This window comes from Narcine bancroftii, chromosome 4 (genome assembly GCF_036971445.1).
Source record: "Narcine bancroftii isolate sNarBan1 chromosome 4, sNarBan1.hap1, whole genome shotgun sequence".
Taxonomy (NCBI): domain Eukaryota; kingdom Metazoa; phylum Chordata; class Chondrichthyes; order Torpediniformes; family Narcinidae; genus Narcine; species Narcine bancroftii.
The window spans coordinates 171,106,529-171,250,707 of record NC_091472.1 but is presented as its reverse complement, the minus strand read 5'-3'; the positions used below and the strand labels follow the sequence as shown (position 1 = coordinate 171,250,707).

General features: G+C 43.2%; 1 long non-coding RNA gene across 2 annotated transcripts; it reads left to right on the top strand.

The window, feature by feature from the left end:
* Positions 1 to 25,982: 25,982 nt before the first annotated feature.
* LOC138759976 (uncharacterized) lies at positions 25,983 to 113,538 on the top strand. 2 transcript variants are annotated; one of them, XR_011355288.1, is made up of 5 exons: positions 25,983 to 26,060; positions 48,172 to 48,291; positions 78,622 to 78,695; positions 99,503 to 99,823; positions 113,258 to 113,538. It is a non-coding gene; the product is annotated as an uncharacterized lncRNA (long non-coding RNA). The 2 variants fall into 2 exon arrangements; XR_011355289.1 differs by lacking the exon at positions 25,983 to 26,060 and adding an exon at positions 44,827 to 44,888.
* The last annotated feature ends 30,641 nt before the right edge of the window (positions 113,539 to 144,179 follow it).

The window sequence follows — 144,179 nt, the reverse complement described above, 5'->3', positions numbered from 1 at the left end:
TTCGCAAATCCAAATGGAGAGGGGAGATATGATTGCCGACAAGGGATAAAGGGCAACTCAGGAAGGGGAGGGGATAGTGGGGTTAAAGGAATTTTAGATAGGAGAATAAGGGAAATGTTTTATGTTTTAGAAATGTTGTTTTATAAAGTGTTCAAAAAAGAAAGCAGAAATGGATAAAAAGGAAAGGTGATGATGAGGAAACGGAAAGGAAAGATAAACAAAGTATGAAATGGCTATGTTGAACTATTGACTTTAAATATTAATGGAATACATAACCAAATCAAAAGGAAGAAACTGCTAAATTTACTGAAAAAAAGAAAAAATTGATATAGCATTCATACAAGAAACACACTTAACTGAAGTGGAACACAAGAAATTAAAGAGAGATTGGATTGGACATGTAACAGCAGCATCATATAATTCAAAAGCTAGAGGAGTAGCTATATTAATCAGTAAAAATGTGCCAATCAAAATAGAAGAGGAAATAATAGATCCAGCAGGGAGATATGTAATGATAAAATGTCAGATATATTCGGAGTTTTGGAATTTACTCAATGTATATTCACCTAACGAAGAAGATCAAAAATTTATGCAAGCTATTTTTTTGAAGATAGCAGACACGGAAGGGAACATACTAATAGGAGGGGATTTCAACTTTAATTTGGATTCAAATATGGATAAAACTGGGAAAAAAATTAACAGAAAGAACAAAGTAACCAAATTTATAATTAAATCGATGGAAGAAATGCAACTTTTGGATATATGGAGGAAACAACACCCAAAGGAAAAGGAATATACATATTATTCGGGTAGACATAAAACATACTCAAGAATAGACCTATTCCTGTTATCAGCTCGTATGCAAGACAGAGTAAGAAAAACAGAATATAAAGCTAGAATATTATCGGACCACTCACCCCTGATATTGACAATAGAGTTAGAGGACATCCCTCCAAGAATGTATAGATGGAGATTAAACTTCATGCTACTTAAAAGGCAGGATTTTAGAGAATTCATTGAACGACAAATTAAAATGTACTTTGAAATAAATACGGAATCAGTGAAAGATAAGTTTATACTATGGGACGCAATGAAAGCGTTCATCAGAGGGCAAATAATAAGTTATGTAACTAAGATGAAGAAGGACTACAATCAGGAAACAGAGCAGTTGGAAAGGGAAATAGCAAATATAGAAAAAGAATTAGCAATGAAGGAAGACACAACTAAAAGAAGAGAATTGGCAGATAAAAAAATAAAATATGAAACACTACAAACATATAAGGTGGAGAAGAACATAATGAAGACAAAACAGAAATATTATGAACTAGGAGGAAAAACGCACAAAATTCTAGCGTGGCAGCTTAAGACAGAACAAACTAAGAGGATTGTATTGGCATTAAGGAAAAAAGACAAGCAAATCACATATAATCCAACGGAGATTAATGAAAACTTCAGAGAATTCTACGAACAATTATATCAAACTGAAAACGAATGGAAATAAGACAAAATAGATGAATTTTTAACTAAAATTGAACTACCGAAATTACAAACAGAGGAGCAAAATAAATTAATAACACCATTTGAAATAGAAGAAATACAAGAGATAATAAAAAAAACTACCGAATAATAAAACACCAGGAGAGGATGGATTCCCAATAGAATTCTATAAAACATTTAAAGATTTATTAATTCCTCCCCTTCTGGAAGTAATCAACCAGATTGATAAAACACAAAGCTTACCAGATTCATGCAAAACAGCAATAATTACAGTAATACCAAAGACAGGGAAAGATCCACTCACACCAGTGTCATATAGACCAATATCTTTACTTAACACAGATTATAAGATAATAGCTAAACTATTAGCAAACAGATTAGCCGACTATGTACCAAAAATAGTAAATCTAGACCAAACTGGATTTATTAAAAAAAGACGAACAACAGACAATATCTGTAAATTTATTAACTTAATAAAGCTCCAACAGTAGCGGTTGCTTTAGACGCAGAGAAGGCCTTTGACAGAGTAGAATTGAATTATTTATTCAAAGTACTACAAAAATTCAGCTTACCAGAGAAATATATTAATTGGATTAAAGCATTATATAAGGGGCCATTGACGAAAGTGACAGTAAATGGATATATATCAAAACAATTTAACTTAAGCAGATCAACAAGGCAGGGATGCCCACTATCTCCCTTATTGTTCGCGTTAGCCATAGAACCACTAGCAGAACTGATAAGAACAGAAAATAAAATAAAAGGGATAAAAATAAAAGATAAGGAATATAAAATCAGTCTATTTGCAGATAATGTTATAGTATACTTAGCAGAACCAGAAATATCAATAAAAGAATTACATAGGAAATTGAAGGAATGTGGAGAAGTGTCGGGGTACAAGATTAACGCAAATAAAAGTGAAGCAATGCCAATGAATAATGCGGATTTCTCAAAATTTAAGAAAGAATCACCATTCAGATGGCAAACGCAAGCAATGCGATACCTAGGTATACAAATAAATAAAAACCTCGGTCATCTATATAAATTCAATTATTATCCACTAATGAAAAAATTACAAGACGACTTAGAGCATTGGAAAGACTTACCACTAACACTGATAGGAAGGATAAACTGTAGTAAAATGAACATTTTCCCAAGGATACAATACCTATTTCAGGCATTACCAATACACTTAACAGAGAAATTCTTCAAGGAGTTAAAGAAAATAATAAGGAAATTTTTATGGAAAGGGGGGAAACCGAGGATAGCACTAGATAAATTAACAGAATGGTAGAAACAGGGAGGCTTACAACTGCCAAACTTTAAAAATTATTATAGAGCCGCACAATTAAGATACCTATCAGATTTTTATCAAACAAGGGAAAAGCCAGATTGGACTAGATTAGAACTAGATAAAATAGGGGAGAAGATACCTGAACATATATTATATAAATGGGATGAAAAATTGGTACAACGTAGGAATTCTCCAGTATTACATCATCTGATCAACATTTGGAAGAAGATTCATGTAGAAAGGAATAAAACAAATTACCAACTACCAAAACTAATACTGACGCAAAATCAGCTAATCCCTTTTACAATAGATAACCTTTCCTTTAGAGAATGGGAGAAAAAAGGGATCAAAAGAATAGAAAATTGTTTTTCGGGAAATAAGTTATTATCCTTTGAACAAATGAAGGATAAATATATAACTCATCATACAGTGTTGGCATACTACCAACTGAAATCCTACTTGAAGGACAAATTGGGAAGCAGTCTGAGGTTACTAGAGGGAAGTAATTTTGAATATGTGATTACAGACACAATGATAATCAAAAAATTTGTAACAAACATGTATATTAAACTACAAGAAAAGGAGAATGAGGAAACAAATGGTAAAACTAAACAAAAATGGGAACAAGATTTAAACATAAAGATAAAGAATGAAACATGGGAGAAGTTATGCTCAGGAACTATGAGAAATACAATAAACATGAGGTTACGTATGATACAATGTAACTGGATACTTAGGCTATACATTACACCTCAAAAGTTAAATAAATGGGACCCAATAGTATCTGATAGATGTTTTCGCTGTAAAAAGGAAATGGGAACAACAATTCATGCAATTTGGACATGTGAGAAAGTGAAAAAATTTTGGGAAGATCTAAACCAGATATTAAATAAAATCACAAAAAGCAATATACCAAAAAACCCAGAGATCTTCCTCCTAAGTAACATAAAAAACAAAGAATTTGGACTTGATTTGGATGGTACACAAAAAAGATTTGTTATGATAGCCCTAGCTGTAGCAAAAAAATGTATTATGTCAGCCTGGAAATTAGAAGATAACTTGAGAATACAACAATGGTATATAGAAATGAATAAATGTATTCCATTAGAAAAAATAACCTATAATTTAAGAAATAACATTACAATATTTGAACAAATATGGGAGCCATACATGAAACATAATAGAGAAAACCTACCGTGGACATCTACCACCTAAAATGACAGAAGGAGAAGAGAATGAAAAGAACTGACTCAATGGAATTTCTTGTTTATTTTTATTGAGTGACAACATTCTTTGACGAGTTTAATGTATCTTATATTCTGAACTTTAAATAAATGGGAGGGGAGGTAGGGAGGGAGGGGAAGAGGGAAGTGGGGGGAGAAAACCACACTGTATATATTTAAGAAGGAAAATGTATGTATCTTGATCAATATGGTTTATAGTGTGAAAAATAAAATTTATAAAAAAAAAACAGCCTCTAATGCAGCAGCCATTGTTAAAGCATTGGTAAGTTTCAACTCACTCCCTTTTTCCAGCAGTCGCCTTCTGAGTTTGTCTGATCTGCAGTGCTGCACGACTTGATCCAATAACTGGTTGTCCAAATCAGCTACCACATAATTGCATCCCATAGCCAGTTGTCGCAATCTCGTCACATACTGGGCAACCGTTTCTCCATCTTGTTTTGTTTTGCGAAAAAAATGGCGTTGAAATGTAGCATTCGGTGTCACCATATAGTGTGCATTCAATGCATCTACGGCTTTCTGGTATTCCTCCTTCCTTCCAGTATTCGAAAGCGTCTTAAAAGTTTCCCGAACTGCGGGTCCTGTGGTGAAGAGAAGTAACGCCCTCCGCTGCGCTTCCTGTTCCGCCGTACTGCTATCGAGAAATAGGCCACAACTGTCGGCGTAGGCTTCAAATTGTTCCAGCCATGCCTTCCACTTCACACTCACAGTACTTGCATCACCCTTTGGGTCAAATGAGGAACACCTCGAAGTGCTAGAAATTCAGCTCCTGTGACTGCCATGAAGAAAACCTTCCAGCTCAAAGCCACTGATTCAAAATCCAAAATGTTTATCACATTTAAAATCCAAAATGTTTATCCTCGTCGCCAATGTCACATTTGTGGCCCGAAATGTGCAATTAATAACACCATCACCACATGCTTTACCAGTTGAACATCTCCGTGTCTTTATTTTCCTGCTTCCCTTATTTCATCATCCTGCACCTTCCACCTCCAGTGCATACCCTCTGACTTCTGGTCAGGTTAATACATATCATGCATATTCATAATCATGTCATCGTCTATTGACGAAGATGTCCCATTCCAAGTGGAAACTGATGCCTCAGATTGTGCCTTGGCGGGAACCCTTAATCAAAAGGGCAGATCTGTGGGATTCTTCTCCCGCACGTTACACGGACCTGAACTTAAACATCCTTCCATTGAAAAAGAAGCCCAGACTATTAATGAAGCTGTTCACTACTGGAGACACTTTCTAGCTGGCAGAAAATTCACTCTTGTCACTGATCAGAAATCTGAAGCCTACATGTTCAGTACTAAACACAAAAGTAAAATCAAAAATGATAAGATGGCACACTGGTGAATAGAACTCTCAACTTATAATTATGAGATCCAGTACAGACCGGGCAGGTTAAGTGACACAATCTGCTGCTGGTGCTCAGCTGGAGGGGCTAAAAGAGATACATAGCAGACTGTGCCACCCAGGAGTCATGAGGTTCTTCCATTACATAAGGGCTAACAACCTTCCTTACTCTCTGGAAGAAGTCATGAAACTGACTAAAAGCTGTCCCATTTGCGCAGAATGCAAACTGCAATACTTCAAAGTTCCGGAGGCCACTCTCATCAAGGCAATCCGACCTTTTGAGAGGATTAGCTTAGATTTTAAAGGACCGTTACCTTCCAACAACAAAAATGTATATTTCCTTACTGTAACTGACTAATATTCCAGGTTTCCCTTTGCGATACCATGCCCTGACGTCTCATCAGCGTCTGTCATTAAGTCATTTGACAGAATTTTCAGCATTTTTGGTTTTCCCAATTACATTCATACCGATAGGGGCTCAGCATTCATGAGTGCTGAACTGTGGTGAGCCCTGCTACGGAAGGGGATTGCCACCAGTCATATCACGAGCTACAATCCGCAGGGCAATGGGCAGGTCGAAAGGGCTAATGCTACAGTCTGGAAGACTGTTAATCTTGCTTTAAAAACAGATAGTTACCCTGTTACCCCGTGGCAGGAGGTGCTGCCTGAGGCGCTACATTCAATTTGGTCATTATTTTGTGTACTGCAACAAATCATACACCTCATGAACATATGTTTGCTTTTCCTAGGAAATCAAGAACTGTGATGGACTGGCCAGCCTGTTTATCTGAACCTGGAACCGTGCTGCTGAAGAGCCATGCTCGGGCGCGTAAAACAGACTCTCTAGTCCAAACAGTTCAGCCTCACTCCCCTACTCAGAGTGAGCCTGAGAGATTGGGCTCACCCCCCCCCCCCCCCCCCCCCGCCTATGACCCCTAGTAAGCTTTCAGATGGCCATGCTGAGGCTCCACTGCCTCACGCTGGAGATTCTGGAGCGGATCCATAAGTCAGTCCTTCCCACACTACAGACCCAGGAACTGTACCTGTTCCCAAGGTTGCAAAGGAGCCACCTGTTTTGAGAATGTGAGAGATGGGAAAATTGATCTAAAATTATGAACATGGAAGAAACTAAAGTTCATCAGTAAAATGGCTGAAACCAGTTCAAACAGGATAAGTTTGGGGCTTAGGATGCAGGAAAGCAGAGTCAGCACGATTAACATAAGAATCTTCTATCCTTTGTGACAAGACCATAGGACTAAGATAAGGAATGGTAAGGTACAATAGAATGTAGGAAGTTGAGGTAGTCTGGATCAGATAAGGGTCTCCTAGCCCTGGACAGAAGTACCAAGTCATACATTTCTAATTAGCTAACCATACACAGATTTATACATATGAAATTAGCCAACCCTAGATAGAATGAGTCAACTCTGCATATCAAGAGACTGTAGCCCAGAGAATCAGGAAGGTGTGAATAAGGACAATGACATGATGGGGCACCCACAGGATACCCCCTGGTCCTCCAAGTGTACTGAAACTGCACGTAGGCAGGAAGAATTACCTATGCCAAACCCATCCAGGGGGCAGAAGAATGTAAGGGGGAGGGCATTCTGATACTGAAATTGACTGTATAAAAGTTGGGTGAGCCCCAGTATGTGTGTGTATTCCCAGGGTAAGGGGAAGCACCCAACTTTGCATTGTTGTAGTAATAAATGTTCTTTGTTCTCAATTTTTGTCTCGAGCAATTTCTTTAAAGGTACTTTAATTCCTAACAAATGGGGGCTCGTCCGGGATCACACTCCCTCCACTGACAGAGTACCCCGACGACGAGAGTAGGTGCACCCCGGCTGATTCAGCTGGACTCACGGGCGACGGGTGGCTGGTCAGTGGAAGAAGCGAGTGATATCCGAGAAGAGGCATTGAGAACAAACGGCGGAAGGACGCGCGCTAGAGCAGTACTGCCAGAACTCGGTAAGAGTATTTTACTTGTTCCTAAGTATGGGAATAGCGGGCAGTAGAGATGAGAGTCCTGACACAGGACGTGACCACCAGATAGCTACGTACAGCCCGCTTGGGATGATGTTATCTGAGTGGGGCACAGGAAAGACCCGCGGTAAAGACAAACTGACGATGGTCAGGTATTGTTGTAATGAATGGGTGAGATACCCGGTTAAAGGGAGCTCCGTGTACTGGCCAAAATTCGGATCCGAGGATGAATGGATGTGTGAAGCTTTGAACTTATGGCTCTATCAAAACCAGCCAGACAATGTTGAGAGCAGGGAATATGCAGCCTGCTGGCTCAAGGGATCCATTGAACAGCTGGTTTTGAATGAGAAAGAAGTCAGGAATAAGAGAGAGGAGGAACCTCTTATCTCTGAACCACAGGGTTGGGATGTGTTACATTCCCTCCCTCCACCTTATGTTCCTCCTATGCCGGCTCCTATCTTTCCTTCCCCTCCTATTGCCTACCCTTCTGCACCTCCCCCTCCTCCTCCCATACCACTAGAGAAGAGAGAGGAGAACCGGAGTGGTATGGTGGCTCGCTCACAAAGCGCTCGATTACCACCCCCGTTAACAGTAGAGGTAGAGCATTGTTACTCCGAACAGCGTGAGACCCCTCAGGAAGAAGTGGCAGAACCTTGCGATGTATTCCTCAGGGAACAGGAAAACAAATCAAAGAAACCAGAAATTAGCTGGATGCGACCCCTACGGGAGGTTCCCGTAGGAGAAGGTCTTGGGTTCGTAAATGTGCCCCTGACCAGCACTGAAGTACGTAATTTTAAGAAAGAATTAATCTCCCTGATAGAAGATCCCCAGGGATGTGCCGAACAGTTAGACCAATTTTTGGGACCAAATTTGTATACTTGGGAGGAATTAACAGCCATATTTAAAACCTTGTTTACCTTAGATGAGCGGGGAATGATCCGACAGGCAGGCATTAAAGCATGGGATAAGGAACACCAAGGGGGACACGAGGCGATCCCTGGAGAAGCCAAATTCCCTCTCACAAAACCTAATTGGGACAAAAATACCAGTGCTGGCCGCACACTGATGGATGAGTATAGGATAAATTTGATCAGAGGAATCAAGGATTCTGTCCCCAAAGGACAAAACTTTAAAAAAGCCTTTGAGGTTCCCCAAGGTCCTGAGGAGACCCCCTCTGCATTTCTCAATCGACTGCGCACGGCAATTCAACAATACGGGGGTCTCGACATAGAATCCCCAGCAGGGGAACAATTGGTTCTAACGGGTTTCGTTACCAACTCAGCCCCAGACATCCGAAGAAAGTTACAAAAGACAGAAAATTGGCATGAGCAAGGAATTACTCAGTTACTACAGATTGCTCAGAGAGCATTTGTACAGAGGGCAGAGGATAAACAAAAAGGGAAAGCTAAAATTCTATTACAGACAGTTAAAGGAATAGTAGCTGACCACCACCAAAAAGAAGGGAGCCAAGGGTGGGGAGGTGGAGACCCCAGCAGATGGAGGAGTAGAGGAGGATTCCGGGGACGACGTATACCCCCTAGAAGTTTTGGGAAAGATTGGGAAACGGGACCCCTCATTTGTTTTCATTGTAAAAAGGAAGGGCACTTTAAAAAGGATTGCCCACTGCGAGCAATGGACAGCAATGATTTGACCTTAATTACAACCAAAACTCTCAACCCAGCAACCTTCCTCATCTCCCCAGCTAGTGACCAGCCTTTGGACAGTTTAGAACATTCGTGCTCAGAGGTTATCGACTTACAAACAAAAATTAGGGAAGACCTAACCGATGTCCCTTTAACTGAAGGGGAAAAACTGTTTATTGATGGTTCTTCACGTTGTATTGCAGGTACCCGCTATAGCGGGTATAGCGTAGTGGACGGTAAACAGGAACTTGTGATCGAAGCTGGTCGCCTCCCCGGCCATTGGTCAGCACAATCCTGTGAGTTATATGCCCTCTGTAGAGCACTCCACGAGCTAGAAAACAAGGTAGGAACGATCTACACTGATTCTAAATATGCTTTTGGGGTAGTCCACACCTTCGGTAAGATATGGAAGGAAAGGGGGATGATAACTGGCAAAGGACAAAAGTTAGCTCACGAACAGTTAATCACCCGATCCCTGGAGGCTTTAGCACTCCCGTCCGATATTGCCATTGTACATGTGCGTGGACATCAGACTGGTAACAGTCCTGAAGCTAGAGGAAACCGGCAGGCTGATGCAGCTGCCAAACAGGCGGCATTAGCAGAAAGGATTCATTTATACCAGCTCCTACCCACGCCAATAGAGATTAAAAAGAATCCCATCTTTACACGGGAAGAAGAGGTTGAAATGAGAGATCAGGGATTTTGCCAGACTGCCGACGGGTTGTGGTGGACAGTAGACGGACGGCAAGTTATTAACAAAGCCATAGCCCGCCAAATCATAGATCAGTTACATCAACAAACACATTGGGGAACCCAGTCCCTTATAGATGCTTTTACACGTTCCCTTCACTGCCTTGGCATATACAATATTACTAAATCTGCTACTCGATCTTGTCCCATTTGTCAAAGGGTTAATAAGAAATCGATGCGCCAAGTAATACCTGGCGGTCGCGACATTGCCGTCCGCCCGTTCCAGCGCATACAGATAGACTTTACTGAACTTCCTAAGATTGGCATTTACAAATTCCTCCTTGTCATGGTTGATCATTTCACAAGATGGGTCGAAGCTTTTCCTACCCCGAATGATCGTGCCAACACTGTCATCCGAATACTTATTGAAGGTATCATTCCACGATACGGTATGATGCAGACCATTGATTCAGATAGAGGTACGCATTTCACCTCTAAGATTCTACAGGGTGTCTGCAAGAGCTTAGGAATAGAATGGCAACTACATACCCCATGGCATCCCCAAAGCTCGGGGCGAGTCGAGCGTATGAATCAAACATTGAAACTCCAACTCACTCGACTTCATGAAGAAACTGGTCTGTCCTGGATTAAATCATTGCCTTTAGCGCTGATTAGAATTAGGACAGCACCTCGTAAAGACCTCGCAGTCTCACCGTATGAGATGATGTTTGGACTCCCATTTATGGGATATCACACTGATTCTCCCATTCCTGAAGCTAATGACCAATACATTTCTAAATTTTTACGAGGACTTTCTACTTCCATCCAAGATTTAAAGCAAAAAGGACTCTTAGCCCAAACACCACCCTTAGACTTTCCTATACATTCTATTAAACCTGGAGATTGGGTTTATATAAAAGCATGGCAAGAAGATCAACTAAAACCTGCCTGGGATGGTCCCTTCTGTGTACTTTTAATTACAGACACCGCAGTAAGAACAAGAGAAAAAGGCTGGACCCACATTCAAAGGGTTAAACCAGCTTCTGAACCACAACACCACGACACACAGATTCAAACCCCAACCTGGCGTGCAGTTCCTCATCCATCAGACCTGAAACTTACACTGCGCCGTGACAAAGTGCCGTAATGTTATTTTTTTATGATTATTCAGTTATTGTTGTATTTTACTTGTCTTTTGATTATACAGTTATTGTTGTATTTTATTGCAGTTTTCAATCAGCTTGACATTTATTGTGGTTTTTTTTCAGTTCTTATTTTTTATTGCAGTTGTCAATGAGCTTTACATTTATTGTGTTTTATTCAGTTCTTATTGTCTTTTATTGCAGTTTTCAATGAGCTTGACATTTATTGTGTTTTATTCAGTTCTTATTGTATTTTAATGCTGTTTTTAATGAGCTTTACATGTATTGTTCATTGTTGATTACTAATTTCTTTGGAATATTGTTCGTTAATGTTTTAAGTCCCCCTGGAATGGGGCAGCAGAGGTTACAATTGTGCTCCTTTAGAATGTAGACAGGGCATAGATTTAATGTATAGTCATAGTGGGATATGGGTTAACAAGGGATTCCAATACGGACCAGGGGAACTGAACAGCTTTAGTGGAGTACATCTAATTTGTATCATAGCCTACACAGGTATTAGAGACAAGAGTTTTGAGGCGATAGCACAAAGGACATGGTGGGACAAAGACAGACAGAATGGTAGTCAGGATTGTACATGTAGCAGAGAGAGAGAGAGTTGATACATATGCTAATGTACACAGACAGGCTGCAACTCACAAGTTCAATGATATATATGCTAATGTTAGCAGACAAGCTGCAACACACAGTTAAATCACAAGAAACAATCCCCCCCCTGCTTGGTCACTTTTCATCACCCCATGAAAGGGAGCACCAGTTTCCAACAACGTGAGCTGCTTGACACTTTAATATCAGGCTCCAAACAGCCTTCGGAGATCGGTGGCCCTAGGGTTCGGGGCTGAAGAGGACATCAGATACGAGCCACAATCAAACGGAACCGCCTGACTACTGCTACTCGTTCGCTGCTGAAGGCAGCGCTTCTCATAGACTACTACTTGTTCGCTGCTGAAGGCAGCGCCTCTCACAGACTTCGTCGGGACAACACTTACAAAGGTCGTGTGCTTCAAAGACACTGCTTCAATATTTCAACGTATGGGATGGACTAGACTCTTTACTGAGAACTGGAGCCTGATACTCCAAACCCTAATAAGCAGCTGGACTCACTCCCCTGACCTTCATGGTGCTCCCCTACCTAAAGACTTTACACAGACATTACAATTCGGTTATTGACCAGCTGGGTAAAACTACACCTTACACTTGAAAGATCAGTGTTACTGATCTAAAAGAAAAGTGAGGAGAGGGGGGGGGGGGGGGGGATCAGTCACATTGACACTAGTAACCAAAGATCAGTAACACTGATCATGGTGAAAGATCAGTATTACTGATCTAAAAGAAAAGTGAGGATTGTGAGAGATGGGAAAATTGATCTAAAATTATGAACATGGAAGAAACTAAAGTTCATCAGTAAAATGGCTGAAACCAGTTCAAACAGGATAAGTTTGGGGCTTAGGATGCAGGAAAGCAGAGTCAGCACGATTAACATAAGAATCTTCTATCCTTTGTGACAAGACCATAGGACTAAGATAAGGAATGGTAAGGTACAATAGAATGTAGGAAGTTGAGGTAGTCTGGATCAGATAAGGGTCTCCTAGCCCTGGACAGAAGTACCAAGTCATACATTTCTAATTAGCTAACCATACACAGATTTATACATATGAAATTAGCCAACCCTAGATAGAATGAGTCAACTCTGCATATCAAGAGACTGTAGCCCAGAGAATCAGGAAGGTGTGAATAAGGACAATGACATGATGGGGCACCCACAGGATACCCCCTGGTCCTCCAAGTGTACTGAAACTGCACGTAGGCAGGAAGAATTACCTATGCCAAACCCATCCAGGGGGCAGAAGAATGTAAGGGGGAGGGCATTCTGATACTGAAATTGACTGTATAAAAGTTGGGTGAGCCCCAGTATGTGTGTGTATTCCCAGGGTAAGGGGAAGCACCCAACTTTGCATTGTTGTAGTAATAAATGTTCTTTGTTCTCAATTTTTGTCTCGAGCAATTTCTTTAAAGGTACTTTAATTCCTAACAAGAAGAAGCACCAGAATTCGTAAACAACCTGATAGGCTGATATATTCATAAAACATCTCATTATATTTCGATTGCTTGCTAGATACTGGCGTATTTTGGCTGTTAGAGCATTCTCAATGCCAAACATGGTATCCATGTATCGCTTGCTTCAGTCTTTCCTAGCAGCTGTTCTTTTGATTTTAACCCTTCTTCTGCCAGGGGGAGACTGTGGTGAATGTCTGCCAAGCTGCCTGTCTCCTCTCTGGCGAGTCTTGCTGTACTAACATTGGCTGTGCATTATTTCTACTGTTAAGGACACTCCTCTTGGGTATAACTGTGTATGCACCTATTGTCTTTCATTATTGTACCATGAGTTTCTGCTAATAAAAGCCATGATTATTGTTTGACCATATCATCTTTGTCTACTTCATCAAATGGCACTTCAACCAGTGAGTGTCTATTAATTCCTGAATGAATGGTGACAACCAGAAGATGGCAGTGCAGCACAAAGTAGCCCAGATGCTGCACAGGTCTCAAAGCTGTACACGCACAGTAAAATTGGATGCCCATATCCAAAGGCACATTTATACAGGCAAAAGAAACAAATGTAGCTATGGGCACATATACATGGGTAAAGAAGATGGAGTCATAGGGATACTCATAGAAGCAAAATCACACATGTCCAGAAAAACATACATACTCACAGGGAAACGTGCTGCAAGATACTACCCATAGACACACATGGCTCCACAGATATGATCATGTACAAGACACGTATTTGTATATAGATACAGACTCGCACAAGTGCACACACACACAAACACACACACACACACACACACACACACACACACTATTTAGCCATCACTTAAATTCACTCACAAGCAAAGGAACACGTTTTTAATCCACAGACACAGAATGCACATGCATACACAAGTTTCAAACAAAAGATACACTACAAACCTATAGGGCTGTGTTACCAGGTTTCATATGTCAGTCACTGCATACTGGGCTTTCCTCCAATATCCCAGGGCAAATCAGATTCATTCACAGCAGCTTCGTGCCATTCTAGGAGCCTCTCAATCAGAGGCAGATGGATGGGAATCTGGCATAAACAATCGTTCCATAACATCAGTCCCATTTCTGGTTCCCACCTGAGTTGCTGTCATCCTCTCTCTACGTTTACCAACCTCCACCAATATGGTCTTCACTTCTGGCTACTCACCATTCTCTTTCAGAATATTCTGCAGCCACTTTGAGACATCCTCGATCCTGGCACCAAGGAGAGACAACACACCATTCTGGAATCTCACCCACTGCCATGGAAATTCCTATCTATTACCCTGACTATTCACTCCTTTAGCAATAGTGCTCAACTACATTTCGTCTCTCTGCTGTATAGTAGAGCCAGTTGTAAGGCCACAAACTTGATTGCTGCTTAGACACCATCTACCCTAACAATACTGTGACAGAGTATTTAGAGGTGGCTTGGGAGGAATTGCTAGAGCAGCTTTTCAAAACACAGAATTTTTGCAGGACTTTTGCAGGGTGCTTTTTGCAGAAAGAGCAACGAAGTTGCAGAATACAGCTGGCCTGGGAGAGCATGTGATCTTTGCAGGCAGAGACAGAACAGTTTTGCTCTCAGAGAGGGAGGGTGTGAAACAGAGAGAAGAGTCACAGAAATCAGTTCCAGAGGGACAAGCTGGCAAACTTTGGAAGGCTGCCTGGTCGAAGGAGAAGATTGGTGGTCTGAAAGGTGACCTGAAAGAAGGACTGATTGAGAAGGAATCAGTTGTGGATGTCCTGGAAAGGGAATCTCTCTCTGAAAACCAGCAAGAACCCTCCTGAGTGGTAACCATTTGCCTGTTAAACACCAAAGCCTGGTGAACTTTGTTAATGCTAACTTCTGTGCACAGTACAAGAATTGCCTGCAACCAGTGAGATTGGATTGTGATCCAAAGTACTTTTCTAATCTTAAATATACATTACACACACTTGTTCTTAGTGTTAGAGGGGGGATTAAGTAGGTTAGGTAGGTTAAGTAATAAGATCAAATTTAATTCTGTTTTCTTGTTGAATTAAAATTAAAAACTACTTTTGTTGAAGTAACCCTGTGTTGTGGTGGCCTATCTAATGCTGCTGGTTTTTGGGGTCCTCTGGACTCTAACAATACCTAAAGCAGTAAAGCTGGTAGAGACGGAATAGGCTGCCTACCTGCATCTCTTGGCTGTCACCCATCTACTCTTTGGCTCAGTGCAACCACCTCCCTGGACCCCCTGCATATGACAGCTCAGTGAGTCCATTTGCCACTCCAACTGATCTATGTAGTCTGCGAGTAACTGCAGCTAGGGACACTTCCTAAAAAGTTGTCAGGGACATTTGTAGGAGACCTTTGACTTTTCCCTGATCCTGTATTTCCATCCATAATTGCTGCAGAAGTAAGGAATCAAACACCTAAACAGGACTTGACAAATTTCTTTCCCTAAAATGAACCAAATAGGTCAATATGACAATTCAGTAGAATTGAGACATTCATGTTTAATTCAAGATTTATTTAATTACTTGAACTTAAATTCCTCAGTTGTCGAGTGATGGAATTTTGACTCAGGTCCCTGGACTAATGGACTAGAACATAGAACTCTGCAGCATAATAAAGGGTCTTGGGCCCCTGATGTTGTGCTGACCTATAAAAAAAAACTAAACTTTTCCTACTTCATAACTCTTTATTTTTCTTTAAGAAGGCAGGAAAACATGCAAATCTACAGACACTGTGGTTGAAGTAAAAGCACAATGCTGGAGAAACTCAGCAGGTCAAACAGTGTATTTTATAGAGCAAAGATAAAGATACATAACCAATGTTTCAGGCTTGAGCCCTTCATCCAGATATACGAGACTCTTAAATGCCCCTAATGTTTCAGCCTCCACCACAATCCCGGCAAGGCATTCCATGCACCTACAACTCTGCGTTTAAAAAAAAACCCTGATGTCTCCCTTAAACTTTCATCCTTTCACTTTGTACATATGTCCTCTGTATTTTGGAAAAAAGGCACTGGCTGTATACCCGATCCAAGCCTTTGTAGACGGCTATTAAATCACCTCTCATCTCTCTTTGCTCCAGAGAAAAAAGTTTTAGCTCTGTTATCTTGCCTCAGAAAACTTTTTTCAAATATTTTTATTCATTTTAATAAAAAGCTTATAATAATAATAATACACAATGAAATGATATGAATAGTGACACAAAATTAATTAATTAATCCAGCTAATTAATCCAAAAACAAACATAAATTATAAAACATCCATAATTTGTAATCCAGATTTTTTTTTAAAAAAAGGAACTAATAATAAAAAGGGGAAAAATGAAAAGAAAAACGTAAAAGAAAGGAAAAACAGAACAAAAATAAAAAATTCAGTACCCCTCCCAAGCAATGTGGCCTGATGCTATATACAATTAACATTAGAAGATAAATGAAGGAAGGAAAAAATAAGAAAAAAAGCATGAAAAAGACACAAGTCAGATTACTCTATTGCATTGGAGTGAAATTATAAAGTAAAAAAGTGAGACATAAATGATCCCCACAACATCTGAAATCTTATACCTGAATTATTAACTGAATAACAAATCTTTTCCATGTTCAGACAAGACAAGATGTCCCGCAGCAACTGATCATGAGTAGGCAGGGCAGCATCCTTCTACTGAAGTAAAATCACATGCCTCGCCAAAAGAGAGGCAAAAGTGTTAGCTCAACTCTGAACCGGAGACAAAGAAGAACCATTCCCTCCCATGGCACCGAGGAAGGCCACCAAAAAGTTCTGTATCAATTCTAAATTAAAAATTGAGATAAAGTGCAGAAAATCTCTCCAATATTTTTCTAGACTAGGACAAGTCAGGAACATATGAATTAATGACACTTCTCCACTTTTATTAATCCAGGCAACATCCTGTTAAATTTCCTCTGCACCTTCTCTATAGTTTCCACATCCTTCCTAGAAAGAGGAATTTTGGCTGTTCCTCCAGTAACTTAACCACCATGCTACTATGCCCCAAAAGTGAACTGAGCACAGAAAATCAGCTGAAGGAGAATGCACTTGTAAGTCAAAAGAGTTTGTGAAAGGCAACCACAGCAGTGAACCAGCAAAGGCCTCAGTGGCTTATTGAGCCATGGATTTGAGCTATGACATCTGGGACACTATAAACAGTTGTACATGACAAAGTGGTTCCTGTTGTTATACAGCAGATCCTAACACTTTGAGCAATGGGAAAGTAACTTCAATATTATTTGGGAATTCAAATGTCAAGTTTACTAAGTAATTTCTTTTGTCCTTCCTAGAAACAAAAAACTTGTTTACCTCAATTCATTCAGTGCCCTCCATAATGTTTGGGATAAAGACACTTTTTTCCCTTTAATTGCTCTTGTGCTTCACAGTTTTAAATTTGTAATCAAATAATTCATATATGATTAAAGTGCACATTCCAGATTTTATTCCAGGTTATTTGTCTACATAAATCAAATATCCATATCCAATGATACAAAAAATACTTTTATATATTTCTCTCCATCCCCCCCACCCAAAAGTAAGAAAAGAAAGAAACACCTACCATTTAATATATAATAATATTAGCATAGACAATCATTAATTGTTATTAAAAATTACTAATTAAGAGGAGTGGATAAGATAGAAGAGGTGGATGGAAAATTATCCATAAAATCCATATATGGTTTCCAAATACTGTAAAAAAAAAATTCAACTTGATTCCTTAAACTATATGTAATTTTTTCCAAAGGTATACTATTTTGCATCTCATTATACCATCTACTTAATAACACTTCCTTCTCATCTTTCCATGATATTCCTATACATTTCTTTACAGTTGCTATTGCAATCTTTTTCTTCAATGTTCAAAGAATTTTTTTTTCCTGAAGGAATGAGATATTTGTAAAACTATATTTTCAGGGCCAGAGGTTTTTGAAAAGTAATTATGACTGACAACACCAGTACGGGAATACTTCTGAATGCACCAAAGTTCAAAGTTCAGATTTATTGTACATACAACCCTGAGATTTGGTTTCCTTCAGGCCAGGCAGTGTTTCCACTTAATGGTGGAAATAACTGTCCTCAAGAAAAGATATAAAAGAGAGAAATGTAAAGAAAGAAAGAAATGTAAACAAACTGTCTGTACAACAGAGAAAAAAATATTCAGTAATAAATAAAGTGCAAAGTAAGAATCCTTGAATGAGTCTCTGATTGAGTTTCGGTAGCACTGTTCCTGAACCCGGTGGTACAAGTTTTGTGGCACCTATACCTCTTTCCTGATGGCAGCAGTGAGAACAGAGCATGTCCTGGTTAGTGTGGATCCTTGTTGATTGCTGCTGCTTTCCAATGGCAGCATTCCATGTAGATTTTCTCGATGGTGGAGTGAGATTTGCCTGTGATGTACTGGGCTGTGTCCACTACCTTCTGCAGGGCTCTCTGTTCAGAGGTATTGGTATCCCCATACCAGATTCTGATGCAGCCGGTCAGCACACTTTCCACTACACATCTGTAGAAGTTTGCCAAGGTTTTCAATGTCATACCAAACCTTCTCAAACTCCAAAGGAAGTAGAAGCACTGAGGTGTTTTCTACATGATGGGAACTCCTAGGAATTTAATTTTGTTCACCTTCTCCACCTCTGATTTCCCCCAATGATCCCTAGATCATACACCTCTGATTTTTCCTTCCTGAAGTCCATAATCAGCTCCTTGTCTTGGTGACATTGAGTATGAGATTGTTGTTACACCATCCAGCCACGTTTTCAGTCTTCCTCCTGTATGCTGACTCATCACCCCTTTTTATACAATCCACTATCATGGTATTCTCAGCAAATGTGTAGATGGTGGCGTCATACTAAGCTATACAGTCATAGGTGTAATGCAAGTAGAACAGGGGGCTAAGGATGCAGCCCGGGTGGTTCTCTGGTACTGATAGAGATTGCAGAGGAAATATTCTGCACTGATTGGGGTCTGGAGGTAAGGAAATCAAAAATCCAAAGTTCAAAGTTCAGATTTATTGTCAGAGGACATACATGACATTACATACAACCCTGAGATTCTTTTTCCTGGGGACTAGGCAGAATTACCAATTGTTGGTCGTGCAAAAAACTGTATTCAAAAAGATACGTACACATATAAACAAATAAAAAAACATAAAGAAAATGACTGCAATACAGAGAGAAAAAAATCCAGCATCCAAAATTACACTGTGGGTTATTGATGCCAGGTCTTGGACTTTGCTGATCAGTTTTGAGGTGATGATGGTGTTAAATGCCAAATTGTAGTCAATAAAAGAGCATCCTGGCGTATGTGTCTTTGCTGTCCAGGTGTCCCAGGGCTTTGTGTAGAGCCAGTGAGATGGCATCCTGTTGTGCCCACCTTAACATTTCAGCCACCTTTTGTGCAGTTCTCATGATAAATGTTGTGAAGTCACATGCACTTAGTAATTTGAATGCCATGTCTTTTGGCACAGACTGCAACAGTGCACCTTGTGGAGAGCTGGCCATCGTTGACAGCAACTTCCAGATTCTGCATTTACTGCAGCTGTTGACATGTGGATGTCATAAATTGCTGTCAGATTTCCTGTGTAATTGTGAATTCTGACAGGCTCACTGCGAATATTGAAATAAAGCCCTCACTATCATAATTATATCACTTATTTTTGCAATTTAAGGATAATAACAGGAGGAAATGCGATTATGCTGTTGAAATAGTTAGTAATTACAAGTGTTTCTTTCTTGTTTGCTTTCTGTCCAAAAAGCAGTTTAATTTTGTAATTAACAGGGAAGATTATGTCATACAATTATAAATATTTAAATTGTAATTGAACAATGGTAATTACCTAATGCAATTTTATTATTGTTTTTGACTAATTATAAACCTCCTCTCCAAGTACTGCAACTACATCTATTTTCAATATGCTCACCTCACCTCCTGAAGGAGTTTTCTTTTGTGAGATGAGGCTCATTTTGTTAAATTCTCATCTCAATCTGAAGGTCATGGGTTTAAAAGCCTCTTCAGAACTCTAGTGCTTTATTTCCTGAATAACTATTTCACTGGAAAAAAGCTGCTTCTCTCAGATAAGATATTAAGCTATCTGCTTGTTCTAAAGGAACACAAAGAGGGGTGTACAAGCTTTTCCTGATATTTTGACGAAAATTTATCTCCCAACTAACATCACCAGAAATAAATTACTTTACCATTCATCTCATTTGATGTTGGTGGGTTCTTGCTATGTGCACATGGTCCATCATATCCTATTTTATAGCCGAGACATTACTTAAGAATACTTCATACGCTTTAGAGTATGTCAGATGTCTTGAAGTGGTGAAAGGCTGGATGGAAAAGCCAACCAAGTAGCAGTGACTTGTGGTTGGGTGCCCTTCACAGTCTGCGGGCTGCTGGACACTGGCTCATGGGAACCAAGTATTTGAGCCAGGATTCAAGAGAGTACTGAGGGCAGGAAGGGCTCCCGAAGGACCACGGGCACTGAAAGCTTCCTGATCATGTCGGAGGTTTGGATCTGGAGCTCGGGTTTCTGATGGATCAAACAGGAGTCTGTGTGACTGCAGAGGTTACAGGAGTGTTGGAGGTGAATCCATGGACGCTCAGAGTCTCTGAAGGGACTCTCTTTTGCTTCTCTTCTCTCATACTCTCATACCCAGGGGTTCTGGGCAGGCAGACAGCAATTTGTGTAAGATTACATGTTCTGTTCTCTTAAATAATGATAAAAGAATCTTGAATAATGATAATAGGTTTATTGTCATTGTCGGACTCTGGCTTTACCTTACTCTTAATTTAGTCTATGTGTGGTCTGAGTCCAGCGTGTTCTTTGAATGAAGTGATAGGAGAAGGTATTCGGTTCAACAGTCAGTTTATTACACAGCACAAGAATAAAACTTAACAGAGCTCCTGGTCAGTCGTTAGTTCATAGGTCACCTGCACAGTGAGCTATTCCCCAAGACTGACCCCTATTGTCCAGTTGGCTCAGTTTATATAGATCAACCTTATCATACCGAACAAAAGTTGGCTTCCTTTGCTAGATTTCATTATCATACAGAACAAAAGTTGTCTTCCTTTGCTAGATCTTTTTGCATAAGGGTTATCACAAGTACCTCCTGTTTTGCAGATATCTGGGGTGTAGCACTCCCATCTTAATCCTCCAGGACAGACTATCCTGTTGATTTGATCAGAAATTAATTCATCCCCAGATATTTCTAATCACCATTCTGTTCCTGTCTGGCCAATTTCTGCTGTTCTCTTTAACACCTCCTCCTGCCTTAATCTTCCTCCTAGACTGGTTTTCCATTCCCTTTGTTTCTTGCAGGCCATTCTTTGTTCTGGTCTGGCCTGTGTCTCCTGTGCTACTCACCACCTCCTTCAGTTGAGCATTCCTCCAAAATCGTTTTATGCATTTCCTCTCCCTGTATTTGGGAGCAGACCATTTTGCTCAGCCAACTTTGCTCCATGCTGTGATTGCCACTTAATCACATTCCTCTTTTTCCCTGAACCATGCAGTACATATAAACTTATTAATTAATCATTTCTTTCATAATGTTTTAACCCCTAGATTCCAACATCATACATAAAATACAATGTACATAAGAACTGAAATTTTTGCTGTAGCCAAGCAGATTCTTAGTTAAAAAACCCCAACTCTTATAGTATACATTAAATTGCTGAACAGAAGGAGATTATATATTTAATAGATAGACAATTCACTGTCTTCAACAGTGAAGACGCTGTTTACATCCGGTACCGCACGGATGGCAGTCTCTTCAATCTGAGGCGCCTGTAAGCTCACACCAAGACACAAGAGAAACTTGTCCGTGAACTACTCTTTGCAGACGATGCCGCTTTAGTTGCCCATTCAGAGCCAGCACTTCAGCGCTTGACGTCCTGCTTTGCGGAAACTGCCAAAATGTTTGGCCTGGAAGTCAGCCTGAAGAAAACTGAGGTCCTCCATCAGCCAGCTCCCCACCATAACTACCAGTCCCCCCACATCTCCATCGGGCACACAAAACTCAAAACGGTCAACCAGTTTACCTATCTCGGCTGCACCATTTCATCAGATGCAAGGATCGACAATGAGATAGACAACAGACTCGCCAAGGCAAATAGCGCCTTTGGAAAACTACACAAAAGAGTCTGGAAAAACAACCAACTGAAAAACCTCACAAAGATAAGCGTATACAGAGCCGTTGTCATACCCACACTCCTGTTCGGCTCCGAATCATGGGTCCTCTACCGGCATCACCTACGGCTCCTAGAACGCTTCCACCAGCGTTGTCTCCGCTCCATCCTCAACATCCATTGGAGCGCTTTCATCCCTAACGTCGAAGTACTCGAGATGGCAGAGGTCGACAGCATCGAGTCCACGCTGCTGAAGATCCAGCTGCGCTGGGTGGGTCACGTCTCCAGAATGGAGGACCATTGCCATCCCAAGATCGTGTTATATGGCTAGCTCTCCACTGGCCACCGTGACAGAGGTGCACCAAAGAAAAGGTACAAGGACTGCCTAAAGAAATCTCTTGGTGCCTGCCACATTGACCACCGCCAGTGGGCTGATATCGCCTCAAACCGTGCATCTTGGCGCCTCACAGTTTGGCGGGCAGCAACCTCCTTTGAAGAAGACCGCAGAGCCCACCTCACTGACAAAAGGCAAAGGAGGAAAAACCCAACACCCAACCCCAACCAACCAATTTTCCCCTGCAGCCGCTGAAACCATGTCTGCCTGTCCCGCATCGGACTTGTCAGCCACAAAAGAGCCTGCAGCTGACGTGGACTTTTACCCCCTCCATAAATCTTCGTCCGCGAAGCCAAGCAAAGAAGAAGATAGAGAAATAATAAATATTCACTGTTACAGTAATGCAGTAAAAAAGTGGTATTACTATCATGCAGACAGCACTTTGTGTGGTGCCAAAATAGTTTATGGTTAATGTGGTCAAGGGAGGTTCAAGAGCTTGATAACCATTGGTAGAAAAAAAATGTTCTTGAACCTAGAGGTTCTGGTTTTCAGGCTTCTGTACCTTCTTCCCAAAAAGACAGCAGTGAGAAAATGTTGTGACCAGGGTGATGGTGAACATAGCAGTGAGAGACGCATACCCATCATTACAAAAACAGCTTCTTTCCCTCTGTCATCAGATTTCTGAACAATGAGGCCTATAGACACTATCTCACTTTTTTTTTCGCAGTAATTGCTTATTTTTAAATGTATTTACAGAACCATAATTTACAGCAATTTTGCACCTCTAATACACAACTCCTCTACTATAAAACAATAAATTTTGCGGCACATGTTCATGGCAATAAACCTGATTCTGATTCTGAAGAGGTTCTGACTGGGGTGATGGTGAAGGTAGCAGTGAAAAGAGGCTGTGGCCAGGGTGATGGGAGTCCTTTGTGATGTTGATGGTGACCTCTTAAGGCAATGTCTCACATAGATCAATGGACTTGACTTTGTTTGGCAAGAATGATCCATTCCATCATCCTAGTACATGGGCATGGGGGCAATGTTATCTTCTATCACCTTTCCATTCCTGTCCATCAAGGACTTGAGCAAAGGCAGGGATAGAAGGAGAAACATTCTGGTACGTTTGACAACAACATTTGTGTCCAACCTTCTCAGGAAGCCAACCAAAAGAAAAAAAATTGGGGGCTGATTTGAAAGGAAAGGAATTAGGTGGTTGTTTCATAAGAACATAAGAAATAGGAGCAGGAGCAGGCCATGCGGCCCATCGAGCCTGCTTTGCCATTCAATAAGATCATGGCTGATCTGATCAATGACTCAACCCCAACAACCTGCCTTTTCCCACTATCCCTTAATTCCTTTTTTATGTAAAAGTCTATCTAAATGAACCTTAAATAAGTTTAATGAAGTAGTCTCAACTGTTTTGCTGGGCAGAGAATTCCATAGATTCACTACTCTCTGGGAAAAACAGTTTTTACTCATCTCCATCTTAAATCTACTCTCTTGAATCTTGAGTTTCAAGTCACTTCTCTGGAAAGTTGAATGACACAGATAGAATTTTTAATTTTCCTTTCTGAACATCCCCGAACACTTAACATCTGACAGGGGTACTCAACTTCATCACACCACAGCATACCACCCACAGGCAACAGGTTGGTGGAGAGGTTCCACAGGCACCTGAAGACAGCTCTGATGGCCTGACCCAGTCCGAACTGGGCCGACGAACTCCCTTGAGTTCTGCTAGGCATCCATACTGCCCCGAATGAGGATCTTGAAGCATCCTCTGCCAAGTTGGTCTATGCACGCCCTTAGTCATCCCTGGTAAATTCGTGGCAGCTTCTGAGAACTTGGAGGAGCTCCCGGTGGCCACATTGTCTCGACTGTGCGAGTGCCTGGGCACACTGTCCCCAGTTAAGCCCAGAGCCCACAGTCAAGCCAAAAGACAGTGTCCTGATTGCCGGTTCTGGAGGGGTGGTGTGTAGCGGCCCGCGGCTCGACCAGCAAACGGCCGTCGAACAAATCGATTGGGTAGACAGCACATGAGATGAGACACGCGCTCCCATAGGCTGCAGGAATAGCAGTCGAATTGACCAATCAATGCCAGTGGATCGCAGAGGGTCCAATCCAGGCCCACGCATCTGGCACAGCCAATCAGCAGCCGGCCTCATTTAAGCCCTGCCCAGGTGGTGACACAGCCAGCTGCCTATAAAAGGCAGAGCTGCAGCCCAATAAAGTCAGTGTTGATTACACTCCCTTGGTGTGTGAGTCTTCTTTCTACCTTGAGCTATAACCATAGTGACCCCACTACAATATCAGATTTCAGACTTCAGATTTATTGTCAGGCTACATATATGGCATCACATACAACCCTGAGATTCTTTTTCCTCTGGGCCAGGCAGAAATACCACTTATTGGTAGTACAAAAAAAATTATACACAATGTACACATGTAAACAAATAAACAAATGTAAGCCACTGACTGTGCAGTACAGAGACAAAAAAATCAATAAAGTGCACAAGTAAGAGTCCTTAAATGAGTCTCTGATTGAGATTATCGTTGAGGAGTCTGATGGTGGAAGGGTAGCATCTGTTCCTGAACCTGCTGGTGTGAGTCTTGTGGCACCTATACCTCTTTCCTGATGGTAGCAGTGAGAACAGAGCATGGCCTGGATGATGTGGATCCTTGACAATTGCTGCTGCTCTCTGACAGCATCGTTCCCTGTAGATGTTCTCAATAGTGGGGAGGGTTTTGCATGTGATGTCCTGGCTGTGTCCACTATCTAATGCAGGGATTTACACTCAGGGTTATTGGTGTCCTCATACCAGACCATGATGCAGCAGGTCAGCACAATTTCCTCCACACATCTGTAGAAAATTGCCAGGGTTTCTGGTATCATACCAAACCTCCGCAAACCCATGAGGAAGTAGGGGCGTTGATGTGCTTAATTCATGATACCATTAGTTTGTTAGATCTAGGAAAGATCCTCTGAGATGGTGACTCCCAAGAACAAAAATGTGCTCACCCTCTCCACCTCTGATCCCCCAATGATCACTGGATCGTATACCTCTGGCTTTCCCTTGTTGAAGCCAACAATCATCTCCTTGGTTTTTGTGACATTGAGTACGGGGTTGTTTTTGGTGCACCATTCAGTCAAGTTTTAAATCTCCCTCCTCAAGCCCCGTATGCTGACTCATCACGTTTCTTTATACAACCCACTACCGTGATATTGTTGGCATTTGTAGATGATGTAATTGTCGTGCCGAGCCACACAGATGTAGTTGTAAAGTGTATAGAGCAGGAGGTTAAGAGTGCAGCCCTGTGGTGCTCTGATACAGATGGAGATTCTGGAGATGTTCTTACCAATCCTCACTGATTGTGGATTGGAGGTGAGGAAATCCATGATCCAATTGCACAGGCAATGTTGAGTCCCAGGTCTTGGAGTTCGTTGATCAGTTTTGAAGGGATGATGGTGTTAAAAGCCAGACTGTAGCCAATAAAGAGCATCATAATGTATGCATTGTTCCTGTCCAGGTGTTCCAGGGCTTTGAGTAGAGCCAATGAGATTGCATCACCGTAGACCTGTTGCTATGAGAGGCAAACTGGAACAAATCCATGTTGCTGCTCAGACAGGAGCTGATATGCTTCAACACCAGCCTTTCAAAGCTATTCATCACTATTGATGTAAGTGCTACTGATTGATAGTCATTATGGCAGGTAACTTCTTGGGTACCGGTACAATCGACGCCTGTTTGAAATAGGTGGTTACCATTCCCTGCTGGAGTGAGATATTGAAGATATCCGTGTATACCTTGGTAAGTTGGTCAGCACAGATGTTTAATACTCGGTCAGGTACTCATCCGGCCGGATGCTTTCCTCGGATTCATTCTCCTGAAAGCAGGCTGCACATCATGCTCAGATACGGACAGGATGGAATCATCAGGGGATGTGGGGATGTGGAGGGATGGTTCTTTGCTGTTACTGTCATCAAATCAGATGTAGAAGGCATTGAGTTCCTCTAGTAGCAAAGCTTTGCATCTGCACTTCACTTGATTTGGTTTTGTAGTAGATTATGGAATTTAGGCCCTGCCACAGCTGTCAGGTATCCTTTGTTGTTTCCATTTTCATCCGGAATCTCTACTTCGTCCAGGAGATAACTTTTCATAGGTCATACGTGCTCCTTCTTATTGATCTAGATCTCCGGACTTAAATGCCTGTGATCTGGTTTTTAGCTGTTTCTGAATTCCATTGTTCATCCCAGGCTTCTGGTTGGGGAAAACCCTGAATGATTTGGTGTGAACACACCCACTCATCCACAGCTGTTTTGATAAAGTCTGTGGCATCCCTGGTCTAATCGTTCAGATTCTCAGTTGAATCCAATGCACTGATTCAAGGAAGTCCTGTAACATTCAGTGATGTGAATGAAGGGATTCTGGATGAGTTAAGGACTACATTTGGTTTTTTTTTTAAATTTTTTATTTTTCACACCATAAATCACATTAACCATGGTACACACTTTTTCCTTTTCACACATATACAGTGCCATTTTCTCCCCCCCCCCTCCCATCCCACCCTCCCTACCTCCCCCCTCCCGTCCATTTAAGGTATAAAATCTAGGATACATTAAACCAGTCAGACAATGTTGTCATTCAATAAAAATACACCAGAAATTCTACTGAGTCCATTCTTTTCATTTCCTTTTCCTTCCGTTAACTTAGGTAATGATTGTCCCCGGTAGGTTTTCGCTATTGTATTTAATGTAAGGCTCCCATATTTGTTCGAATATTTCAATATTATTTCTTAAACTATATGTTATTTTTTCTAATGGAATACATTTATTCATTTCTATATACCATTGTTGTATTTTCAAATTATCTTCCAATTTCCAGGTTGACATAATACATTTTTTTGCTACGGCTAGAGCTATCTTAACAAATCTTTTTTGTGCATCCTCCAAATCAATTCCAAATTCTTTGTTTTTTATGTTACTTAGGAGGAAGATCTCTGGATTCTTTGGTATATTGTTTTCTGTTATTTTATTTAATATCTGATTTAGATCTTCCCAAAATTTTTTTACTTTCTCACATTGTTGTTCCCATTTCTTTTTTACATCGAAAACATCTATCAGATACTGTTGGGTCCCATTTATTTAACTTTTGAGGTGTAATGTATAGCCTGTGTATCCAGTTATATTGTATCATACGTAACCTCGTATTTATTGTATTTCTCATCGTTCCGGAGCATAACTTCTCCCATGTTTCCTTTTTTATCTTTATATTGTTAGGTCTGCTTTGTTCATGAATGAGTGAGACAAACACCAGGCTGAGTCGAAATCAGGGTTCTTTGTTCTTTATTACCGGATTGTAACACTTGCGACTAACCATGTTAGTCGGAGAATGCATTCTGCCATTATCAGCAAAATGGTGATTTTTTATACCCTTGGATATGTGCTTAGAACATCATCATATCATTACTTGTCCAATGACTAAAACTGTTGCTATCCTTTCCCTGCTAGCTTCCTGCCTCTCAATCCATCAATGTCTCTCTTATCTTGTAAGTACAAGGATGCATTCACATCTTGTTACAGCCCTGTACATTCCCATCTCATGATGTTTTACCTAACAGGAGTACAAGGACACCTCCCCTTCTTGTTACTGCCCTGTACAGGGTAACTCCCTACACATTCCCATCTCATGATGTTTTACCTTACAATATTTAAATCTTGTTCCCATTTTTGTTTTGTTTTACCATTTGTTTCCTCATTCTCCTTTTCTTGCAGTTTAATATACATATTTGTTATAAATCTTTTGATTATCATTGTATCTGTAATCACATATTCAAGGTTACTTCCCTCTGGCAAACTCAAACTGCTTCCTAATTTATCCTTCAAGTAGGATCTCAATTGGTAATATGCCAGCGCTGTATCTTGAGTTATATTGTACTTATCTTTCATTTGTTCAAAGGATAAGAATCTATTTCCTGAAAAACAATTATCTATTCTTTTAATCCCTTTTTTTTCCCATTCTCTAAAGGAAAGGTTATCTATTGTAAAAGGGAGTAACTTGTTTTGCGTCAATATTAAGGACTACATTTGTTGATACAATGCAGCTTCTGTAGCTTATCTTGATTCTAATGATGATACGATTATGAAGATACATCTTTGAACCAATGCCAAAAGCCATTTATCGAATTTATAATTTAGGCTGTTTGTGTGACCTTGCAGTGCTTTATGTGTTTGTCGGATTTCTACTATTAGTCCATTTCAAAATTATTTCTTTGGCTGAGATATGCAGAGGTCATGAAAGCTTCTACTCAAATACATACAAGTTTAGGAGATGGAGTAGGTCATTCAAACCATCAAGCGGACACTCTATTTAATAAGATCATAGCTGACCTGACTCTCTCGCCAACTTCTGGTAACCTTTCATCCCCTTGTTTATTGACAATGCTTTAAAATATTCAAAGATTCTGTCCCCACCACCATCCAAAGACACACGACCCTTTGAGTGACCTGTAGCTCTGGTTTCTCTCAAAAGAGGAAACATCCTCTCCATTCTTTTGAGACTCCATGTGATTTTATTTCCTTAAATTAAATGCTCTCTCACTCTTCTGCTCACCAGTGGATACAAGCCTTGTCTGTCCAACTTTTCTTCATCAATCTGCCATTCCAGATGTTAGTCTCGTAAAGCTCCTCTGAGCCATATTAACATTCTTCCTTGTATCATGAACTGTACACAATACCAGTCCTTTCTTTGGGGAGCAGAATATGTGGAGCTAACCTTCTTCTCATACAAACTGGGAAAGACTTTTCCACTTCTTTCTTTTCATCTTTTTTATTGGTTTTTATAAGAAATGCAACACCATGAAGAGAAGGGACTGAAACTGAAAATACAATAGTATATAAATCAAAATAAAACTTCAAACAGTATAAACTCGGTTCCTTTCCACCCCCCCCCCCCGCCCCCCCCCCCCCCCCCACTGCAATGGATGAAGACAGAGAGTACCCACTTCTTAATTTTAAGTGGCTTCTCTGGTGACTCATTCCCATGGTAATGTTTCTAATATTTCTAAATTCACAATAGACTTCAACAAAAGCAGTCATTGTCATTACTTGTCTCTGATCTGAATATTGCAGCAGGGTAGCTGTCAGTGTGAACCCTTCTTCAATTTCAGATAATGCTGACGGCTACTATATCTTGTTACGAGCCCAAAGAACCCCAAAACTCAACAGCAACAGATATTCACTATGACAAATGGTTACTTAAACAAGGGTTGTTTTTAGTTAACTTTAAACATGAAAGCAGAATCAAACTTTAACTTAACTATTTTTAACTTAACCTATTTAACCCCCTTCTAATTCTTAGCGTATGTTTATGTAATGTGTGTGTAAATTTAGAAAAGTTCTTTGGTTCACAGTACAATCTCACTTCTCATTCTTCCAAGTTCACTGGTTGCAAGAATTCCTATACTGTGCACAAATTTAACATGTATGAAGTTCACCAGGCTTTGGTGCTCGAAAGGTAAATGGTTACTGCTCAGGAAGATTCTTGGAAGTTTTGTAGAGAGAGATGTGCTGTTCCAGGATTACACAACTGAGGTACCACCATGGTGTCTTGCTGATGAAGCTTGTCCCATCAGGGTTCTCCAGATGATAACCTCTTTCTTTCAGGTCCCCACAGAGTTCCTTTCCGTTTCACTTATTCCAAGTGAAACACCAGACAGCCAGTACTTTCAGCCATCCTTCACTCTGGAGCTTCTGTCTCAGTTCCAACAAGCGTCCTGCTTCAGTTTCAGCAAGCTTCTCTATCTCACCCACACTGACTGAGACAACTTGTTTCACTCCTCCTCTCTCTGACTCATATACAGAGACTGCTCACCAAAAATCACCTGACCTTCTCCATCAAACAATAGAAGTCAGTCTTCTGGTTCATTTGTTGTTTTTAGGTAAGCAGGAACCCATCCATCAGTGACCTCTCTATGAACACCCTTCACAAAACTCTGCAAAGAGGTATCAGGAGACAGTATGTCTCTTGCTGCTGCCTTAAAGACAATAGTCCATTCATTCAATTCAATTATCACCTACTTGTGAAGTCTCCATATGCTCTCATCACAATTTCTGCAAAGTCACTGTGGATGTGAATTCTCCAATAGTTCAAATAAGATCTGTTTTAAAGTATGTGTATGTAACCTACTCTAAATTTTCCCAATTTATCTCCCAAAAAATATTTCTATATTCTTTCACAATCTAAATTTTTGAATAGGTTTTTGGTCATGTTCCATGTATCTCGTTTATAATCTGGGGTCAAATATTATTGGAGAATGAAACTGAGGACATGTTATTAAACTAAATGTGAAATAAAAACACAAGTCACTTTGCACAACCCCTTTCCTTCTCCTATCAGAGAGCTAATCTTCTTAGCCCTCTGCCCTCTATTCCTATCATTTTTCACTTTCCTTCTCTTCCATCCTCCCATCTGTATCCAACTATTACTCTTACCTGTTAGCTTGTGCTCCTCCCCGCCCTACCCCTGCCGTCCCCACCTTTTTGCTCAGGCATCTGCCTGCTTTTACAGATTCCTGATGGAATGTTGATTCCCTTTTTTCCTGTGGATGGTGTATGTCCTGCTACGTTTCTCCAGCATTTAATTTATTGTACAAGTTTTTGTTCATGCTGACAGAGAGAAATCCATGGATTGTAGTCTGAAATTCTCATCTGATTTGACATCTAGTCTTTGATGGTATTGTACTGTATATGTTGCCAATTTAAATTTAGACATATAATATGGTAATAGGTCCTATCGGCTCACGAGGCCATGTTGCCCAAATACACCCATTTGACCTACTCCAGTACATTTTTGAACGGAGGAAGGAAGCCAGTGCACTTGGATGAAATTCACACTGTCAGCACCAGATTTGAACTCCGGTCACTGGCACTGTAACAGTGTTGCATTAACTGCTATACTAGCCCTGTGGCCCCAGTTTAAGAACTGTCCTTCTGCCTACTGCATTTTAGAGCAAGGGTTAATCCATAAATGCTTTATGCAGGATAGTAGAGAGGCTCAATCATGAAGTATTTTATTTGAAGCTGAAGGATTCTGCTCTTGCTGGTGAAGTAATTGCTTTCAAAGGATTAACTTAAATCATAATGGATTTGGATAACTTGTGACTCTAGTTCTCTGTTATAAAATACGCTGCTTCACCATTGCCCATTTCCAATGTTTCATTTGTGCTTTCATTTGCTGGTAATTAAGTTATTTCACGACATTAATGTTGGTGCTTTAATTGAAACACTGCATGAGCCAATATTAACATACACACTTGTATATAGTGTTAGCTCAGAAGCACCCTGCTCCAGCAAGAACAGATCACATGACCCACATAGAGACTAATTCACAGAATGTAACAACACAAAAGGATGTAATTTAAGATTGTGTCTGTTCCACTCTTAAAGGGAGTAATGAGACCCCTGAATATTTCAGGAAGGGATGGGGAGAATTAGCACAGAGTGAGGAAAAATAGTACAAAGAAAAGTGGAATCTCTTTTTCTGATTACATGTAAGAAGGGCTGAATGGCCTGTTTTCTGTGCTGTAATTTCCTATAGTTCTATGCATAATGAATGGCATAAAAAGAAATAAATGGACATGTGTTCATAGCCTTTACAGAGACATGGTTACAAAGTTGGAAATAAAATATTACAGCCTATGAAATCTTTGGAATAAATAGGTAAATGAAAAAAAAGGTAGAAATGCCCAGACAATAGAGAATGGGATAAAGGCAGAAGAAAGGATCTTGTCTCAGAAAATCAAATTTAATATGTTTGAGTAGAACTAAGGAACAGCAATGGCAGAAATCTTGATTTATAGACTCCCAAAAACCAATAGTTAATCCACGGGATAGTCTAAGTCAGGAAATTAGAGAAGTGTGTGTTTGGGAAAGTATCAGGTTCGGTGGGCTCACAGAGAGACCAGTCTGGCCACAAGTATTACAATCGAAGGCAACTTTATTGAATACACAGTAGACAAACAGGCCAAGATGTCAATGATACTTAATCACTCTACTACTAAACAACTATAAAGACATTCACATCGGACACAGATTGGAGTCTGGTACCAGTGGCCACCTATCACACATGTGTACACACTTCGAAGGCAGGGACTGTCAAACGTACTCCAGTGGTACATTCCCTGTAAGCACTGATCTATCACAGTACTACTGCTCAACTTAAGTGTAGCGCACACCTTAGCCATGACTCCTCCACAGTAGCGACCTGGCGTAGAGTGATGTTGGGGGCTTAGACCATGAGGCAGAGAGAGAGAAGAGTGTGGTATTTATCGATGTTTTATACTGTTCCGAGCTGGGCATCTGGCCAATTATGACACTGAATCATTTAAATGAGCCGATGGTAAGGTGTGCACTAATGGATGGCCAAAGTCCAGCCTTGATTGGCAGGTGATGCAACTTCCAAATAAGTTTCAGACAAGGTGGTCACGTGACTATCAGCAATCCACTATGTTCCAGACAGAGAGGCCGGGTGTTCCTCCACATATAAGAGCAAGTAACAGTAGTAATATAATAATTATTGGTACTTTACTCTGCATATAATTTGTGCAAATCAAATCAAGGGAGAATGAATGCTTGGAGTGAAAAATAGATATTGGTCACAAGTTGTTTACTGCCAGTTAATCAATCCTCTTTCCTTGCCAATATATCAGCTCCAACACCATGAACTCCAATCTTGTTAAATAATTTCTGGTGTTGCACTTTGTCTTGGGTTTTCGGAAAAATCTAAATATATTACATGTACTATCCAGTCTGGATCACACTTTCTCAAAGAACTCTATTTGTTAGGTTTCCCCTTCATACTGACACTGGTTAATCAGATTTAGACTTTCTAGCATTTTTCTAACAATAGTTATTAAGGTAAACTAACCTATACTTAACAGCTTTTTGCCTCCACTCTTCACTTCATTGTTTCCTGAATCTTATTTCTCCACAATCTAAGCATTTTTGAAATTTTAGAACCTCCACTCTCTCTATAGTCACTTTCTTTTGGATTCAAAGCATTGTGTCCCGAGAACAAATCAGCCTTACCACATTAGTTTGCCTGAGACTAATTCTCCAGTAATGGTGATGATATTTAATTTCTCCCTATTTTTGTTGGGATTAATGTTAACTCCTTTGCCATTTCTTTGTATCCTATATCTATTTTTCAAGCCTCATTCTGTGGGGATTGACTGTTCACAAGAAACCTTTTGTTTCATTCTTATGCACTTAAAGAAATTTTCATTGATAGTCACCAAAGACTCATGCAAATTTCTATAGGTGTATCGAGGAGAGCATTCTGACTAGTTGTATCACTGCCTGGTATGGAGGTGGCAATAAACAGGACAGGAAAAAAATTCCAGAGTTGTTAGCTTGTCCAGTGACATCAAGAGCACCAGTCATCACTCCATCAAGGACACCTACAAAGAGACAGTGTCTTAAGAAATCAGCCTCTGTCCTCAAGAGCCCTCACCATTTAAGTCATGCCCTCTTCACCCTGCCACCATCAGGAAAAGGTATAAGAGCCTGAAGATGAGTGCCCAACGGCACAAGGATGGCTTCTTCCCCTCTGAATGGACAATGAACCACAGACACGACCTCACTTTATCCTATGTTCTCACACCATTTATTTATCACAATGTATCACAATCTTTGGGCCTACTATTTACTTTTGCCATGTGATTTTGTTAGGGAGTCATGAATTATCTCCTTAAATATCTGCTGCTACTTTTCTATTGTCGTACATGCTCATCTATTTTCCATGCCACTTTACCCAACTCATTCCTTTGTAATTTCCCTGTTAAGTTTAATATAGTTGTTTCAGACCCATGCTTCTCATGCTCAGGTTGAATGCTAAATGTTATATTGCTGTGATCTCCACAACCTCAGGGATCATTTATTCAAGGTCATTAATTCAATCTGCCCAGTCACACATTACCAGATGCTTGTAAGCAATATCTTCATATCAGCAGCTATTCTATTTGGTCCTTTGAGCTTTAAGATCAGTCTGTCATATCAAATACTTCTGCCTGAATTCTCTTAAGGATGTTGCCTGCTTATACACTTGATGATCATGAGATCATAAGAAATAGGAGCAGGAGTCGGCCATCCGGCCCGTTGAGCCCGCTCTGCCATTCAATGAGATCATGGCTGTTCTGATGATCAGCTCATCTCCATCCCATGTCCCTGAATTCCCCTACTTTGTAAAAATCTATCTCACCTTGTCTTAAATATATTTACTGAGGCAGCCTCCACTGCGTCAATGGGCAGCGAATTCCATAGATTCACCACCCTCTGGGAAAACCAGTTCCTCCTCAACTCTGTCCTAAATCTATTCCCCTGGATCTTGAGCTCATGTCACTTAATTCTCATCTAGAGAACATCTGTCAGGAACACTGTCTGGGCAGGGTGAAGAGCATCATCAAGGATGCATCTCACCCAGGGGGCGTGGCAAGATGGCGTAAGGATCAGATGTGCCTTCCAGTCTTCTCCTGACTCTATCTTATTGTTTTGTCTAGAAATGCCCGTTAAAATTCTTTAAAAGTTTAGATAACTTCAGTGCTGTTAATTTAACTTATGATGGTACAATTGGTGGAAAAGAGCAAAAAAAAAACGACAACAGATCATCAAAAAACTACATTTTCCAAAAGTCCAAGTTTTGGAGCCTACCTACAGGAAAGACACCGGGACTAGCCTGAAATAGATCCCAGGAGAGAGGTACAGCTTTCGGATGTAGAGCTCTATGTTACATCGGTAGAGCCCCCTAAAGAGGGCGCCAAACAGCCTTTAGAACAAAGAGTTACTCAGGTTCGCACATGTGCAGTAGCATCTGACGGCAATGTTATGAATGAACCACTTGTAGTAACATCAGTTGAAGTACCGGCTGGGGAAAGGCATTTGTCAACTGTAGCGGTGGCACTGCAAACTGCATCTCTTGAGATAAAAGAACCTATACAACTTGATGTACTGGGAGAAATTAATACATTATGGACTGGGGAAAATCCTGGCCAGCATCCTCCAGTCACTGCTGGAAAGGCTGTGGCTGGAGTTTCCACAAGCAGCTATACTACAAGGAAGGCAACCAGAATGAAGGAAGCAACAGAAGACCCTTTGGTTATGCAGAAGAAGCAGGAATCTGTTGAGCCAGAATTTCTTCCAATTGAAAAGATTCTTGTGAATCTTGAATCTAAATTGTCTTATACAATGCAGGGATTATCTAAGATTATGACTGAACTTGGTACTAGGTTCAATACTCTGATGGAAATAAATTCTCAACAGATGGCTGAGTTTGGAGCTTTTAAGCTTGAAGTGAGAGATAAATTTAATTTGTGTGAAGAAGATATAGACGAAATACGAGATCAAGTTTCAGATATGACCAAAATGGTCGAAGATTTACAAACTCAAAATAAAAATTTGGTGAAAAAGATTGATTATTTGGAAAACCAATCCAGACGGAACAATATAAAGATTATTGGTTTGCCGGAAGGAATGGAGGGACCAGACCCAAGAAAACTTTTTACTGAATGGATTCCACAGGTGCTGGGTCAAGAACATTTCCCAGAAGGTATAATACTGGAACGTGCTCACAGAGCCTTGCGTAGAAGACCTATTTCAGGTCAAAGTCCAAGACCTGTTTTGGTTCGTTGCTTGAATTATTACGACAGAGAAATAATTTTACGAGTGGCTATTAGAAATGCACAACAGAGAAAATCACCCTTGATGATTCAAAATAATCGAGTTTTCTTCTATGCGGATTTGAGTCAAGAAGTTATGTTCCAACGACGGGAATTCAATTCTGCTAAAGAGTTGTTGTGGAAGAAAGGTTATAAGGCAACCTTTTGATATCCAGCTGTTTTGAAGGTTTTTCAAGATGGTTACCAACCAAAGTTCTTTGATTCTCCAAAGGAAGCTATAGCATTTGCTCAAGAGCCGCCAATTACTCAGTTTCAACAGAGACGTAGTCCGCCGTGATCTCTAAGGAGACAAGAGATGGAAGAAAAGAGCCGTGCTCCAAGAAGGAATGGTTGTAATGGTGACTCGGCAGTTGGAGTTGATTAAAAGAAGAGTTGTTTTTTTTTCTAATGTTTTTGTTAAAAAAAGAAATATTAAATAATGATGATGTTAATTTAAGATGAAGTGAGAGTTGGGGGAGAGAACTGGATAGGCACTATTTCCTGAAAGTCATCTGCTACGTGTGAGTTATCTCACACCCATTTTTTTTTTGGGAGTTACTGCATTGCGCGGTTTAGACGGGAGGGGGTATTTTTAACCTCCTACCCATTTTTTTTTTCCTTTTTTTTTGTATTATTAGATTAAAGAGTGAAGGGTTTTTTTTGTGTTTATAAAAAAAAGTATAAGTATTTGATTGTTTAAAAAACTAAAAATTAATGTGGTTTTTTTTTGTAAAGTTTATTCAGTAGATAAGGAATATTTGAAATTTAAATGTGAATGGGATGGATAAGTTTTTTTTATATTTTTTCTTTAACTTTAAGGTGAAAGGAGTGGTAATTCTGATGTATATTATTTTGCTATTTTAGTTATAGAACGAAGGGAATAATGGTGAAAGTTATAAATTGAATTGTACAATTCTTAATGAGGCTTGAATTTTGTTTGTGGTTTGTGCTCCATTTGTTGAAGATGTAGATTTCATTGTAGATGTGTTTTTATTATTTGGATATCTGAATTTTAACGTAATGATTGGGGATATTTAAATGTGGTATTGGAGCTTTTATTGGATAATTATTCAAGAGTAAAAGGGAAAAATGGTGGAAGAGTACTAAAATTGAATTGTACAATGCTTAATGAGGTTTGAATTTTGTTTTAAGATGGTGGTTTATGTGACTAATATGATGATAGATGTGAAGTTAGTTGATATTTGGTGAAGGTTTATCTCTATGAAAAGGAGAATGAGGAAACAAATGGTAAAACTAAACAAAAATGGGAACAAGATTTAAATATAAAGATAAAAAAGGAAACATGGGAGAAGTTATGTTCTGGAATGATGAGAAATACAATAAATACGAGGTTACGTATGATAAAATATAACTGGACACACAGGCTATACATTACACCTCAAAAGTTAAATAAATGGGACCCAACAGTATCTGATAGATGTTTTCGATGTAAAAAAGAAATGGGAACAACAATTCATGCAATCTGGACATGTGAGAAAGTAAAAAAATTTTGGGAAGATCTAAATCAGATATTAAATAAAATAACAGAAAACAATATACCAAAGAATCCAGAGATCTTTCTCCTAAGTAACATAAAAAACAAAGAATTTGGAATTGATTTGGAGGATGCACAAAAAAGATTTGTTAAGATAGCTCTAGCCGTAGCAAAAAAAATGTATTATGTCAACCTGGAAATCGGAAGATAATTTGAAAATACAACAATGGTATATAGAAATGAATAAATGTATTCCATTAGAAAAAATAACATATAGTTTAAGAAATAATATTGAAATATTTGAACAAATATGGGAGCCTTACATGAAACATAATAGCGAAAACCTACCGGGGACATTCACTACCTAAATTAACGAAAGGAGAAGGAAATGAAAAGAATTGACTCAGTGGAATTTCTTGTTTATTTTTATTGAATGACAACATTGTTTGACTGGTTTAATGTATCCTAGATTTTGTACTTTAAATGGACGGGAGGGGGGAGGTAGGGAGGGTGGGATGGGAGGAGGGAGTGGGGGGGGAGAAAATGGCACTGTATATATTTGAAAAGGAAAAAGTATGTATCATGGTTAATGTGGTTTATGGTGTGAAAAATAAAAAATAAAAAAAATAAAAAAAAGGTTTATCTCTATAGAGAAAGTTTTTTTTCATCTTTTTTTCTCATGCTACAATTTTTTTTAAAGAATTGATTATTGTTTAAGAATTTTTGATAGACAATGTTACTAACTTTATTAATTTTTTATATTAAGTTTGAGTTAAATATATGTTTCATCTTAACTCTGTTAAATATATGCATTTAAGTTTGATTTAAATATGTTTTTTTAAGTCTGATATCTTAGTATTAATTACTTCTCTTTTTGTTAGTATTTTAATCAGTTATGTTTTTGTTTTTTTTTGTAAGTGGGTTTTTTTCTTACATATATTATTAACTTTATTAATTCTTCACTCTTTATTTTTGGGGGGAAAGGGGGGGTTGGACTAATTTGAGTTGGGTTATTAATGTGTAATAATTATTGGGGAGGGTATAGTTTATTTAGATTACTGATACTGTATTGTAATTTTATTATTTTATTCTTAATTTTTTTTAAATGTAATCCTATATGTTATTCATGTTATAAAATCTTAAATAAAGTTTAAAAAAAAAAGGATGCATCTCACCCAAACTATGGACAGTTTACTCTTCTTCCATCCAGTAGGTGCTCCAGGAGCCTTCACTCTCAAACCAGCATGCTCAGCAAGAGCTTTTTTCCCCAAGGCTGTGACCCTGCTGAACCTTAAATCCCAGCGTTGAGTGGTACTGCCCTCACAATACTTATATTATTGTTTTCTTGCTGAATCACTTGTTTTTATTTGCATGTAGTTATCTGTATATAGTACTATTTTTAACTTCTGGTTGGATGCTAATTGTATTTCATTCGCTTTGCATTTTACTTGGCACAAGTTGAATCTAATCTAATCTAAATCTAATTTCCCCCACCAATGGGACAATTTACCTAACTCTGGCTTATCTATACCTTTCATAATTTTATACGTTCTACAAGGTTCCCTCTCATTCTTCTAAATTCCAGCAAGTGTGTGATCCTGTGGTTCTTGATCTAAAAAGGATCTGGAAATTGCATCTGGAACTTGGACACAGGAATTAGGAGCAGGAGTAGGTCATGGCTCTTTGAGGCGACTCTCCCTTTCAGTAATGCTATGGGTTACCTTGTGATAGTACAGATCTATCACCAATGTATATAGTGTATATAGTTACAGTATCTAGACTGTGCTTACAGCGATTGGCTGAAAGCTAAGCCACACCTACTGTCTGGGCCTTAAAGGGTTGTGTCCCTAGCCAGGTCGGATCATTCCGGACTGGTCGGCCATCTGTGAAGAGCTCCTGTCTTTTGCTAATAAAAGCCTTGGTTTGGATCAACAAGTCTTTGATTCTTTCGACAAGCTCTACATACCTCAACTCTGCATTCTCGCCAACCTGCAGTAAACTTTCCCTTCCTCAAATAGAGGAGGGATTTGCTGTGAGAGAATTGGAAATAAAAGTAATACTGTGGAAGCCCAGATGGCAATTCTGAATGAGCAGCTGGATGCATTCTTTCCAGGCAGTTTTCTTGCAAAATAAATTTATTTGCAGGGCCCACAAGTATCTCATTGGTGATAGATGTTTTCATGGATGTAAACAGAATGGTCTGAGGCATAGCCCCAGTCAAGAGTAAGACAGTACAGGAATGAGACCCACCAGCGAACCCAGAACATATGGAAACCTCATACTTAACTTCTCTGGGGTCAAAAAAGACTTCCTCATTGCATTCCAAAGCTGTCGGCTACAGAACTGGGCATTATATGGTTACGTGACAGCCTTCCATCTGATGGTTGTGCCCTACTGGCTGGTTCAACGTACCATGCCTCAGCTAGTAAGCTCGTTAATTGAGTGCTGCCAATAGAATAATCACCAAGCCATGGGTTGAATGGCTAAATTCTGAAGTAGGCTTTCACTGATTAATTTAGCACACCCTTTGTGCTTTTGAAAGGTCCGGACTGCAGTGAGTTGTGCAGGTGCCCAGTCAGGGCTTCTAATGTCAGCTGTGTCTTTTTAAATAATGTAAAAAGGTGCAATTGGTTACACTAAAATGTTCAAAGATGCTTGTGGACTGCATCTTTGAGCCCCTGCCCCTGGTTTATATCTGCATGAGTGGAAATGGAGATTGCAAGAATTGAGACATTAGTAGATTCAGGTCTAATACTGGAAAAATGTCAAGCATACAAATGTGAATTGTACCACTGTGTTTAAAATGGATTTTGCACAATCTGGGCATAAATCAATTCATTTACCAGGTAATAATTTGATCAGTAATCATTAACAATCCTATTGTAGAATGTTAGATGACAGAAAATTTGGAAGTGAGGTGGCAGATGGAACAAGGCAGTGTAATTTGCGTAAAAGAGGTGCGGATGTTCACTGATACCTAATGGAAGCAGGAGAGGTCAATAAGAGATGGGTCAAAAGTATGTGGAATGGTTTTCATGGCTGTGATACAGAATTGTGTATGCAATCAGTCAGACTGCAGACTTAACTGCAGATTTGGTAAGACTCGAGGAGGGGGACTGTGCATTTACATCAATGAGAACTGGTGCACCAATGTCTCTATTATGAAGACTTTCTGATCAGAGATAGACTACCTCCTGGTGAAATGTAGACCCTTCTACCTGCCCAGGGAATTCTCAGCCACATTGATTTGCTGCAGTCTATGTTCCACCTTTGGCTAATGAGGGTGAAGGAGCTTTATTGTGCAATCTGCAAAGCCCAGACTTCCAACTCTGATGGTGCCATGATTGTTGCTGGTGACTTCAATCGCACCAACCTGAAAACAGTCTTGCCACGGTTTCAACAGCATGTGAACTTCGCCACTAGAGGAGAGAACACCCTGGATCAAGTGTACACCAACGACCCTGGTGTGTAACAAGGCTGCACCTCTCCCCCACCTTGGTTACTTGGACCACATATCTGTCCTCCTAACCCTGGCATACAGAACACTGGCAAAGCAAACTAGATCAGTTTGCAGGGAGATCAGACATGATTGTGGGGTAAGGTGGGGGTGGCACAACAACGCTGCAAGACTGGACTGTATTCATTGGAGTATAGGAGAATGAGAGGGGATCTCAGAAACATTTTGAATGGTGAAAGGATTGGACAGAGTAGATGTGAATAAGATGTTTCCCTTGGTGGGTGAATCCATGACAAGAGGGCACAGTCTTAGAATTAGGAGGTACCTATTTAGAACAGAGATGAAGAGAAATTTCTTTAGCCAGAGGGTCATGGATTTGTGGAATTCGTTACCCCATACAGATGTGGAGGCCCAATCGTTGGGGGAGTTTAAGGAGGATACTGATAGGTATCTGATTAATCAGGGTATCAAGGGATATGGGGAAAAGGCTGGAAATTGGAACTAGAGGTGAGAATGGTTTAACTCATGGTGGAGTGGCAGAGCAGACTCGATGGGCCGATTGGCCTACTTCTGTTCTTTGATCCTGTGAAGACTGCTTTGAGACCTCAGTCTGGAGCTGTTTCAGGGAGGCGACCACTTGCAACGCTCATGTAAGCATTGAGGAGTACACTGCATTAGCAAATGCATTGAGGATGTCACCAAGATCAAATGTTTTACAACCAGGGCTAACCAGAAACTATGGTTGGATGGAAAGGTCCGGACCCTTCTCAGAGCTCATGATGCTGCCTTCAGGACAGGGGATAGGATGACACTAAGATCAGCCAGGGTTGAACTCTCTTGTGCAAACCAGGGGTACGCACAGAAGGTTGACAGGCAGCTGTGTGACAATGTACATGCGGCAAGGGATCAAGACTATTACGGATCACATCAATCTTGCAAATTAAGGAACATGACACCTTCCTTCTGGATAGACTGAACACCTTCAAGGCACGGTTTGATGAGAAGAACAGGATGATGCCAAAAAAGCTCCATGTCCCTCTGATGAATGGGTCCCCTGTATAGCTGCGGCCGAGGTGAAGAGAACCCTATCCAAGGTGAACCTGCTCAAGGCAGCGGTACCAGACAATATACCTGGTTGGGTAGTGAAGGACTGCACACACCAATTGACGGAGGTCTTCATGGACATCTTCAACACCTCACTGCAGCAGTCCATCGTTTCTACAGGATTCAAGACAGCCACCATCATCCCAGTACCCAAGTGGGTGACAATAATAAGCCTCATTGACTACCGCCCTGTGGCACTGACCTCCACCATCATGAAGTGCTTTGAGCGCGTGGTGATGGAATACATCAAAACACATCTCCCAGGGATGCTGGATCCATTTCAGTTTTCCTATAGAAGAAACCATTCCAAAAACGATGCTATAGCCTTATCACTTTACTCCATCTTGGCCCATCTGGAGAATGACGCCTTATACACCAGGCTGCTGTTCATTGACTTCAGCTCGGCATTTAATATGATCATTCCCCAGAGAATGGTGGAGAAGCTGTCCTCACTGGGACTCAACACCACTCTATGTAACAGATCCTGGACTTCCTAATGGAAAGACCACGGTCCGTCCGGGTCAGTAGCAGAATATTGCGCTCCATAATGCTGAGTACTGGTGCTCCTCAGGCCTGTGTGTTCAGTCTGCTCCTGTTCACGCTACCGACCCACGACTGCATCACCACATCCAGCTCCAACAGTGTCATCGTTTGCAGATGACACAACAGTAGTCGGCCTCATCAGCAACAACGATGAGTCGCACTACAGAGAAGAGATGGAAAATCTCATGAAATGGTGCAAAAGTCACAACCAGAGTCTCAACATGGACAAAATGAAGGAGATGATCTTGGACTTTAGGAGGACCAGGAACGACCATCCTCCACTACACATCAATAACACCGTAGTGAAGAAAATGGAGAGTACCAAGATCCTTGGAGTTTACTTAACTAGTGACCTATTGTGGACACTCAACATCTCCTCACTTCCTGAGAAGACTGAAGCAGGCTACCAGCCATCATTAGGTCGACCTTCTATAGGAACTCTATCGAGAGCATCCTGGCCCAGCTGCATCACAGTATGGTATGGTTGCTGAAATGGTTTGGAGGTCAATCCACTGGACCATAAGAATGTCAGAGAGGATCACTGGAGACTCCATCCCTCCCCCCATCAAAGTGATCTACTGGAATCGTTTTATGATAAGGACACACAAAATCATTGAGGACCCCTTTCATCCTGCACACGGCATCTTTCAGGGGAAGAGATGCAACAGCATCAGGGCCAGCACCACCGGGCTGAGAAACAGTTTCTTCTTATGGGCAGAGAGAATGCTGAACGACTAAAGGAACTCTCACACTAACCATCCGAGACTCCCTTGTACAAAGCAACATCTATCTATTTATTTTTACAGATAAAATACTCGTCCTGCATATGTATTATTTGTCTGTGTGTGTGTTATGTCTGGTTGTGTGTTTGCATCTTTTGCACCGAGGACCGGAGAATGCTGTTTCATTGGGTTGTACTTGTACAATCAGTTGACAATAAACTTGACTTAACTGCCTGTACCTTCTAGTAGACCATTGGAGAGGATGCAAAGGATATGGCCAGCAATAGAAACAGAGTGTATGTGGGGAACATTCGACAAGCTTCAACTGTTTACTATGGAGGGACTTAATCAAGGAGTGTACAATTATGAAGGCCCTTAAAAGAGTAAGTAGGAAAGACATAATTCCCCAAATAGAAGTGTCATAAACCAAGGGGCATAGTCTTAAAATAGTTGGTGGAAGGATTAGAGGGAAGATGATGGTAAGTGTTTTCACCTGTGAGGGTGATGATAGAGGTAGACTCCGAGTTCCAGGATGTTCCCTTGAAGAGCTGTGACCTGCAGATCTTTGTCCTGGGCACTGGAAGAAGGGATTAGGCCTGCATATTTCTTTCTTGTCAGGCCATCTCACCTCCAGTGTTGTTAAATTTCGGTGATTCAAAAAAACTTTTCAGATCATTCTTTAATTTACTAACAAATAGTTAAGTATTTACCAGTGAAAATAATTTGATAGCATTTTTAAATCTATTCTCAGTGATTGTAATTAATGACTTTGAAGCGAAAAGGAGAATTTGGACACCTAAATTAATCTTATGCTAAACTGTTTTCAATGGTATTAATGAGCTGTACTGTGCTACCATTCTTAAATTAATCACCAAATACTGCTTAATTAAAGAAGGGAATTACTCTTCTCTATTGAATTGGTTCATGGAAAATTTGACACAAATGATTTTCGATGCAAACTTGAATAGCAAAGTTTCAAGCACCTTTTGGGGATAAAGTTCAAATTGCATTCAAAGTGGAAAGTACATATTATTAAGGCCCTTTTTGAGGACTACCGTCAGTGATAGTGGTCTTTTGCCTTCACACTAGAAAGGGCAGTGAAACTAGACCAGTTCTGTTGTGGCATTCAGGGTTCACTGTCACTTTGCATGTGATTGGTTTATTCACCCCAAGCTTCTGTGCTTGTATAACTCTGGTAGTCTGCTAAATTGAGCACATCAGAAATTTTAAATTTAAAGATAGTGGTTAGCAGTGGATGCAATTGTTCACCCAAAGTGACATCAGAAGGTTTGATTGTTCAGCGTGATTTGCATCAAGCAACTTGAAAGAAGTCTGCTCATCCTCTTTTAAGTAACACTGCTTCAATAGGAGATCATGCACCAATGGCCTAATATAAGTTTTAAAATATTGATAGGTTTTGATATGGTTGATGTGGAAAGAATGTTTCCATATATGAGGAAGAGCTTAACTACAGGGTGAGAATATAAGACAGAAATTCCAACAGGAAATTCAAAAGAAACATCTGCACCCAAAGAATGATGAATATCAACAATGAATGTGTTGAATTTTATAAAGAGTTTAAGGATTTAATAATCCCTCCATTTATGGAGGGACTAGGACAGGTGGCTGAAACGCATACCTTACTGGAATTTTTAATATGGCAATAATAACTGTAATACCAAAAAAACATAGAGTTCCTTTAAAACTATCGTCATATAGATCAATTTCATTATTAAATGCAGATTATAAAATAGTAATAAAGATATTAGTGAATAGGCTGGCAAAGTATTTGCCAAAATTAATAAAAAGGGACCAGACTGGTTTTGATAAAAAAGAAAAAAATCGGCAGATAATGTGACTAGGTTATTGAGTGTAATACACTTGGCACAAAAGAGAGTGTAGTAGTGGCTTTAGATGCGGAAAAAGCATTTGACAGATTAGAATGGGACTTTTTTATTTAAAGTACTTGACAAGCTTGGATTGGGACCAAAATTTGTAAGTTGGATTAAAGCTTTATATAATGGACCAAAAGCTAAAGTTGTAACAAATGGATAAATGTCTATGCCTTTTCATTTAACTAGATCTAGCAGACAAAGGTGTCCATTATCTCTAGTTTTATTTATTTTAGCAGTCTGATTCTGATATGAAAGGTTTAACGTTGGAAGAGAGGAATATAAAATTAATTTATTTGTAGATGATGTAATAATTTATTTGATGGAATTGGAAGGCTCATTATGTAAATTATATTTAAGGTTAAAAGAATATTGAACAGTATCTGGTAATAAAATAAATTGGAATAAAAGTGATATTATGCCTCTTACTAGAGATGATTTTACCCACTGTAAAAGAGATACCCAATTTAAATGACTGATGAATGGAATAAAATATTTAGGGATATGAGTAGATAATAATTTAAATCATATATTTAAATTGAACTATACCCTTTACTTAAGAAAATTGATGAAGATTTTAAAAGGTGGATGGAATTACCAATAACATTATTGGGAAGAGTTAATTGTATAAGCATGAATATATTTTCAAGAGTGCAATATCTTTTTCAAACATTGCCTATATCTTCCGGAGAAATTTTTCTGGAATTAAATAAATATGTAAGAAAATTTCTTTGGAAGGGAAAGATGTTGAGGGTTTCATTAGAAATATCAATTAGAAGGTCTACAACATCCAAATTTTAAAAATTATTATAAAGCTACACAAATGAGAATTTTCCCTTCTTGTTTTGAAGAGGGTGAGAAACCAGCATGGATTAAGACAGAGATGGATAAGATAGGAGAGAAGATACCAGAAGATTTTATATATAACTGGGAACTGAGATTGATAACTGGAGACAGGGATACACCACTGTTGAAGCACCTGATCAACATGTGGAATAATGTAAATAATGAATAGGGAATGAGGAACTCTGGTTTAAAATGTCTTTGACTCAAAACAGACTTATCCCATTTTTCCAAATACTTGGTTCTCTAAAGGAATTAGAAATATAGTAGTTTGTTATGAAGGAGGGAAGTTAATGCCATTTGACCAATTGAAAAATAAATATGGAATACAAAATAATACAATATTTTGTTATTATCAAATAAAAGCACCTTTACGAGATAAATTTGATCTAATAATGTTAGTGCCCGAAAGAAGTGAAATAGAAACTTTGATTTGCAATAGATCTATTAAGAAATGTATTTCTGCTATTTGTACATTATTGCAAAAGGGAACTCACTCACATGGGCCTCAGCTATGTTGTCTACCTGGAGCAGTCCATGCTCCAACACCCTCCCCCCCCCCCCCCCATCTTCCTCCTTGTCTCCTTTCCTGTGGCTCTTTCTCTCTCTCTTCCCTTTTTCCTCCGTCTCCTTCTACAGAACCAAAACCTTCCCACTTCCCCCAAAGAATTCTCACCTTTCCTCTTTCCTGTCCTCTTATCATATTCAATTAACATTTTTTGTCTATTGGGCTGTACTCCTCCCCCTCCCATTCTTCCCTCCCCCCCCCCCCCCCAGTCTGTCTCTCCTTCTTTACTCATACCTTGAGGAAGGGCTCAGTCCCAAAACATCAGTAATATCTATACCTCCTGTGGATGCTGAGTTCCCCCAACATTTCTGTGCTTTTTCTACAATCACAGCGTCTGCAGACTTTTGTGTTTCATGCCAAATAGCATCAAAACCATGGTGTTTCCCTCCAATAAAAGGAACATAGAGAAGGATAGCCCTGCTGTAGGAAAGGAAGTTGTTCATAAATTAATCTGTCGGCGTACCTAATGTTCTTAAGGTATCAGATAGCAGGAAGGGAGATGTTGAAGGATATGTTGAAAAGATTAAATTATGAGATTCAAGGGATCAGCAATGGGGAGGTCCGTATCCATGTTAGCCCTGAAACCACATCATTTTTTCGACAGTTAGTGATCTTTTAATTGATAAATCAACACATTCTATTTGATTTCCAATGAAACAAGCTGATGTAAAAGTCATCTCAACAGTCATTCACTCTTCTACATTCAATTATCACACCCTCACTGCCCACATTAGTGGCATTTTCTTTTCCAAACTTGTTGATAAAAAAAATAAAAACAGAAAAGGTTCGAACCACTCAAAAGGTTAGGCAGTTGCTGTGCAGGGAGAAAGAGTCAATGATTCACGTTGAAGACCTTTCATCAATACTGTTGACCTCTACTTTCCCTAAGGGGATCCTTTCTTCCTCTAACTATGAGCAATATCTCCCAACACTCTCCACACTCCCCTAATCTCCTCCTCCAGCCCTGTAAATGGCTCCTACTTTTCATTCCCTCAATCAAAATGATTATTCTTTCTTCTTCCTCAACCTCTTCTTTCCTGAATAGTTGTGTCTGGAACCATTCCAAACTTAAGGGAACTTTGGAAGAGAGCCATTACCTGCAGTTATCAGCTCTGAGATATTGAAGTGCTTGTTGATTGATCACTTCCAGAAATTTTCTGAAATGCAAAAGCAATTGCAATTCGATGTTAGAATAAATTACATCTGGATAGAGCAAGCATTCTCCCAGTAGACTGCAAGCAGCAAAATAGCTGTTTTGAAGGATCTGCACTACTGTTAGATATATTAGTGAAAAGCTGAACGGTTTTATGTAGCAACACAAAATATAAATGTTTCCAAATGATTTAGAATGCTCTATTATTTAAAGAAATGCATTTCAGATCAAGAAGTTTAATTGTTTGATTAAATTACATCCAGATATAGAAAGCATTGTAACATAGCTGTGCTTTGTTTCAGGGATTTTTAAAAATGAAACAGAGCTGGGACTCAGCAACTGGTGAGTGTCGGGAGCTCGGCTTTGTTTTCAGGGGAGTTAGAAGAGAATTGGAACAAAGCAGAGCCACGACTTAGCAACTGGTGAGTGCCGGGAGTTGTGCTTTGTTTCAGGGGAGTTTATAAATGAGGTGGAAAGGCAATTGGTGGGAGTCTGTGCCACAGATAGAGCCAGTAGCAAATAAAATGAAGGGAAGCTCAAGCAGAGCAGCCACTGTGGAGCGCCCTTTGTGTGAGTGGCCAAGTGTAGGAGTGGAGAGTTAGAGGCTTTGGGTCGAGAGGCTTTGATGAGCAGAGGCTGAGGATGTGCTACAGATAAGGTCAGGTAAGATCTTTTCATAGTTACCTATAATAGGTAGTGGAGATGGCAGCAAAGGCAGTGGAATTCTCTTCCAGTAAAATGTGGGAATTCAAGGAATCTGATGGTCTTCCTGATTACTATGCCTATGGTAAATGCATCCAACTATACTCCTGAAAGACTTTATTGAGGAACTGGAGCTGGAGCTGGATGGTAGAAAATTGTTTGTCCAATTGGAGTCGGGTGACTAGTGGAGTTCCTCAGGGATCGGTCCTCGGTCCACTATTGTTTGTTATATATATTAACGATCTGGAAGTAGGGTGGAATTGGATAAGGAAGTTTGCGGATGATAGAAAGATTGGTGGTGTTGTGGACAGTGAGGAAGATTACAGTAGATTAAAAGGTGATTTAGGAAGGCTGGAGGTGTGAGCTGAGAAATGGCTGATGGAATTTAATACAGATAAGTGTGAGGTGTTACATTTTGGAAAGGCAAATCTAAATAGGTCATATGCATTAAATGGTAGGCTATTGAGATGTGCAGAGCAACAAAGGGATTTAAGAGTTGTGGTAAATAGTACCCTCAAGGCTGAAACTCAGGTAGATGGTGTGGTGAAGAAGGCATTTGGAATGTTGGCCTTCATAAATCGGAGTATTGAATTCAAGAGTAGGGAGGTTATGATGAAATTGTACAAGGCATTGGTGAGGCCAAATTTGGAGTACTGTGTACAGTTTTGGTCACCAAATTATAGGAAAGATATAAACAAAATGGAGAGAGTGCAGAGAAGGTTCACGAGAATGTTGACAGGATTTCAAGGTTTGAGTTGCAGGGAAAGGTTGTGCAGACTGGGGCTTTTTTCTCTGGAGCGTAGAAGATTGGGAGGGGACTTGATAGAGGTGTTTAAGATTTTAAAAGGGACAGACAGAGTAAACGTGAATAGGCTTTTTCAGTTAAGAGTGGGGGAGATTCAAACTAGAGGGCATGGTTTAAGATTGAAGGGGGAAAATTATAAGGGGAACATGAGGGGAAATTTCTTTACACAAAGGGTGGTAGGGATGTGGAATGAGCTTCCGACAGATGTGGTCGAGGTGGGATCATTGGTTACATTTAAGGAAAGACTGGATAGTTACATGGATAGGAGAGGACTGGAGGGGTATGGACCAGGTGCTGGTCAGTGGGACTAGGAGGGTGGGGATTTGTTACGGCATGGACTAGTAGGGCCGAACTGGCCTGTTCTGTGCTGTAAGTGGTTATATGGTTATATGGTTAACTGATGATCACCTGGGAAGCCTGGGCAAGTGATAGATAAGGCTTTTGAGCAGGTAGATACTCCCAGAGTGCAAGATTCAGCAAGTAGATGTGTGAACAGCAAGAAAGGTAAGGGGTGAAAGAAGGCAGTGCAGGATCACCCTGTGGCCATTCCCCTCATCAACAAATATATCCTTTGGATTCTGCTGAGGTGGATGGCCTATCTGGGCAAGGCAGCAGCCAGGCCAACAGCACTGTGGGTAGCTCTGAGCTTCAGAAGGGAAGGGTGATGTTGGGTAAAGCGATATTTATAAGAAACACAATAGTTGAAGGAACAGATAAGAGATTCTGCAGCCACAAAAGAGATGCCAGGATAGTGTGCTGCCTCCTGGATGCTCAGGTCCAGGATGTCTCTGAAGAGTTGCAGAATATTTTTAAAGGGGAGGGTAAGCAGCCAGAGGTCATGGTACATATTGGTAGGAGTGGGGTAGAGGTCCTGCAAAGTGAGTTTAAGGAGTTAGGAAAGAAATGGAAGAGCATGGACTCCAAGGTGGTCATCTCTGGATTACTACTCCCAGTGCCCGAACTGAGGAAGGTCAGAACAGGAAGACAGTACAAATAAATGAGTGGCTGAGGAGATGGTATTGGGGTCAGGGTTTCAGGTTCTTGGATCATTGAAACCTTTTCTGGGGATGGGGTGACCTGTGCAAGTGATACAGGTTGCACCTGAACTGGAAAAGAACCTGACTATTGTGGGGGTTAAAACTAGATTCACAGTGGGGTGAGAACCAAAGTGAAAAGGCAGACAAAGAGGTGCACAAGTAGAGACAGCTGATAGGGAGTTTGTGTGGAAGGGCAGGAGATAGAGCAAAATTCCAGCCATGGAATGCAACAGGGACATAGTTTAAAACACCCAGCACCTAATAGCCTGAATACGCCTGGGATGGTCTGATTTCAGAAGCTAAGCAGGCACAGAAATGGTCAGTACTTGAAGGGGAGACCACCTAGGAATACCAGGTGCTGTAGTTTTCCATGAGGGACATTGGACTCTGTTTGCCTTTCAGGAAACAAAAGTTAAAGAATTTAATGTATGTTACATTCTAAAATGTTGTATTATGTGACAATAATGGAACCTTTACCTTTACCTTACTTTTAAAAGTAACAAATACAGGGCTAAAGATTTTGTATTTAAACACACACAACAAAAGAAATGAAATGGATGTCCTTGCTGTGCAGCCACACATTGTCAGGTATGATGTTATGGCTAAAGGATGGATGTCATTAGGAGCTACATGTCCAAGGATACACAGTGTATTGAAAGGATAGGCAGGTAAGTGGAGGGGATGGCATGGCTTTGTTGGTAAGGAGCAACATTAAATCATTAGAAAGAGGTGATGAAGGATCAAAAGATATAGAATCATTGTGGGTTGATTTAAGAAATGGCAAAGAAAGAAAAGAACACTGTTGGTAGTAATATACAGACCTCCAAACAGCACCTGGGATGTGGACAACACATTACCACAGCAAGTAGAAAAGATGTGTCAGAGGGGCAATGTAATAGTAGTCACTTGGGATTTTGACAGGAAAGTGGATTGAGAAAACTAGGTAGATAATAGATGTCAAAAGATAGAATTTGTAGAATGATTATAAAATAGCTTTTTAGAGCAGCTTGTTGATGAGCCCATGAGGGGATCAGTTGTACTGGATTGGGTATTGTGTAATGCACCAGAGGTGATTAGGGAGCTGAGAGTAAAGAAACTATTAGGAGGCCATGATCACAATATGATTGAGTTCAATTTGATATTTATCAAGGAGAAACAAAGGTCAGATGAGTCAGTATTTCAGTGGAGTAAAGGGAATTACAGTGGCATGAGAGAGGAAATGGCCAAAGTAGATTGGAAGTGGGCTCATTATGAAGATGGCAGAGCAACGTGGATGGATTTTCTGCAAGAAATGAGGAAGGTGCAGGATAATTGCATACCAAAATGATCTTTCAGGAATCAGTAGATTCTGGCATGGTCCTGGAGGACTGGAAAAGTGCAAATGTCACCCCACTATTCAAGAAGGGAGGGAGGCAGCATATAAGGAAATTATAGACCGGTTAGCCTGACATCATGTGGTTGGAAGATGTTGGAGTTGATTGTCAAGGATGAGGTTATGGAGTACTTGTAGGCACATGACGAGATAGGCCAAAGCCAGCATGATTTCCTTAAAGGAAAATCTTGTTTGACAAACCTAGTAGAATTCTTTGAAGAATTGACAAGCAAGCTGGATAGGGGATATGCACTGGGTATTAACAAGATAAGAGCCCATGGTATAACAGGAAACATATAGTGTGGGTGGAGCATTGGCTGATTGGCAGGAAGCAAAGTGTCAGAATACAGGGGCCATATTCTGGTTGGTTGCCAGTTGCTCGTAGTGTTCCATAGAGGTTGGTGTTGAGGCTACTACGTTCTATGTTGGATATCAATTATTTAGATTATGAAATGAATGGCTTTGTGACCAAGTTAGCAGATGATGTGAAGGTAGGCGCAGGACCAGGTTGTGTTGATGAAACAGAAAGGCTGCAGAAGGACTTGGATGAGGAGAATGGGAAGAGAATGGCAAATGAAATACAGCGTCGGAAATTGTATGGCCATGTACTTTGATGGAAGAAGTAAATGGATAGACTATTTTTTAAATGGAGAGAAAATTGAAAATTCCCAGATGCAAAACGACCTGAGAGTCTTTGAGCAGGGCAGCCTGAAGGTAAATTTGCAAGTTGAGTCAGTGGTGAAGAAAGCAACAGCTGATGAATATAAGTGCAGGGATGTGATGTTGAGGTCTCACTGGTGAGACCTCACTTGGAGTATTGTGAGCAGTTTTGGGCTCCCTTATTTACAAAAGGAGGTGCTGACATTGGTGTTATCGTATGAGGAATGTTTGACAGCTCTTGGCCTGTACTCCTTGGAATTTAGTAAAATGAGGAGGGATCTCAGTGAAACATTTCGTACGTTGAAAGTTATTTACAGAGAAAATGTAGAAAGGTTGTTTTCCATGGTGGGAATGTCTAGAACAAGAGAGTACAACTACAGGATTGAAGGGTGTCTGATTAGAACAAAGATGCTACTGTAGCGGCAGCTACACTGCTACTTAAAGAACACACAACCAGATGGGTTGAGCTCAGTGAGTAGAAAACTGGTTTATTGCTGGCTGCTGGACTGAACTTATACTCCCAGCCCAGACCTGGCTGAGAACCGCGCTGGGGGATGGGGGGGGGGGGGTCGCCGACGTCACTCGGGCGTCACATGGTGCCCCAACGCGGGCTTCTGAGCCTGGTTCTGAAAAGAAGGGGAAACCCCCAATGGCACCATTTTGGCCGGCTGCCGTGGATTACAAGCGAGGCTGGTTTGCCTGCCTAGTGGTATGCCACCACTCAGCTCCCCCCACCCCCCAGAACTGGCGCCAATGTCATTTTTAGCTGGACGGCCTCGCTTCTTGGGCTGGGCCTCAATCACTGGTTTGGTGGGGTCGAGGTGAGCTGGCTTCAGCCTGTCCACAGTAAACAGCTCCCGCCTGCTGCCAATGTCCAGCATGAACGTAGACCTTGAACACTGGACAACCCTGTACGGCCCCTCGTAAGGTCTCTGCAGAGGTGCCACGGGCGGGCCCCACTGAATAAAAACGTACTCTGCGGTGTGCAGCTCTCTGGAAACTTAAGATGGCCACGAGCCACATCTGGGCGGTGGTGGGGGTGCGAAGGAGTCCAAGTGGGCCCAGAGGTGGGGAAGTAGCTCGTGCGGCGACCGCTGGGGGTTTTGAGGCACGTTGATGAAATCACCGGGCAGTGCCAGCGGTGTGCCATAGACCAGCCCTGCAGATCCTCCTTGGGCGTGGAGCAGATGCCCAGGAGCACCCAAGGCAGTTCGTCCACCCAGTCAGGACCAGTGAGTAAGGTGGCGGTGCAGACGGTCGACCAGCCCATTAGCCTGCGGGTGATAGGCCGTGGTGCAGTGTAGCTCTATCCCCAGCCTGTTGACGAGATGTGCCCAGAGCGCAGAGGTGAACTGGGTGCCCCGATCGCTGGTGAGGTGATTTGGAACACCGAACTGGGTGACCCAACCGTGCAACAGTGCTCGGGAGCAGGAATCCGTGGAGGCGTCCGGCATCGCGATCTCCTCGGGCCAATGAGAGGTGCGGTCTACCACCGTGAACAGATAATGGTTGCCCCGAGAAACTGGTAAGGGCCCGACTATGTCCACGTGAATGTGGATGAACCATTCCCGGACGTGCTCGAACTCTTGAACGGGCGCTCTGGTGTGCCTGTGCACCTTGGACATCTGGCAATGGGTGCATTTTCTGGCGCACCCCATGACCTGTTTCCGCAGCCCATGCCAAATGAACCACTCTGCCACCATACAGACCGTGGACCTGATGGACGGGTGTGAAAGGTTGTGGATGTGATGGAAGACTTGCCTGTGCCACTGCTGGGGAACCACTGGCTGCGGGGTGTCCATGGAAACATTACACAGGATGGTGCCTTCGCTGCTAGGAGTCGGGAGGTCTCGGAACCGCAGGCCCGTGATGGCAGTCCTGAAGGCTCGCGTCTACTCGTCGAACTTCTGGTCCCGGGTAAGCTGGTCAAAGTCGAGGCCGGGTGTCAGCGTGCAGATGACCGGTCGTGAGAGTGCATCGGCAACCACGTTGTCCTTCCCCGCCTTGTCCTGAATGTCGGTGGTAAACTCCAACACGAAGGAGAGGTGACGCTGCTGGCGAGCTGACCAGGGATCCTTTGGCATTGCGAGCGCCTGAGTGAGGGGTTTATGGAAGATGGTAAAAGTCCTCCCCTCCAAGAAATAGCGGAAATGCCGCACCCCCAGGTACATGCCACGGTCGAAGGATCTATACTTGTGTTCTGGTGGGCGGAGAAGCCGGCTGAAGAATGCCAGCTGCTTCCATTGTCCATTGACCTGCTGCTCCAGGATGGTACCGACGGCTGTGGCAGAGGCATCGATGGAGAGCGCCATATGCAGGTCAGTGTGCGGGTGAGCGAGCATGGTAGCCTTTGCAAAGGTATCCTTGGTGGCCTCGAATTCACTGCAGGCCTTTGGAGTCCAGGTGAGCATTTTGTGCTTGGCTGTGATGAGGGCGAATAGCGGGTGCATGATGCGCGGTGCTCCTGGGATGAATCGGTAATAGAAGTTGACCATACCTGTCAACTCCTGCAGCCCCTTGAGGTTGTCCAGGCGTGGGAACTCCTTGATAGAGACGACCTTCATAGTGGGGGGCGTGGCTCCTTCAGCCGTGATGGTATGGCCCAGGAACTGCATGGACTCTTTCCCAAACTGGCACTTGGCTGGGATGACGGTGAGGCCGAAGTCGGCCAGCGGGAGAAGAAGGCACGCAGGTATGCCTTATGTTGCGCCTGATCCCTGCTGGCAACGAGGCTGTTGTCCAAGTAAATGAAGATGAAATCCAGGTCCCTGCCCACCGAGTCCACGAGGCGCTGGAAGGTCTAAGCGACGTTCATTAGCCCGAATGGCATGCGAAGGAATTCGAAGAAGCCGAAGGGGGTGATGATGGCCATCTTGAGTATGTCCTCAGGGGCACTGGGATTTGGTGATACCCACGCACCAGGACAACCTTGGAGAAAACCCTCGCACCATGCAGGTTGACCATAAAGTCATGGATGTGAGGGATGAGGGTAACGGTCAGGAACTGTCACCTCGTTGAGCCGTCAATAGTCTCCGCAGGGGTGCCAGCTGCCAGAGGCTTTTGGGATCAGGTGGAGCGGCGGGCTGTCAGAGCGCTGAATGATCCCCAACACCAGCAGATGTGAAAACTCTTCCTTTGCCACCTAGAGCTTGTCAGGCGGGAGCCAACATGCCTTGTGTGAACCGGTGGACCCTGCGTGGGATGTGGTGGAACACGCCGTGTCCGGTGAGGCAGCGGAGAACTGTGGCCTGAGGAGGGCTGAGAACTCATCCAGGATTTGCTGGAACTCGTCTCTGGGCGCGTTGATCGTGGCCATCTGCGGCTACTCTGTGCGGGAGGCATCGAGGTGAACAGCCTGGAAAGTCTGTGCATCTACCAGACGCCTACCTCGAATGTCCACCAGAAGGCCATGGGCGAGGAAGAAGTTGACATCCAGGATGGTGAACCTCCACGAGAACTTTCGCCGGCCGATCTGGAAGTGGACTGTCTTGTTCCCATACGTCTGGATCTCAGTTGCATTGGCCGAATGGAGGGGAGGTCCTCGAGGTCGGTTCCTGGACTCGATGGCCGTGGCCGGCATGACGCTGATCTGGGCCCCAGTGTCGACGAGGAAGCGCCGGCCGCTGACTGAGTCCCACAGGTAGAGGAGGCTGTGTCCTTGGCCAGCCGCCATAGACATTAACAGCGGCCGGCCTGCTCGTTTCCCTGGAACGAGCAGGGCTGACGACATTTCTGAACCTTGACTCCCCAGCGCTGGTGGAAGAAGCAGAGGCCCAGAGTGAATGCTGTGCCCCTGTTTATGCTCTTGGTGGCCCCTGCAGGGGTTCGGTGTTCTACTGCAATGCTAGGGGCAGGCTTGGTGTGGTCATGCCTGTGCCTCATGACCTGCTGGACCGCTGAGCCCTCCGGAAATCGCTTGAGCTATAGCTCTTGGGCCTTCTGAGCAACCTTCCTTGGGTAGGTAAAGCTTTCTTAGGCCAGTAACGGCCGGATGTCATCGGGCAGATGGTCAAGAAAAATTCACTCAAAGAATGGGCAGTTGGTGTGATCACCCATGAGCACGAGCATCTCGTCCATCAGCTCCACCGGGACCTGTTCCCCAAGGCATCGAGGTGCAGCATCCGAGCAGCACGCTGACTCCTGGATAGTCCGAGGGATCTGGTGAGCACTCGCTTGATGGTCCTGTATTTGTCTTCGGCGGGTGGGTGCTGAACGAGGTGCAGCACACGTTTGGCAGTGGCCTGTTCCAGGGCGGTGACCACATGGTAGAATTTGGACGTGTCGGACTAAATCTGGCGGAGGTGAAACTGAGCCTCCGTGTGGCTGAACCAGGTCTCCGGCTCTTGAACCCAGAAGTCAGGCAACTTGACGGCTATAGCACTGATTCCAGGTTCGCTCATGTTGGGTTTGAACCAGTCGGGGTCACCAATTGTAGCGGCAGCTACACTGCTACTGAAAGAACACACAACCAGACAGGTTGAGCTCAGTGAGCAGAAAACTAGTTTATTGCTGGCTGCCGGGCTGGACTTATACTCCCAGCCTGGACTTGGCTTAGAACCGTGCTGGGGGGTGCCGATGTCACTCGGGCATCATGTAGTTCCCCCAATGCGGGCTTATGAGCCCGGTGCTGAGAAGAAGGGGAAACCCCCAACGGCGCCATTTTGGCCAGCTGTCCCGCCGCGTGGATTACAAGCGGGGCCAGTTTGCCCTGCCTAGTGGTGAGCCGCCACACTACTATGGAATTTCTTAAGCCTGAGGATGGTGAATCTGTGGAATTTGTCACCAGAGGCAGTTGTGGAGGCCAGGTCATTGGGTGTGTTTGAGACCAAGATTCATAGACTCTTGATTAACCAGGGCATCAAAGGTTATGGGGAGAAGGCTGGGCAGTGAAGCTGAGTGGGGAAATGGATCAGCTGATGACTAAGTGGCATGGCAGACTTGATGGGCTGAATAGCCTATTTCTGTTCCTATTTCTTATGGTCTTGTAACATGGCAAGCAGCAAGTGAACTGGTTTGAAGAGTCTGCTCTTCTCAGGAGATTGCTTAATGTTAATTCATCAATAGTAACTCACAACACAAAAGGTGGCATATTGGTGTAGCAAGTAGTGCTACTGTCTGGAATGTTTGTATGATTGCCTGAGGGATCCCTGTGGGGAAAGTACTGCAGAAAATTGCTAGTGGCCCTGCTTATAAATGAATTTGACCAAACTCATTTTCTAATGACCCTAGTGCTGCTGAGGAGCTGGGAAGGTTATGACAACTCAAAATTGCTCACTTACTGTGCACTTTTAAAAATCACTTTGAACTGACTCACGGACATTTAGATGTTCTTATTTACATGCTTGAACAGATTTAATTGCAACAGGGTTTTTTTAAAAAACTTTGGGCAATAAATCCATTTGTACTAATAACCAGCAAAAGGTCATTACCACCAGTCATTAATAATGACTTATGAAGAAACAAGACTAATCAAAAACTCTCCATTCGAACCTGCAAAACTTAAAACTGGCTCGAGTCCTCCACTCAAGATATGGCGTGGGTTTTTAAGAGGCAAATCTTTTACTCTGATGTCAGCAAATTTCCATTTGAAGCCCTGGTGAAAGTGTCGGCTTAATGATCTGTTTATTGCAAAATATATTATCAGACAACAAGTAGCTCAGAGACTTGCCAAGGAGCCAATGACTTCCATCTCACCAGGTTGGGTGAAGGACTTGCAGTTGTTATTTCCACAGCAAAACCAATTGTTTTGCTGCAGATGGAACTTCAATTGAGAGGAGAGTTAGGACTATGTGGAACTGGTAGGATGACATCTGTTATTTGCTTTCTTTTCCAAACAGTAGCACCGAAAAGGAAACAGATTCAGCAGACATCATCCCTCCGATCTATGTCTGGGGTTTTACTGGAATGACCCTTGCATTACTGGAAGCAATGAACAACTTATAATTTTGTATAAACAATTCCCCCAATGAATCCATACCACATGGTTTGCATAGCAGTTAATGCAATGCTTTTCTATGGCAGCAATCAGGACCAGAGCTTGAATCCTGCGCTGTAAGGAGTTGCATGTTCTTTCTGTGCGTGCATGGGTTTTCCCCAGAGTCTCCGGATTCCTCCCACCATTCAAAACGTACTGGGGGTTGTAGGTTAATTGGGCGGCATGGACTCGCAGGTCGAAATGATCTGTTATTGTGCTGTATATATGTTTAAATTTAAAATTGAAATTTACTATTGTTGACACAGCATTTGCAACTTAACAGCCATTTGAAGTAGGGCAACTGCCTATAGGAGGAGCTGCAATCTATAAAATCTTAACATCATCTCTTTAGCAGCTATTGTTGAATGGAGTTAATAGACAATAGACAATAGGTGCTGGAATAGGCCATTCGGCCCTTTGAGCCAGCATTGCCATTCATTTAGATCATGGCTGATCTTCCACTATCAGTATCCTGTCCCTCCCTTCACCCCATAACCTTTAATTCCCCTGTCCACAAGTACCTTATCTAACTCCCTCTTGAACTTATCCAGAGAACCCACCTCTACTATCCTCTGCGAGAAAGCATTCCACAGACCAACAACTCTCTGGGTAATTTTTTTTTTCTCTCATCTCTGTCCCAAAGGGCCTTCCCTGTATACTTAAACTATGGCCTCTAGTCCTAGTCTCCCCCAACATCGGGAACATGTAATCAGTTTCTATTGTATCCAATTCCTTAATAATCTTATATACCTCAATCATATCTCCCCTCATCCTTCTAAATTCCAATGTATATAACCCCAGTTTATCCAACCTTTTGGTATATGTCAATTCTGCCATCTAACCTTGTGAATCTACACTACACTCCCTCAATAGCGAGAATGTCCTTCCTCAAATTAGGAGACCAGAAATGGACACAATACTCCAGGTGTGGTCTCCCCAGGACCCTGTACAAGTGCACAAGGGCATCTTTACTCCTATACTCTATTCCACTTTTTATGAAGGCCAATATGCCATTTGCCTTTTTCACAGATTGTTGAAACTGCATGATAGCTTTTAGTGACTGATGTACAAGTACACCTTGATCACGTTGCACTTCCCTCGTCCCTAATTTGATTCCATTTAAATAATAATCTGCCTTCCTGTTCCTGCCCCCAAAGTGGATAACCTCACATGAATCTACATTAAACTGCATCTTCCATGCATCTGCCCACTCACCTAACCTGTCCAAGTTCCCCTTTATTTTCCTAACATCCTCCTCACACTTCACACTGCCACCCAGTTTCATGCCATCTGCAGATTTCCTAATGTTATATATAATCCCCTTATCTCAATCATTAATAAATATGATAAACAACTGAGGACCCAGCACCTAGCCCTGCGGACCCCACTTGTCACATCCTGCCATCCCAAAAGTGAACTGTTCATCCCAACTCTTTATTTCCTGCCTGTCAATCAATTTTCTATCCATGTCAGCACCCTACCCCCAATATCATGCTCTCTGATTTTGCCTACTAATCTCCTGTGTGGAACCTTATCAAAAGGCTTCTGAAAGTCCACGTACACCACATCGACTGGCTCTCCCATCTCCACCCTCCTCGTCACATCCTCAAAAAATTTCAGAAGATTAGTCAAGCTTGATTTTCCCTCAGAAATCCATTCTGACTTGTAATGATACTATTATTACTGTCTAAGTGTTCTGTTATTTATAATAGATTCAAATATCTTCCCCACTACTGATGTCAGGCGAATTGGTCTGTAATTGCCCGTTCTCTCCCTCCCTCCCTTCTTAAAAAGCGGCACAACATTAGCCATCCTCCAATCCACAGGCACCTCTCCTGAATCTATAGAACATTGGAAAATGTCGACCAATGCATCCACAATTTCAAGAGCAACCTCTCTAAGCCCCCTGGGATGCAGTGCATCAGGCCCTGGGGACTTCAGTCTTTGCAATTTACTCAAGACCACTTGCTTCCAAATCTGGATTTCCATCAATTCCTCCATTACTGATGGAATTTCTTTCAATTCCTTCAATACCACAGGACCTCTATCCCCTATATGACCTTTACCTGTATCTTACCTGGCGAAGACAGATCCAAATGATCTGTTAATATGTTGTTATGTCTTCCTCTGCAGCATGCAGCCAAGGAGGACTTGGTAACAAATGAATCTGCTCCTTCGCTACATTTTCAAGGAGTAAATTCCAGATCATAACTCCTCGTTCACTGTGAAATCTGATAGAACTTCCAGCACAAAAGCTTTATTGTTCTATCACATTTTATAGTCTGAATATCCTTAAATAGCTCTTTTAGTTATAGTCAGATCATTTGAAAATCATCTGGAGAACATGGACTCGTAAGGAGGAAAGGAAGTATTTATTCTGAGGTGATGGAAATTTTAATGAGAATAGAGAAAGCTTCTTATAATCACATGATGTTAAATGATGAAACTTACTGCAGCGCATACCGAGCTACAAATTCACATGGAATGTTGCTGGTCAAATGCTCCATGGCTTCTTGGTCCAAATTCAATGAAACAGTAATGAAACAGTAATCCAGCATTTCTGCATCCTTCCAAGCCATAGTCCAGATGGTATGGATTTTCTCACTATTGCCTGATCTCATTGCCATGATTCTTGTTCCACCTGATTTCTCAGATATTGTCCAAGGTTCCCATTCCCTTCCAGATACCCTCTGCCTTCTCTTTGGGCACAATGCAGATCCAGGCTCTTCCATTCCTTCAGAGTTGAATGCCCCACTGCATTTCTTTGCAACCGGACTTTCACTTTTTCATGAGTGAGGCAATCCTCTCTCTCTGCCTCAGTTCCAGTTTCTTGACATGAATGAGAGGAGTGTAACAGACACCACCAGTTATTCACTGTAGGATCTGACTTGGAGTGATTTTATGAAGGAAACTTCAGGACTTAACTGTAGACTGAGAAGGATCCCACCAGCACCTCAGCTTCTCACAATTCCAGCATGTCCATAAGAAAATAGAAGAGCCACTGCCTCATAGTGCCAGAGACCTGGGTGCAATCAAAATTGAAGATGGAATACAGTAAAATCCCTGTTATCTGGAATTCAAGCAACCGGCAAAAAAATTGTGGAAAATAAAAAGGTAAAAAATATTGAAGTTGAAAATTGGCAGCCCCTAGCAGACAGTTCGTCTGTCCATGTAACACGTAATCTCAAGCAACCGTCTAATTCACTTATCCGGCATTTACCAATCCCCATAGGTGCCTGATATCAGAGGTTTTACTGTACATGATTAATGGCAGAATTCTCATTATGAGAAGAAACAGAATGATATTTAGATCCAGTCTTTACATCCCTCAAGGTTGTCGTGCAAGTTGGTAGGGTGATTAAGAATGAGTATGGTATGCTGGCCTCTATTAGTCAGGCATTGCGTTCAGGAGCCATTACGTAATGTTGCAGCTCTATAAAACTCTGATTTGACCACACTTAGAAAATTGTGTTCAGTCTAGTCACCTCATTATGGGAAGGATGTGGAAGCTTTAGAGAGGGTGAAGAGGAGATTTAACTTTATTGGAGAACATGTCTTCTGAGGAAAGGTTGAAAGAGCTATGGCATTTATCTTTGGAGTGACGGAAGATGAGAGTGACTTAATGGAGGTGTATAAGATAATGTGAGGCATGGGGAGGGTGGACAGCCAGCACCAATTTCCCAGGGCAGCAATGGTCAATACCAGAGCACATATGTTAATGGTAAACAGAGGAAAGTTTAGGGGAGACGTCAAAGGATTTTTTTTACACAGACTGGTGGATGCTAGATTGCATTGCCAAGGGTGGTGGAGGAGGCTGGTACAATAGGGACATTTAAAAGACTCTTAGACAGGCACATGGATGTACAAAAATGGAAGTTTATGTGGTGTGAGGAATGGAAGGGTTATATTGATGTGTAATGGTTTTATATGTCATCATAACATCATGGGTCAAAGGGCCTGAACTGTGCTGTTCTATGTTATATATTCTAACCTTGGTATGCTGCCTGTGTGGAGTCTGTATGTTCTCTCTGTGACCAAGTGAGTTTCTTCTTCGTTCTCCAGTTTCCTCCCACAACTCAAAAGTGGTAGGGTTAATTGATGCTATAAATTTCCCCCTATGCATAGTTGAGTTATAGAATTTTGGGTGGGGAGAGGTGTTAAAGTAGATGCAACTGTGGGAAATCTAGGATTAGTGTAAATGGTTGGTTAACAGTTGGCTGAAGGATCTGTCTCTGTGCTGTACATCTCTGTGACAGCGAATAGAACTCTATCTTTGAGCCAGCGACAATGACTTACTGGCAATTGGAGTCTTAAACCCCTTTCACACTAACATCCCACTAAATTGGCTGCTCAGTGTCCTGGATAGGAATCGGGGTTTGGGTTTTCACACTTCACCACTCCTAACTGGGACACTGAACACTTTCATTCATGCAAGGAGCCATCCCCGGGGTTAGGGCTGTTCTACCTTCTACTGGTGACATCATGATGCATCATAAACATAAGAAATAGGTGCATGATAGGCCATCCGGCCCATTGAGCCTGCTCCACCATTCAGTAAGAGCATGGCTGATCTGATCATTGACTCAACTCCACCTACCTGCCTTTTCCCCATATCCCTTTTTTATGTAAAAATCTATCTAACTGCACCTTAAATATGTTTAATGAAGTAGCCTCAACCACTTCCCTGGGCAGAGAATTCCGCATATTCACTTCTCTCTGGGAAAAACAATTTTTCCCTCATCTCCTTCTTAAATCTATTCCCCTGAATCTTAAGGCTCTGTTCCCTAGTTCTGGTCTCACCTACTGGTGAAAACAAATTTCTTGCCTCTATCTTATCAAGCTCTTTCATAATTTTATATGTTTCTATAAAATCTCCTCTCATTCTTCTGAATTTGAATGAGTATAATCTCAGATGATTTAGTCTCTCCTTGTAGGTCAACCCCCTCATCTCCAGGATCAATCTGGTGAACCTCCTCTGGACTGCCTCCAAGGCCAGTACATCATTCCTCAAGTATGGAGACCAGAACTGTAAACAGTACTCCAGGTGCAGCCTCACTAGAACTTGTACAGTTACAGCATAACCACCCTGCTCTTGAATTCAGTTCCTCTAGTGATGAAGGCCAAAGTTCTATTTGTCTTCTTAATAACCTGCTATACCTGCAACCCAACTTTTTGCGATTCATGCACAAGCCCTCCCAAGTCCATCTGCACGACAGCATGCTGCAGTCTTTCACCATTTAAATAAGAATCTGCTCTTCTATTTTTCCTACCAAATGGATGACTTCGCATTTACTAACATTGTACTTCATCTGCCAGACCTTTGCCCACTCACCCAACTTAAGGTTAATTTAGTATCCACTCAATTTAGTATCATCCACAAATCCTTTTCTAAATCATCAATGTAAATGATGAACAGCTGCAGGCCCAGCACCGACCCCCTGTGGCCCCCCACTTACTACCATCTGTCAATTAGAAAAACACCCATTTATTCCACCTCTCTGCCCTTCTGTCAGTCAACCAATCCTCAATCCATATCCAATACTTCCCCCGACTCCATTCATCTGTATCTTATTGATAAGTCTCTTGTGAGGTACCTTATCAAAAGCCTTCTGGAAATCCAAATATCAGCCTGTTCCCCTCTATGTACTGGATGCATTATATCCTCAAAGAACTCCAGCATGTTTGTCAAACAAGATCTTCCCTTTCTGAATCCATGTTGCGTCTCCCTGATGGAACCGCTTTGTTCTAAATGTCTCACTCTTTCATCCTTAATGATGGTTTCAAGCATTTCTATGGCTACAGAAGTAATTGGCCGATAGTTACCCATCTTGTGCCTACGTCTCTTTTTAAAAAGTGGCACGACATTTGCTGTCTTCCAATCTGCTGGGACCTGCCCAGAATCCAGAGAATTTTGGTAAATGACTACCAATGTCTACTATAACTCCCGCCATTTCCTTCAGTATCCTGGGAGGCATCCTATCAGGACCAGGTGATTTGTCTGCTTTCAGTCCCATTATTTTGTTCATCACTATCTCTTTTGTAACAATTGTTTTATCGAGGCCCTCACCTCCCTTCACATCCCTATCACCACTCTTTGCATGCTGGACTTGTCTTCCACCATGAAGACTCACACAAAATATTTGTTCAATGCCTCGGCCATTTCCTCATTACTCAATATCAATTTCCCTTTCTCATCTTCCAAGGGACCTATGTTGACTCTTGCCACCCTCTTCCATTTTATATATTTATAAATTTTTTTGCTAATTTACCTTCATAATCCTCTTCCCTTTCCTTATTTCTCATTTTGTTGTCCCTTGTTGCTTTTAAAGTTTTTCCAATCCTTTAGTTTCCCACTACTCTTGGATTCTTTGTACACATGAGCTTTTAATTTTATACTTCCCTTTATTTCCTTAGTTAACCAAGGCTGGCTCTTCCCTCTCTTACTGTTCTTGTTTTTAATGAGAATATATTTTTGTTGAGTACTGTGAAAAATCTCTTTCGAGTGATGGTGGACCTCCCCTAAATACTGATCAATGTATTATGATCTTATATTTGAACTAAATTAATCATGCCTAATTATAACATAATTAAGCTTCATGTACAGCACAGTATGAACTCTTCAGCACCTGTAGTTTTGCCGACTTATTTAGAACTTTATAAGGGATAGTGAGAAAGTGCTAGCATTAAATAGCAATAGTGGACAATTTTTAAACAGGATGAGAAAGTTTGTAGCGCTATAGCGCACAATTTATACAGCATGGAAAAGTTGGCAGCGCCTTAGAGTACAAGTTATACAGTGTGGGAAAGTTGGTAGCAATAACGCGTACAATTTATAAATACTGTGGGGAAAAAGTGATGGCAGACCTGCCCTCCAAGAATGCTGAGCAGCAGAAAAAGGGCTGTGTGCAGGGCTGCACTTACAGAGCATTCATGGAAGGGTTTCTTTGCCGCATGGCATTCCAGGAAGTCAGGTCCGGTATTGCTTTTTCCCATGGCCTTTATAAATTGTGTGCTATAGCACTACCAAATTTCCCACACAGTTTAAAAAATTGTCCACTGTTGCTATTTATTGCTATTTATTTCCTTGCTCTTTCTCTCTCTCTCTCTCTCTCTCTCTCTCTCTCTCTCTCCCCCACTGTGACTTTCCCATGACAAAGTTTATACCTTCATTTTAATCATTTTCTTTCCTTCACGTTCCTGCACTTGCGCAAAGACTTGGGTCATTTCAATCCCACGATGCAATTACCCGTTTCACACTTGCCTGATTGCAACACCGGCATCTGGTGACGTTGGGATTGTACTAGGGATTGAAGTCATCAATCCCTAGCATGAGATGACATCATCTGACGCCAGCATTGAGCTGATTTTGCATTCACACTTGACACTTTAAAGGCTGATTGGCGGTTAATTCCTGGGATCACTGGCAAGTATGAAAGGAGCTTTTGATACACTGTAAGATGGCCTGCCATCTGAATCAGACAGCCTGGCTACATAGAGATTCGCCCTAGGATTGTGTTCACAGGAATCTGCTGTATACTGTGGTGTTAGCAGGAATAAAAAATTAAAATGCCTCCCATCATTGTGGTGAGACTTCTCCTCCTGGTGAGTGTGTGTGAGGCTTCAACTTCCCCACAATACTGAATCTGCAGGTCTAAAGATACATTTTCAATTCCTGTTCTACATGACTCCATGAGGGAAGATTTGGTCTCATTTCCTTATTGCCACTGTGAGAAAGGGAAATGCCTTTTTTCTTTCTCTTTCTCTCTTCCTTTTTTCCAATATCCCCATCACTCTCTTTTCCTCTTGTAATTCACTACCAGTAACCACAAAGTCTAGGCTGAGGGAACAGTAGGCTTTAATGTACAAAAGAACCTTGCTAGCCCGGATCCAGTTATAGGAATGGCAGGAAGAGAGAGGTGGCTTGACCTTTATGGCCCAGGACCATGGGGGGAGGAGTCATAGGGTATGAATCGTCAGTGGGCGGGCCAGCTCCAGATATACAGTAGTCAATCATAACTATATACAATGGAGGAAACATCACCACACCTCTGTTCTCTCTCTCTCTCTCTCTCTCTCTCACACACACACACACACACACACTCTCTATAATACATTTCTGCTGTAGAAAGAAAATAAAGATGATCCAGTTACAGTATTAGGTATATCACAGAATGAGGAGCTTTAAGTTAACCAAATGCCTTTAATGGCAGATGCGGTATTGACCAGTCTGTTGAAACATCTTTGTTTACTGCTCCAATCATTAAATGAATCAATCCCCCACATTGATCAGTTCTTCCCAATCCTTATATTGATGCATGAGACTATTTGGCTACAGGTCTGATATTGTTAGAAAATAACAATTTTCCCATAAGTTCTCAGTCTTCAGAGAATGCTCACTGTTCCTTTTTACATGTTCCAGTTGCTGACTGATACTTTGCTGCATGTGTAATAGGTGTAATGACACAAGAGAAACTTGTCCGTGAACTACTCTTTGCAGATGATGCCGCTTTAGTTGCCCATTCAGAGCCAGCTCTTCAGCGCTTGACGTCCTGCTTTGCGGAAACTGCCAAAATGTTTGGCCTGGAAGTCAGCCTGAAGAAAACTGAGGTCCTCCATCAGCCAGCTCCCCACCATGACTACCAGCCCCCCCACATCTCCATCGGGCACACAAAACTCAAAACGGTCAACCAGTTTACCTATCTCGGCTGCACCATTTCATCAGATGCAAGGATCGACAATGAGATAGACAACAGACTCGCCAAGGCAAATAGCGCCTTTGGAAGACTACACAAAAGAGTCTGGAAAAACAACCAACTGAAAAACCTCACAAAGATAAGCGTATACAGATCCGTTGTCATACCCACACTCCTGTTCGGCTCCGAATCATGGGTCCTCTACCGGCACCACCTACGGCTCCTAGAACGCTTCCACCAGCGTTGTTTCCGCTCCATCCTCAACATCCATTGGAGTGCTTACACCCCTAACGTCGAAGTACTCGAGATGGCAGAGGTCGACAGCATCGAGTCCACGCTGCTGAAGATCCAGCTGCGCTGGATGGGTCACGTCTCCAGAATGGAGGACCATCGCCTTCCCAAGATCGTGTTATATGGCGAGCTCTCCACTGGCCACCGTGACAGAGGTGCACCAAAGAAAAGGTACAAGGACTGCCTAAAGAAATCTCTTGGTGCCTGCCACATTGACCACCGCCAGTGGGCTGATAACGCCTCAAACCGTGCATCTTGGCGCCTCACAGTTTGGCGGGCAGCAACCTCCTTTGAAGAAGACCGCAGAGCCCACCTCATTGACAAAAGGCAAAGGAGGAAAAACCCAACACCCAACCCCAACCAACCAATTTTCCCTTGCAACCACTGCAATCGTGTCTGCCTGTCCCGCATCGGACTTGTCAGCCACAAACGAGCCTGCAGCTGACGTGGACTTTTTACCCCCTCCATAAATCTTCGTCCGTGAAGCCAAGCCAAAGAAAACAAAGAATAGGTGTAATTACACCCAGGGACATACCTGTAGGGGACTGTCTGCAACCTCAAGTGAGTTCAATCCACAACAGATTCATACTAATGAAACCAACATCACAGGAGACAGTTAACCTGAACTCAGACGCAGTGATCATCCACGTTGAACTCACTGAATATATTTATTGTTTTTTAAAAAGAGTGACTTGCATTTTTATGAAATGTTGTATAATGGGACTCTCCAAAGGTTTTTTTAGCCAATGGAATACTTTTGGAAATTTAAATATAATCTGGGAAAACTGTAGCGAACTGTGGAAAGTTCCCAGAAATAATCAAAGTTGTTTTAGTGATGCTGGTTCAGGAATAATATAGAACAAGTCACCGGACAGAATCCATGATGTAGAATGCTGTTTTGATCTTAATTACCTGAGTGCATTTATAAATTCTCTTTTTAATATTTATCTGAGCACCTGTTCCTCTGATACTCCAAACTCTGAGGGTGAGGGGGTGGGAGGGGTGGGGGTTGGACGAGGAAGGAAATGGGGTCTTCAAGCCAGATGTTTCTGAATCAGAGGAGACAGTTTACAGCTGGCACCATAGGTAGAGATGTCCTGTATCCTCTCCCACGCTGATATCGAGTAGTGAGGCTCAACCAGCTCCAGTTGGTGGACCTTGTCATCCATGTCACTAACACCAGCTCCTGAAGCAGGCAGTTTGACCTCAGTTGCAACAAGAAAATACCAGGCAGAAAGAAGAAGTGCTTAATGAAAGTTCTCAAAGTCTCCTGTGAAAGAAATCTAATATCCTCACAGAGTCTTAGATATCGTTGCTTTGAGGTTGCTTTTACTGGTGGAGAAGCATCCAGGAAGGCACTGTGTACCTCCAATCTCTTTGATGGAGGAACAGGGAGTCCAGGCTCAAACCTTAGAATCGGAACAACTTATCAAGATTCAGTTAGCCCAGTTACAGCAGAGACTGTGGGCTTCACATAATGTCCTTCCTTTCTTCCCTTCCTTCCTTCCTTCCTTCCTTCCCTCCCTCCCTCCCTCCCTCCCTCCCTCCCTCCCTTCCTTCCCACCCTCCCTCCCTTTCATCCCTCTGTCCATCCCTCCCTCTCTCCCTTCTTTCCTTCCTTCCTCACAGAAATGTGGTGTAAGTAAGCCATCCTCCACTGTCATTTGACTGAAAACCTAGAAGGCACCACATGAGCAGACATGCAGTGCAGCTGGGAAAGGCAGTGGTTGCTTAAGTTTGAAGGTACCCAGTCATCCTTCATTCATGGCAATATTCAGTTTCTTAAGTGCGGCTGGAGCTGTACTCATGTAAGCAAGAGGAAAGTGATCCATCACACTCCTGACTAACCTTGTGGTTGAAAGGTTTTGGCCAGCATATCCAGCTCCCTCTTTGCTTGAACAGGCAAGTTATTTTTGCGACAAGCACCATTGTGTCTGGTTCTTTTTTAAAATTAAAATTTTTTTTTTCACACTATGAACCATATTAATCAAAATACAGACAAACATTTCCCTCTTGAATATACACAGTTTCATTTTCTCCCCTTTTTTCCCTCTCCAAACCCATTAAACGTTCAACATATACAATACAATAAACCCATTAAACAATGTCATCACACAATGAAAATAAACAAGAAAATTGTGTCATCTACTTTTACACACTGGGTCAGATCATTTCGTCTTCTTCTCATTCTAGGGGGAGGAGGTCCGCAGTAGGCCCTCTCTGTTATGTTCCATGTACGGTTCCCAAATTTGTTCAAATAATGTGACTTTATTTTTTAAATTATGTTATTTTTTCCAATGGAATACATTTATTCATTTCCATGTACCATTGCTGTACTTTCAGGATCTCTTCTGATTTCCAAGTTGACCTTATACATTTTTTTGCTACATCTAAGGCTATCATAATAAATCTTTTTTGCGCTTCATCCAGTTTAAGGCCTAATTCTTTACTTCTTATATTAATCAGAAGAAAGATCTCTGGATTTTTTGGTATGTTGCTTTTTGTGATTTTATTTCATATCTGATTTAGATCTTCTCAAAATTTTTTCACTTTCTCACATGCCCAAATTGCATGTATTGTTATTCCCGTTTCTTTCTTACAACGAAAACATCTATCTGATACTGTTGGATCCCATTTATTTAACTTTTGGGGCGTGATATATAGCCTGTGTAACCAGTTATATTGTATCATACGTAACCTCGTATTTATTATATCTCTCATAGTTCCAGAGCATACCCTTAACAGAGAAATTCTTCAATGAACTAAAGAGAATAATAAGGAAATTCTTGTGTCTGGTTCTTGGTGAGTGCCATGATGCCAATGGTTGGGGATTAAAGATTTATAGAAGTGTGCAGCGCATACAGGGGTCCTCTCAGCTCCCTCATTCATGATGAATGTAATACCTGTGAACGCTAATTCCATTTGCCCTCATTAGCCCCATGTCCCCTTGCTCTGTTCCTATCCAGATTCAGATTTATTGTCAGAGTACATACATGACATCACATACAAACATGCCATTCTTTTTCCTGTGTAATGCAGAGAGAAAAAAAATCAATAAAGTGCAAAAGTAAGAGTCCTTAAATGAGTCCCTGATTGAGTTTATTGCTGAAGAGTTTGATGGTGGAGGGGTAGCAGCTGTTCCTCAACCTGTGGCACCTAGACCTTTTTCCTGATGGTAGCAGCGAGAACAGAATGTGTGTTGGGTGATGTGGATCCATAATGATTGCTGCTGCTCTCCAACAGCAGCATTCCCTGCAGATGTTCTCGATGCTGTGATGTCCTGGGCTCTGTCCACTACATTTACACTCAAAGGTATTGGTGTCCCCATACCACACTATGATGCAGCTGGTCAGCAAACTTTTCTCCACACCTCTAGAAATTTGCCAGGGTTTCTAGTGTCATACCAAACCTCCACAAACTCCTGAGGAAATAGAGGTGCTGACATGCTTTCTTCATATTGCCAATTGTGTGTTGGGTCTGGGAAAGATCCTTCGAGATAGCGACACCCAAGAACTTAAATCTCCTCCACTTGTCACCTCTGATCTTCCATTGATCACTGGATCGTATACCTCTGGATTTCCCTTCCTGAAGTCAATAGTCAACTCTTTGGTTTTGATGACATTGAGTGCGAGGTTGTTGTTGGTGCGCCATTCAGCCAAGTTTTCAATCTCCCTCCTGTACGCTGACTCATTACCCCTTTTTATACAATGCAAGCACCTGTCCCAGCACTTTTTAAACATTGCGATTATATCTGCCTCCATTGTCTCTTCTGACCGGTTGTTTCAGATGTTCACCACACTGTGCGAAAAATTGACTCTTCAGATCTCCTTTAAATTTCTCCCCTTTTGCCTTATTACTGTGCCCTCAATTTCTAGAATCCTCTGGAAAGTCCAGAGTTTGAAACAAGTTGAGAAAAAAAATGCACCATCATCTTCCTTGATATCATTTCCCTACTAATATTGTTTTCCTTCAGTTCCCTACTCTCACACGACACTATGATTCTGGGAGGTTATTTGTTTTTTTTTAAACTTTATTTATTAATTCAAAAAAACAAATAATATATGACATATACAGCAATTAAACATGAACATGAACAAAAAAAAAAGAAAAGATCCCACCCCCTTCAGCCAACTCTCCTAAGGAGAGCCATAAAAAAATAAAAAAGAAAGAATATTAAAAAAAAGTTAAATATACATATTAAAATCTAATCAATATAAATTGAAATGTAAATATTCCAAGTATAACAACCACTTATTAATAAAAAATTATAATTATCATGCAAAACATGTAATTTTTCCATTATTAAACAATATTTCAATCATATTTGTATCTTTCCACGTACTAACAATACATTTTTTCGCTACGGATAAAGCTAAATATACAAAAGCAAGCTGGAACTTATCTAATCCCAAGCCTTTCAGAGGTTGCAAACTACCCAATAAAAATACTGGGAGGTTATTTGTGACCTCCTTTGTGAAGATAATAGAAAAGTGTTGGTTCAATTAGTTTGTTATTTCTTTGTTCTTCATTGTAAATTCTCCTGTTTCTGATTGTAAGGGACCTTCATTTATCTTTGATAAACTTTCATCACATGTCTACAAATGCTTTTAAACTTTGTTTTTATGTTCTCTGCAAGCTTACTCTCATTGTCTATTTAACCCTTCGTAATTAGTTCACGTCTCCTTTGCTGAGTTCCAAGCTCTTTCCAATCCTTGCATTTATTGCCCTTTCTGGCTAATTTATATGTCTCCTCCTTGGATGCATGAAGATCCACAAATTCCCTTGTTTTCCACAGCTGAGCCAGCTGTGTGGTTCTGTTTTTGTTCCTGACAGGAATAAACCGTTGTCAAATTTATCCATGCAGTCTTTATAAATTTAGTATTGCCAATCTACCTTCAACATCTATTTTTGTATATTTATTGTATTTTTAATGCAATTAAGTATGTGGCTGTTTTAGAAGACTGTGCACAAAAGTTCTTCCTACTTTATCCCAGACAACTCTGGCCACATTCCAGTGTGAGTTTCTTATAATTAGATTCAGGACTCAAGACTCAGAATCAATTATCTCGTTCTCCATCTTAATGAATAAATCTACAACATTACAGTCACTATTCTCCAAGGGGCCTTGTGCTATCAGGATGCTAATGGATTTTTTTTCCACTTTGAAGCATGTTGTCTGGGATGACCAGTTCTCTTCGTTGCTTTCTTGACTTACTGTCCTGAAAACTGTCCAGTTTACAATCCAGGAATTTCTCTGCCTCTAACTTGGTTAGTCCAAGCTATGCATAGTGTAAAGTCATCAAAAATTGCAGTTGTTCCCTTATCACTTTCCAACATTTTATCAGGCTCTTTCTTGAACCCCTTGTTACACTCGCCATGTCAGGAACAGCTTGACACCACAATAAAACTGTCTGCACTATTGTTAAGTCACTTTTTTGCACTAGGATAACTAAATATTATCCATCTATTTTTGTATATTTATTATATTTTTAATGCAATTAAGTATGTGGCTGTTTTAGAAGACTGTGCATAAAAGTTCTGCAGATCATGCAGCATCTATAGGACCAACGATTCAGGTCATTTGCCTGGTTATGAGCCAAAAGCAGGTAGTACATTTACACTCTCCATAGATTGGACTAGCCAAGTTAGTCGTGGAGTAATTCCTGGTTTGGCAATTGGACAGTTTCCTGGATCAACAAATCAAGAAAGAAACGAGAGAGCAGGTCATCCCAGACTGCATGTTGCAAACTGGAAAAGGATTAATTGGCAACCTGGTTTTGCAGTTGTCTTTTTTAACTAAGTACCTGTTCAGCAGCAGCAAGTAAGAATTCTAGTGCATTTGTACAAAGTGTATAACAATAAACTCATTTTCATTATCATATTATCATTACCTCAAAATTCAAGATTCAATTTATTGTAATTGTAATAAAACAGTGTCATATTACATGAAATTTGCTTTTGCCTCCTGTAAGGCAGACAGATTCGCCATCGGCAGAAATTGCCTGAAGTGCATTTTACAGTCTGAGAAAGAGAAGCAAAAGAGATTTTCTCCCAGAGTCACTGAGTGTTCGTGGATTTGCCTCCAGCGCTTCCGCAGCTTCCACAGCCACACAGTGTCCAGTCCAACCTGAGCCCCAGATCTGAATCTCTGAAACGGTCAGGAACCCTTCAGCACCCCGGTTCTGATACCTGGTACCCCTTCAGCCATTTTCAAGCCAGTCTCCAGCAGTCCGCAGCCCAGTGTGAGACCCCCGACAGCAATCTCTAGCAGCCCACAACCTCCATGGGATCCTTGCCTTAAGTCGCTAGCAGCTTGCTGCATGCATTGGTCTTTCAGCGCAGAGCTGCTGCTGTGGTCACCATCCCATGGATCATCTCCTCTGCTTCTCCTTCTCAGACAGGGGATGATCTTCCTGTTTTCTGGTACCCTGCGCTAGTCCTCTGCTCTGCTGAAGTCTGCAACCCCTCATGGCTGCTGCTAATCAGAGGCACCACCATCTTGGGCACAGGCCCCGCGGTCGCGGGATTTTAAATGAAACTGCCATCTGCCTCTTTAATGGGCCTTTCAAAGCCTATGTGGAGCTGACGGCAGTTGCCTGGGTGGTTGGACTCCACGGGAGCGCTGCGTCTCTGCTCCTCACTCCCCGTGGGTACGCACCAGTGGCAGCGATGCCATTGCAGCAGCGCTGCCATTTTTTCAACATCTAAAACCTCAAACCATCCCCAACCTATCACCACCGTTCAGGGTCTGCACAATTGTCATCAACTTTTTATGCTCCTTGGTATTTTGTTTCCTCTACCCATTGCAGAAACCACATCCTCAGAAATAATATTTGTCCTATCTATTGTGTTTTAACCAGCAATGTTATCTGATCTCCTTTTCACTTTTGCCTATCCTTCCTAAATATAGAATGCCCTTAGATGTTCAGTTCTCATTCTTGGTTCCCCTGCAACCTCATCTCTATAATCTCAATAGTAATATACCAATTTACATCAAATGGAGGGATTAAATTCATTCATCTTATTCCAAATGCATTGCACTTACCAGTAAGTCACAGAGCCTTTCAGCCTGTCCTTTTATGTTCTTGATCCCTTTAACATTATTTTATGTTTGGGTTTCTTTGTCCTTGATTTCTCTACCTAACATTTTATTTTTCCTCTTCCTGTCTTTTATTCACCCAGTTTACCTTTCCTCTGTCTTCCTTCGCTGTTTCCTATACCTTCCTGCCAGTTTTAAAGCTTCCCAAAGCCCTTGTGAAAACAACTACATGATCCTGCCCACCTTACACTGGTCCCACCTCCCCTAGAACCAGTTCCAATATGCCACTGTTACCTGGAGGATTATCCAACAGGTCGGACAGGAAACTGCTCTGAACAAAGGAATTTCCATGTGCTCACTCCTGGTAGGGGGGTGGGGAGGGGCATCTGACCAGGTAGGTTGAATGACATTTCTCCATGTCAATCAAGGCTAGTCCACCCACAGGTCAGGGTACAACTTAAGATGGGCTTTCTTGGACACCTTGCCTCATTTGGCCTTACCTGAGTGGCTGCAGTACAAAGCCCACCAGGTGGAGCAGCTTTCTCCTTTTCTTACCCCTTGAGAATGAACCCCAGCTCCACCTCAGGTTGTGTACTGTGGATGATGCCGGAAAGTCAATTGCAAGGTGTGTGCTGGTACAAGGTGAGAGCACTAGTGTGGTACATATCTAGAAAGGACTGTTGTACCTTATTCTTGTTATAGTGCTATAGTTGTGGGATACCATGCCTATGGGCAGTGGGTACTGTTTGGTTAACCCTTGTTTCACAATCGAGAGTGGCAATATCAGTGATTTATCGGGAGGTTCGATTATCAATGATTAACCAGCATCCGATGCATATGGATTGCGTGTAGTTTCTTTGTCTGTGTGTGTGAATGTGATCCGTGTTGTGACTTCCCCTGCGTGTAAATAAAGACCACTATTTGTTGATAAACCGTGTCCAGAACATGTTACTTCTTCACCCCTTTGAACCTGTTCTCAACATTGTAGCCACAAATTTGAATCCTTCCACTTAATTCTTTTCCTCTGGTCAATGTAGTATCTTAGAAGTCAGCATCTATGCTGATGTATTAAAAGTATCTCGTGACTATGCCACCGTGCTAAGTCATTAACCTCATTGTTTTATGTCAATGATCTGTCAATGGTTTGTTGATAATTAGTACCCAAGGAAGTGATCCTATAACCATATAGGGTAAAACGTAAGCTCTGTCCAGCTATGACTGAACCACCTTGGAATGGATTTGACCAGCACTTGGTCCATGTGTTATGTGAATAAACTACTTGGGTTTTAGATCTCACTCTATCAAGTCATGTGTGCCTTGTCTCTGTTCTTTTGACTGTGTACGTTAACTACTGGATCTTCAAACTATCCTCATACTTTCTCCAGTACACAAAAGTCAGGAGGTTCATTTGGGACAAACTGCTATTTTTACTCTGACTACCTTGCAGCACTTTTAATAAAGCTTGAGATTACTGCCTTTGAAGGTTCTATTTTTTTAATTTCCCAGTGCCCTATATTTAGCTTGTAGAGAGAGCCTCATCCTTTTGTTCGCTTCCATGACTGGTACAAATCCATACCTCAACTGGCTGTTCATCCTCTCACTCCAGAATGTCTCACAGCTGCTCTGACACATCCTTGAATCTAACACCAACGAGACAATACACTATCCTGGAGTCTTCTTTGCAGCCACAGTAATGCAGTCTAGTCCCCTTACAATTCAATTCCCCATCACTACCACTCTTTATCCCCTCCTCTCATGCAATGGGGTCACCAGTGGTGCTATGAGCTTGGCTGCTGCTGCCTCTGTCTGACGACCCAGCATCCAAAGCAGTCCATCTTTTTGGAGGGTAAATGCGTTAGGGGATTATCCATCTTTCTCTACTGTGCTTATGGTCACCTGTTTCCTTTCTACACTTTTTACCTGCAGTGTGACCATCTCCCCGCCTTCTTTAAACATGCCTCCAACATGCACAATACTCACAATGAATCCACCAATGGGTCTAACTCTATTATAGGCTAACCACTAGGCATGCCTGGATGCAATTCACCAAAGACAATGGAAGTGCTCCTCATATAGCGCAGAGGGAACATTCCATGGGTCGGTCTGACCTCTCCTGCCATGACTTGTCCTTAATTACTTTAAGTTAAATTAAAACCTACTAATTACAACAGGGGCTTATTTTATTCTCATTACTTACCTGCACAATCAAAGAGCCTTGCCTTTACTTTAACTTACGCAATCAAATGTAGAAATACTGGAAATATTCAGCTTCTCCCACTTACCAGGCAGTTACCCCACCCCTCCCCACACCGTTACAGCACATTAATGGGCCATTTCAGATCATAAGCTAGTGCTACCCAATTAATCCCAATTAACCTATAATGCCCTTATTTTTTTTTGAAGGGTGGGAGGAAACCCACACAGACATGGGGAGAATGTACAAACACCTTACAGAGAGTGCCGGATTGGAGCCCACCTTGCTGGCGCTGTAACAACATTGCAGTAGCCATTACACTAACCGTGCTGTCCTCCACGCTGACCATGCTTGATGTCAGCTCCAATCCTGTGGGGCAGCTCCCTTGCAGGTCCACCTCCCCTCACTGTTGCTGCTGACAGTACTATTGTTGTTTGCTGCCTTTCACTCCGCAGGCCCCCCATCCTATTTCTGCTCCATCACAGGTACTCCTTCCATCTCCCCCCCCCCCCCATCCCTCTCACCGCCACCATTGACCTATAGGAATGTTCAGAAGTAGCAGGGGTCACAACGGCATTGGCCGTTAAAGTTAAACAATGCAAGAAAGTCATTTAAACAACCAAATGTTCAATGGTGGGGTCACGAGCAAGTCACAACATGCTGGAGGAACTCAGCAGGTCATACAGCATCCATAGGAAGTAAAAGGTAATCAATGATTTGGATCTAGGAGAAGCAGGAGGAATACAGGTAAGAGTTAATATGTGGATACTGATGAGAGGGTAGAAGATAAAAAAGCTGAGGACAGAGGGCTAAGAAGGGTAACTGATAGGAGAAGGAAGGGATGTGGGTAGGAGCTGGAGGAAGGGAGATGGAGTGAAAGGGAGAAAAAGTGACACAGGGAAGGGATCTAATGGAAATTGGAGGTCAATGTTAATTCCATCAGTATGCAGACTGCCAAGATGGAATATGAGGTGTTGTTCCTCCAGTTTGCGGGTGGGCTCAATTTGGCCTTGGTCAGACATGTCAATGTGACAATAGGGTGTGGAATTAAAATGGTTGCCACTGGGAGGTTGCCAATTGTACACCTCCCAACATTTGCCTTCTTTGATCAGAGGAAGCAGACATCTAACACCAGTGACGATGGCCAAACTTCCTCCTCAGTATGAGGAATCCTCTGAATAACCTGCTCTGAATGTTCAGCTATCTCCATCACATGCTGTTTTTGGGAAGGATGGTAAAGCAGTTACATTTTGATTGGTTCTATATAATGTGAGAAATGCAGATTAGGGAATATTTATTTCAGGTCTATCTTTGGGCACATCACATCCCTCATTATTTCCATTAAAACCATTGAGTATTCTCCTGGAATTGTTCTCCTGTGTGCGAGCTGCAGTGAGAAGGGCCATTAGATCCGAGGCACAGTTGGCATAGCAGTTAGCTCAACACCTTCACAGCGCTAGCGATCGGGACCGGGGTTTAAATCCCATGCTGTCTGTAAGGGGTTTTCCCTGGGGCCTCTGGTTTTCTCCCACCTTTCGAAATGTACTGGGGGTGTAGGTTAATTGAGTGGTGCAGACCTGTGGGCTGAAATTTAAATTAAAATTTAAAATTTAAATACATTTTGTTTAAACTTTTCCAGTGAAAGAGAACCTATCCTGCTTACCCCCATATCTCCACGAGAATTTTTGGGCAGCTCTCAAGCTCTGAAAAGAAACATACTGCTGATGCAGAAAATTGGTAACAAAAAGAAATAATGCTGGTTGTGTATGAAGAAACACAACAAATAGCAGTGGCCACTCAGATCGTACAGTAAGGAAACAGGCCCTTTGGCCCACTGAGTCTCTAGTGATCACCTAAGCATGCATTAATGTTCTCCTTATACTAATCCTCACATTTCTATCAATTCTCCACAGATTCAACTGCTTACCGACATACTTGGGAACATTTACAGTAGTTAATTAAGTTACCAATCTCATGTCTTTCAGATATGGAAGGACACTGGAGCATCTAGACAAAATCGACATGCTCTCAGGGAGCTCCAGAGGTCAGGATTGAACAGGTCAGTCTGCCTGCTGCATCACTGTGCAGTTAGAATCACAGAGTCATGAAGATAAACAGTGCAGGAAAAGGCTCTTCAGTCCTATCTCTCCATGCCAACCAAGCCATTCCATTTCCCTCTGCTTAGCCTATATCCCTCTAAACCAGTGGTTTTCAAACTTCTTCTTTCCACTGACGTGCCACTTTAAGTAATCCCTATGCCATTGGTGCTCTGTGATTAATAAGGGATTGCTCAAGGTGGTATGTGAGTGGAAAAAAAGTTTGAAAACCACTGATCTAAACCATTCCTGTCCATTTATCTGAATGTCTATTTTTCTTTTCAAATTTTTAAATTAATTTCAAATATAATCATCCATATACCAAACATTTATGGAATATATATTAATAACAAATTAAATAATTCAACAAGCTATAAAGCACATATAACCATAATTCAAAATTATAACTGAAAAAAAGAAAGTTTATTTTTCACATGCAGTGTGATTCTACCTCTATTCCCTAACCCAAGGTGAGTGACTAAAGAAAGTATGTACTTCATTTATAGACTAAAATGGGAAATGTAACAAAATTAAAAATAATTATATCCAGAGGTTATGAAAGTAATTCCAGAATTCTTGACCATTCTTGAATGTCTTTTAAATGTTTTAATTTTACCCACCTCTACCATTTCCACAAACCTACCACCCTTTGTGTGAAAATGTTGTCCCTCAGGTCCCTGCCCACCTTTAATCTATACCCTCTAATTTTAGTCATGCACCTGGGAACGAGTCTGTGCCCCTCATGATTTAAAATACTTCTATGAAGCCACCCTCAGCCTCTTATTCTCCAGCAGTTAAAGTTCCAGCCTGTCTAGATTCTCCTTATCCCACAGGCCCTCCAGTCTTGGTTTTATCTTCACAACTGCATCCTTTCCAGCTTAATGACATATTTTCCATAGTTGGGTGATCAAAATTATACACCATATTTACTCTATATGGTCTCACCAATGTTTGATATAGTCGTAGCACTGAGTACTCTTGTACTCAGTTCTTGATTCATGAAGGCAAGCATGCCAAAAGCCTTCTTTACCACTCCGACTACCTGCGTCTCCACTTTCAGGAACCTATATACCATTACCCTCTCTGCTCTGAAACACTCTCCAGGACCCTAACATTCTCTTATAGAACACTTTTATTTGGGTCAAAATTACCAAGGCATTACATAGGAGCAAACTCAGAACAAAATCTGATACTGAGCCACACAAGGAGGTATATGTGGCAGCAAGTATGATAAAAGAGATGAGATTTAAGAAGACAGAGAGCAGTGACCAGGCTTATGGAGGAATTCCAGAGCTTAGGCCTTTTTCAGTTTCAAGTGCAATGGTCCAGAGTTACCCAGTAGCTTTAGATTTATGCCTAAGCAGCAAAGTTTAACATTAAGTACCACTGCATCCACCCAATCCCTCCACTCATTGATGACAAGATCTTGAGGGAAATATTCATCTTTCATTTGAACAAGGAGAGAAACTGAGGAAATAAAGATCACACACTCATGATATAATTCCAACCCGATATCCATTTTGGACCCATTTTTTAATCAATGGAGGGATCATAATGATGGGCAAACTGTTCCTCCTGTGGTTCAGGATAGAAACAAGTTGCAGGGTCAAGGTCATGCTTAAATTTCTGCACAAAGATGCAGTGATAAAGTTTGTTTTGCGAGTAGACCAGCTAGACATCTCGTACATAGTATAGCAAGTAAGACACAGTACAGACTTATGACTGTGTAGCTTGGTACGACAATATCACCATTTGACAATACTGTGACAGTGGGTGATATAAAGGAAGGGGATGCCAGTATCCTGAGGCTCCTGGACAGTTCGGCTCCGAAAAAAATATTTGGATAAATGGGGATTTCAAATATCTTTGTTTATCTGAAATTTTTTAAAAAATGGACAAATGAGGATTTCAGAGAATCGGATTTCAGATAATCAGTTGTAGAAATATTAGAGGTGGCTTTTTCACTCAGCGAGTGGTGGCAGAATGGAATGATCTTCCGAATGAGATAGTTGCGGCAGGGTCCATTCTGTCATTTAAGAGAAGGTTGGATGTGTACGTGGAGGAGAGGGGGTTGGAGGGTTATTGGCGGAGAGCGGGAGGTTTGAGCTAGTGGAGTTGTTCTAGTGAACCAGTGCGGACTCGAAAGGTCAACCTGGCCTGTTTCCACTCCGTAAGTGGTTATATGGTTATATATGGAGTCAGCATACAGGATGGAGATTGAAAACTTGACATCAACAACAACCTTGTTTTCAATGTCATCAAAACTAAGGAGCTGATTGTTGACTTCAGGAAAGGAAAGCCAGAGGTATACAATCCAGTGATCATTGGGGGATCAGAGGTGGAGAGGGTGAGCACATTTAGTTTCTTGGGAGTCACTATCTCAGAGGTTCTTTCCTGGACCCAACACACCAATGGCATCAGGAAGAAAGCACGTCAGCGCCTCTACTTCCTCAGGAGTTTGCGGAGGTTTGGTATGACACCAGGAACACTGGCAAATTTCTACAGATGTGTGGTGGAAAGTGTGCCAACCGGCTGTATCAAAGTCTGGTATGGGAACACCGATATTCTTGAGCATTAAGCCCTCCAAAAGATAATGGACACAGCTCAGAACATCACAGCCTAAAACCCTTCCCTCTATTGAGCACAGCTACAGGGAACGCTGTCATCAGAGGGTAGCAGCAATTATCAAAGACCCACACCACCCAGCACACGCTCTATTCTCCCTGCTGCCATCAGGAAAGAGGTATAGGTGCCACAAGACTCGCACCACCTGGTTCAGGAACAGCTCCTCAATGACAAACTCAATCAGAGACTCATTTAAGGACTCTTACTTGTACACTTTATTTTCTTTTGTTCTCTCTGTATTGTACAGTCAGTTTGCTTACATTTGTTATCTGTTTACTGTTCTTTATTTGTTTACATGTTTACACTGTGTACAGTTTATTTTTTGCACTACCAATTAGTGGTAATTCTGCCATGCCCACAGGTAAAAGGAATGTCAGGGTTGTATGTGATGTCATGTCTGACAATAAATCTGAAATCTAAGTTACAGAGAGGGATCAGTTGGTACAGAGCAAGGTAATATGATTGAAAAAAAATTAAGTGAATATATTTAGTAATCTTAAAAGTGTACGAGACATTGTTGAGACCAAATTTGGTGTGTGGTATGCAGTTTTTCTCAAGAAAGATATCAATAAAATTGCAAGAATGGAGAGAAAACTTACAAGGATGATGCCAGGACTTAAGCTGAGTTATGGGACAAGGTTGAATAGGTTAGGACTGTATTCCCTGGAGTGGTGGAGAATGAAGGGAGATCTTTTAGAGATATTCAAAATTATGAGGAGTAAAGGTAGGGTAAATGCAAGCAGGCTGTTTTTACTGAGGCTGGGTGTGATAAGAATGAGAGTACATGGGTTAAGGGTGAAAGGTGAAATGTTTAAGGGAAACATTAGAGGGAACATCTTCACTCAGAGGGTGGTGAGAGTGTGGAACAAGCTGCTAGCAGAGGCGGTGGATGCAAGTTAGATTTCAATATTTAAGGGAAGATTGGGACGGAGAGGTATGGAGGGTGATGGTCTTGGAGTAGGTCAATGGGACTAGGTGGAATAGTAGTTTGGTGTGGACGAGGTAGGCCAAAGGGCCCATTTCTGTGTTGTAGTGTTCTGTGGTTCTATATTGGAGTGTAAAGAGAGGAGAGTAGAGCTGCTGAAGAACATGAAAAGGGAAGATGTGCTGGGAGCATCTCACAGAATGTCGCGAAGCGTCAGTGCCATTTTCCCCTTTACAATCTTCCACGTTTACAGTGTGTAGAAACTTTTTCAACTCCTTAGTATCAAAGGTGTCCCTACAGTGCAATTGGTTGTCATTGGCACTTGGTAAAGCTGTAGTTTATATGCTGGTCCATGTATCATGTGTGACAAATTATGGGTTGCTGGTCATGCTTGGGAAATTTATGAGACTGCTTGAGCTCTGTGGGAACTTTTCAAGTTGTATTCCAGTGTGGTCAGAATGAATAAGTCGGGTAAAAAAATAATTCCATGATGTTTGAGACAAAGACACTTTTTTCCTTTATTTGCCCCTGTGCTCCACAGTTTAAAATTTGCAATCAAACAATTCACATGCGATTAAAGTGCATAGTAGAGACTTTATTCAAGGTTATTTTTAAACATTTTGGTTTGACTATGTATAAATTACAGCACTTTTTATACATTGTCCCCTTAATTCAGGGCTCCAGAATGTTTGGGACATTTGACTTCAAATGATTATTCAGCTGTTTCATTGCCCCGTTGGTGCAGGTATAAGAGAGCTGATCTTGCTTCTAAACTTTTGATCACCTTTGGAGTCCAAAGTTGCCATTATTTAACATGAGGAACAGAGTTGTGCCAATGAAAGTTAAGCCATTATGAGGCTGAAAAACTAGAATAAAACAGTAAAAGACATCACCCAAACCTTAGGATGACCAAATTCAACTGTTTGTAACATCATTAAGAAGAAAGAGGGTACCGATTTAGTTTAGAAACATGCAAGTCCTCACACATCACAAAGGGACTGGAATTCCAAGTAAGACCTCCACTGTTGATGACAAAACAAGTCTCATCATAATGAAGAAAAATCCCTCAAATCAAATCAGAAACACTCATGAGGTAGGTGTGGATATGTCAATGACTACACTCTGCAGAAGACTTCATGAGCAGAAATACAGAGGCTACACTACAAGGTGCAAACCATGGCAAAGGTGGTATACTTTGGATCATGGGCAGTTCCTTTATGCCGCCACACTTTGCTCTTGCCATCACCCTGATACAGGTTAATCTTGGTCTCATCTGTCCACAAGACCTTTTTCCAGAATTCTGCCGGCTCTTTTAAATACTTCTTGGCAAACTATAATCTGGCTATCCTTTCTGTTGCTAACCAGTGGTTTGCATCTTGTAATGTATCTCTGTTCATGATGTAGGATGTGGAATGCACTTCAGCACTGAATAATTAACAATAGGTTTGATATGTGGTTGAAGGAAATGGGAATAAAGCATAAAAACATCTCTTGCTTCTAAAATTCACAAGTTATTTGGACCAAATAATCTCCTTCTGAATGCCCAGATTGAGATCATCTGATTCAACACTGACAGAGGACCTAACTCTAAATTTTCTCTTTATTTTAAATCACTTCTGCTGTCCTGTTAGCTTATTGTCTAGTCCAGTGGTTTATCCCTCTTCTTTAGTATTGTTTTTATTTTTCTACATGCAAATTATTACTCATTCATGTTGTCTGTGTTACCTCCAAAGAGAGTGAAGAAGCTGTGAACTCACAGCATGGAAAAGATTCATGGAAAAACCATGGACTTTTTTTAACAGACTAACTTTACCCAGAAGACATAATGCTGCCAAGCCTCTCCATTAGTCTGCACAGCAAGCAGCAGTTACAGAAATATTTAGAACAATTGAAAAAGAAATAACCGAACAGCATCAGAACATCTTAAAGCTCCTGAGAGCCAGTAAAGTATTTTTGAAATATTATTGTTATAAAAAGCACTGGCAGCCAAGTTGACACACATCCAGTCCTCAGTAACTGCAGTGTGATAAATTTCAAGCTAACTTGTTTAGTAAGTGGTGTATGTGGATGGAAAAAATACGTTTTCCAAAATCTTTGGCTTGGTTTCAAGTAATACCAAAGGATTATTTACCTCTGCCTGACAGGGCAGATGGGCCTTGTGCTTAACAAACTCACAATAGATGAGCTCACGTGCTAGCTTCTAGTTTTTGTCTCCCATAAGAAAAGAGAATTAACGTTAACATTGAGCTTTGGTGAACAATGATGCTCTTTGTCAACAATCACACATGTACAGTACTTAAAACACTCCTTTGTTCACCAGAGGTCAGGGCTGGATCCAGTCCTGAAGGGAAGTGGAAAATTCGGGAGCACGATCTAGCAGCAGAGGAGTGTGATCTATGTATGGACAGGAAAGACAAAGTGTTTAATGAGATGTTTAGTTTAGAAACATGCAAGTCCTCATACATGCAATATAATGGAGAATGCACTGAGCTGCTAGGAACATTAGAGGTAAAATACAGGATTCTATTGTCACTGTGGTTAAGTGTAAAAACACACAAATGATGGAAAAACTCCAGGTCGAACAGTGCCTTTACGTAGCAAAGGTGAAGATATATCACCAACGTTTTAGGTGAGCCCTTCATCAAGGTGTGGGGGAACATGAGAGATGTCTGAACAAAAGGGGTAAGGGGGGGAGGGTGAGAGATGATAGGTGGAGTGGGGGGGAGAAGCACCACGGGGTGGGGGGGAGAGGGAGGAGTCTAGGCTAGGAAAAGAGAGAAAGGGAGTAGGAACTTGAATAACTAGTTAAGTGGGGGGTAAGGGGGAAAAAGCAAGCTGATTAGTGGAATGCGGTGAACTCAAGTGTTCATGCTCTGGGGTTGGAGGGTGCCCAGACAAATAATGAGGTGTTGTTCCTCTAATCTGCGGAGGGTCAGGGTGGGGTAATGTGAAAGGCCATGGAGAGACATGTGAGCTTGAGAGTGTGACTCAGATTTGAAATGGTTGACTACGGGGAGGTTGCTTTTGTTGAGGATGGAGAGGAGGTGCTGGGCTAAGCAATCTTTTAATCCAAGTCCGGCCTCTCTGATGTAGAGAATGCCACAGAGGATGCACCAGATGCAGCAGTAAATGAATTCTTTGGAGGTTTAGGTGAAGTGTTGCTTCACCTGAAAGGTCTGTTTGGGACCTTGGGCCATGGTGAGGGAGGAGGTGTAGGTGCAGTTATTACACCTCCTACGACCACAGTGGTAGGTGCCGGGGGGGGGGGGTGATGGGTGGAGAGGGATGAGTGCACAAGGAGGTAACGGAGGGAGTGGTCCCTACCAAAGGCTGAGAGGGAGGGAGAAGGAAAAATGTGTCTGGTGGTGGGGTCCTGTAGTAAGTTCCAGAAATTCTGGCAGATAATGCATTGGATGTGGAGGCTGGTGAGGTGGTAGGTGAAGACAAGGGGGATTCTGTGTTCATTATTTCTGGGGGCGGGGGCTAGGGAAGATGAGCGGGGAATGGGGGAGATTCGGGTGAGGGCCGAGTTAATAGTGGTGGAGGGGAAACCACATTTGTGGAAGAAGGCAGACATTTCAGATGCTCTGGATTGGAAGCCCTCACCTTGGAAGTAGATGTGGCAGAGACGGAGAAATTGAGAGAAGGGGATGGAGTCCTTGCAGGGGACAGAGTGTGAGGAAGAGTAGTTGTGGGAGTTGGAGGGTTTGTAATTAATGTCAGTCTCCTGAGATGGAGACAGAGAGATCCAGAAAAGGGAGAGAGTCATTGGAGATGGACCAGGTGAGTTTGAGGTCCAAGTGTAAATTGGCTGCAAAAATTGATGAAATTGATGAGCTCATTACGGGTGCACGAGGCCACCCCGATGTAGTCGTCGATGTACCAGAGGAAGAGTTGGGGGGGGGGTCTTGCCTGTGAAGGCTTGCAGCATGTTTTGCTCCACAAAACCCACAAACAGGCAGGCATAGCTGGGACCCATTTGGGTACCCATGGCTACTCCTTTAATCTGGAGGTAGTGGGATGAGTTAAAGGAAAAATTGTTAATGGTGAGGGCAAGTTCTGCCAGGTGGAGAAGGGTGGTGGTGGAAAGTGACTGCTCAGCTCTGAGGTCCCGTAAAAAGTGAAGAGCTTTAAGGCCTTCTTTGTGGGAAATGGAGGTGTAAAGGGATTGGACATTCATCGTGAAGATGAGGCAGTCTGGTTCAGGGAAGTCTTGGAGGAGGGGGAGGGTGTGTGAGGTGTCGCGGATGTAGGTGGGGAGGGATTGAATTAAGGGAGAAAAGATGGAGTCAAGGTAGTATGAAACTAGTTATGTGATGCAAGAGCATGGGTCTGCCTGGATGGTTAGGTTTGTGCAACTTGGGTAGAAGGTAGAAACGGCCAGTGCGAGGATGGGAGGCGATGAGGTTGGTGGTTGTGGTGGGGAGGTGCCCAGAGTCAATGGTGTGGGAGACGGTGGCTTGATGGGTGATGGTGGGGTCCTGTGGGAGGGGTTGATAGGAGAGCTGTCAACTGGCCTCAGTGCACCAGACTACAACAGCACCACTCTCGTCTGCGGGTTTGATCCTAAGGTTAGGGTTGTTGCGGAAAGTGTGGAGGGCGGAGCATTCTGAGGAACATTAGATCAGAAGGCAAAGCCTAATTGGCCATTTGCCATTACCACCATCTCATACTAAAGGGAGGCACACACAAAATCCCTCCGTGCCACATCTCCAGTTGTAATACATCCAACTCTCTGGGTGTGGCTGCTGTTTGCCTGCAGAGGGTGTGGGGCACTGGTAATGGCAAATGGCTGATTAGGCTTTTTTGGATCTAACTCTCCAAGTACACAGCACATTCATCTTTATTTTGGCTTTGTGAAGACCTGCATGCTTCTAAACTAAATATTTTACTAAACACTTTGCCTCTCTTCTCCATATAGTCCAGACATCACCCTTCATCCCTGCTCCATTGCTTATTTTTCCAGTTTTCACACAGCCAGAAGGCAAACTCCGTGATTTTTAACCTACTCGGGTCCCTCTTACACATAATTTCTCATTCCTACTGAGTAAGCTGAATACTGAAATGACCCTCAAAAGCTATGTGCTATTATCACAATAATGTGAATGGAATGAAGTATTTCCTCATGAGATTCACTGTCATTCTGTTTTGTCAGTTTTGGTTATGTAATTGATTTCAAATGGGATAGAACCAGCCTCTCAAAGCACTTTGCAATGATGGGGTGAGTGCATCTGGACAGAAGTCGTTCAGGCTCTTGGCAGTGGAATGCTCAGCATTGGCATGATGGTGGCAATCTTGGAGCTTGTGGGGATGACTGCCTGAGCCAGGGACAGATTGAAAATGTCCATAAAGACCTCAGCCAACTACCCTGCACAGAGTCTGAACACACAGCTAGGTATGCCATTTGGACCAGCTGCCTTCCACACAAACAACTGGGGTGGCAGTTCACCAGGTGGAAGATCCGCTTTGAGGATGACCTCCTTGGTGAACGTAGAAGTAATTGAGCTCCTCAGGGAAGGAAGCGCAGCTAGAAGGGGGCACAGAACTAGGTGGTTTGAAGTCTGTAATGATCAATATGCCACGTCACATGTGCCGGGTGTCCAAGGAGTTGAAATGCTCCTCAATCCTGTTTGTATGGGTATTTAGCCTGAGAAATTCCTCACCTCAGGTTGGCTCAATCTCAAAACAAAATGCAGGCAGGCAAATCAAAAATTACATAACATTTGTAATGAAGTTTCTCCTTGATTGAATTAAAGTTACAGCCTACTGTGGTGCACTGTTAGCCAGAATCAGACACACACAAAGATAAAGACTGTACAACAGGCTTTAATCCACAAAGACTTCCACAGAACAAGGCTGGCTGTGGCTGCACCAACTCTGTGTGAGGCCTCAGGAGGCCGGCGCAGGTTTATATCCCGGAGGGTGATTGACACCCGACCGGGTGGGGCTTGATCCATTCAGGCCGACTGATTGGCAGCCCAGCCAGGTGTTGTCCTGTCCCCTTACACTCCTGCAGGTACAGAGGTTGCCCCCTGCAGCAGGCCACCACATTCACCCCCTTCTTTATAACTGTCCGGGGGGGACAATAACAAGGAATCGCTCCCACTATGTACATACAATATTTACAGGTTGAGATGATTCAGCAGCTGCCAGGGTTTCTGTGACCATTGTAGGACTGGCTCCTGGTCACTGGTCAGAGGGGAAGTGGGGGGGCTGGCAGCAGGAATGTGTGTGGCTGGTGTGGTGCCGCGCAGAGGGGTGGGCAGGGGGACCGAGGACGACGTATGCGGGTCGTATTGGATGGGTGGAGGGCGGGTTCATCTCCTAAGGCTGAAGCGGGCCCCTGGTGGTCAAGGAGGCCCTGCTGCCTGGGGACAAGGATGTATGCCCGGTCAGCGTCGACCTGGGTTGGAGGGTGGCGTGGTGTGGTGGGTGCTCCTGCTGGTGCCAGATTCCTGGTTGAGATGGTGTCCTCCCTACAACTGCTGAACCTAACGTAAGCGTAGTTATGGTTTGCATGAAGGAGGAAAACCTGTTCGTCCAGGGCTTCGGCCTTGTGTGTCCGTACATGCTTGTGCAGAAGCACCGGTCCCGGGGACATGAGCCATGCTGGGAGTGACATTCCAGTCACCGATCTCCTGGGGAACAAGAACAGACGTTCGTGAGGGGTCTCGTTGGTAGCTGTGCACCGCAATGACCGAATGGCATGGAGCTCCTCGGGCAGGGCGTCCTGCCAGTACTCAATGGCCCACCCTTTTGACCTGAGAGCCAGGAGGACTGGCTTCCAGACTACCCCATTCTCGTGTTCCACTTGCCCATTGCCTCTTGGGTTATAGCTCGTCGTGCGACTGGTCGCAATGCCCCTTGCCGTCAGGTACAGGCGCAGCTCGTCGTTCATGAAACTAGACCCCTGCTCGCTGTGGATGAAGGTGGGGTAGCCAAACATGGTGAAAATCTGCCCCAAGGCCCTGATGACGGTGGCCGTGGAGGTGACCGGACAAGGGATGGCGAAAGAGAAGCGTGAGTACTCTTCCACTACCGTAAGGAAGTAGACGTTTCGGTTAGTGGAAGGCAGGGGCCCTTTGAAGTCCACGCCGAGATGCTCGAAAGACCGAGTAGCCTTTACAATGTGGGCCGGGGGGTTGAAAGAAGCGGGGTTTATACTCCACACAGACCCGACAGGCCTCAATCATGTCCCTGGCGTCCCTGATGATGTACGGCAGATTTTGGGACTTAATGAAATGGTACAATCGGGTGATGCCTGGATGTCAGAGGGACTCATGCAATGCCTGCAATCTGTCGTCATGCTTAGACGTGCAGGTGCGAGAGAGGGCATCAGGGGAGTCATTAAACTTCCTGGGATGGTACTGGATGTCATAGCTGTAGGTTCCCAGCTCAACTCTCCAGCGCAGGATCTTGTTGTTCTTGGTCTTGCTCTTGTGGGTAGTGTTAAACATGAACGCTATGGCCCGCTGGTCCATGAGGAGCATGAATCTCCTGCCAGGCCAGGTAGTGGCGCCAGTGGCGGACTGCTTCCATAATCGCCTGGGCTTCATTTTCAATGGCGGAGTGCCCTAGCTCGGAGCCGTGGAGGGTCCTGGAGAAGAAGGCGATGGGGTGCACCCCTTGGTTGAGGGTAACAGCGAGGGCCACTTCGGAGGCATCGCTCTCCACCTGGAAGGGGGAGTCCTCATCCACAGTCTGCATTGTGGCGTCCATGATGCAGATGAAGGCTGCCTGCCCCTCAGATGGGAGGAAAAGTTGTGGGTTGGGCCAGTGGGCGGACCTTGTCTGAGAAGCGAGGGACCCACTGCGAGTAATAAGAGAACAGGCCCAGGCACCTGCGGAGGGCCTTTAGCGTGGTGGGGGGGGGGGGGTAACTCCATTAATGGGTGCATCCTTTCCAGATCTGGGCCGATGACTCCATGGGCCACAATGTACCCCAGGATGGCGAGGCAGGTATGAGGAGCGTGTCAAAAAAAATCAAAGGCTTGTTGATCCAAACCAAGGCTTTTATTAACTAGAAGATTGGAGGGTATCACATGTAGGTTGACTAGTCCAGAATGACTTGGTCTGGCTAGGAGCAACCCTTTAAGACCTGCCAGTAGGCGTGGCTATGCTTTCAGCCAATCACAGTCATCCTACACTACAATCTGTACATATACACATTGGTGATAGAATCTGTACTATCACATTCACCCCTTCTTTAAGAACTGACCCCGGGGTGGATGGAGGGCTGTATAAAAAAGAGAAAAAGGAAAAAAAGGACCCGAGGTTAGGGGCTGTACTGGTCAGGGGGCCTGACCATGGGGCGTGACCGCCGTGGTGCCGGTATTGGGGTCGCTGGAGTCGTGTCGCTGGCAGACTCGTTGGTTGCGGCCACTGCTTCGCTCAATTCCCCAATGGCGTTGTCAACAGTCTGGCCTGAGCTGGTGGGGTGGTGCTGGTCCCTCTGTTCAAGCACATGACTTGGGGGAGAAGGATTTTGGGGAGGTTGGGTTGGAAGCACTCCTGGGCCTGATCCGGCTTGGGCTAGGTCCCTTATTGAGACTGTGTCCTCCCGCCCATCCGGGTACTCAATGTAGGCATAATGCGGGTTCGCATGGAGGAGAGTCACTCGGTCAACCAAGGGGTCATTCTTTGAGTTCCGGACGTGGCGTCGCAGGAGGACTGGCCCAGGAACAGTGAGTCACACCGGTATGGTTGTTCCTGATTTGCATTTCCTCTGGAAAGAAAACAGCCTTTCATGGGGGGGTGGCATTGGTCGCGGTGCATAGGAGGGAGCGGATGGAGTGTTGGGCACTAGTGAGCATGTCCTGCCAGCGAGAGGTGGGGAGACCTTTGGACTGGAGGTGGGTGGCTCAGGCTGCCCTGCTGGCAGGAGGCTTCCGGGGTGGAGTGGTTACAGACAGAGAGTGGAGCGTGAGGCCCCCCAAAGTGCAGGGAAACGGTTCAAAACTGGCACTGCAAATCCAGTCCCAGCAGTACAGAGGTGCACAGTTGGGGAAGGACTAATAGTTTGAAGTCTGTGAACATGATGCCCTGGACTTTCAGGGTCATCACGCAATACCCCTTTATCCCAGTCGAGTGCCATCTGGTCACCAATGAAATCCTCCGGGCAGTGGGGAGAATAGCCAGTCCGCAACGATGGGCCAGGTCTGGGCGGATGAAACTGTCAGTTTACCCTGAGTCAAATAAGCAATTGGTACAGTGTCCATGCACTTTAATCAGTTCCATTGCTTTTGTGAGGGGATGGGGGCAGTCCTGGTCTAGGGTTACTGATGCAGTGACTTGTAATGGGGACAGTGCAGTCCTACGTGATGATGTCATGCAACGTGTGCGTGATGACATCACAGAAACAGTAGGGCTGGAGCAGTCAGCGTCGAGGAGTTGGTGCTGCTGTCTGCAGTCTGCTGGGGGTCGCTGCTTGCTGTCGGCAGTGGGGCAGTCAGTTGGGTGGTCATCAGCGGTGGGTACCGGGTCAGTAATGTCGGCGTGTCCCTGGTTGGAGGCGTCAGTAGCAGCGGTGGGTACTGGGTTGGTAGCGTTGGTCGCGGCGGCGGGTACCTGGTCGGCTGCATCGATGGTGGCGGTTCCCCGGTCGGCAGCGTCGGTAGCAGCGGTGGGTGTGGCATGTCCTTGGTTGGCAGCGGCGGCGGGTCCCTGGTCGGCAGCATCGGTAGCGGCGGTGGCAGGCTCAGTGGTGATGGCGGCGGCGGCTTCAGCGGTGATGGTGGCAGCGGGTCCCTGGTCGACAGCGGTGGTGGCCGTTGAAGTCGGGGCTGGGGCCTGGTTGGATGTTGCTTCATGAGGGAGGGTGAAGCAGGCCAACGTCATTGTGGCAAGGGTGGGTTGTACCTTCCGCACTTGGCGTCTGTCCCGTGACGTCAGGCACTGCCGGGTGGTGGAGCCCTCGCTCTCATTGGACGAGAGCTCTGAGGAAGAAATGTTTGAATGGGAGGGTGGCGGTTGGGCTTCACATGATGGCCATTTTGACGGTGGTCATTTTGGAGCGACAGACTACACCAAAGTGGCCATTTTTAAGGCACTTCTGGCACCTGGCTTTTCTCACCAGGCACTGGGACCTGCTGTGCTTGTCCCTCCCGCAGAAATAACACTTCGGGGTCTCATCAGGCAGCGTAGAGGCAGCCAACAGTAGTAGGGTTGAGGGAGGGCATCCTACTCACATCAGAGCATGGGGTCCAGCCCGGAGAGTACACGTCCATACGTAAGACTGCAGCCTCCATTGTCTCTGCAATCCGGATCACGTCCTCTAGGTTTTCTCCCCTATGCTCTAGCAGGCACTGCCTCACTCATTCGATCAGACCCCGGCCACATAGGCATCCCGAATGAAATCGTCTGTGGTCTCCGCAGCAGTTCTATCTGTGCAGGCACAGTCCCTGCCCATTGCCCTTAGTGCTTGAATATAAGCTCCACAGGACTCACCGGGCTGTTGCCTCCTTGTCGCTCATTTGTACCGAGCATAGACCCTGTTCACCAGTCACTCATAGAGCCCTTTCAGCACCATCATGGGTGCGGCGTAAGTGGTCGTGTCCTGGATGCTCTGGTAGACTCTCAGGGACACCATAGTCATCAATATTAGTAGTCGATGGCTGTCCTCTATCACGGCAGGGTCAAAGAGTTGTATGTTTCGAAGCACCCAGTGCTTAAAGTCATTCGAGGCTGTAGCCAACTGTGGGTCGATGTTGAGGAGTTCCAGCTGTAGCATATGCTCCATCCTTCAAAACTTTCTAGTTAATAAAATTGTAGAGTGCATCGAAAGAATCAAAGGCTTGTTGATCCAAACCAAGGCTTTTATAATTAGAAGACTGTAACGATTCACATATAGGTCGACCAGTCCAGAATGACCTGTTCTGGCTAGGAGCAACCCTTTGAGACCTGCCAGTAGGCATGGCTATGCTCTCAGCCAATCACAGTCATCCTACACTACAATCTGTACATATACACATTGGTGATAGAATCTGTACTATCACAGGGTGGTGCTGAACACACACTTCTTATTGTCAGTGAGGTTCAGCTCCGCGGCCGTCTGAAGGAATTTTTTCAGGTTAGCATCGTGGTCCTGCTGGTCACGGCTGCAGATAGTGACGTTATCTAGATATGGGAACGTCGCCTTCAGTTTGTGCCGGTCTACCATGCGATCCATCTCCCACTGGAAGACAGAGACCCCGTTCATGACCCCAAAAGGAACCTGGCGGAACTGGTACAGGCGCCTGTCCGCCTCAAAGGTGGTGTAGGGCTTGTCCTTCAGATGGATAGGGATTTGGTGATACGCCGACTTCAGGTCAATCGTGGAGAAAACCTGGTAGCAGGCTATCTCATTGACCATGTCGGCAATCCTCGGCAGGGTGTAGGCATCCAGCTGGGTGTCTGGCTGTTCACGACCATCTTCGGCTTACTTCCCCATTTGACCACCAGGACTTGGGCCTTCCAAGGGCTGTTACTGGGCTCTATAACGCCTCCTGCAAGGAGTCACCACTCCTCCGCCTTGATGAAGTCCCTGTCTGCAGCGCAATAGCACCTACTTCTGGCAGCGATCAGCTTGCAGCCTAGCGCAAGATGTGGAAAGAGCGCCGGTGGGGTGATGCACAGTGTGGAGAAGCCGCAGGTTGGCCGGGGCTGGTAGGTTGGCATGCTGTGCAATGTGAGTGGAGATTTGGGCCTCCCGAAGGCAAAGGTGGCACTAGAAATCTAGGCCCAGGAGGAGTGGTGCGCAGAGTTTGGGCAAGACTAGGAGCCTGAATCCTGTGTAAGTCTCCCCTCCCACCGTTATATCGACCAAGCAGCGCCCGAGGGTACCAACAGTCTTATCCTTGGCGGCAAGGGCGATCGAGCAGGTGGTGGGGTGGACCTTTAACCTTAGGGAGTGGGGCACGCTCAGGTGAATGAAGCTTTCGGTACTGCCACTGTCCAACAGGCACTTTGTCACCTGCCCATTGACTTGCACGTCCATCATTGAGCGCCCGAGATTGTGGGGGATGTCCCTGGTCAGCGTGGTGGCGGACAGGACAGTCTCGGAGTCAGAGTCGCCGCTATCTGGAGGGATGGGGAGCGCCGAAAGGGTGGCCTGGTCATTGCCTGTGTTGACCACGTTGCCGTCGATCTCTGGGTGACGCCTCACGGGAGCATCGGTAAGGCGGCCTGGTCATCACCCGTGTTGACCACATTGTTCTCAATGTCGTCGGGGGAACACCGTGTTGGGCGCTGCATGGCCCAAGATGGTGACGGCACGTGGGGGGCCGCTGCGTGGCTGGCCTCCTTCCCCGGCCATGTCCGCTGTGCCGGGGAAGTGATGTCATCACGGCCGGTGGCAGTGACGTCATTACGTCAGCTGGAAGTGACGTCACGCCGTGAGCTGGAAGTGACGTCGCTGTAGTTCTCAGTGAGTGGCACCGGTGAGGGCAGCGGCTGGTGCAGATGCGCGGGGCACATGCTGTGACGGTCGCTAGTGGGGCCGGATGTTGCACGGTTGAAGTTGGGGAAGGGGGAAGTCGCCGCGGGGACATGGCGCCATCTGGCACGCGCACTTGGGGGAGGTGGGGAGGTCATAGAGGGCCGCTGAGCTGCCGGCAGGTTTAGAGAAGCACACTTTTGCAAAGTAGCCTTTCTTGCCGCATTGGGAACAATACTAGTTCCTAGCTGGGCAGTTTTGGCGCGATCATCGATCTGACCCACACCTGGACCCACAGTACTTACAGGGGCGCCGGGCACCTGCCGCAGTGACGTTCTCCTCCCCAGCTCGGCCTGGGGCTACATCTGCAGTGTGAGAGGGCCATGAGGGAGCCTGGGGGAACCTGGAATCGAAGGCTTCGACGTGCAGGGTTGCTGCTTCCAGGGTTTGGACTACTTCCACAGTCTTGGTTAGGGCATAAATGTTGTCTTCCAGCAGCTTCTGCCGGACGGCCCTCGAGCATAGCCCTCGGATGACGGCATCCTGGATCAGCCTCTCGACCTCCTCCACAGCTAATCCGGGTTCAGCCAGACATGGTCGGGCCATCTCTTGCAAGTGTCCCAGTACGACTCAGCCTTCTCCCTGGGTTGCTGGGCTCGGGTGTTGTGGAGATTCCTTGCACAGACCAGATTCATGGGGGGGGGGGGGGGGGGCTTGTACAAGTTCTCGAGAGTGTCCATTGAGCTCCTGTATGTGGAGCAGCCTTTGGTTACCTGGAAGGCACGGGGACCCAGCTTTGACCAGAGTAGGATCAACCGCTTCCAATCGGAGTCCAGGATGTCGCCCTCGTGCGCCTCGATGATTGCCTCGATCGCTGCTGCCAGATCTCGAAACATGTCTGGGCTTCCGGGTGGCATGGGTCAACCTCAAGGCTCCCTGTGCACAGGAGTTTTTCCATAGCCGCCATGGGAAAATTTTGTGAATTAAATTGTGGTGTCAGAATCTCACACACACACAAAGATAAAGACTGTACAACAGGCTTTAATCCACAAAAACTTCCACAGAGCCAGGCTGGCTGTGGCTGCACCAACTCTGAGTGAGGCCTCGGGAGGCCGGCGCAGGCTTATATCCTGGAGGGTGATTGACACCCGACTGGGTGGGGCTTGATCCATTCAGGCCAACTGATTGACAGCCCGGCCAGGTGTTGTCCTGTCCCTTTACACTCCTGCAGGTACAGAGGTTGCCCCCTGCAGTAGGCCGGTGGTGTACCACCACACTGCCATATCATTATGTTAAGGAGGCCAAAGTGACATCCAAGCACTGTTCCCAGAGAATTTTATGTACAGTGATGAGCAAAATATTAAATTTCATTTGCTGAATTTCTCAACATAAGGCAAAGATCCTCTTCTCAGTTATTGAGGTGTATACAAAACAACTCATCCATTCCATGTGCCATCTTAGGCACAGGGCTCATGGTTGCAGGATTTGTCTTACAAACACCATTGGCTTCTTTTAGCAGGCCATTTAAAGCCTGTGCACAGCCACTGGCATAGGACCGGATGGTTTGAACCTTTTGGAACAGCGCCATGTCTCCGCTCTCCCAACTCTGCACCAGTGGCAGAGCTGCCATTGAGGCATACTACCATCATTTAACTAAGAGCAAGGGAGATCTCCCTGGTGCCTCACCTGGTGCTTATCTGTCAGGTGACATCACAATGGAACAGATGATGCAGCCATCTACTTCACCATCTATTTTAGGGACTTACATTTACAGACTAATTGCAGTGTTAACCTACATTAAAAGACTACAATTCAAAAGTATTTGATTTGCAGTGATGTGCTTTTGGACATGAAGAGAATTTGAATAAGGTTTGAGCTTGAAAACCCATAAATCGAGAATGGAAGCAAGTCATCCTCAATCTTGAGGGATTGCATTAAGAAGATTAATGCAGATTTTTCCTTTTTATTTGAACAAATAAGGAAACATTCTCTCTTTCTGTGAATTATAATGTTGTTTTGGGAATAACCATAAAGTTTACGTAATCCCCCCCTCCCCCCACGCATTTTAACTGCCATCGGTACTGTTTGATTTCTCTGAAATAAGGTTTATATGATAATAAAGTGTGGCAGCAAATGAGTGGAAAGCTGTAATTATCATGTTCAAGATGAGCCACCTGGAACCATATACCCTATTGAGAGGTTGGAACACAAGGTAACAAGGTGCATGAGGAGAACTCAAAATGCTAGTGAATAAAAGTACATCTTCAATCTGGACATAAAAGAGTTGATGAAAGAGGCTGATTTGATGGAGGGAGGAATGTTGTTCCACACTTTTGGGGCTGCAGTAGTGAAGGTGCAATCTTCTCTGAGCTTATGATTTGAGCGCTGAACACCTGAGTGCCCCGTTAGTCGATCTGAGGGGTCTTGAAGTGGAATAAGAAGTTAAGAGATCCATGATACAAGAGGGGGTTTTATAGACAAACAGGAGAAGTTTAAAATCAATTCTGAGCAGTACTGGCAGCCAATGGAGGGAGGCCAGAAGAGGAGTGATAAAGTCCCTCTTCTTGGCACCTGTCAGGAGTCTGGCTGCAGCATTCTAAACCAGTTGCAGACAGGATAATGAAGATTGACTCATGCCAGTGTATAGAAAGTTAGAATAAGGCATGGATAACTTTCTCAAGATCTTTAAATGAAAGGAATAATTTGATTTTGGCAAAAGCTGGAAAAAGCTATCTTTTACTATTGCATTAACTTGTTTGTCGAACTTGAAGGTGGAATCAAATATCACACCAAGGGATTTGATGTGTGGTTTAATGAGTGTGGATAACTAACCAAGACTATTGGAGATAATTTTGGTAGAATTAGGGGACCGAATAGGATAACCTCAAATTTGCCATCGGTTAGCTGTTAGTCGTTTTGAGCCATCCAACGCTTTACGTCCTCTAGACCAGTGGTTCGCAACCTTTTTCTTTCCACTCACATACCACTTTAAGTATTCCTTATGCCATAGGTGCTCTGTGATTAGTAAGGGATTGCTTAAGGTGGGATGTGAGTGGAAAGAAAAAGTTTGTAAAACCACTGTTTTAATCATACCTAATTGGCTCGTTATGTGCACGGTTTCATAATTCCAATGGAAATGGGCCAATGACAATTTTTCTCAAGCAAATTATTTCAGTAACAATTGGGTCTAGAGCAGGGATTCTCAACCTTCCCTTCCCACTCACATCCCAACTTAAGCAATCCCTTACTAATCACAGAGCACTTATGGTATAGGGATTACTTAAAGTGATATGTAAATGGAAAGAAAAAGTTTGAGAACCACTACTCTAGACAGTTAGTGAGGCTGGCTATCTTTGATTAGTCATTAGGTTTCAAGGGGAGATAGAGCTGAGTATCATCGGCATAGCAGTGGAAAGAGATACCATGTTATTGAATGATATGACCAAGGGGAAGCATGTATAAAGAAAAGAGAGTGTGTCTTAGAATAGACCATGTGGGACCCCACAGGAAAAGGTAGATGAAGAAGATGAAAATTTTCCCATATTAACTGAGAAAATCCTATCATTATGATTAAAACCAGTTCAAGGCCATGCCATTGACATTGACCCCATACTGGAGAGGATCTATTAAAATAGCGTGATTCAAAGTATTGAATGCTGGGCTAAGGTCCAGAAGAATTAGAATGGTTGAGCTACCTGAGTCAGTAGAAAGGAGCAATATACACTTTTAGTAAGGGCATCTCTGTGCTATGGTGGGCCTTTGATGTAATATTTGGGAATATTTTTGGGAGATAAATTGATAAAATTAGAGTAGGTTACATACATACACATATTTTAAAACAGATCTTATTTGAAATACTGAAGAATTCATATTCTGTGACTTTGCAGAAACTATGGAGAATGTTATGCACATTTCACAAGTAGGTGCTAATTGAAATGATGTCATGAAATGAATGGACTGGAGACAGGTCGTTTGTGTTGGACAGTTTTACAAGACTTCTGACCTCTCTGCAAAGTGCTCACTCAAAGATCATTGAGAGGTTTGTTTACCTAAAACAACAGATGGGAGCAGAAGACTAACTCCTATTGTTTGCTGGAGAAGGAAGGGGTTTTGCAAGTGAGAGAGAGAGAAGGACATGAGGCTGTCAGTTTGAATCTCAGATGGAGAGAGAGAGAGAGACTGAGCAGTGTTGGAACTGAAACAGAAGTTCCAGAGTGGCAGATGGCTGGAAGTGTTATCTGATGGTTCTCTTGGAATAAGTGGAACAGAAAGAAACTCTGTGATAACCTGAAAGAAAGAGGTTATCATCTGGAGAACCCTGATGGGGAAAGTTTCATCAGCAAGACATTGAGGTGATTAATGGTGATACCTCAATTGTGGAAATCCTGGAACAACATATATATCTCTCTGCAAATCAACGAGAACCTTCCTGAGTGGTAACCATTTACCTTTCGAGCACCAAAGCCTGGTGAACGTTATACATGTTAAATTCTGTGCACAGTATAATAATTGCCTGCAACCAAAGAACTTGGAAGAATGAGAAGTGAGATTGAACTGTGTACCAAATAACTTTTCTTAAATTTACACACACATTACATACATGTACGCTTAGAATTAGAAGGGAGTTAGTTAAGTTTATAGAGATAAGTTAAAATTTGATTCTGTTTTCATGTTTAAAGATAATTAAAAACAACTTTTGTTTAAGTAACTACTTGTCTTAGTGAATGTCTATTGCTGCTGGGGTCCTTTGGGCTCGTAACAGGCCTTAAACCTGGCTGAAATCTTTCCAATATTTTGTTTTGATGTAGGTAGGGCAACAATTGGCTAAGAACAACTTTTTCAAGGACCTTTGACAGGAATGAAAGATGTCAACTTCAAACATATAATTCACGAAGTGTAACATGTCAATGAAAATTTATTTTCTGCATTCGGACTCGGACGTCTTCCCTGCCGATCTTGGTGCAGTCAGTGACAAACATGGTGAAAGGTTTCACCAGGACATTGCGACCATGGAAAAGCAGTATCAGGGCAACTGGAATCCATCAATGCTGACTGACTATTGTTGAACACTGACACGAGAGGCATCAGATGCAGAGCACAAATGAAAATCAGCGGCAAAACATTTTTAGGTCAGTTGAACTAACGCAATGTGTCAGCATCATTATGCAATTAAACATGCTAAATTCAATAAAAACGAATTTAATAACATAACATAACATAACAATTACAGCACGGAAACAGGCCATTAGGCCCTTCTAGTCCGCACCGAACCCAACACCCCTTTCTAGTCCCACCTCCCTGCACAATGCCCATAACCCTCCATCTTCTTCTCATCCATATACCTGTCCAACCTTTTCTTAAATAATACAATGGACTCCGTCGCCACTATTTCTCCCGGAAGCTCATTCCACACGGCTACCACTCTCTGAGTAAAGAAGTTCCCCCTCATGTTACCTCTAAACCTCTGCCCCTTAATTCTTAACTCATGTCCTCTTGTTTTAATCTTTCCTCCTCTTAACGGAAATAGTCTATCCACATCCACTCTGTCTATCCCTTTCATAATCTTAAATACTTCTATCAAATCCCCTCTCAACCTTCTACGCTCCAAAGAATAAAGACCTAATCTGTCCAATCTCTCCCTATACTCTAGATGCTTAAACCCAGGTAACATTCTGGTAAACCTTCTCTGGTAAACTTTCTCTGGTAAACCTTCTCTGGTAAACCTTCTCTGGTAAACCTTCTCTGGTAAACCTTCTCTGGTAAACCTTCTCTGGTAAACCTTCTCTGGTAAACCTTCTCTGGTAAACCTGTTTCTCCAACTTCCTATATGATACACCAAATCTGAAATGATCTTTGTGTTCAACGTAAAGTTGTTTATCAGAATCTCCAAATTTCTTTTCAGGAAGCAAAATTTTAAAAATTTGTTGTCCAATGCTATTTTAGTGAAATCAACAGCAAAATTGTAGGTTTGTGGTTGAATATCTGTCATTGTTGTGTTACCCTTGGCAAGAAAGGGTACAACATGGCCAGGATTAGCTTCCTGTATCCAGGAATGTGCTTGGGGCGTATTTGGTGAGGATTGATATCAATTGTGACGTCCTGCACAGGCAAATAGCCCAGTGACACATGGTCTGCCACACTCTCATCAAACAGTCCCCTCGCTGTGTCCTCCTGCAGTGTCTACAGGAGAGAAAGGAAAAGAAAAAGGACTAACATTTATATAATTCTTTTTGTGACCATAAGATGTTCAGTAGCACTTAGCAACCATAGCCATCATTTTGAAGTTTAGTCACTATTGTTAGTCATACAATAAATGTGGCAGGCATTTCACACTCAGCATTCACTTGCAATCAGCAAATAGTTATTGCCCAGAAAGACTGTTTCAGTCACATTGATTTAAGATAAAGGTCACCAGGACCTAACAAAATTGTTCCTTTTTTTCTTGCAATTCACTCAGTGGGAAACCGGCTTTTTGAAACTTCTAACTGTGCAGCATTTCTCCAGCTCTGCAAGGGAAAGCCAGCCTCAAACATCAGCTGCGAGGAAAAAAATGGATCATTCTGCAATAAATCTTTATGATTTTTAATAGCATATCAATAAGAATGCACTTAGCTACAATGATTTCTCCAGATAGAAACAATTACATTCCAGTTTGGTCAGAATTTGACTTAATTATTCAATTTTTTGGTAAAATCGATCGTAAATTATGATTGGTAGATTATAATGAATCTCAGCAGAATTGAAAGATATGATTGCACAATTCCATGAAATCTGCAGAACAGGGCTGTTAATAGTTGTCACGCAGCATATATTTGACTTGAGTTGTGCCACAGGTGGTGCATCTGATACATAGTGGGGTCATACGTAGGAAATTCGGACGAGGTATACAAAATCATCAGGGGGATAGACAAGGTGAAGTCTGATTACTTGTTCCCAATTATGGGGGAGACGAGGACTAGAGGGCATAGTTTAAGAATACAGGGTAGGCCCTTTAGGACGGAGATGAGAAAGCATTTTTTTTACCCAGAGAAGTGTGAATCTGTGGAATGCTCTGCCACAGAGGGTGGTAGAGGCGGATTCGCTGACTATGTTCAAAAGAGAGTTAGATAAGACTCTTGTGGGTAACGGAGTTAAGGGTTATGGGGATAAGGCTGGAAAGGGGTACTGATGGTAATGATCAGCCATGATCTAAAATGGCAGTGCTGGCCCGACGGGCCAAATGGCCTACTCCAGCTCCTATTGTCTATTGTCTATTGAAATAAATCATGTTGCTGCACAATAGCATCAGTTACTTTGCTGGAGGTTTCAGTTGAAGCAGAGTTTGTTTGTAGAGGTTCCTAAACAACAAACTCAATCAGAGACTCATGTAAGGACGCTTACTTTGCACATTATTTATTATTGAAGATTTATTTTCTGCATTGCAGTTTGTTTGCACTTCCATCTTGTATACATTTCTCACTTTTGCATACGTATCTGTTCTAGAGTATAGTTTTTTTTTGCACTCCCGATAAGTACAAATTTTGCTTGGCCCACAGGAAATAGAATCTTATGGTTGCATGTGATTTCATGTATGTACTCTGACAATAAATCTGAACTTTGAACCCTTAGAATGTTCTAATCCAGAGAGATGTAGAGATAGAAGCATTGAATATGTTCAAGGGTGGAGAGGGACAGATATTTGAACCACAAGGGAGAAAAAGGACATGTGGAGAGAGTGTCGAGGCCAAGATTGGATTAGCTCTGATCTTGTTGAATGGCAGAGCAGGATTGATGGGCCATCTCCTGTTCCTGTTTCTTATGTTATTAACAATGTTGAAGTTGCCCACAAAACAACAATGCTGGAGTTCCCACCTCACAAGTTGTCCCCTCACCACCTTGACCAGCCAATAACAAGTTGATCTCCCAATTATGCCATTCATTGAGAATGATAATGGATAGAAATAAACCTAAATTTCTATAATGGCACAGTTCCCAAATTTCTATCCCTCTGTCACTGATCACTTCAGCGTCCCTATCTGCTTATATTATAGGGGCCATAATTATGCAAATCCATATGTGGGTATTTTATATAATGAAGACCACAATTTTTAAATAGTCAGCTTTGCGAATCCCCTTTGTGCCTTTCTTCTTCACTTCTATGCCTGATCCAATTTCAGCACCTCATCAATAACTGCAGCCAAGCTGATGGATGGGATTGGTCACCTATTTGGTCACAAATGACCCTGAAGAACATGTGAAGCAGTCCTGGCTTGGAGACCCTGACTTTAGACTGCAAGGTTTCACTATACTGGCAACAACCTGGGGCGGCTGTCTCAGTCCAGAGTGAAAGCTGGTCAGATTACCATTGGGAGAAGCATGAATGTTCTCATTCAAATGGAGGGTCTCATGTGGCAGTAATTCATGTTTCCTCTAAAGATCCTTCACACATTGGAATGCAGGGCTAAGGCCATATTGAGTTCAGATAGCAGAGCTTCAACCACATCACCTATGTTTAGTGGCATAGTAAAGGCAAAGGAGGAAAAACCCAACACCCAACCCCAACCAACCAATTTTCCCCTGCAACCGCTGCAACCGTGTCTGCCTGTCCCGCATCGGACTTGTCAGCCACAAACGAGCCTGCAGCTGACGTGGACATTTACCCCCTCCATAAATCTTTGTCCGCGAAGCCAAGCCAAAGAAGAAAAGAATGCTGCAGTGCAGGTATTATATGCTCCACTGTGGTTAGGCCCAATTATTCTATTGCTGACCACCACCATTATTGGAAAGCAAAGGGACTATAATCCATGAATACCCTTGTGCAAGGTTGAAGAGAGACGCACTTTCATTCCCAATCACTTGGCACAGGTTTTATTCATGCTCATTTCACTTCCTCATCTGAGGCCCTGGAAAAGAACTGGAATATGACCTTGGCCTCTAGGAAAGAAACACATGAATCTTCTTCTGGTCATCCCTGACAATTCTCCCTGTGCTGATCCAATGTCGTAAAGGTGTGCCAGGGCTCAAACAGGTACGTGGGAGTACCAGATCATCAGATGCTCCAAAAGGGGTTTCTTCTCCTGATTCCTGTGGATCTGTGGCTGGTGTTCCTTTGGACTCTGAAATGGGACTTATCAGTGAGTATTGTTTCTGTGAGGGAAGGGGCACTGAAGAGGTGCGAATTTAAACCATCTCATGGATATAAATCAGAGATATGAGGAAAAGGATTAACTATGAGCGCATTGACCTTTTCAGTAATTTCTAACCATCTGATGACCAAAAGTCAGATGGTGGCCATGCCAATGAAAGCACTTTTCCTCTATCTGGCTAAATCAATGAAGTTAGGACACATTTCCCTGTCTCCCCCTCTCCACAATAGTGTTGTCACAGGTGGCAATTGCATAGCGAGAGACATGGAAGAGTGGTATATGTGTGTGGCAATGTGTAGGTGCCCAAAACTAGCAAGGAGGATCACGACAACAGGTACAGGGGAGTACTGTCACCTCCAGTCTCCTCGCCAAGTTGCACGCCAGGCTGCTTCTTCGTTGTTTCTCGGTCTAAATCCTAGAACTCCCTACCCAATGGTGCTGTGGGAGTATTTTCTGCAGAAGTACTGCAACAAGGGCAGTAAGGGAGGTGTAATTTTACCAGTGTTGCCCAACTGCAAAAAAACCAAAGAAATAAAAAATGTTCCTGCCACAAGTGAACATCTGGAAGTACATACAAAGTGTGAGGAATGTTTGTTAACAATACGTTTGGTTGTGTGGTGGGGCAAGGGAACGGAGTATTGGCAGTTGACCATTGTTGATAGTTATACAAAGCAGAAGCACATGCCTGAGGGTACCGAGCTTTTTCCTAAACTTCAGGCATGATAGGCAGTTCTCCAACCATTCACTTCTCTAGTTACCAGTTACCTTGGATCTTGATGTTTCTCTCTCCTCCATATCTTCCGCAGGTCAGGGGGGTCTCTGACCGTGCAGCAGGGCTGTCCTCACACAGGGTCACCTAAACATTTCCCCTTCGGCTCCTGTTTAAAGACCATAATTTCACCCCCTGCTACACAGTGGCTCTCCCATTAAGAGGCGCAGGCATGCTATCAAATAGCACAGCCCTTAGAGCTGTAGTGTCATTGAGCCATGAGCCAACTCATCCTTCTGACCAACTTGCCTATCTGAGCTAATCCCATTTTCCTATGTTTGGCAATATTGCTCTGATCCTTCCCAGTCCATGTACTTGTCTAAATATCTTTTAAATGTGGTGCATGCCTCTACAGCTTCCTCTGGCTGCTCATTCATCATTCAGAACACACAACAGTCTTGCTCAAATGACAAACAGGCTCTCTCACAGTCCCATTTTGCCATGTGTATTTCATGCATTTAAGTTTCTCAGTCCACTAAAGCCACCTTGCAGATGTAATGTCTCATTTGGCACTGATGTGGTTAAACAGCACAAAGGCAGACAATAGTTTTGATGTAGGGGAATGAAAAGTGGGAATTAAATTTAGTCCAGGGAGAGCAAAGGCCCAAGAATTTATCGAGTCTCATGCAACTGAGATGGGACTGATATGAAGTGTTCAGCATCAATACTATCAGGTAAATACCACCATCATGGAAACCGTAACATGGACCCTGGTGGATTTACTAAATTCATTCCAGATTTCAGAAGTAGAGTTCAATTTTGGAGATACACAAGAGATGCAGATACTGGAATCTGAATCTAAATGCAATCTGCTGGAGGACCTCAGCGAGTCGAGCAGCATCAGTGGATGGCCAATGTTGTGGGCTGGAATCCTTCACTTGGACTCATGAAGGGTCCAAAGGCTCTTCCACTTATGGTCATTCAATTCAGAAGCAGGAAATCTTTTTAAAAATTTTATTTTTAAAACATTTCCATACATGTAATCATAGCCAAATATACAATACAATAATCAAATATCAAGTCCAACCTCCTAACCCCTTCCCCCCTTAACAAAACCCCAAGAAAAGAAAGGAATAAGAAAAAGCATACAAAAAGAGAATTAGGGAAAAGTAAGTAAAACAAGGATAGAAACTGGTTGCCAGATGATACCCCTCACCACACAGCTCTGGCCATTTGTATCTTTTAATACTTCATGGAGGGAGGATAATGAGATTTCAAAAAAAATTAATTCCTGCAATTTGTAAATATGGGCACCAAATTTTCAAAAAAGACATCATATTTATTTCTCAGATTATAAATGATCTTCACAAGAGGAATGCAACTATGCATTTCTGCGTTCCATTGCTCCCGACCTAAATGGGTGTCTGATTTCCATGTTACTCCTATACATTTTCTTGCTACTGCCAACACAATCTTTACAATTTCTTTTTAATATATAGATATTTTCAATTTTGGTCTTAACCCTTCAATATTACCTAATAAATCTAACATTGGGTTTTGTGGGAATTTAATTCCTGTTACATGTTCTTTAAAAAAAAATGCCAAATTTATCCAAAAGGGTCTCACTTTAGGACAGGACCAAATAGAATGTTAAAAAGTACCTCTCTTCTGGCCACATCTAAAATAATGGTCTGATAAATCTGATTTCAATCTATTTAACTTCTGTGCTGTGAGATGTAAAAAATTATATTGAACTAATCTTCATCTAACATTTATAGTGTTTGACATACTATCTCAACGTAACTCTGACCAATTTTGTTCATCAATATTAATATTAAAATCCATCTCCCATCACTGTCTGGACCAATATATCCCCTGTTTGAAAGTTTCCTTCTGCAATAAAGTGTCCATAGCTGAAATACATTTTTTTATATGTCTATTGCGAATCAGCATTTCCACGTCACCATATTTTGGTAATAACATTGCCAATGTAAGCCCTTAAAAATGTATTATTTTGTATCCCATATTTATTTTTAATTGTTCAAATGACATATTTCTTCCTTTGTATCAGTCTTCGAAATCTCTAATTTCTTTCCGAGACCAAATGTTTAAAAAGCAGGAAATCTTCATATTAGTTGCATATTCCAAGGGACGAACAAAGAACAGCTGAAGAGATGAAGACTATATTGCACTACACTGATGATTCTATAGGATCCAAAAAAATACACGTGGCATTCGCCATGTTTCCTCTGCTTCTTGGCACCAGAGAACATTCCCTAAATTGGACCACATTTCATGGTACCACACTGATAAAGCCAGATCGTGTGGATTGGACTGTAAATATCATCACTTAGCAGGCTAGGTACAGCTGGGCTAATTATTTATTAAATGATGTTTAGCAGATCTATGATCTTGTGTCTTGCATGCAAGTTTATTTTTCTTGGTCAATGGGTGGAAAATCGAGCCTAATCATTTTTAATGTGATTACCAGCTTTGATTTAGAGATCTGTCTGATTAAGTCTATTTATAAACAGTTTGCCCATGGGAGAGAAAGCCCATAATCTAATGGTAGGTGACATTGTAAGTAGAAAAGGTGGAGGTATTTATGAGGAACAGTTTATAAATTAAGTGATTGGACAAAATAAGGGCAAACAGTTTCAAGGTGGGCAAGTACGAGATCATCCATTGAGATCAGAAAGGAGTGAAAAGCTGGAAACAACAGAGAATAAAGAGGCTTAGGGCACGTGGATCAGAAATCAGTAAAATGAAAGGGACAGATGTAGCAAAGAAACCAAAAGGCTAATGGAAAGTTAGCCTTGTTATGTGGAGTACAAGGGAATATAACAAGGCACTCTTACATGAAAAGCACACACACTCAAACACACATAAACACACAAACACACGCGCACATACACACAAACACAAACACATATATAAACACATATGCACACATGCAAACACAAATATACACATACACCCAAGCATACACATACATGCACACAAACAAATTCTTTTCTTTCTTCTTCTTTGGCTTGGCTTCGCAGACGAAGATTTATGGAGGGGGTAAATGTCCACGTCAGCTGCAGGCTCGTTTGTGGCTGACAAGTCCGATGCGGGACAGGCAGACACGGTTGCAGCGGTTGCAGGGGAAAATTGATTGGATGGGGTTGGGTGTTGGGTTTTTCCTCCTTTGCCTTTTGTCAGTGAGGTGGGCTCTGCGGTCTTCTTCAAAGGAGGTTGCTGCCCGCCAAACTGTGAGGCGCCAAGATGCATGGTTTGAGGCGATATCAGCCCACTGGCGGTGGTCAATGTGGCAGGCACCAAGAGATTACTTTAGGCAGTCCTTGTACCTTTTCTTTGGTGCACCTCTGTTTCGGTGGCCAGTGGAGAGCTCGCCATAGAACACGATCTTGGGAAGGCGATGGTCCTCCATTCTGGAGATGTGACCCACCCAGTGCACCTGGATCTTCTTTCTTTGGCTTGGATTCGCGGACGAAGATTTATGGAGGGGGTAAAAAGTCCACGTCAGCTGCAGGCTCGTTTGTGGCTGACAAGTCCGATGCGGGACAGGCAGACACGGTTTCAGCGGCTGCAGGGGAAAATTGGTTGGTTGGGGTTGGGTGTTGGGTTTTTCCTCCTTTGCCTTTTGTCAGTGAGGTGGGCTCTGCGGTCTTCTTCAAAGGAGGTTGCTGCCCGCCAAACTGTGAGGCGCCAAGATGCACGGTTTGAGGCGTTATCAGCCCACTGGCGGTGGTCAATGTGGCAGGCACCAAGAGATTTCTTTAGGCAATCCTTGTACCTTTTCTTTGGTGCACCTCTGTCACGGTGGCCAGTGGAGAGCTCGCCATATAACACGATCTTGGGAAGGCGATGGTCCTCCATTCTGGAGACGTGACCCATCCAGCGCAGCTGGATCTTCAGCAGCGTGGACTCGATGCTGTCGACCTCTGCCATCTCGAGTACTTCGACGTTAGGGATGTAAGCGCTCCAATGGATGTTGAGGATGGAGCGGAGACAACGCTGGTGGAAGCGTTCTAGGAGCCGTAGGTGGTGCCGGTAGAGGACCCATGATTCGGAGCCGAACAGGAGTGTGGGTATGACAACGGCTCTGTATACGCTTATCTTTGTGAGGTTTTTCAGTTGGTTGTTTTTCCAGACTCTTTTGTGTAGTCTTCCAAAGGCGCTATTTGCCTTGGCGAGTCTGTTGTCTATCTCATTGTCGATCCTTGCATCTGATGAAATGGTGCAGCCGAGATAGGTAAACTGGTTGACCGTTTTGAGTTTTGTGTGCCCGATGGAGATGTGGGGGGACTGGTAATCATGGTGGGGAGCTGGCTGATGGAGGACCTCAGTTTTCTTCAGGCTGACTTCCAGGCCAAACATTTTGGCAGTTTCCGCAAAGCAGGACGTCAAGCGCTGAAGAGCTGGCTCTGAATGGGCAACTAAAGCGGCATCGTCTGCAAAGAGTAGTTCACGGACAAGTTTCTCTTGTGTCTTGGTGTGAGCTTGCAGGCGCCTCAGATTGAAGAAACTGCCATCCGTGCGGTACCGGATGTAAACAGCGTCTTCATTGTTGGGGTCTTTCATGGCTTGGTTCAGCATCATGCTGAAGAAGATTGAAAAGAGGGTTGGTGCGAGAACACAGCCTTGCTTCACGCCATTGTTAATGGAGAAGGGTTCAGAGAGCTCATTGCTGTATCTGACCCGACCTTGTTGGTTTTCGTGCAGTTGGATAATCATGTTGAGGAACTTTGGGGGACATCCGATGCGCTCTAGTATTTGCCAAAGCCCTTTCCTGCTCACGGTGTCGAAGGCTTTGGTGAGGTCAACAAAGGTGATGTAGAGTCCTTTGTTTTGTTCTCTGCACTTTTCTTGGAGCTGTCTGAGGGCAAAGACCATGTCAGTAGTTCCTCTGTTTGCGCGAAAGCCGCACTGTGATTCTGGGAGAATATTCTCGGCGACACTAGGTATTATTCTATTTAGTAGAATCCTAGCGAAGATTTTGCCTGCAATGGAGAGCAAAGTGATTCCCTTGTAGTTTGAGCAGTCTGATTTCTCGCCTTTGTTTTTGTACAGGGTGATGATGGTGGCATCACGAAGATCCTGAGGCAGTTTACCTTGGTCCCAACAAAGCTTGAAAAACTCATGCAGTTTGGCATGCAGAGTTTTGCCGCCAGCCTTCCAGACTTCTGGGGGGATTCCATCCATACCTGCTGCTTTGCCACTTTTCAGTTGTTCGATTGCCTTATATGTCTCATCCAGGGTGGGAACCTCATCCAGCTCTAGCCTTAGGGGCTGTTGAGGGAGCTGGAGCAGGGCGGAATCTTGGACTGAGCGGTTGGCACTGAAAAGAGATTGGAAGTGTTCTGACCATCGGTTGAGGATGGAGATCTTGTCGCTGAGGAGGACTTTGCCGTCTGAGCTGCGCAGCGGGCTTTGGACTTGGGGTGAGGGGCCGTACACAGCCTTTAGAGCCTCGTAGAAACCCCTGAAGTCGCCAATGTCCGCGCTGAGCTGGGTTCGTTTGGCGAGGCTAGTCCACCACTCATTTTGGATCTCCCGGAGTTTGCGCTGAAGATGGCTGCATGCACGACGGAAGGCTTGTTTCTTCTCTGGACAGGACGGCTTTGTAAGGTGAGCCTGGTGGGCAGCTCGCTTCTTTGCCAGCAGCTCCTGGATTTCCTGGCTGTTTTCGTCAAACCAGTCCTTGTTTTTCCTGGAGGAGAAGCCCAGTACCTCTTCAGTGGATTGCAGTATGGTAGTCTTCAACTGATCCCAGAGGGTTTCAGGGGACGGGTCCGTGAGGCGGGTTGCATCGTCGAGCTTTGCTTTGAGGTTTGCCTGGAAGTTTCCTCTCGCTTCGTCTGACTGCAGGTTTCCAACATTGAACCTCTTTCTGGGGGCTTTATTGTTCCTGGGCTTTGGCTTGAAGTGAAGGTTGAGCTTGCAGCGAACCAGCCGGTGGTCAGTGTGGCATTCCGCGCTAGGCATGACCCTGGTGTGGAGCACATCTCGTTTGTCACTTTCTCGCACCAGGATGTAGTCCAGGAGGTGCCAGTGTTTGGATCGGGGATGCATCCAGGTGGTCTTAAGGCTGCCCCTCTGCTGAAAAAGGGTGTTTGTAATGACAAGCCGCTGTTCTGCGCAGAGCTCCAACAGGAGGCGCCCATTGTCGTTGCACTTGCCGACGCCATGCTTGCCCAGGATTCCTGGCCAGGTTTCTGAGTCTTTGCCGACACGAGCGTTGAAGCCCTTTCCTGCTCACGGTGTCGAAGGCTTTGGTGAGGTCAACAAAGGTGATGTAGAGTCCTTTGTTTTGTTCTCTGCACTTTTCTTGGAGCTGTCTGAGGGCAAAGACCATGTCAGTAGTTCCTCTGTTTGCGCGAAAGCCGCACCTGGATCTATACACATACTAAAACACAAACACTCACATACAGAAACACACAAACACACACATAGGTAAACACAGACACACGCACACAAACACAGAAAGATACATGCATACACACAAAGATACACATAAACATGCACACACACAAAGATACACATAAACATGCACACACACACACTTATACACAGGGTAACAAGCCAGTTGTAAATTAATAACAGGCTTGAGTAGAGTCAACTTGGATTTATGAGTTGGAATTATGTTTGACCAATCTATTGGGAGTTTATTGAGGTTTCACCTCAATGAATAGATATGGGTGAAAGATTGATATCATGTATTTGGACTTTCAAAAGAACTTTGGTAAGGTGCCATGTAAAAATAATTGAATATAATTACTAATAAAAATGATATTGGCATGGATTGGTTAATGGCCTGCAAACAAAGAAAAGGAGAATTTTTGGGTTTGGAATCTGTGGTGAGTGGGGTGCTGCAAGGAATGGTGCTGGAATACCCAGCTGTTCACAATGTATATTGGTAATCTGTGGGAGGAGATTAAATGTAGCATATCCACATTTGCTGATAAGACTGAACTAGTGGTAATGCAGGTTGTAATGAGAATATAGAGAGGCTTCAGGGGATATTGACAGGATAAGCAAAGACCTGGCCAGACAAATATTAAATGGAAGAATGTGAAGTCATTCATCAAGAGAGAAAAATAGAAAGGTGGAGTAATTTTTAAAAAACTGGTAAGGAATAGAGGAATGTTCCTTATATGCAATCACTCCTCTGTTCTTTTGTTCTGCTTTTTCCTACTCCTTTGATTCCTCAGTCATGTTGCTTTCTTTCACCCAAGGGATGAAAGATTACCCAGAGCTGAGTTTGAGTGGTACTTCTGCTCCTAATTTATATCTACCTCCTACTTCCTTTTTCTTTCCTTGTCCATCAATGCTGTTTCTGGTTTCTCTCTTGTTTTCCCTTGTAACTTCTGCCCATTTCTCCTTCCTCAATCATTGCTGTTTCCCTCTGTTGTTTCTCTCATTGTCACCAGTAAGCACACTGACTTAGATCTCTCACACGCACGAGGCAGTGATGACAGTTGCAGTGCCAAGGGGTTGTTTAGTGTGAAACCTTGCTGGATGCCAGGAGAGAAGCTGGACGCTGAAGGATGCAGTGAAATGTGGTTTGCTTCCAATTTTAGTCAGTGGTGTTAAGGCTACGGAAAGACAGCAATTTAGTTAGTGCTGGCAAAGCGAAGCTTGTTTCCACACTGCTCATCTTCTCGCCTTGCTCTTTTATAACACCAGGCATGGTTCAAGTTCCACAAAAGATAAAGTACACGTTGGTACTTGGATGGTTGTTTCAGTTCTGATTCTTTCAAACTAGGAAGCTAACACACACAGAGGCTGGTAACTCTCCCACTGTACTCCTTCTGTTACAGAAAGAGATATTTCTGCTTGGGTTCCATTATTTATGGGCTGAAAATCCAAGTTTCATTATTTTTGCCCAATATGGAAACTTTGGGCAAAAAGAATGAAATGATATTTCTAGGTAAGTATCTTTTAACACTGAATTAGACCTTAAGACCATAAGATATAAGGGGCATAAGTAGGCCATTTGGTCTGTCAAGTCCACTCGCCATTCCATCATGAGCTGATCTAATCTTCCATTCAGTCCCACTCTTCTGCCTTCTCCCCGTAATCTTTGATACCATGACTATTCAGATACCTATCTGCCTTAAATACACAGACCTCCTCATTCAGAATACTTTTATGAGGTCGCCTCTAATTCTCTGAACTCTGAAAATGTAGGACATCCTCAAAGAAACATATTGAATGAAAACTCGAGTGCCCAGGAACACAGAAGGCCGCAGAGAGTGACAAACCAAACAAGGTCCATCAAGGGCACACAACTCCCATCCACTGAAGCCATAGGCACTGCTTCAGGAAAGCTGCCAACATCATCAAGGATCCCCATCCCCGAGTTTCACTTTCTTCTCGCTGCTACCTTCAGGCAGAAAGTCTGGAAATCTGAAGACCAGCTCCTCTAAGTTCAAGAACAGAATGGTTTTTTTTACAGTTACTAGTCTCCCTGTACTACCCTCACATCTAACTATAACACAAATTACCAAAGATCTGTCTGCATTATTGCATTATCCTTTTATATTTATTATCTTTTTCTCTCTCATCACTTATTGTGTTCACTTAATTTATTGTTTGTGCCTATGTGTGTTCTTTGTTCCAGTGGAAATCAGCAAGTTAGAATTTCATTGCTTCTATGCATTGTACTTTTGTATATGATAGGAAACTATCATCTCTTCTCAAATTATTAAAATCCTTTTCAGGTTGAAACAAAAGCACAAGATCAGACCTCAATCCCCAAAGACTGGTAAGAGAGACCAAGAAAGAACATGTCCTTCAAAATTTAGCAGAAATTCAGCCCCATTCAGGGGAAATAGCCTCACTAGAAATATTATTGAGATGCTGTAATTGATAGTGTGAATAAAACTGGAGAAGGCTGGACATAACTCATTATGCAGCACCTATGGAGAGGGAAACAGAGATAAATATTTCAGGACAATGACTTTTAATCAGTAAGTGGTAGTGTGACATGCTTTTAGCTTATTGAGTGAAACATTATACAAGAAATTGAAATTCAGCATTATTTAATCTGTTAAGTTAAAAAAATAAACTAACCATCTTTATTGATGACATCTACTAAAGAGTTAATCAAATCTGTGCTTTAGAAAAGGTTCAAAGGTTCCTTTTATTTATAAATTTTAAATTACACAGGCCCCTCTGGCCCATGAGCTCATGTCCCCCCAATTACACCATATAACCTCCAACCTCCGTTGTCTTTTAAGGGTGGGAGGAAACCAGAGAATCTGGAGGAAACCCACACAGACTCTGCTAATGTTAATGTTAATCGTGCTGCCCACAAAACTTGGGCTCGAGGGAGAACTGCTCTGCTACTTATGAAATCCCGAGCCAGAATTAGGTTGTATGAGAATACTTTAACACCACGTTGCCAAGAATTGGCAGTATGCTATCCAGGTGAAGAGCTGAACTCTCACGTCCGTCACCAAAGCAGGTAGCGGTCGGCACTTCTCGCCAACCCCGTGGGTTGGTTATTCCAGGCTATTGACACCTTGGCACTAGTTGATCTTCACATGTAGGCTTGATTCTGACTTAGATGCATTTAGTCATAGCGGTTAATGCCATGCTGTTTGTGGTGGTACACCACCGGCCTACTGCAGGGGGCAACCTCTGTACGCAGGAGTTTAAGGGGACAGGACAACACCTGGCTGGCTATGAATCAGTCGGCCTGAATGGATCAAGCCCCACCCGGTCAGGTGTCAATCACCCTTGGGGATATAAGCCTACGCCGTCCTCCCGAGGCCTCACTCAGAGTTGCTGCAGCCGCAGCCAGTCTGGCTCTGTGGAAGTCTTTGTGGATTAAATGGTAAAGATTGTACAGTCTTTACCTTGTGTGTGTCTGATTCTGGCTAACAGCGCACCACACTGTTACAATGTCAGTGACTGGGGTTAGAATCGGGCACTGCCTGTATGGAGTATGTAGGTTTTCCCTGGGTCTACCTAGGTTTCCTGCAGGTGCTCCGGTTTTTTCCCACCCTTAGATGTAATTGGGTAGCATGGGCTCGTGGGCCAAAAGAACATGTTACCATGCTGTATAACTAAATTTAAATTAAATTTAATCCAGTGGATGGTAGCTCCCCAACCAAGCGCAAACACCAAATGTCTGAACCTGTGTTTCCACTCTTACTGAGCAGGATTACTACTGCAACAACACATCATCAGTAAGGTAAGACTAACCTGTCTCACAATGGTCTAAATCCAGCTCACATTCCCTATTAGTGGGTTAACAACCCAAAGCTTTATGAATTCTGCTTCACAATGACATTGAAGGATCAAGATGTCTCTATGAACACTTGGCTGCCACAAGCGAGTTATTCTTTTGGTACTTTCCTGAGACCAAAGTCACAGACATGTAATAATATATTAAAATTGTAATATACATGATATACTTCAAGTCTTGTCTACTGTAAGCATTGCCTGGCACCGATAATAATCAGAGAAAGAGAAACAAAAGTGAGTCCCTTCAGAGACACAGTGTCCGTAGATTCACCTCTCGTGTCCTCGCAGCCCCTGCAGTCGCAAAGACTCCAGTTCAAACCATCAGCAACCTGAGCTCCAGCTTCAAACTTCCAAGATGATCTCGAATCCTTCAGCACCCAAGACCCTTCTTGCTTTCAGCACCCTCTCGAATCCCGGTTCTGATACCTGGTTCCCATGAGCCAGTCACAGCAGCCCGCAGCCTGGGTGGGTTCTTCGACCACGTCGCCATCAACCTGATGCCTGTTTGGGTCCTTCAGCCACTGAGCCCCTCGCTGGTCCACTGCCAGTAGACAGGAGAAGTGCACATGAAGCTTAGTTACCATCTCTGTTAGGAAACATCATATCATAATGTCCTATCATTTATTCCAGTTGGATATCAGGTAAACTCTTGAATATAAAGGCACAATCACACCACTTCAGTGAGTGCCCAGGAACAGTAGGAAAAACGCACAGAAATGCTGCAGGAACTCAGCTGATCTCACAGCAGCCATAAGAGGTAAAGACGCAGTATATTACTGATGTTTCCTGAGCCCTTCTTCAAGGAATAGGGCAAAGGACAGGAAGGCGACAGAATAAATACTGAAGACTAGCTGGGAGCGAAGTCCAGACCAACTAACAGGAACCTCTCTTTTGTCAGTTATCAGAGTAGAGGTCTGTTTTATGCCTGCTGATCTACCATACCAGGGTATATTTTCAACTTGATGCCAACATGCAAGTCATTGTTGCAAATCAGCTGCCCATCACAGAAAGTGCCTCAATTTGGTGAGAATGGTAACCAGGTTGTTTCAAAATTGACTGACTTATCCACGTCGACAGATTAAAATACAGGCAGCTGGTTGGAAAGCGATCGCTAAAGGATACAACTTACTCTGCAATTGGAAAATATTTTTGATTCCGACCTTAATAAACAAGACCAATGGCTTAGAAAACGTCCCTAGGTAAATTATACATTTAACTATTTAATATGTGTACCACCAACTTAGAGCCTAAGAGCCACATGGTATAGTAATTTTCCCTACGACACTCTTTATTTCTGGAGCTCATTCATTTCTCAGCCATTATCTTTTAGTCGATCCCCTGGAGATAAAAAAAAAAGTGTAGTTTCAGTGCAAAACTGACTGGGAACTAAATGCAACAGAACAAGCAGGGTTGGTGGTTGAACTTGGGAAGAGAGAAATAATGCTTGGATTTTTCAACACCATAACCATCTTCAGTTTAATGGTTAAAATCACACCTTCATGCAACAATATCATGCTCGAAGTGTGTGTGCACCACAGGGATCAGCCTGGTCAATCAGCATGGCTCTAGCATACTCTGTATCTCCCTTCAGCCCTTTGAAACCATGCTGATTAAAAGAGCATTCACATTCCTGATTATCCCTGTAACCTAATTTCCCCATATTGCCATCAGCAAATTTCTACAGATGAATAGTGGAAAGTGTGCTGACCAGCTGCATCCCAGTCTGCTATAGAGACATGAATATCTCTGAGCTTAAAACCCTGCTGAAGGTAGTGGACACAGCCCAGGACATCACAGGCAAAACTCTCCCCATTATCGAGGACATCTACAGGGAACACAGCCGTGGGAGAGCAGCAGTGATCATCAAGGATCCATACCACCCAGCACATGCTCTGTCCTCGCTGCTACCATCAGGAAAGAGGTATCGGTGCCACAAGACTCACACCACCAGGTTCAGGAACAGCTGCTACCCCTCCACCATCAGACTCCTCAACAACAAACTCAATCAGGGACTCATTTAAGGACCCTTACCTCTACATTTTATATTGATTTGTTTTCCTCTTTGCATTGCAGTCAGTTTATTCATGTTTCTTTATTTGTTTGCATGTGTACATTGAGTACAATTTTTTTTGCACCACCAATAAGTGATAATTCTGCCTGGACTGCAGGAAAAGGAATCTCAGGGTTGTATGTGATGTCATGTATGTACTCTGACAATAAATCTAAAATCTGAAACTCTGAAATCTGAGCAACCATTCACCAATACTTCAGGGGCAATTTACAGTGGCTAGCAACCACCTTTGAGATGTGGGAGGGAACTGGACCATCCAAGAGAAACCCACACATTCACAAGGAGAATGTTCAAATTCCACTTAGACAGCACCAGAGGTTAGGATCAATGCAGGTCCCTTGAGCTTTGACGTAGCTGCACCACTGTACCTTCTCTAACTTGAGCAATAGACTGATAAAGAAACTACAGTAAAATCTCGTTAGAACGCAGTAGTTGGGGTCCAAAATTTCATACCGCATTACAGCCGAGTCGCAGAACAGATGCATATACTGTACGTCAGAGTGCCCACGGATAATCAAACCCAAATAGCCACCACTCACCCCCGCTGCCGACAGCCCCCATCCCCGCTGCCTGACAGCCGCCCTCCCCACTGCCTGACAGACGCCCTCCACACTGCTGACAGCCCCCCCCCATTGCCGACAGCCCCCCAGCACGTGACGACAGAGCTGGAGTGGCTGGCGCAGGACTACGGGGCTGAGGCAGCCAGCACAGAACTTCGGGGACTTCTGGCCACCCCAGTCCTGACGTCCCGTGCTGGTGGGGCTGTCGGCAGCGGGGAGGGGGGCTGTTAGGCAACGGGGAGGGGGCTGTCAGGCGGCTGCCCCTGCCCCAACTCAGGAGGCGGCATTTGCTCCATGGCACCTCTCCCCGCTGCGGACCTTTCAGGTGGCCGAACACTGCCTTCAGCGCTGCCACCTGAACGTCCATTCGCAGACACTTGCAGCCACATTCTCCCGGCAATTCCACCTGAAAGCGGCTTATAACTAATAATTTCAATGAAAGAAAGCAAGCACATTCTTTTAATATTGGTACTCTGAATTTTAATCAACTTATTTGTAAAGTTTGGGGTCCACAGATATCCACGCTATAAGCGATTCCGCAGATTAACGAATCGTGTTCTAACGAGGTATCACTGTAGTTAAACACTTGTTTTCATCAATTGACTCAGAAATTCTTGGCTGCTATCATTCAGAGCTAAGTTGATTAATTCTGAGTTATTCTCACTCTGGTCTATAATGGGTGGCATAGTTAGTGTAGCAGTGCAATGATGTTACAGCGCCAGTGACCTGGGTTCAAAACCAGCGCTGTCTGTAAGGAGTTTGTACGTTCTACCCATGATCGCTTGGGTTTCCATCGGGTGTTCCGATTTCCTCCCACCCTTTCAAAACCTATGGAGATTGTAGGTCAATTGGTGTATTTATGGGGGCACAGGCTCGTGTGTCAGATCTGTTACCATGCAGGTTTAAATGTCAAATTTAATTTTTTTTTAATTTTAAATTTAAAAATGTGAAAAAAATTAGATTTTAAATTTAAAATGGAAAAACCCTCGATAGGGAGGTTTGAAAGGAAGTTATAAATAAAAATGGATTAAAGCTATTGATGAATAATTATGCCTGAGAAGAACTGGGACAAAGGTATACCATTGTGAGAGCACATTTTTCCAGTCACCATGTCATTAATGCAAATATAATAATCTGCGCTCCTCCTGCCTTATGGACAGCCCACTGTCTTGTTAGCATCGAGCAATCTAGATTTGGAAGCCATTTTGAAAGTGATCTTTATTCATTTTCAGGATCTGGGCATCACTGGCAAGGCCAGCATTTATTTCCCATCCCTAATTGTGAGCCACCTTCTTGAATGATTGCTCTTTTCCTGGAAAGGATACCCCTATAGTGTTACTGAGTTGAGAGTTCCAAGATTTAGACCCAGCAATAATGTGAGGATGGTGTGCAACTTGGGGAGAAATCTGCAATTAGTGGCATATCAATGCACCTACTTCTGATCCTCTTTGTTGGTAGAGGTCGAAGGTTTGGGGGTGTGGTGATATGTAATTACACCACTAGGTCATCAGGGATCATCCCAGTGACCTTGTATATAATGCAGTTCAGAGCTACAGTGTAGCCTTCCAGGTTTGACTTGCAGAGAGACAGGACCTCTTAGTGTACATATTAGTTTATTAAAGCTGTCTTATACTCGCATGGCTGGTGTGGTTATTGTCAGTACGGGGGGTGGGGGGGGGGTGCTGTTGAAACTACCCGGGTGAGTACTTGCAGTGTATTTTGCCGATGGCACACACTGCCTGCCTCTGGTGCAGGGAATGAATATTTAGTTGAACGTTGGGTTGCTAATTGAGTAGACCACATTGTCCTGGATGGTGTCATATTTCTTGGGACTTGGAGCTGCATTCATCCAGGAAAGAGATTAGTATTTCATATACTCCTGACTTTTGCCTTGAAGATGGTGGAAAGCTTAAAGTTCAAAGTTAAAATTTAATTCTCAGAGTAAATACACAACTTCACATACAAACCTGAGATTCTTTATCCTGCAGGCCAGGCAGTATTTCTAATTAGTGCCAAAAGTATACGCAAGAAAAGAGACGTACACAAAAGGGAGAAATGTAAACAAACTGCACAATGCAGAAAAAATATCTGGTCATAAATTATGTGCAAAGTAAGAATAAACTCTGACTGAGTTTATTGCTTAGGGGTTTGATGATAGAGAGGTAGCAACTGTTCATGAACCTAGTGATGCCAGACTTGTGGCATCTCTACCTCTTTCCTGATGGTAGCAGTGAGAACAGTGTACTGACAATAACCACACCAGCAGTGTGAGTATAAGACAGCTTTAATAAATTAATATGTACACTACAAAGTCTTGTCTCTCTGCAAGACGAATCTGGAAGGCTAGACGAGTTCTGGACTGCTTTATATACAAGGTCACCAGGATGGCCCCTGGTGACCTAGTGGTGTAATTACATATCACCACCAACAGAGTGTGTCCTGAGTGATGTGGATCCTTGATGATTGCTGATGCTCTCCGACTGCAGTGTTCCATGTAAATTTCCTCGATGGTGGGGAGAGTTCTGCCTGTGATGTACTTGGTGGTATCCACTACCTTTTTCAGGGTTTTCCTCTCAGAGGTGTTGGTGCTCCTATACCAGGCCATGATGCAGCCAGTCAGCACATTTTCCGCTACACATCTGTAGAAGTTTGCCAAGGTTTTCAATGTCATACCAAACCTCCACAAACTCCTGAGGTAGTAGACTCATTCCCATTGGGGTGTCATGAGATGAGTCACTTTCCAGAGGATAACCTGCCTTCCACTTGCAGTACTCACAGAACCAATGTCGAACTATTTTTTGCCCAAGGCAGGGCTAAATGCAGGAGGGGGTTGGGGGGGGGGGTGCTCTCTGGGCTGAGCGGGGGCAGGGGGGCTGAAGAGGAGTATGCTGACCAGGCTATGCTGACCAGGCTGAGTGGTGGGGAGGGGGGGGGAAGGAGGTACTGACCAGGCTGAGCACGGGTTGGGGGAGCTGAATGTCTGAGGGTGGGGTTGGGAATGGAGGGTGGGGTGGTTGACCAGGCTGAGCAGAGTAGTTGGGGGGATTGTGCAATACCTGATGTGACATTCGACGTGTGCCATAACACCTTCCCTCCACCTTGCCAGACTAATGCGCGTGCTTATAGTGCATTAGTCAGAACCACGTAATTTGTGATGCAGAGGTGCTGGAGCTGTTGGAATCTCTCTTCAACAGCACTTCTCAGAGGTCTATGCCCTAGGCCTAATGGTGGTGCCAGCCCTGTGTATGCAGTATTTATGCTGTTGGACTTTTTGTGTTTCTGGTGTATCCCCAAGGTACTGATAAAAGATGATTTGATGATATAATGTCAAGGGAAGGTAGTTCAACTTTTTCTTGTTTGGAATGCTCATTGAGTGAATGTTGCATAAGTCTAATTCAGTGGCTTTCAAACTTTTTCTTTCCACTCACATACCACCTTAAATGACGTTACGCACTAACAACTCTTTTAATTATGCATGGAACTAAAGGGTTTTTGTTAGCAGTAACACAGGAACAGCAATGGAAAATTCACCAGACAATAATAAAAACTATTATTTTAAATTTACCAAACTATTAATAACATAACATTTCTTACTTAACTTCACTATACCCAAATGTAAGTGTGTGTGTGTGTGTGTGTGTGTGTGTGTGTGTGTGTGTGTGTGTGTGTGTGTGTGAGAGTGTATATATATATATGTGTGTGTATACGTATGTGTATGTGTGCACGCATGTGTATATATACGTATGTGTGTGTGCGTGCGTGCGTATATATATGTATGTGTGCATGCGCGTGTGTGTATATATATGTATGTGTGCACGCGCGCGCACTTGTGTGTGTGTGTGTGTGTAATTCAAAGCCCCACTCTGAAAAGTCATTCTTTAAAAGTTCAGCATCATTTTAGTCTTGCTTGAAGGCCTTAAATTCTCAGTTCAGAAATAATTATAAAGCACTTTTAAACATATATCTTCAGGCCTCTTTTACTCTCAAATGATTTCCACACGAAGAATCTGCCCTCTTCTCAAAGACAGAAAATGTGGCTATTTTCTTCCACAATGAATTCACAAACCCAGACAGGGGTTAAACAACTGTAGTTATCTTGTTCCACGATGAAGTCACAAAATAGACAAGGGTTAAACCAAGTGGCCAAACACAAAAATTGACCCAGTAGAATTCTGTCCTCTTTTCTCAAAGAGACAGCAAAGTGGTCTTCATTAATTCAAAAGCCACAGATTCTAGGAGTAACACACAACAAACAGCACCAGTTCTGGTAACTCAACCCTGTCTTACACAAGGTTTCAAGCCCTGTATGTCACAAGATTTTGACTTCTGTGAACTCCAAGCTGAACAGTTCCAAAACTGAACTCAAATGTCTGAATTTGATAATATAGTTCTCCAAGTCATGTGACAGTCACTTCATGGATAAGGTATTCCTCAATTCTTGCAAACCACATGACTATCAATTTTATTTCTATCAAAATTCTATTCCTTTTTCAAAACCATTCCATATCCATAACAACCTCTGACCTCATCTCTGTTCAAGAGGCCTAAATGGTCTCGATTAAAAACTGCTTCCTCAGCAGTTCTTGAATAATGAAGACCCACTTGAAATCCATTAGCTCTGTCTGTCCAATATACGTCGACTCCGAGAATGAACATTCTTCTCACGTACCACCTTAAATAATACCTTTCTAATCACAGAGCACCTATGGCATAGGGATTACTTAAGGTGGTAAGTGATTAGAAAGAAAAAGTTTGAAAACCACTGGTCTAATTGGATGCAGGAATGGCTGCTTCATTTGCTGAGAAGTTATAAATTTGTTGAATATTATGCAATTGTCTGTGAACATCCCCACTTCTGACCTGAAAGTGGAACACAAGGCAATAGAACAGCAGTAGGCCATGCTGTCCATCAAGTTTACCCTGCCATTCAATATGATCATGCTGTGGTATGCTGGACAGCATAGGTGCCTTTAATTCCTTGATCTTTCAAATATTTATCTATCTTCATGTTAAATGATCTGTCCTCCTCCTCTGTCAGGGTACCAACCTGAAAGAGCCTGACGCGCCTCCAAGGCTCACTCACCAACCCTCCTCCGGGAGGGATAATCTGCAGATCGGCGAAGTCCTCCGATGCACCTGAATGCAGCTGCCTGAAAGTGGCTACCAAGGGGCGGACTGATGACACTATCAGACGGCAACCCAACACCCTGCTGCCTGACAACCCCCTGCCACACGACCTGACAGCCCCCCCGTCACACAACCCAACAGCCCCCCTCCCTTCTGCCCCTGCTCTGAGCCCCCCCGCCTCAACGACCCCTGCTGGCCACCCCTGCCCTGACGGACCACCGACCTCTCCTTCCCACTCAGGCAGCAGGACGGGGGGCTTCAGGCAGCGGGGAGGGGGGCTGGTGGGCAGCGTGGGGGGGTCGGCTGTCGGGCAGCAAGGCGGGGGGCAGCAGTTGGGCAGCAGGGAGGGAGACTTCAGGCACTGGGGCGAGGGTGGCCGACGGGGGCCATTGGGGCAGGGGCGGCTGGCGGAGAATGTCAGGACAGGGCCGGCCGGTGGGGGATGTCAGGGGCAGTCAGTGCGGGCTGTCACAACCTGGCTGGCTGCTCCTGCTCCAGGGCTGCTCTCTGCTGCTCATAATACAGCGTAGTAATGGCGGTCTTCCCTACCCATAAACCCCCACACAGCTGGAACTGTGTGACAAACACAAAGCTGTTCCACCTGCATGGGGGAGTCTGGTAGGGAAGATGGCCATTGCTATGCTGCATATTTATGACAGTGGCACCAGTCACCCTGCCTCTTCAGATGCAGAGGCGCTACAAGGCATCTCTGGAAAAACAGGCCCTTTCAGGTGGGCTGTTTTAGGGCTACCATGTTAAAGGTGAGTCTTCAGGCTGGGATCTGTTCCTGGAGCCGCACTCAAGATGGAGGATGTACCTGAAAGCGGCTAGAGATTCATTACCTTCTGAAAGAAGTTTTTACACAGCTCAGTTTTCAAAGACCAGCCCTAAAGTTGTAGCTACCTTCCCTTGTTCATGACTCTCCACTAATGGAACCACCTCAACATCTACCTTCTTAAGCCCCCCTTATGATTTTATATGTTTGAATGTTCTGCTATACAAGCCCAAACTGTCTAATCTTCTTTGGACTGACTTCTTGCCTTTTTCAGACAAGGGGATCAACAGTGGACATGGTATTCCAGATGTGGCCTCACCAACACCCTATATGGCTGTAACAAAACCTCCCTAATTTTAAACTCCAACCCCTTTGCATTAAAGGCCAACATGCCATTGTTGAAGCTGCTGAACACAAAGAACCCTGCAGTGACAAACTCCTGCATTGATATCCCAGGGCTGGGATGATCGACCTCTGACAACCACAACCATTTTGCTTTGTGTGAAGTATGAATCCAACCCCCAGAGCAGTGGTTCTCAACCTTTTTCTTCCCACTCGCATCCCACTTTAAGTAATCCCTATGCCATTGGTGCTCTGTGATTAGTAAGGGATTGCTTAAGGTGGTAATGAATGGGAAGGGAAGGTTGAGAATCACTGCTCTAGACCCAATTGTTACTGAAATAATTTGCTTGAGAAAAATTGTCATTGGCCCATTTCCTTTGGACTCATGAAACCGTGCTCATAACAATCAATTGGGGACAATTAAAACAGTGGTTTTCAATCATTTTCTTTCCACCCACATACCACCTTAATCAATCCCTTACTAATCACAGAGCACCTGTGGCATAGGGACTACTTAGTAGCATGTGAGTGGAAAGAAAAAGGTTGAGAACCATTGCCCGAGAGTTTCCCCCCCTGAATGTCCATTGACTTGGATTTCACCAAAATGATTTGATGTCACACTTGGTCAAATAGATTGAAGGATAAGAGGTATATAAGATTATCAGGGGCTTCAATAGGATGGACAACAAGTACCTAAGAACATTTGTTTAAGGTTAGTGGAGGAAAATTTCGGGGAGATGTCAGAGGTAATTTTTTTTAAACTCAGGGTGATGGGTGCTTGGAATGCATTGATGGGAGTTTGGTGAAGGCTTGTACAATGGGGACATTTAAAAGGCTCTTTAGAAAGTTAAGTGGATACAAGAAAAATAGTTATGGTGTGAGATAATGAAAAATTAGAAAGTTGTGGAGTAAGACCATAAGACAAAAGTACAGAAATAGTCTATTTAGCCCATCGCGTCTGCCCTGTCATTTAATCGTGTAGCTTACATAGATGGGGATAATATTTTGAACTGAAGGGCCTGTACTGTGCTGTAATGTTCTATGTTTTGAATGCTCACATAATGTTAATGGCATCACTCTCACTGCAATTAGTTCTCAGTTCTGTACGTGGTCTAGGTCTGTGATGAGGTCCGCAGTTTGGAGGTGCTGGCAAAACTCAAACTGGTCATTGATGAGCAGATTATTGGCCAGCAATGTCAATAATAGGTTTTATCAATCTGCTGATCACTGAATGATTGGGCAGTAATTAGCTGGATTGATTTGTCCTACTCTTTTGAATGGGACAAACCTGGGCTGTTTTCTACACTGACAGATGGATGACTGTGTTGCCACTGAACTGGAGTAACTTGGTTAGAGGCCCTCCAAATTCTGGAGAGCACGACTTCAATGCTACAGCTGGGAACTTGTCTAATCTCATCAGTGTGCATTCATTTCATCTATTTCTTGTTAATTTGCTGGGGGAGAATAGGTTCTGGACTACATACAGTAGAAGTCCAAAAAATCTGGATTACCCAAGAATTCTGACTTATTTTAAAAAAAAAACCTTCAAACTTAAAAAAATTTAGTGGGCATTTTATATGCGTGCATGCATGCGTAAGCACCACAGATGCACAGTGGCAACAGGCGACCATAAAATTTGTGCCTACATTTTTCGCAAGTGTTGACCTTATTTTTCTTTAAAACTGCTGGTTTTGATAAATGAAGCATGATGTATTTGCTAATGAAGAAACTATCAAAATTTATCTGTTAATTTCTTCTTTATATTTGAATTTTAAAAGTACTGCCCGAGTATCTGGAAAATCCAGACTGATCCAATCCATGAGCAGTCCGGATATTTTGACTTCTACTGTGGTAGTTTGGATGATAATACACATTGAAGAAGGATAGCTAGTCATAATTCCTGCTCCAAAATGTGACCCTAAGATCTCTGCTGGAAGGGCACCACCAGTGCCCTTGGAAGCAGAGTCTCAGCTCACAAGGAGAAAGCTAGGGCTTGCCAGGATGTTGGACTGGAGGTTGTAGGTGGCGTATTGATGCGTGAAGTCATTGTGGAGGAATGCATCAGCAGCTTAATGTCAGAAGAATGATTTTCATTCTGTCGCTGTTGCCCGTTTTATATCCAAATATTGTGAGCATTTCCATTTTGATTTGCCTCAGAACGTCGTCGCAGAGCAGATAAGGCCCAAAAAATCTGTCATTTGAAATTTCAGTTCAAAAATAACATTTCCCTCCCACTTCCTTTCCAATTGTTATCCTTCATCTCCTGAACTTCAGCTATCTGTTGCGATTAGTTGGTTGCTCATACGACCACATTATGGTAAGCCTTGCATGTTCTTATGCTCCTGATCTCGGCCTCTGTGTGGTCGAACTGGACCATCCTGTCTCCCTCCGCCCTGTTGGAAAAATAAAAAGAATATTTTTAAATAGAATATTTCAGTAATGGTATCGAGGACCTTTTATTCCTATTATGCCAAGGTCAATTCCCCCGAATATTTCAAATGAAATGGTTTGGGTCCCAGGTTCCCTTGGGCTGATTAAAATAAGATGGGGTCGAGGGGGCGGGGAGAGACCGGCAGTGTGAGTCGGGTGTGCGAGGGGGTTGTGGGAGACGGCAGCGTGAGTCGAGCGAGCAAGGCGGGTTGGGGGGGAGACGGCAGTGTGACTGGAAGGGGATGGGGATGGATACGGCAGCACAATTTGGGTGGGCTTAAATCTGGCTTTCTGAAATCCGGAAAAATCTGAAATTTGGAACACACTGTCCCGCAAGGGTTCCGAATAAAAGATTGTGTACCTGTAATATGAGATTTATTGAATTAAATCTTGTTTCAGGTAAATTGAAATGATTAAGTTATGGTTTCTCTGCTTTCCATATCTCTTTCTTAGAATGTTAAGCTTCCAAACATTATTTTAAAAATTCTGCTAGAGTTTTAAGGGAAGAATTTAATAACCAGAAATCAATTGCAATCCTGATCCTCTGGTTGAGTTAGAATTTTTTTCTTTACGGCTGCTGTGAAATATCCAGCATGTCTTGAGTCTCTAATGTTTCTATTTGCATCTGTTGCCGATTTTTTTTTTTTTTTTTTTTTTAAAACTTGCTCACATGGACATGTGTCTCGCAGATGGCAAGTCACTTTCAAACATATCCCTATCGGCTTGATTTAATAATGACCAGCAGTGAAAGCATTTTCCAATCCCATCAAAGTTTAAATTGAATCTTACAGTTTTGCTCTGGACATTGAACATTTGGAGCAGTGGGTAAAGAACCAGCAGGCCTTCAGGGAGTTGCCAGCAAAACAGTTTCTTAAATTTTTCCATTCAACCCTCTCCAGGGGCAAACTATTTGCCACTTAACTACTGACAAAATAACTCAGTCAGGGAGTGCTGTGGAAGACTGTGTTATTGAAGCTGTTGTTCCGACTTTCCCCTTGCTCAGACTTTCAGGGGATATTTGCTGGTGTGACACCTATTAATTGGGAGCAATTGGAGATGATTAAGCCAACCCTCCTTTTGCTTGGATAACTTCCTGAAGTTTCCTGTTCACAATTTTTTGTTTCAAAATAAGAATTTTCCCTCAATTCTCTTTTTTTTTACCATCAGTCTTAGTTCTTCTATTGAAGAATAATGGGAGCAGATACCAATGCTAATTCCCATTCAAGCCACTAGATATTCATAATTTGAAGAGGATAAACTCAGTTAAGTTTGGATCTGTCCTTGTTTGCAATGGTTGAGGCAGGTCTAATAAAGAAAACATCCTTCACGTTCTTGTGCCCTCCCACAGAGCTGCACTGCTATCTCACCACCCTGACATCTCCATCTCTGTCCTGGTTTTCTGCTGAGTAGCACTGAGAGCCAGGAGGTAACCATTCCATGTAGTGCATGCCAACCTCTGGGCAGTTGACATAGTGGATCTGATTGGACATTAACAAGCACAAAGAGCTTCAAAGTTACTGGTTTGTCTCAGTGATTCTGTACAGATCAATCATGATATATCCTTGTAACTGCTTTGAGAAGTGCTTCTGAAATAAGGTTCAATTGGGGAATGTGGCTTCCCCTCCACACTATCAACTCAGCCCTCACCTGTATCTCCTCCATTTCCCGCTCCTCTACCCTGGCCCCCTCTGCCCCCAAATGCAACAAACATAGAATCCCCTCATCCTCACCTACCACCCCACCAGCCTCCACATCCACCTCATCATCTGCCGGAATTTCTGGCACTTACTACAGGATCCTACCACCAGACACATTTTTCACTCTCCTCTCCTCTTGGCCTACTGCAGGGACTGCTCCCTCCTTGATTCCCTCGTGCACTCATCCCTCCCCACCCAGTGCACCCCTGGCACCTCCCCTTGTACCCAACACTTCCTCCCTCACTATGGTCTAGGGCCCCAAACAGGCCTTTCACATGAAGCAACAGTTCACTTGTACATCCAAAGGACTTATTTACCGCATCCGGTGCAACCTTTATGGCATTCTCTACATCACAGAGACCGGTCACAGCTTGGGAAATAATTTCACTTAGTACCTCTGCTCTGTTCGTAACCACAGTGACGTCCTAGTGTCCAACCACTTCAATTTCAAGTTACATTCCCATGCTCGTGTGTCCCACTGTCCATGTCCAAATGCCTTTTAAATGTATTGTATCTGCCTTTACAACCTCCTCCAGCAGACTGTTCAAGTTTATGTACTGTCCCACCCTGACTATCCCCAGATTGGAGCAAAAATACCTTATTTTCCATCCGGGCACCCTCCAGCCACATGGCATGGACATTGACTTCACTGTCTTCCATTAAACCTGCTTGTCTTTTCTTTCCCCTCCCCCACCCCCCTTTTCCTGTCCCTATTATCTCCTGCCTTGCCTCCCTCCCCCCCAACTCTTTTGTTTGGATGCCCGTCAGCATTTTCTCATACTTTGTTGAAGGGCTCAAGCCTGAAACAGTTATGTATCCTTGCCTTTGCTACATAAATACACTGTTTAACCTGTTGAGCTTCTCCAGCATTCTTCAACCATGGTGTCTACAGAATGTTATGATTTACTTCTGAAATAAGGTTGTTTCACATTCATGCCAGTAATTGTTTTCTTGTTAGATGACTGTCTTACATTACACTGATGCAATTGTACCAGTGCATCATGGCCCATTCGCACACAGTCTACACAGTGATAATCTGCTTTTCGTAATTGATACTGGGTCAACTAAAGCTGATGCGTATTTACTGTGATATAGATCTCTCTCATTCACTCTGACCTGTTAACTGATGCTGATTTCTTGTGTTCAGTTACTCATTAAGATTGTGCAGGTTACCCAGATGTAAGAGAAATATATTTTCGAACACAGTTGTCATTTGCAGTGTAGAATCTTCCACCGCTGTCATCCTTTTACATTCGACTCTAATGATGTCGGGAAATCTTCCAACAATGGTAACTAATAGTCAGGAATCTGACCAGAAACATGGCCCGCTCTTTTTTCTCTCCTTCAGGTGCTGCCCGACCTGCTGAGTTCCCCCAGCAGACTGTATTTTGCTCCAGATTTCAGCATCTGCAGTCTTCTGTGTGTCCCCACAAACATTCGGGAATCTGGTGACGGGAACGTGACAGTTTTCTCTGAAAGAAAGGCTCCCACTCCTGACTGCTATCTGGAATCAGAATCATTGAACCATATCACACAAAAACAGGCCCTTTGGCCCAACTCATCCATGCTGACCTGGTGCCGATCTACATTAATCTCAACTGCCTGCATTTGATCCGTATCCCTCTATTACTGTCAATATCCAAATGTCTTTTAAATGTATTGTATCTGCCTTTACAACCTCCTCCAGCAGACTGTTCAAGTTTATTATCATCTGATTGTACATATACAACCCAATGAAACAGAGACTCTCCAGACCATGGTGCACAATCAAAAACACACAATACACAGTATATAAAGGTCACTTTAAAAAATCAAAAGAAATGTTTGGATTGATTGCCACTGTTGCAGGATACTGTTTATCAGTCTCATAGCCTGAGGGAAGAAGCTATTCCCCAACAGGTACTACCTTCTTGATGGTAGTGGGTTGAAGATACTGCATGCTGGATGAAAAGGGTCTTCTATAATTCCTTCAGCTATATTTAGACAACACTCCCAGTAAATGTCATCTACAGAGAAAAGAAAGACCCCAGTGCTCCTCTCGGCTGTTTTAGTGAAGCCTTGACTTCTGGTCTGAGGCTTTGCAGCTACCAGACCGTACAATCATAGTCATACAGGGACACTCTCAATTCTGCTCCTGTGAAACGTGGCCGAGATGGGGGCCCAATGCATCTTCATAACTAATAAGGTGTTGTGAGACCAGGATGAATCATCCCTGCACATCAAGGAACCACCACCTGTGTGAAAAGCTTACCTCTCATAGAACCATCGAACGCTACTGCACAGAAACAGTCCCCTTCTAGTCTGTGCCGAACCATTTTTTTTTGCCTAGTCCCACTGACCTGCACCCAGTCCATAGCCCACCATTCCTCTCCCATTCATGTACCTGTCCAAATTCTTGTTAAATGTTAAAATTGAGCCTGCATTCACCGCCTCCACTTTGTTTGTGTGTGTGTGCGTGTAAGCTGTTAGCATACCTCTTTTAAATTTCTCCCCTCCTTTTTAGTCTTCTGCTGTCTAGATTTACACTCCCCAACCCTAAGAAAAGACTCTATCTATCTGCCCACATAATCTTCTATAAGGTCATCCCTTAGCTTCTTATGCAGCAATGAGAACAAACCAAGCCTACTCAACCTCTCCTTGTATCTAAAACCCTCTGTTCTAGACATTATCCAGGTAACCTCCATCGTACTCTTTCCGTTACCACATTCTTCCTGATTGTAGCAACCAGAACTATACAAGTGTAGCCCATCCAATGCTTTGTACAGCTACAGATGACACCCCAATTCTTAAACTCAATAGTCTGCATATGAAGCCAAGCATGCCAATGTCTACTTGACTACCATGCCCACCTGTGATACCCATTTCAGGGAACAATAAACGCTCTTCAAGGTCTCGCTGTACCTGAACACTTCTGAGGTCCTTGCCAGATAAGGCCCTGCCAGTATTTGATGTCACAAAATATATTACCCCATACTTTTCTGGATTAAATTCTTCTGTCACTACTCTGCCCAGATGATCTATGTCCCTCTGTCTCTTTTGAGAGCTCTGTGATCTGCATTTGACTCCACCAATATTCACATCATCAACAAATTTTCTAACCAGTCATCTACATTTTCATCAAAGTCGTTGATACACAGTCCCTCCATAATGCTTGGAACAAAGACATTATCTTCCTTTATTTGCCCTTGTGCACCACAGTTTAAAATTTGATATCCAACAATTCATATGTGATTAAAGTGCACATTCCAGATTTTATTCTGGGTTATTTGAATACATTTTGATTTGACCATGTAGAAATTACAGCACTTTTTATACATAGTTCCCCGTGTTTGTGAGGACTCTGATATGTTTAATTGCTTCATTGGGGCAGGTAGAAGAGAGCTGGGCTTGCTTCTGAGCTTTTGATCTTCTTTGGTGTCTATAGTTGCCATTTTTCAACATGAGGATCTGAGTTAAAAAATTTTTAAATTTAGACAGTCAGCACGGTAACAGGCCCTTTGGTCCATGAGCCCATGCTGCCCAATTACACCCGATTAACCTACAAAATTATAAAATTTAATTTTTAAATTTTCATAGACTCGTCAAACAAACATTTTTTTTGAACATTCATGTAACATACAGAGTCTGTATTTGTCTCCCCCCCGCCCTCACCCTCATACATCTGAAAGTACCATCAATTAAATTACCTTGATAGCAAAACAAAAAAACAACCCATGTATTCCCCCTCCTCTTTTTCCCCTTCCCAGTTTATCTTTACCTGTCAGGCACTAGTAACCAAGCTATTGGTGCCAATCACCCCCCCCCCCTGACATTTGAGACATGCCTAATGCACCCATCAACCACTTGTACCTCCCTCCCTTTCTTTAAGATCCCCGTATTCATTCTTACTTCTCACATACATTCATCTTTAAACATTAATATTATGAACAATAACACATATTCCCCCCCCTTGTATTCTTCACAATTACAATATTTATAGTCCATCTTTCCTGATTCCCTCTTTCCCACCTTATTTACATTTAATCGCGAAGTGGTGACAGGGTTCTTACAAAGTCTATTGCCTCTCTTGGATCCTTAAAAAAACTTTCTTTCCCTTTCTGCCCTTACTCTCCAGTGTTATCAGGTGAAGGAAGGTAAACTTGATTCCTTTTTGTTTCTGTAGTGGTACACCACCGGCCTACTGCAGGGGGTAACCTCTGTACCTGCAAGAGTGTAAGGGAACAGGACCACACCTGACTGGCTGTCCATCAGTCAGCCTGAATGGATCAAGCCCCACCCGGTCGGGTGTCAATCACCCTCCGGGATATAAGCCTGCGTTGGCCTCCTGAGGCCTCGCACAGAGTTGCTGCAGCCACAGCCAGCCTGGCTCTGTGGAAGTCTTTGTGGATTAAAGCCTGTTGTACAGTCTTTACCTTGTGTGTGTCTGATTCTGTCTAACAGCGCACCACAATTTCAGACTCTTTTTAACCAGATCAAATTCCCTCCTGTGTTTCAATAGCGCCATGCTTATGTCCATGTAGAATAAAACTTTCTACTCTCATGTTCCACCAGACCATTGCCCTTCCCACCCCAGCCTTTTCACCAACCGCTGCTGCCGTAAGGTTCTTTCTCTATCCTGGTTTAAAAAAACATGTTAATTCTTTTTCCAGTGGGGGAGGCAGAATTACCTCTCAATGGTAGTACAATAAAAAAAACTGTACTCAAATTGCACATGTAAACAAATAAAAAAATGTAAACAAACTTTACAATGCAGCGAGGGTGGTGGGGGGGAATGGGTCCCTGATTGATTTAATTGTTGAGGAGTCTGAGGGGTAGCAGCTGTTCCTGAACTTAGTGGTGTGAGTTTTGTGGCACCTCTACTTCTTTCCTGATGGTAGCATCAAGAACAGAGCGTGTGCTGCGTGGTGCGAATCCTTGATGATTGCTGCTGCTCTCTGACAGCTGTGTTCCTTGTAGATGTTCTCAATCATGGGGAGGGTTTTACCCCTGAAGACCTCGGCTTTGTCCATGACCTTTTGCAGCGTTTTACACTCAGGTATCGGTGTCCCCATGCCAGACCGTAATCCAGCTAATTTTGGTAGAAAGCACACTTTCCACCATATATCTGTAGAAATTTGCCAGGATTTCCAGTGTCATACTAAAGCTATGCAAACTCCTGAGGAAGTAAGAAGCGAGTAAGGATAACATGGTGACCATCCTCCACTCACGTGGCTCAAAGGCCGCATGGATTAGGAGGCTGTTGACCATTCTTTGGTCTCTCAGTATGCAGGATAGAAAATTCAAATGGAGTGGACAAAAGAAAGGGAAAGCTTAGAAGGGCTTTGAAGCTGAAGGTGTGAGTGCCCTCATCTTGTCAGAAAGTATACAGATGTATGTAATGTCCAAACTTGGGTGATTCCTTGAGTTGGAAGGAGAGTGACTCTGCAGGGAGAGAGCATGGGTCCAATGTAGGGCCCTACAGTAACAGCACTGAGCTGCAATGCCTCCCACACTGTCTAAAGTAAATTCTGATGCATAGACTGGAGTGTCACAGCTCTGGTGACGAAAGTTCGACTTTCATCTCTAGTGCTGTTATGTGAACTTTGCACATTCTCCCTGTGACTACAGGAGTTTCCTCAAATTCCCTCCCATGTCCCAAAGGCGTGTGAAGGTTTGCGGGTTAATTGGTCACTGTAGGTACCCCATTGTGTGTAGGTGTGTTTTAGAATCTGGGGCGGGGTGGGGAGTTGATAGAAACAAGGAGGAATAAAATGGGATTGTTGTCGGATGCTTGTAAATGGATGCTTGGTTTTAAATTTTTTTAGACATGTAGCATGATAACAGACCATTCTAGCCCACGAGTCCGGGCCGCCAAATTTACATACTGTTAACCTTCACCCTGGTACGTTTTGAATGTTGGGAGGAAACTGAAGGCCCCAGAGAAAACCCATGCAGACATGGGGAGAACATACAAATTCCTTACAGCGTGGGATTCGAACCCTGATCCGGTCCCGATTGATGGCGCTGTAAAGACTTTGCGCTAATCATTACACCAGCAGTGCTGCCTGAATGGATAGGGACAACCTGGTTTCTGCAGCTGGCTCTGGTTTCTGCCCACCCACATCCCAAAAATACTCATTGGCCATTGTAAACTATTCCTTATTGTAAGTATCTGGCAAAAGACGTAAACAAGAGTTAATCTGTGAGAAAATAGGTTGAAGGGAAAAGGAGAGGGGTTAAGAGACTGATAGGATTGTAATACTAGGAGCTGGCATGGACACTATGGGCTGAATAGACTCCTTTATCATAAAAAGAAAGAAGGAGACCTCTTGCCTAATAAAGTCCCATCAATGATTTAGAGAAATAGTTTCCTATTAGCAATATTAGCTAATTGCTGAACTGAGTGGTATGGAGAACATCGCAAGGAATTCTAAACATAAATACTGAATACACAGTTGATCAGGAAACCTGTACAGAGAGAGGAGCAGCATTAGCATTTATTGTTTGATTTTCAATCAAAAGGAACTCTCCTTAACTAGTTCCATAGCATCTGATAGATACATCTCCAAGCACATAAGGTTTTGGTTTAACTCTCATCCCAAGTACAGACTCTAAACCCATATATAGTGTTCAAATGACCGCAATGGTAAAATTAACCAATGACCCTTGGATTACAAGGTGAGAATCGCAGCCATCATGGCGTAAACAAGGAGAAAGGACGAAATACAGAAAAACCCCTGGTATCTGGCACCCATGGGGATTGGTCAATGCCGGATAAATGAATTTGCTGGTTGCTTGAGATTGTGTGTTGTGTGATTGGCAGACTAACTGCTAGGGGACGCCAATTTTGTTTTTTTTTAACCTATTTATTTTCTGTGATTTTTTTTTTTGCCAGTTGCTTGAATTCCGGACAATAGGGTTTTTACCTTATTCATATTTAAATTGTTTTCTCTGTTGCACTGTTGATATTATGGAACCCACAATATTAAACAGGATAAATTTTGATACTTTGGAATTCATAACCCCTCCAGAGGAATGCTGAAGTCTCGTTCAGTGTGCACTGAGACAGATAACATTATATAGAATGCTCTCTGATTAATAATTCAATCTGGTGCAGCTGGACTGTGAACCCAGGGACAGCCCTCACTTAATTTCATGTCCACTTACTCTCTGTGTTGTACTTGATGGTAGTGAGCTCCCTGTTTTATTAAATACTACAAACTAAGAGTGAGTCTGATTAATTTGTTTGAGGCTTTACAACATACACTCAGTGGCAGCCTGTGGAGTAATTTATTGAAGCTGTGAACAGCAAAAGAATTGCTAAAGGCAATTCTCTAAAGCAAAATGGAGCAATAACATCTGTGATGAATGCAATGCCTGAATTATAAACAGCTGAACATCTCACAGCCATCTCAAATATTAGCATTATCACTGCCAGCCGGGACTGAATGTTTCTGGGGTCATCACCTGAACATCTCTCAGCAGTACTCAAACCTTGCTGTCAGTGAACAGTGTGAAATAAGCTTCCCAAGAAACAAAGCCCAGAAAGAAAGCATTTCCGTATCCTAACCCCACTTGTGTGCTCACAATATCTTTCCAGAGAAACATTTGCATTTATACTAAATTCACAAAAGTGCTGCAGGAATTCAGCAGGTCCTGCGGTATCCATAGGAGACAGATATATATAACCAATGATTCGGGCCTGAGCCCTTTGTCAAGGTGAAGGGCTTACCGTAATGAAAGGTTCGGGCCCGAAATGTTGGTTATATATCTTTGCCTCCTATGGACATTGTGGATTTTGTGTATTTACTACAATCACAGCGTCTCTAGACTTTCTTCTTCAGTCAAGTTGAGTTTATTGTCATCTGATTTCACAAGTACAACCTGATGAAATAGCGTTCTCCAGTCCTCGGTGCAAAACACGCAGACATATAGCCAGTCATAACATGCATACCGACAAATAATACTTGTGCAGTATTCAAATAAATAAATGGATAGATGAATAAATAGATAGATATTGCTTCATAAATATGAGAAACTCGGATGATGTGAGCAGTTCTTTTGGTTATTCTGCATTCTCACTGTCCGTGGGAAGAAGCTGTTTCTCCGCCTGGTGGCTTTGGCTCTGATGCTCCTGTTTCTCTTTCCCGACGAAAGTGCTTGAAAGATGCTGTTTGGAAGGTAGTGAGGGTCCTCGATGATTTTTGTGAACCCTCTTCAGACAGCGATCCCAGTGGATCACATCAATGGTGGGGAGGGAGAGGAAGACTCCATTGGTCTTCTCTGCCACTCTTAATGTCCTGTGGATTGACCTCTAATCCATTTCTCTGCAGCAACTGTGTCACACTGTGATGCAGCTGGCCAGAACAGTCTCTATCGAGCTCCTGTAGAAAGTTGACATAATGGCAGCTGGTTGTGAGGAGTGACAAGTGAGGAGATGTTGAGTGTCCACGATAGATCACTAGTTAAGTGAATTCCAAGGAACTTGGTGCTCTCCACTCTCTCCACTACAGTTGAGGGTGTTCATTCCTAGTCCTCCTGAAGTCCACGATCATCTCCTTCGTCTTGTCCATGTTGAAACTCAGGTTGTTACTCTTGCACCATTTTACAAGATTTTCCACCTTGCCTCTGTAGTGTGACTCATCATTGTTTCACTCCAGTTGTATTTATACAGCAACTTTAACGTAATCTAATATATTAAGAAGTACACATAAGAAGATTATTAAACCTAAGAAAGAGACATTGATCAAAATCCTTGTCCAAGATGTCCTGAGAGTTGAATAGGAGATTCTAGTCTAAATTCTGCATGCTGACACATTAGTGCATAGTGGGCACAGGCTGTGAAGTAACACACAAAAATGCTCATCTGTTACCACTGCACTTGCAAGGGGAGGGAAGATTAAATGTTGAGACCAGCATCAATGTCAGGAATGAACCATGACAAGGCAATTTTCTCCAGACCCTCTTTGTAAATATACGGTCTGCAAAGAAGTGTTCATCTCCAACTCATTGCAGCCATCAGGACTCAGACTCCAATCATACATGAAAGACCTGACCGAGAAGGCTTCTCTCTCTGTGACCCATACCATGCCTTGCTTCTTGTTAGTGATGTGTGCTGGTGAGACATTCTGCCAGATGATTTGGACAGTCTGCTCAGAAAACCACTTACAGGATCCATCATGTCTTTGACCCATGATGTCTGTAGGATGTTCCATGTTGACCACTGCCTGATGTTCCTCTGATCCAAGGTGTTTTTCTGGAACAATTTCTCCAGAATTGGAAGGATTGGAAGTTTGGCAATGTCTATCTGACTGCGACATTGCATGGCAACAGCACCAGGCCTGCCCTTCAGAACTTAGAACCTCAGCATGCACTGCCACTTGGTACCCGTTTTTTGGTTCCAAGCACAGCCTTGTGCAATCATACACAAAGGTAGCCATCAGGATGAGGGTGATTTTGTTTGTTTTAGCCTGTCAAACCCATTCCATCTTGGATTCCCAGATGAACCAGACGATGGTTCAGGGTAGAAGAATAGGGTATGGACCACACCTGCGCCAAGTACAGCATCACCGAGAGCACCTCACACCTAACGACCAGGTTCTTGTAGTTGATGAGAAGGAGAACTGCTCCCACAGTCCCATTTATTTTGGTGATGTTTCCTGTCCACTCCAGCCAACTTTTGTTACGTGCTTCTGTCTCTCTAAGAAAGATGCCCTGCACTTTCAGCCATCAGGCCTGATGTTGAAGGGGAAAATGGGCCAGTCAGGCCAGCTGCTCTATCTGCAGTTGACTCTGGCCTCTATTGTGAATTCATACTGGTCGTAGATACTGAACAATCCATAGACAAACTGTGGATCCAAGCAGAACACAGTGATGGACTTCCATGTACAGGGAGGATTTGATCTGCTTGACAACATCACCCCTCCTATGCTTTTATCCTTCTTGGTCATTTTGCCATAGAAGTCTATGTAGCACACAAAAATGATAAACTCGATGGGGAAACTATCTGTATACCTCCCACTGATTTGAACTGCTCTACTGATGTCTGTGTGGAGCTGTTAGTTCCAATTTCTGATTCCCTGCTCAAAGCCTATTTAGGAGAGCATGCCCTTCATGTATATGTGTGATATCCTGTTGAAGGTCTTCTCCTGCTCCAAGCAGACTAGGAAAGTGTCCACCCTCCTGCCCTGCACATAGGCAATGGTATACCTGAACAGCAAAAGACTCAAAGAATTTCCTGCCATGTACCACACAGGTCTGGTCTGCTGGATCACCTGTTCCAGAGCAAACTTGACCCAGTTTGCAAAGAATTTGGACAGCATCTTGCAATTGTTACAAGATCGAACCAGCAACCACAAAGAAGGCATATCAAACAGGGGTAAAGATGAACAATTACTTTGTTAACAAAAATTCACCTTCAAACTTTAATTCAAAATCCCCTCCCCTTTTATAACAATGCCCACTGGTTACTATGCAAATTCCTATAACAGTGTAAAACTAATAAATTCCCCAGCCAAAATATAGCATATGTAATTAAAATCTATGTTATATTTCCAACCAGCCCACAGAAAAACTTAGACACAAAACACACAAGACTCACAAAACTTTGATCTCAACCGAAGCAAAGATCATAACAAAATTCAGTTTGTTTGGTAAACTGAAGCCAAAAGATCTTTGAGAGAGAGAGAGAGCACAAAATTCAAAGTTGTCTTCTTGTGTTGCTTGCAGAGAGAGGAACAAATGGTCTGGATCCTTCTGGCTGCCTTCGGAATGTTCACCCCTTTTAAAATGCCCAACATTCTAAACTGTCTTCCAAACAATGACTCATGTTTTCGGCCTTCTTCCACTCCACAGCACCACCCAGTGGTGGTTTGTTGTCCAAGTCCAGAAGTTTTTAGATACTTTTCTGCACATGCCTAGTCCGTCTCACCTTCACCTTGGCTCTTAAGGGAAACTGTCACTTTTTAACATAAAACCACACAACACATAGGTCAATACACAACACAGAACTGTAACACAATCAACATTCTAAAGTGAGATGGGTCTCCCATTTCTGATGTCCATCTTCTCTCCCTTCTGCTCGTAGATGAGGGCGCTGTTGCCCTTCCTCATGGATTCTGATATGTGCCTGGCCAATAGCATGGCATCGTGTGTTTTCAACAGATTCGGCCCCATCCAATCCCATGGAGCCGTGTACATCTCAGGTGCTGAGCCACCACTTCCGGGAGTTCTATTCAAGTCAGCATGGGAAACTTGTGTATGGTTCCACAACAGCTGCATTTTGAGAGTGGGCTGCTACTGGAACTAATCCAGCTTCTAATCAGACTAATGTGAGTATGCCACCCTTTTAATTTATTTGTCCTCTCTATCCACATGTTAATTATCTGTTTAATCAAAAATAAAATCACAGTACCAGACAAAAACTGAGATGGCAAGGGTTTGTAATTGGTATTGTTAGAAACAGAAGTACCTTCACAGAAATTGCTCGAGACAAAAATTGAGAACATAGAACATTTATTAAACAACAATGCAAAGTTGGGTGCTTCCCCTTACCATGGGAATACACACATACACTGGGGCTCACCCAACTTTTATACAGTTTATCTCAGTATAGGAATAACCCCCCCCCATCCCTTACATTCTTCTGCCTCCTGGAGAGGTTTGGCATTAGGAAATCCTGCCTGCCTACCTGCTGTTTCTGTGCACTTGGAGGACCAGGGGGTATCCTGTCGGTGTCTTATCATGTCATTGCCCTCATTGTCCTTATTCACAACCCTGTCTTTGTTCTAATTTACACCTTCCCGACCCTCAGGGCTGTGTCCTCTTCATATGTAGAACTGGCTAATACTGTCTAAGGCTTACTAATTACATATGCAAACCTGCTATTATCTGGGGCTAGAAGATCCTTATCTCATTCATTCAGTGAACTTGCTGATTTGTCTAGGTAGGAGATTCTTATCTTACTCAGACTGATTCTGCTTCCTGCATTCTAATATCCATGTCTTATCCTGTTCATACTGGCTTTATTCATTTACCCATGTATCAATTTTAGTTTCTTCATTTTCATATTTTTATATCAGTTGTACTCATCTCACAGTATGTTAATAGTCAGTAATGATAATATTATTAAAACTTATTTGCAGTGGTACTCGTGAAGTTTAAATATGTGCCAGTCAGGGCTCCATGCAATTGATCACATGATCTCTTTGGCTTGGCTTCGCGGACGAAGATTTATGGAGGGGGTAAAAAGTCCACGTCAGCTGCAGGCTCGTTTGTGGCTGACAAGTCCGATGCGGGACAGGCAGACACGATTGCAGTGGTTGCAGGGGAAAATTGGTTGGTTGGGGTTGGGTGTTGGGTTTTTCCTCCTTTGCCTTTTGTCAGTGAGGTAGGCTCTGCGGTCTTCTTCAAAGGAGGTTGCTGCCCGCCAAACTGTGAGGCGCCAAGATGCACGGTTTGAGGCGATATCAGCCCACTGGCGGTGGTCAATGTGGCAGGCACCAAGAGATTTCTTTAGGCAGTCCTTGTACCTTTTCTTTGGTGCACCTCTGTCACGGTGGCCAGTGGAGAGCTCGCCATATAACACGATCTTGGGAAGGCGATGGTCCTCCATTCTGGAGACGTGACCCATCCAGCGCAGCTGGATCTTCAGCAGCGTGGACTCGATGCTGTCGACCTCTGCCATCTCGAGTACTTCGACGTTAGGGATGTAAGCGCTCCAATGGATGTTGAGGATGGAGTGGAGACAACGCTGGTGGAAGCGTTCTAGGAGCCGTAGGTGGTGCCGGTAGAGGACCCATGATTCGGAGCCGAACAGGAGTGTGGGTATGACAACGGCTCTGTATACGCTTATCTTTGTGAGGTTTTTCAGTTGGTTGTTTTTCCAGACTCTTTTGTGTAGTCTTCCAAAGGCGCTATTTGCCTTGGCGAGTCTGTTGTCTATCTCATTGTCGATCCTTGCATCTGATGAAATGGTGCAGCCACATGATCTAATCTCATCAAAAATATCTAGAAGTAAACAATGTTCAAACAAATGTGATTATCTTTTTGGGTCAGTACAGTGATGCATCTGGTAGAGCAATTGCCTCACATCCTGACCTCGGGTGCCGTCTGTGTGACGTTTGTACTTTCTCTTTGTGACTGCTTGAGTTTCCTCCAGAAGGCTCTGGTGTCCTCTCACATCCCAAAGATGGTAGGTTAATTGGTTGGGTGTAAAGGAGGGAGGTGGGAGGTAGAATAGATGATGAGAAAATGGAGAGAATGAAAAAGAGGGATTATTGTGGCATTAGTGCAAGTGGGTGGTTAATGGCAGGGTGGACTCGATGGGCCAAAGGGCTTGTTTCTGTGTTGCATCTCTTCATCTCAGTTCTTTGAAGCTCAATCGAGGTCCAATGTATAATTAGGCCATTTCAGATAGCCCAAAAGTTGAGATGTAAAGGCGGAGAAACTCCACCAACACTCATAATCACCTACCTCTCTGAATGTGCGGAGGTGGTCTCTGAGCCGCATATTCCAACCCTCCTCTGAGAGGAATAATCTGCGCAGCCCTCCGCCGATCAATCTGAATGTACAGCCATGCTAAGTGGCTATTTAGGGGCGGGCTGATGATGCCGTCAGCCTGCGACTCATCTCCCCACTTACCCCTCTCCTTCCAAGTCAGGGGCAGCGGAGAGCTCTTGGGGCAGCGGAGGCTGTCCACGGGAGCCGTCAGGGGCAGCTGGGACAGCCACACTGGGCTGCTTCAGCCTTTGGGGCCGCTCTCTGTGGCTCAAAACGCAGCAGAGCAATGGCAAACTTCCCTACCCATAATCCCCCATGCAGCTGGAACTGTTCTGGGACCATAGAGTGATTTCAGCTGCATGGGGGATTGCGGGTAGGGAAGACGGCCATTGCTCTGCCGCGTACTGATGACGGGTGGCACTAGGGCACCAGTCGCCCCAACTCCATCAGATCCTGAGGGTGCTACGAGGTGCCTCTGGATATGAACAGGACACTGGAGCACCCTTTTAGATGAAAGTTCCCATTTTTCTATCTGCTCCGGAGGCCTGACATGAAATGGCCTATTGTTAAATACTCTATAGCCCCTTTCACATTTTCATCCCTGTAAATCGGCTGTTTAGTGTCCTGGGATAGGAATGGAGGTTTGGTCTTTCACACTAGACCACTCCTAACCAGGACACTGAACGCTTTCACATTTGCAAGGGTTTGATCTGTTCTACCTTTAATAGTGTCGGACTCTGGCTTTACCTTACTCTTAATTTAGTCTATGTGTGGTCTGAGTCCAGCATGTTCTTTGAATGAAGTGATAGGAGAAGGTATTCGGTTCAACAGTCAATTTATTACACAGCACAAGAATAAAACTTAACAGAGCTCTGGGTCAGTCATTAGTTCATAGGTCACCTGCACAGTGAGCTATTCCCCAAGACTGACCCCTATTGTCCAGTTGGCTCAGTTTATATAGATCAACCTTATCATACCGAACAAAAGTTGGCTTCCTTTGCTAGATTTTTTTTGCATAAGGGTTATCACGTCATCTCCTGTTTTGCAGATATCTGGGGTGTAGCACTCCCATCTTAATCCTCCAGGCCAGACTATCCTGTTGTGTTGATCAGAAATTAATTCATCCCCAGATATTTCTAATCACCATTCTGTTCCTGTCTGGCCAATTTCTGCTGTTCTCTTTAACACCTCCTCATGCCTTAATCTTCCTCCTAGACTGGTTTTCCATTCCCTTTGTTTCTTGCAGGCCATTCTTTGTTCTGGTCTGGCCTGTGTCTCCTGTGCTACTCACCACCTCCTTCAGTTTGAGCATTCCTCCTAAATCGTTTTATGCATTTCCTCTCCCTGTATTTGGGAGCGGACAATTTTGCTCAGCCAACTTTGCTCCATGCTGTGATTGCCACTTAATCACATTCCTCTTTTCCCCTGAACCATGCAGTGCATATAAACTTATTAATTAATCATTTCTTTCATAATGTTTTAACCCCTAGATTCCAACAATAGGAAGTGCCTGCAATGCAATTGGCCGTTTCACACTTGCCTAATCTCAATGCTGGCATCTGCAGATGCCAGGGATTGTACTAGTGGTCGAGGCCAGCAACCCTCAGCATTGAGTTGATGTCATCTGACACCAGCATTGAGCAGATTTTGCTTTCACACTTGCCACTTTAAAGGTCTATTGGTGTTCAATTCCTGGGATCACTGGCAAGTGTGAAAGGGGCTATTGTTTCACTCAGCTGATTTATTAGGTAAATCTTTGTCATGTCTCCTGGCCAGTTTTCCTCATAAATTGTCCTGTGGTGCTGCAGGGCATTGTAAAAGGTTTGCTTTTCCTATTGTAGTCAATAATCATTGGATATCTATCAGAAAATTTACCTCCAGATTAATACTCCAATATACACAGGGCTGCATCATGTTTACTGTTTAGAAATGGAGTTTAATACCTTCTGGGACAATTTCACACTGACTACAGTCTAGATTCTCCTATTTTTTTGCCACAGAGTAATTTTGGCTGATTCTAGAGATCTAGTTCCATATATTTTCAAGTTTTCTTATGAGATTGGAAAAAAAAACATTATAATTTTAAAATTTAGATGTACAGCATGAACAGGCCCTTCCAGCCCACGAGCCTGTGCCCCTTGGGTCAGAGTAAGGAGCTGCTCTTTTTAGCTGGAGGTAAAAAGGATTTTATTTCTCTCTGGGATATCTGTGAATCTTTGCACTTCTGTAACCCAGAGAGCTGTGGAGGCTGAACCATTGAGCATACTGTTTGTAAGATTGAGGTCTGCAGTCAGTGGTGGTGGAAAGGGTGTGAATCAAAGGTTGGGGGTATCAGGCAAGGGGATGGAGCTGAGGTCAAGATGGGTTCAGATACTAATCCCGTTCACTGAAGCTCCTGCGATCAAAGTTTGTCCCGATAACTCTTAAATGTTGCAGTGCATTCCAACTCTAACCAGCCCCTCGGTGAAAAAAATCTTCCTTGTATGCTTTCGAAACCTCCTACTCCTAACTGGCTATAGACACCTCTGCTAAGGAGAAAATTTTATGACTGACTACCCCATCTATGTCCCTCACAATAGGCACTTTCAGGTGGCCAAAATACCCTGATGGAAAGCTGCATATTCTACCCCTATGCGTCTGTCGGGAGGCCACCTGAAAGCGCAGGAGGTGCCTGTGAGGCGAACTTTGTAACCCTCCTTTGTAATCCCCCCTAGGCACCTGAATCCACCCACCTGAAAGTGGCTGCTAAGGGGATGACAATCATCTGGCGAGCGCCTGACAGCCCCCCTCCAGGCTGCCCCTGCCCCCCCAGCGTGGGACGTCAGGGCAGGGGCGGCCAGTGCGGGACGTCAGCACTGACATCCTGCGCCGGCCGCCCCAACCCTGATATCCCAAAGGGACAGGAGCCAG